General features: G+C 45.4%; 2 protein-coding genes across 2 annotated transcripts; one reads left to right on the top strand and one right to left on the bottom strand.

The window, feature by feature from the left end:
• The first annotated feature begins 10,880 nt into the window (after positions 1-10,880).
• Positions 10,881-107,887, top strand: LOC142217287 (uncharacterized). Its single transcript, XM_075285480.1, is given in 13 exon segments — positions 10,881-11,307; positions 18,429-19,172; positions 20,856-21,299; positions 28,663-29,145; positions 33,250-34,697; positions 40,486-41,227; positions 43,215-43,604; positions 43,689-44,348; positions 52,631-53,073; positions 87,033-87,522; positions 96,127-97,554; positions 105,585-106,354; positions 107,819-107,887. Coding segments are annotated over 13 exon segments (8,538 nt in total).
• A 1,389-nt stretch (positions 107,888-109,276) lies between these two features.
• LOC142217286 (uncharacterized) lies at positions 109,277-118,551 on the bottom strand. The gene is made up of 3 exons (XM_075285479.1): positions 118,308-118,551; positions 114,740-115,985; positions 109,277-109,439 (listed from the first exon to the last, which is right to left on the bottom strand). The coding sequence occupies exons 1-3, from the start codon at positions 118,549-118,551 to the stop codon at positions 109,277-109,279; spliced, it is 1,653 nt and encodes a 550-aa protein (XP_075141580.1).
• Positions 118,552-131,835: the final 13,284 nt, after the last annotated feature.

Genomic DNA, 131,835 nt, shown 5'->3' with positions numbered 1-131,835 from the left:
TTGTTCCCAAGATATTAATTTATTTCACAATAAGCAAGTGAGTAATTTAGAGCACTGAGGGCGGCTCTGAGGCTCCAAACTGCTACACCCCGCACTGTATTACTACACTTTGCTCCCCCTTTGTTGTATGACAAGGCCAGGGAGCTTTGCTGAAAATTCACTTGGTCCTGTGTTTTCGCATTTGCGCTGGTGTATTAGAGAAGTGCGCGACATAGAAGTTGGGAGCAATGGAGCCGCCCTCAGTGCTCCGGACTGCTCATTTGCATGTTCTGAAGTAATACGTCTGCAACGGAGGCACAAATTTTAATAGGGGAAAATGGCGTTTGCTCAGGCTCACCCGAATGTATGTGTTACTGGTTTAATAGGTTGCACCCTGGTGACATTGCCTGTACCACATAATATATCCAAACCGTGCTGGGAAAAACAGCAACAGATCCAAGGTCAATACAAAGATGCGGTACAAGAACCGAGCTCTGCACATAAATATACCAAAAGAGGTCTCCAGATTGTTTCTGCACAGGACGGTGAGGCTGCAAAGTGCTCCAGGGGTGAGAACTGAGATGTATTCACATCTTGACTTCAGGGGCCTTTCTGGGGGTGCAGGATCTACAGGCCTAGCTGTAACATCTGTGGTAAATGTACTGCTATATACCATACAGAACCTGTATATACCTCCATGTCCTGCGGTATCTCATCTTGTATCCAGACTACAGGTGTAACATCTGTGGTAAATGTACTGCTATATACCATACAGAGCCTGTACATACCTCCATGTCCTGCCGTATCTCAGCTTGTATCCAGTCTAAGGGTGCCAACCAAATACTAGAACTTCCAGACAGTTGTCCAGTTCTCTCACTGAGAAAGATTCGTTCTATCTCAAAAACTCCTTGGAGTAATTTTTTTTTTTTTTGTCCTCGAAGGGTGTAATATATGTATATACAGTATGTTAGTGTGTAATATTTTGTGTACAACACCGCAGCTAGAAAACTTGGTACCCTTCTTATTGAAAAATGAGTAAGTATGGCTTTGACAAAAAATCAGTTAGGTGGATTCACAACTGGCTTAATGATCGGGCACAACGAGTAATACTAAATGGCTACACATCGAACTGGAAGAAAGTCAAAAGCGGGGTGCCGCAGGGCTCTGTTCTGGGCCCAGTACTTTTTAATATCTTTATAAATGATCTGGACGATGGAATTATTGGGGAACTCATAAAATTTGCAGATGATACGAAGATAGGAGGAATAGCCAACACTAGAGAGGAGAGAGAGTGTATTCAAAAGGACTTAGACACACTGGAACAATGGGCTGAGGCGAACAAAATGGTATTTAACAGGGACAAATGCAAAGTTCTACATCTGGGTAACAGAAATGTAAAAAACATATATAGTATGGGAGGAATAGAACTAAGTGATAGCAGAGGGGAAAAGGACTTGGGCATAATAGTAGATCACAAATTCAACATGAGCCAACAGTGCGGTGCTGCTGCAAAAAAGGCGAATAAAATTCTGGGATGTATTAAGACAAGCATTGAATCTAGATCAAGAGAGGTCATTATTCCGCTGTACTCTTCCCTGGTCCGACCACACCTGGAATACTGTGTACAGTTCTGGGCGCCTCAATTCAAGAAAGACATCGATATATTGGAGCAAGTCCAGAGAAGAGCAACCAAAATGGTGGAAGGTCTGCAAACCATGTCCTATGAGGAGCGGCTAAAAGAACTGGGATTGTTTAGTTTGCAGAAGAGAAGGCTGAGGGGAGATTTAATAGCAGTCTACAAATATCTGAAAGGTAGTCACAGTGCAGAGGGATCTCCCCTATTCTCATTAGCACAAGGAAGTACAAGAAGCAATGGGATGAAACTAAAGGGAAAGAGATACAGATTAGACATTAGGAAAAACTTTCTGACAGTGAGGGGAGTGAAAGAGTGGAATAGGCTGCCACGGGAGGTGGTGGGCGCTCCATCAATGGAAATCTTCAAGCGGAATCTGGATAAACATATAGCTGGGATGATTTAGGAAAACCTGCACTCGCAGGGGGTTGGACCCGATGGCCCTTGAGGTCCCTTCCAACTCTACCGAAAGTAAAAGTAAAGTAAAGGTTAATAGGGTCTTTCATGACCTGACATCACCCAACAGCCTCTCAGCCAGTCATGAGTAATAGGCGGATACAGTTCTGACGTCAACATACAGAATATTAGAGGGTATATACCATCAAGAAGAAGAAGTTGTTCTAGTGAAATTCCAAACTAGGAACAGACGTTATCATCACTGCAGGATCCAAAGCGATTGCTAGTGGGAAAACTACATCAACATTGCAATAGAACTACAGACATATAACTGTGCTCCACTAGCCCTCCTCCTGTACTACTATATACTGTGCTCCACTAGTCTTCCTCCTGTACTACTATATACTGTGCTCCACTAGCCCTCCTCCTGTACTACTATATACTGTGCTCCACTAGTCCTCCTCCTGTACTACTATATACTGTGCTCCACTAGTCCTCCTCCTGTACTACTATATACTGTGCTCCACTAGTCCTCCTCCTATAATACTATATACTGTGCTCCACTAGTCCTCCTCCTATAATACTATATACTGTGCTCCACTAGTCCTCCTCCTGTACTACTATATACTGTGCTCCACTAGTCCTCCTGTACTACTATATACTGTGCTCCACTAGTCCTCCTCCTGTACTACTATATACTGTGCTCCACTAGTCCTCCTCCTGTACTACTATATACTGTGCTCCACTAGTCCTCCTCCTGTACTACTATATACTGTGCTCCACTAGTCCTCCTCCTGTACTACTATATACTGTGCTCCACTAGTCCTCCTGTACTACTATATAATGTGCTCCACTAGTCCTCCTCCTATAATACTATATACTGTGCTCCACTAGCCCTCCTCCTGTACTACTATATACTGAGCTCCACTAGTCCTCCTCCTATAATACTATATACTGAGCTCCACTAGTCCTCTCCTATAATACTATATACTATGCTCCACTAGTCCTCCTCCTGTACTACTATATACTGTGCTCCACTAGTCCTCCTGTACTACTATATACTGTGCTCCACTAGTCCTCCTCCTGTACTACTATATACTGTGCTCCACTAGTCCTCCTGTACTACTATATACTGTGCTCCACTAGTCCTCCTCCTATAATACTATATACTGTGCTCCACTAGTCCTCCTCCTGTACTACTATATACTGTGCTCCACTAGTCCTCCTCCTATAATACTATATACTGTGCTCCACTAGTCCTCCTCCTGTACTACTATATACTGTGCTCCACTAGTCCTCCTGTACTACTATATACTGTGCTCCACTAGTCCTCCTCCTATAATACTATATACTGTGCTCCACTAGTCCTCCTCCTGTACTACTATATACTGTGCTCCACTAGTCCTCCTGTACTACTATATACTGTGCTCCACTAGTCCTCCTCCTATAATACTATATACTGTGCTCCACTAGTCCTCCTCCTGTACTACTATATACCGTGCTCCACTAGTCCTCCTGTACTACTATATACTGTGCTCCACTAGCCCTCCTCCTGTACTACTATATACTGAGCTCCACTAGTCCTCCTCCTATAATACTATATACTGAGCTCCACTAGTCCTCTCCTATAATACTATATACTATGCTCCACTAGTCCTCCTCCTGTACTACTATATACTGTGCTCCACTAGTCCTCCTGTACTACTATATACTGTGCTCCACTAGCCCTCCTCCTGTACTACTATATACTGTGCTCCACTAGCCCTCCTCCTGTACTACTATATACTGTGCTCCACTAGTCCTCTCCTATAATTCTATATACTGAGCTCCACTAGTCCTCCTCCTATAATACTATATACTGTGCTCCACTAGTCCTCTCCTATAATACTATATACTGAGCTCCACTAGTCCTCTCCTATAATACTATATACTGAGCTCCACTAGTCCTCTCCTATAATACTATATACTATGCTCCACTAGTCCTCCTCCTGTACTACTATATACTGTGCTCCACTAGTCCTCCTGTACTACTATATACTGTGCTCCACTAGTCCTCCTCCTGTACTACTATATACTGTGCTCCACTAGTCCTCCTGTACTACTATATACTGTGCTCCACTAGTCCTCCTCCTATAATACTATATACTGTGCTCCACTAGTCCTCCTCCTGTACTACTATGTACTGTGCTCCACTAGTCCTCCTCCTATAATACTATATACTGTGCTCCACTAGTCCTCCTCCTGTACTACTATATACTGTGCTCCACTAGTCCTCCTGTACTACTATATACTGTGCTCCTCTAGTCCTCCTCCTATAATACTATATACTGTGCTCCACTAGTCCTCCTCCTGTACTACTATATACTGTGCTCCACTAGTCCTCCTGTACTACTATATACTGTGCTCCACTAGTCCTCCTCCTATAATACTATATACTGTGCTCCACTAGTCCTCCTCCTGTACTACTATATACCGTGCTCCACTAGTCCTCCTGTACTACTATATACTGTGCTCCACTAGCCCTCCTCCTGTACTACTATATACTGAGCTCCACTAGTCCTCCTCCTATAATACTATATACTGAGCTCCACTAGTCCTCTCCTATAATACTATATACTATGCTCCACTAGTCCTCCTCCTGTACTACTATATACTGTGCTCCACTAGTCCTCCTGTACTACTATATACTGTGCTCCACTAGTCCTCCTCCTGTACTACTATATACTGTGCTCCACTAGTCCTCCTGTACTACTATATACTGTGCTCCACTAGTCCTCCTCCTATAATACTATATACTGTGCTCCACTAGTCCTCCTCCTGTACTACTATGTACTGTGCTCCACTAGTCCTCCTCCTATAATACTATATACTGTGCTCCACTAGTCCTCCTCCTGTACTACTATATACTGTGCTCCACTAGTCCTCCTGTACTACTATATACTGTGCTCCTCTAGTCCTCCTCCTATAATACTATATACTGTGCTCCACTAGTCCTCCTCCTGTACTACTATATACTGTGCTCCACTAGTCCTCCTGTACTACTATATACTGTGCTCCACTAGTCCTCCTCCTATAATACTATATACTGTGCTCCACTAGTCCTCCTCCTGTACTACTATATACCGTGCTCCACTAGTCCTCCTGTACTACTATATACTGTGCTCCACTAGCCCTCCTCCTGTACTACTATATACTGAGCTCCACTAGTCCTCCTCCTATAATACTATATACTGAGCTCCACTAGTCCTCTCCTATAATACTATATACTATGCTCCACTAGTCCTCCTCCTGTACTACTATATACTGTGCTCCACTAGTCCTCCTGTACTACTATATACTGTGCTCCACTAGCCCTCCTCCTGTACTACTATATACTGTGCTCCACTAGCCCTCCTCCTGTACTACTATATACTGAGCTCCACTAGTCCTCTCCTATAATACTATATACTGAGCTCCACTAGTCCTCTCCTATAATACTATATACTGAGCTCCACTAGTCCTCTCCTATAATACTATATACCGTGCTCCACTAGTCCTCTCCTATAATTCTATATACTGTGCTCCTCTAGTCCTCCTGTACTACTATATACTGTGCTCCACTAGTCCTCCTGTACTACTATATACTGTGCTCCACTAGTCCTCCTGTACTACTATATACTGTGCTCCACTAGTCCTCCTGTACTACTATATACTGTGCTCCACTAGTCCTCCTGTACTACTATATACTGTGCTCCACTAGTCCTCCTGTACTACTATATACTGTGCTCCACTAGTCCTCCTGTACTACTATATACTGTGCTCCACTATTCCTCTTCTATAATACTATATACTGTGCCCCACTAGTCCTCCTGTACTACTATATACTGTGCTCCACTACTCCTCCTTCTATAATACTATATACTGTGCTCCACTATTCCTCTCCTAGAGTTCTGTAGTAATGAAGGTTGGTGGTTTTTACACTGTCAATTTATTACAATTTCTGGAGCTGCTAAATCAAAGTCCTGCCTGAAAAGCTCAGTATAAATCTTACTATTAATAAAACTAATCAATGAGCTTCAGGTCCAGCAGGGCTAATGTCAGGCTCAGTGAGTAAGACGCTTCACTGCTACAGAGTGGCCTCTACACATGGCTGCCCCCTACAGGTAGTCCTCACCACACAGATGGTTCTTCACCCTCCTTTATACCATCTGCATTTCACCTACAGCTCGGCCTGTAGTCATTGACATTCTAATACCTGATTGGCTCCCACCTTGGTGACTCGGATAAGCAGGGGAGGAGATTATTGATTTGCATGTCTGACACAGATGATGTTGATGATCCAGTCACTTCTATGGGAGTTCCATGAATAGCAGAGCAAGCTGTGAAGTTTCATGATATCTGGAGCACCGAAGGTTGGTGACCCTGCTCAGGAGAACCAAACTAAACACCACCAGCTCCATTTTAGACTGCACTTATTTATAGCCCTGCCCTTCGCCCAAATCTACAGCACACCAGGACAATGCGCCTGGGCAAATATTAAGAAAGAAGAATAATGATACTTGTAGTTGTGGTACTGGCAGAGGAGGTGGAGTGCAGGCTAAATGAGATGGACTGGGATTGGGCAGATGCCACCTAGGCACACGTTTGTCCCTAACAGCTGCAGGAATACGGGTTTATAAAAATATTCCAATTTTGCTTTTCTTTGGAAGGAAGGTAAGATTTCCCCCATTTTATCTTTATAGCAAGGGTTGAAGAGCATTGCTATCCAGTACTCGTCCCTCTGCCTGATGCTAATAACACGCTTGCTGCTATGTAAGTAGAAGAGCATACAGCCTGCCACGGCTGCAAGTGTATGAATGGACTCAGAGGTCTGCCATGATGTATCTTCTTAGCCAGCGCTGCCATCACCATCATCATTTTGAAAGAAAAAAGGGACGTCCGTATTCCCTGGCTATACTTGTGACATATCAATGGCCCCCTTTACATCAAAAGAAGAGTCTCTCCCTGTTCCAGCCTAGGACTCCCAGTTCCTCCTTTATAACTACCCTGACCCAGATCTTCATCTTCCTCCAGTTCCACTTCCATCAACACATGGAAATGACATTGGTTAAGATGCGACGCTGTCCTTCCTCTTCCTTCCCGTGTTGTGTGTTTCCTTTAAAATATATTAAAAAAAAGTTGTGACATTACTGTTATCTGTGCTGACAGATCTGGTGGCCTCTTCAAAGGGCTTGAGAAACTAACATGTTTCCCTTATAAAGTGAAAAAATAACAAATTGTTCCTGTGCTTTGCTCCAAGTACTTCTCATTCACCACCTTCTGTTATTCACACAGAAGTTCAGCATTTTGGAGGTGGACCAGGTCACTGCCCTTATTCAGCTGAGCAGCCTGGCTTACTGCACTGACTATGAAGATATTCACACTCACTTCTTGTACTTTATGCTGTAAAAGATTAAATCTGAATACATTTCAGTTCTACTTCCCTGGTTTCTGGGACAAATTGCAAATTATTCGGTTTACTTAAAAGGATTCTATCATTGTTGTCAGTGGTTTTGATATAAAGACATTCCTGGATACCCTTTAAAAAGGCTATTCTACTACTACCTTCTTTTTTTCAATTCTCCCCACCGTTCTGTTGTAATTCTGGTTAATTACTTTATGTAAATGAACCCACTGAGCACCCTGGGCATTCCCCAGGGACTCCAAGCCCCCCCACTTCATACCTTTATTCACGACTCTCCAATGCTTATTCCCCGTCTCCCCTCCTCCCTGGATGTTCTTCCAGATCACACTGCTGCATTTGAATTCTTGGGCATGCGCAGTTCTGCTCCATTCAGAGCGGTACTGCGCATGTCCGAGCGCCATTTTGTTGGAGCTCACTATAGAACTCAGCATACTGCTCAGTATTCTGTTCTATAGTGAACTACACCAAAATGGTGTAGAAGTATTCAAGGGTAGTCAGATATAGGCAGTACACAGATATATTTAACATGCAGAGGAGACAATTGGGATGAGTTTAAAAATACAAGATGATCTTAAACATGGACAGATTTGGCTCAATTGCCCTTTTCTTTGAATGACCCTTCTATATTTTGGCAATGGGTGGAAGATATCACCCCTGAGTTGCTGATGCATTATGAACTCAACTTGTAGACCTATAGGGGTGGTGATTTCCCTAAACCTAGAACCGTTGTGGATTTTGTGCATCGGCACCTCACGGGCAAACTGTATCTAGAAGTTTAGATTGTGAGCTCTCATAGATGCAAAGATTGATCTGAGTGATGGTAATCTGTATACGGTTGCAAAATGAACTCTGTTTGTTAGCATTTCACAGGAGAATTTTATGTATGTCATACATTTAGCTTAGGAAACCCTGCCCAAAAAGTTTGATAGATTAATTAGATGTTCTTACAGTATTGTCAGCTTGTTATCAAATCATAAAGAGGTTACTGAAAATATATCAATATAATAAAAATACAGGATTAAGACAACTGTCTGCAGGTTCGGCTCAATTGTCCCTTTCTTTAAGCAGCCCCTCAATATTTTGGAAATGAGTGGAGGACATTATCTTCATTAGAATAGGTCGCCATGAGATGCTTATGCAGTTTGGGATCCATCACAACTTGATGGCTTATAGGGAAGCTGATTTCCCTGTACCTAGACATGGTGAATACTCCCGTAAGGCTGCTGGTTTTCGAGAGAAACATGTCAGAGGGGGTGCAGAAGTTTTTAATTAAAATCATGAGTTTACTCCGTATAATTGCTTTTGAATGAACTGCAGTCACTATATTAGCAGTGGTCTACTATTAACCATACATATTAGACCTGGTTCACATCAGCATTTGGGTTTCCGTTAAGGGAGTTTGCCGGGGACCCCCAAATGGAAACCTATATGCATTAAAAAGTGGTTACCTAAGAAACCACATGTACCCCATAGACTATAATGAGATCCGTGTGGTTTGCACACAAAACATGCGAAGAGAAAAGTACTGCAAGCAGCACTTTTCTCTCTGCATGTTTTGTGTGGAAACCATACAGACCTCATTATAGTCTATGGGGTCTGTGTTGTTTTTTAGGTAACCGCTTTTTAATGTGTATTGGTTTCTGTTCAGGGGGTCCCCAAATGGAAACCCAAATGCAAATTTGAACCAAGCCTTAGGAAGAAACACCACAATATGGTGCATTGTTTATATACTTAATGATTAATCCCTGTGCATTAGCACTACCTGGGCAAACTATATTTAGAAGTATAGATTGTGAGCGGTAATGGAGACAGGGATTGATGGCAATCTGTATACTGTTGCAGAATGGACTCTTCTCGAGGATTTAACCCTTAGGAGATGCAGACATTTTTAATTTTTGTGTTTTCATTTTTTACTCCTTACATTCCAAAAGCCATAACTTTCTCATCTTTCTATCTGGTCATATGTGGGCTTGATTTTTGCATGACAAGCTGTACTTCAAAATGTACTGGGAAGAGGGAAAAAAATTCAGAATTAGGTGAAATTGAGAAAAAAACACAGTACTGTCAGTTTCTTGGGGGGGGGTTGTTTTTATGGCTTCCACTCTGCAATAAAAATGCAATATTAGGCTCCGTTCTCACAGAGTAACGCGTCGTTCATTTAGACACGTATACACGTGTCAGAGCGCGGCGCTTCAAAACAGGTCCCATTGATTTCAATGGGTGCCGGCAGACGCGCGCTACACATTGAAATCAATGGGTTACAAAGCCTCCCATTGATTTCAATGTGTAGCACGTGTAAGACGGCACCCATTGAAGTCAATGGGATTCTGTTTTGAAGTGCTCACTCTGACACGTGTTTAGGTGTCAGAATGAGCAGCACGTTACTCCGTGGGAATGGGACCTATGTCAGATTTCCCCCCTCCCCCACATCCTTTCCCTAGAATACATGTAAATGTAAAATATTGCTGTGAAACACAAACACATTAGATATCCCTGTATCTGAAAAAGCCCGGACTGCAAACTTATGGAAAAAAAAATTCCCGTACGGTGAACATCGTAGCTCGACATAAAAAATCAAATGTCAAAAACGCTATATTTTTGCTGTTTCGCCTCTGATAAAAATTTGAATAAAATGTGATCAAAGCAATAAACATTCCCCAAAAATGATATAACGAAAAAGTATATCCGACCCTGCAAAAATAGACGCCTTGTACATGGAAGTGTAAAAAAAAAAAAAAAAAATTACAGGTGTCAGAATATGGTGTCTTTTATTAAAAAAAAATAATTTAAGTTTTAGCTTTTTGTTATGGGGTTGAAATGTAAATAGATTTTATATAAATTTTCATTTCAAATTTTCCACCGTATCCTGAGCACCACAATGGCGGCTACTTCATATAGTCAGATGGGGATTTGGCTAGCCCTGGCTAAGGCCTTGTTCACATGGTCAGTGATTTGCATTGCAGTGATTGTGTGCCAAAACCAGGAGTGGAGACTGCACAGAGGTAAAGTATAGTGGAAAGCTTTACCCCTGTCCTGTGTTTACACTCATACCTGGTTTTGGCACCAAATCCCCGACCAAATACTGACTGTGTGAATAAGACCTGAAGGTAATTGATAAATCAGAATAAAAAACCAAGGACTTTGCAGGGGCTACTAAATAACCCCCCTGGCAGACAGGACAGAGCCAGAACTCTCTGCAGTGTGCTGGGGGAGGGGAGGACTTCTTGGACCTTTGAACATTTGGGTTCAGGAGATCCCGGGCTAATAAGGAAGTTGTCCAGCTTCTTTATTTTGCACACCCCTGCACGCCCATAGAGGGATCAGCTAGAGGAAGGCCTGAAAGCCTGGATCTACTGCAGAGGAGGCGACACATCAAGGATCACCAGGCAAGACAAGACAGACAAGAAGGGAAGACCAGAGAGGACCAGGATGAATTCTACAGGCACAGCTGAAGTCTTCTACCAGGAGATCGTGACCATGCTTGGAATGGAGACTACAGAGGAGGACAAGTGGAGGGTTTGGGACTGTGCTGAGATATTGGCAAGGGAAACACAAGGTACTGGGCAAGCTGAAGAGGAAGGAACGGACTGTCTTGGACCAATGGCCTCACTAGATGATGAGCAATGGGACTGGAACCTGCCACACATTCAGTTAGAACGGCCACATGTGCAATATCCACAGTCACCTCAGTATTATGGGGGTGCTGAAGCCGGTGTTCAGGACCCAAGAGAACAGTCTTCTTGCATGGGTGCAAATAACACTGAGGAAAGAGCGAGACTTAAGGAGGCAGAAGGAGCACTGGAGGAGTCCACTTGGGAAGGAGGACAAGGCGCTGGTAGCGATGACCTCCAGAATGGTGAGAGCCAAAAGTCTTTTCTTTCATTGCCTTTCCTATCTGTTACTGGTCGCAGATCTTTGTCTATTTGTCCTGCCTATAAATCCCTCAGCCTTGTGTAAATGTGCCCGGGCTCCTGATCAGTGATATCTGGTGTGCTGGTCTGCTGAGTGATGGGCTGGATAGTGGATGTACCCTGCCGAATATAATGTGAGGGAAGTGTGTGTGTACAGGGGTCCATCTAACCAGAACACTCGCCCACACCGGGCATTAGAGGACAAGGCATAGAATAAACAATGTCATTTACTTGTACGACATTTCTCTATGCTTAACCCCTTCCTGATGGCGGCATTTTCCAATTTTCATTTTTGACATCATCCCCCTTCCCCTTCCAAACCATAAATTTTTTGTTCTCTGAGCCATGTGAGGTCTTAATCTTTGTGACACAAATTGTTCTTTATAATGGAACCATTTATTATTCTGTACAATGTGCTGGGAAGCCGGAAAAATATTCAGAATGGGGTGGAATTGGAGAAAAGCTGCATTAGTGTGACTTTCTTATGAGCCCTGTTTATATGGCGCTCGCTGCATATCCAAAATGACATGTCCTCTGTATTCTATGTTTCAGTACAATTCCAAAGATACCAAAGTTATACAGTTTTAATTACACTTACCGTATTTTTCGGACTATAAGATGCACTTTTTTCCCCAAAATATGGTAGGAAAATGGGGGTGCGTTTTATCGTAGTGTAAATGTAGTGTAGGAAGTAGGGTATAGGCGGTGCAAGCGCATAAGCCTGCAGCGCCTGTTCCTGTCTGCTTCCTAGTTTGTCCTGTCAGTGCAAAGCAAAGGAGGTACAGTAATAGCAGACAAAGGAGACAGTGAGATGGAGTGGTACAGGCGGGGCGGGCAAGTTAGAAGAAAGCCTGTGGCGCCTGTACTTAATTATCATGTCCCTACACTCCAGACCCTTCCGGACATCTGCCGTTTCAATACGGTAGATGCTGGGTCTTAAAGATGGCGGCTGCTCCTGCAGTTGGCGGTTGCCATAGCTATCGTCTCTCAAATCAAATCAAATCAAAAAATGCTTTATTGGCACGTCCGAATAGGTATTTGGCATTGCCAAAGCTAGTAAAGTGGGCGGGGGGCGGGGGGGGGGGGAGTTGGGTTGGGTGGGTGGTGGGTATGGGGGGGTGGTTTGGGTTATAACAGTCCATGGAGTCTCATCTTCCGCCTTCGTTGGTGACCGCTATATGGGGGGGTGGGGTTGAAGGTGGGGGTGGGGTGGGGCGGGTGTATTGGGATAAATATAACAGTCCATGGAGTCTCATCTTCCTCTTCATTGGTGACTGCTATATGGGGGGGTTGGAGGTGGGGGTGGGGCAGGTGTATTGGGATAAATATAACAGTCCGTGGAGTCTCATCTTCCTCTTGTTTGGTGACAGCTGGACACGTATTGGGCAGCGATCTCCACAGTGGCCTCTTCTTCTCCCAGTAGGATGTAGAGTTTCCTCTTCTCGTCTGCAGATATGAAGTCTGGGATGTGGGCAGAGAGTCTTTGGTAGTAGACGGCCCTCACAGCTGAGTATTTGGTGCAGTGTAGCAGGAAGTGGGTCTGGTCTTCTAGGGCCCCCTGGTCACAGTGCTGGCACAGTCTCTTCTCCCGTGGCTTGTACGTCTGTCTGTATCGCCCCGTCTCTATCTCTAGGTTGTGGGCGCTCAGTCTGTATCGGCTCAGGGTCTGTCTGTGCTTGGGGTGGCCTATTCTCTCCAGGTAGGTGGCCATGGTGTAGTCCCTTTGTAGGGATTGGTACACGGTGAGTTTCTTGGAGTTATTTATTTTGTTTCTCCATTCTTCAATGTACCGCTCTTTGTTTGCCTCCATGGTCGCCTTTATCTCGGCCTTGGTTATCATCTGTTGGTGTTTTTGGTTTGGTGGTTGGCTGCTGTTTGGTTGGTGAATGTCTGGTTTGCTCGGGTGGCTTAGCCAGGCTTGGTGGTGGTAGGAGTTGGGCTTGCTCCCCTGGATGTGTGCCTGGAAAGCTAGCGCCCTCTTCTGTATGGTGAGCCATAGGGGGAGTCTGCCTAGCTCTGCCCTGCAGGCTATGTTGGTGGTGTTGCGATGGACATGGAGCAGGTATTTGCAGAACTCCAGGTGGAAGTTCTCTGTTGGGCTGGAATCCCACTTTGACTGGTCTGGGTAGGTGGCTGGGCCCCAAACCTCACTGCCATAGAGAAGGATCGGGGAGATGACTGCGTCAAATATCTTCAGCCAGACCCTCACCGGTGGTTTGAGGTGGTACAGTTGTCTTCTGATGGCGTAGAAGGTTCTGCAGGCTTTTGCTTTCAGGGTTTCTATTGCTGCTTTGAAGCTTCCTGATTGGCTGAGCTCCAGCCCCAGGTAGGTGTAGCTGTTGGTTTTCTCCAGTGTGGAGCCGTTCAGTGTGAATTGTGGGGTGGTGGAGGCTTTATTGTGGCCCTTCTTCTGAAATACCATTACTTTGGTCTTCTTCTGGTTGATGGGTAGGGCCCATGTGGTGCTGAATTTTTCCAGCACTGACAGGCTTTCTTGGAGGTCTTTCTCGGTGGGGGCCAGGAGTAGGAGGTCGTCGGCGTATAGCAGGAACTTCACCTCCCGGTCGTTCAGGGTGAGGCCTGGGGTTGGTGAGGCCTCCAGGGCTGTAGCCAGTTCATTGATATAGATGTTGAAGAGCGTTGGGCTCAGGCTACAGCCTTGTCTCACCCCTCGGGCCTGTTGGAAGTATGCTGTCCTTTTCCCATTCACCTTCACACTGCACTGGTTTCCGGTGTAGGAGCTCTTGATGACGTCGTACGTTCTTCCTCCTATTCCACTCTCTAGGAGTTTTAGGAGTAGGCCTGGGTGCCATACTGAGTCGAACGCCTTCTTAAAGTCCACGAAGCAGGCGAATATCTTGCCTCTTCTGGTGTTGTACAGGTCTCCACTGTACAGGAGACCTGATGGCTATCGCAATCGCTCTGCAAGAGCGGCCACAAGCCTTAACAGCTAATGCCCTCCATCACTCATTACTACCTTTGTTAACCCCCTCCCTTCCCCCAGAAAGTTAAGAAGCCGTCCCTGGTACCTGTACTGCAGCAGGCCAGCTCCCAGAGGGCGAGCTTGCGGGAGCCGACCTGTTCCTGTGCCACGCGGGAGCCTTGGCTTGTCATAGGAATATTAGTATTGAGGCTGGTCTATGACCAGCCCCAATAGTAATATAGAGCATCTCCCATAGACTGCAATACAGTTGTATGGCAGTCTATGGGACTTGCAATCAAATGAAAGTTTTTTTTCCTATTTTCCTCCTCTAAAACCATAGTGCGTCTTATAGTCCGAAAAATATGGTAAACCGCTAAAAAAAGATCCAAAACTTTGCAACTTTCTTAACCCCTTCAGGACCAGGCCATTTTTTGGTTTCGCATTTTCGTTTTTCCCTCCTCACATCTCAAGAGCCATAACTTTTTCATTTTTTTAGTTCACAGAGTCACATGATGGCTTATTGTTTGCGGGACAAATTGTACTTTGTAATGGCACCATTCAATATGCTGTGCAATGTACTGGGAAGCTGGAAAAAAATTCAGAATGAGGTGCAATTGGAGAAAAAATGCATTTGCGCCATTTTCATATGGGTTTAATTTTTACAGCGTTCACTGTTTGGTACAAATGACATGTTACCTGTGTTCTACGTGTCAGTACGAACACGGTGATACCACATTTATAGAGTATTTGAAATGTTTTGATACTTTTAAAAAAATGATAAACTTTGCAAAATAGAAAAAAAAATTTGTGTCATCATGTTCTAACACCTGTAACTTTTTCATATTTCCATGTATGGAGCTGGTTGTGGTGTCTTTTTATGTGGAACAAGATGACGTTTCTATTGATACCTTTTGGGGAAAGATCTGATGGTTTGATCACTTTTTATTCAATTTTTTCTAGGAGGCAAAGTGTTGAAAAAAACGCTTTTTGGCTGTTTTTATTTTTTTTGCCGCTACGCCGTTCGCAGTACGGGATAAATGTTTTAATATTCTAATAGTTTGGGCATTATGGAGCGCGGGGATACCTAATATGTATATGTTTAATGTTCTTTAATTACTTTTATAGCTGATCTAGGGAAAGGGGGGTGATTTGAACTTTTATATTTTTTTTATTTTTTTAATACTTAAAAACTTTTTTTTCTTCTATTACATTTATGATCAGACCCCTTAGGTACCTTGAAACCTAGGGGGTCTGATCGCTCATACTATTCACTGCAATACTACAGTATTACAGTGAATAGGAAAATCGCAGCACTTCTATTAGACAATGCCTCTGGCATCGTCTAATAGATCTAGTGCAGAGACAAGCCTGGAAGCCTTCAATAGGCTTCCGGCTGTCAGAGCAACCGATCACCGCCCTCCTGTGACGTTCAGGAGGGCGGCGATTGGCGGAAAATGGCGGCGCCCGTGCCGCCCGCGCCATTTACACACTGCGGTCACGTTTGACCGCAGTGTGTAAAGGGTTAACAGCAGCGATCGGCTCGGGCACCGACCGCTGCTGTTAGTGGCAGGTCCTGGCTGTATTATACAGTCGGCATCTGCCCTGTATGGAGCGAGCTCAGCGTGTGAGCTCGCTCCATACATCCCCATGCGACCCATGACGTAATAGTACGTCAAAGGTCGCGAAGGGATTAAAATTTCAATATTCTGTCATCCGAAACATAATTTACATATGCATAAAGCATCTTTTTGTGTGGCCAGATGTACTTTTTTGTTATACCATTTTGGGGAATCTCTATTCCATTGATCACTTTTTACTAAAAAAAAATTTCTATGAGAGGCGAAACTGGGAACGAGGGCGATTTGAATCGTTCAATTTTTAAAATTTATTTTATATTTTGAAAGTAGCCTGTCATACAAATGAATGCCAAACAAGCCTGCGAGCCTTCAATACGTTCCCAGATATCACGGTGACGGATCGCAGTGCAGGCACTGATTGTGGGCATTAGTGTTGGGTGTTTGCTGTATAATACAATACGAATACCAAATATCTGGCGATCTACCAGGGCAGTGTCAGTATTAGCCCCTGGCTTTGCTGCATTTCCGGATGTGGCCACTGCCACTAAGATTAACCCCGTAGGCTGTATCATTATTGCCTATAATTTCTGCTCCACTCATCCATTGTGTTGCGCATCATTTCCCTCAAAAACATTTCCAAGGAGAGGTCCACATGGCAATATTAATAGAGAAATAGGAATTCTTCATCATGACTTTGTGTCTGACATCAGTTGGTGAGACTTGGTGGATGTACTAGGCGGTGGTACATTGGTGACTGCAATGTTAGTAACTTGGCCAAGGATGTCTTAAAGTTGAAGACCAGTGGGATGACTGGGAACACGTTGCGTTTTTTCTGAACAAACATAGCATTGTTTCTGCAGATCTTGCACCTTGTCATTGATTTTTCATTTGGTAATATTCAAAACAAATTCCCATACGATAGATGACCATGTGCACCTGCTGCCACCGACACCAATAGTGATGGAAACGTGTCTGGTCCAAAACTCCCTGTGTGAACACAGCTTTACTATTTCAATGAACCTCACCCCCTTATGCTGATGTCAGCCTGACCCCTGCCAGTGCTATCTGCAGTAAAATCATGTTCTGATTAGAAATTTCATTACCTTTTAACTTCTTTCTTTTTTTACTCATCATGGGAATACGAATCCTCTATCCCCTCACAACTCCCTCTTCAGATTTTCACCTAGTGCCCCGACAAGCAAAACTACCAGTTTCACGCCCACAGCCACTACTGCCTCCATTAACAGACAAGTCTTCCACCACTACATCTAAGAAACATTGTGCTCACTCAGCTCATAGTGCTCACTAGTAGTGTTGCTGTTGCCACCCATATTTTTGCTTTTGGTGCTTGCAATGGTGGATGATCTGAAAATGGCACCTTCCTCCTCTAGCTTGAGCAATAAAATGGCCTTTTTTTTTGCAATGCATTGCATTAGTGACCCGACCCCTGTGGTTCAAGAAATATTAAAAGTTCAAACCGCCCCCCCCCCCTTAAATACTGTAAAACATCTACACCTTAGGTATCCCTGTGTCCGAAAATGCCTTCTCTACAAATCAATAAAAATATTTTTCCCCTATGGTAAATACCATAGCAGGAAAAAAGGAATCAAAATTGCCAAACCGCCATTTTTTTTTTTCTCAGCTCAAAGCAATAACAATTTTCCAAAATGGTAGAACTGAGAAAACATACCTGGTCCCACAAGAAAAAAAAAAACAAAAACACCCATCCCTGTACAAAGAAATGCAAAAAAGTTACTGGTGTAGGAATATGGTGACTTCTAGGAAAAAAAAAAAAAAAACATTTTTGCACAGTTTTAGATTTTTAAGGGCTTAAAATGTAAATGAAACCATATAAATTTGGTGTCCTCAGAATCGTCCCGAAACATAGAATACAGGGGACGTGTCATTTTGGCTGCACAGTGAACGCTGTAAAAACAAAGCCGTAAGAAAATCTCACAAATGCACTTTTTCTTCAAATCCACCCTATTCTGAATTTTATTTTATTTAATTTTTTTTGCAGCTTCCCAGCAAATTGGTCCAGCAAACATTTCAGACCTCATATGGTTCTGAGAGCGGAAAAAATAAAGTTATGGTGTTGGGAGGAGGGGGGGTTAAGAATGATTGAAAAATTCCTTCAGTGATATGGGGTTAAACCTTCTTCCTCCTCAGCCAGGTGCCTGCTATGTGGATACACCTAGTGTGTCTTCCATATCCTGATCATTTGTGTTGTACTGCTCTATATTGTCCTTTTGGATTCTTACTGGAAATCAGCTTGTCTTTTGTTTTTGGCTCTGACGTTTCTTCTTGGACTGACTTTTGGCTTGGACGTTGTCAATATTTGCTCTAGAGACCCAATCATAAATGAACCCTCTGTGAGACCCCCCCTAAAACTGCATAGAAAGTGATCTTGTAGGGAGAAGATAGTTAACATGGAAAACTGAAAATATGTGACAGAAAATGTTATCTTGGTAAAGGAACCGTCTTCTCAAAGCAAACATGTTCTCTCTGTATTTGTTAGGATAAATCATTCATTCAACATAATAAATTCAGCTTTTTTTCTTTGCAGATGACTGTACCTGGAGCTCAGAGAGACATCCGATATCTTCTGATATTACAGCAGATGATCACGGTATTACCCAATCTACATATGAGGAGCCTGGCATTATCCCAGATACACCCTCAGCCCTTCACAGCAAATATGTATCATCTGATCCTATTAGATACGTCCAATCTTCTGAGTCATCCCAGACTGTTAAGCAGAATGAAAGCCACAATAGAGAAACCGAACATCAAAGAACTCACACAGGGGAGAAGATATATTTATGTGCAGAATGTGGAAAATGTTTTTCTCGGAAATCAAATCTTGCTGAACATAAGAGAACTCACACAGGGGAGAAGCCATATTCATGTACAGAATGTGGCAAATGTTTTTCTCGGAAATCAGTTCTTGCTGAACATAAGAGAACTCACACAGGGAAGAAGCCATATTCATGTACAGAATGTGGCAAATGTTTTTCTCAAAAATCAAATCTTGTTACACATCACAGAATTCATAAAGGGGAGAAGCCATATTCATGTGCAGAGTCATCACAGATTGTTAATCAGAATGAAAGTCACAGAAGAGAAACCAAACATCAAAGAACTCACACAGGGGAGAAGTCATATTTATGTTCAGAATGTGGAAAACGTTTTGATAAGAAATCAAGTCTTGTTAGTCATGAGAAAATTCACGCAGGGGAGAAGCCATATTCATGTTCAGAATGTGGAAAACGTTTTGGTAAGAAATCAAGTCTTGTTAGTCATGAGAACAGCAGGTGGAGCTACTAAATTCATATTTTGTATCCGTCTTCTCCCAAGAAACTAATGGAAATATCGACATTAATGGTTATGGAGATGAGGGGAAGGAGGACTCCAAGCTGACTATAAGCGAAGGTCTGGTAAGAGAGCACTTAGCCAAGTTACAGGAAACCAAGTCCCCAGGACCAGATGATTTACACCCTAGAGTCCTGAAAGAGATAGCAGAGGAAATAACAGAACCCCTTGCTATAATCTTCGGTAAGTCATGGGAAACAGGAGTGGTCCCTTTAGATTGGAAAAGGGCAAATGTTGTCCCCATCTACAAAAAGGGGAAAAGGGACGATCCAGGAAATTACAGGCCGGTAAGTCTGACCTCGATAGCAGGAAAAATCTTTGAGCAAATTGTCAAGGAACATTTACTTCGGTACCTGGATGGGAAGGCATTAATTAACCAGAGCCAGCACGGCTTTATGACCAATAAATCTTGTCAGACTAACCTGATTTCCTTCTACAACAAAATCACTGAATGGTTGGACCAAGGGAATGCCGTGGACATAGTATATCTTGACTTCAGTAAGGCATTTGATAAAGTATCACATAACCTTCTTATTGAAAAAATGATTAAGTATGGCTTTGACAAAAAATCAGTTAGGTGGATTCACAACTGGCTTAATGATCGGGCACAACGAGTAATACTAAATGGCTACACATCGAACTGGAAGAAAGTCAAAAGCGGGGTGCCGCAGGGCTCTGTTCTGGGCCCAGTACTTTTTAATAACTTTATAAATGATCTGGACGATGGAATTATTGGGGAACTCATAAAATTTCCAGATGATACGAAGATAGGAGGAATAGCCAACACTAGAGAGGAGAGAGAGTGTATTCAAAAGGACTTAGACACACTGGAACAATGGGCTGAGGCGAACAAAATGGGATTTAACAGGGACAAATGCAAAGTTCTACATCTGGGTAACAGAAATGTAAAAAACATATATCGTATGGGAGGAATAGAACTAAGTGATAGCATAGGGGAAAAGGACTTGGGCATAATAGTAGATCACAAATTCAACATGAGCCAACAGTGCGGTGCTGCTGCAAAAAAGGCGAATAAAATTCTGGGATGTATTAAGACAAGCATTGAATCTAGATGAAGAGAGGTCATTATTCCGCTGTACTCTTCCCTGGTCAGACCACACCTGGAATACTGTGTACAGTTCTGGGCGCCTCAATTCAAGAAAGACATCGATATATTGGAGCAAGTCCAGAGAAGAGCAACCAAAATGGTGGAAGGTCTGCAAACCATGTCCTATGAGGAGCGGCTAAAAGAACTGGGATTGTTTAGTTTGCAGAAGAGAAGGCTGAGGGGAGATTTAATAGCAGTCTACAAATATCTGAAAGGTAGTCACAGTGCAGAGGGATCTCCCCTATTCTCATTAGCACAAGGAAGTACAAGAAGCAATGGGATGAAACTAAAGGGAAAGAGATACAGATTAGACATTAGGAAAAACTTTCTGACAGTGAGGGTAGTGAGAGAGTGGAATAGGCTGCCACGGGAGGTGGTGGGCGCTCCATCAATGGAAATCTTCAAGCGGAATCTGGATAAACATATAGCTGGGATGATTTAGGAAAACCTGCACTCGCAGGGGGTTGGACCCGATGGCCCTTGAGGTCCCTTCCAACTCTACCAAAAAAGTAGAGAAAATTCACGCGGGGGAGTAGCCATATTCATGTTCAGAATGTGGAAAACGTTTTGGTAGGAAAGTAAATCTTAATAGTCATGAGAAGAGTCACAGAGGGGAGAAGCCATATTCATGTTCAAAATGTGGCAAATGTTTTTCTCGAAAATCAGGTCTTGTTACTCATCTGAAACTTCACAAAGGGAAGTTGTATTCATGTACAGAATGTGGCAAGTGTTTTTCTCAGAAATCAGGTCTTGTTAGTCATAAGAAAAGTCACACAGGGGAGAAGCCATATTCATGTACAGAATGTGGAAAACGTTTTTCTCAGAAATCAGCTCTTGTTACACATGAGAGAACTCACACAGGGGAGAAACCATATTCATGTGCAATATGTGCCAGATGTTTTTCTCAGTTATCAAATCTCTATGCACATCTAAGAACTCATAGAGGGAAGAAACCACTTTGATGAACAGAATGTGACAAATGCGTTACTTAGATATCAAATCTTTTTAAATATCGAAGAATTGAAACAAAATAAAGTCTAATTATTTTGATGGTTTTTTTTAAATTTTTCACATTTTATATAATTTTTTTTTTGTAAATGTTGTATTAGACATTAGTAAAGGAAAATTCACCTGGATCATCAGATGTGCATTTCCGACTTTTAAGAAGTCCTCTCCATGGTCCTCGTGTCCCCTCAGGGATTCCTTATTATACCAGACAATGTATCTAAATTGATGAACCAATTATTCTATTTCCTATTATTTCCTGCTCGGGGCAATGACTTCCAATAAACTTCTCACTCTCTTTAATATACTTAGTTGTACCTTTGTCCTTGTGTCTTTCTGTGTCTACTCCTAATAATATCACCTGGGAATGGTCGCTGACATGTCTGGTGGAGTCAGAAGAGGCCGCAGAGCTACGACTAGGACAATAGTGACTACTTGAGGTGCCTTTTTGTTTCTTGCTATTTGATCTTCTGGGGTTAATGTAACCAATCACAATCTTCCAGTATTTCTCGATACTTCTGTTCCTGTCCGCTCTCGTCTGCAATGTCTGGCTCGTCCTGACTCCATCTCTATTATATGGGTGTGACTTATTTTACCACTAGATTTATAGGGTATTGTATAGTATGGGTGACATTAGTCTGTGGGGCCTGTGATGTCAGAGAGTCCATAATATAAGATTCTCTGAGGATAGTCATTAGAGATGAGCGAACAGTGTTCTATCGAACACATGTTCGATCGGATATCAGGGTGTTCGCCATGTTCGAATCGAATCGAACACCGCGTGGTAAAGTGCGCCAAAATTCGATTCCCCTCCCACCTTCCCTGGCGCCTTTTTTGCACCAATAACAGCGCAGGGGAGGTGGGACAGGAACTACGAAACCGGGGGCATTGAAAAAAATTGGAAAAAGTCATTGGCTGCCGAAATCAGGTGACCTCCATTTTAGACGAATAGTGGATTTCAAATCCGGGTCATATGAGAATGTGAACTTTGTGACTATGAGACAGGGATAGCTGTACAGGCAGGGATAGCTAGGGATAACCTTTATTTAGGGGGGAATGTTATTAAAAATAACTTTTTGGGGCTCTATCGGGTGTGTAATTGTGATTTTTGTGAGATAAACTTTTTCCCATAGGGATGCATTGGCCAGCGCTGATTGGCCGAATTCCGTACTCTGGCCAATCAGTGCTGGCCAATGCATTCTATTAGCTTGATGAAGCAGAGTGTGCACAAGGGTTCAAGCGCACCCTCGGCTCTGATGTAGCAGAGCCGAGGCTGCACAAGGGTTCAAGCGCACCCTCGGCTCTGATGTAGGAGAGCCGAGGGTGCACTTGAACCCTTGTGCACCCTCGGCTCTGCTACATCAGAGCCGAGGGTGCGCTTGAACCCTTGTGCACACTCTGCTTCATCAAGCTAATAGAATGCATTGGCCAGCGCTGATTGGCCAATGCATTCTATTAGCCCGATGAAGTAGAGCTGAATGTGTGTGCTAAGCACACACATTCAGCTCTACTTCATCGGGCTAATAGAATGCATTGGCCAGCGCTGATTGGCCAGAGTACGGAATTCGGCCAATCAGCGCTGGCTATGCTGGAGGAGGCGGAGTCTAAGATCGCTCCACACCAGTCTCCATTCAGGTCCGACCTTAGACTCCGCCTCCTCCAGCAGAGCCAGCGCTGATTGGCCGAATTCCGTACTCTGGCCAATCAGCACTGGCTAATGCATTGTATTGGCGTGATGAAGCAGTGCTGAATGTGTGTGCTTAACACACACATTCAGCTCTACTTCATCGGGCTAATAGAATGCATTGGCCAATCAGCGCTGGCCAATGCATTCTATTAGCGTGAACTGAGTTTGCACAGGGGTTCTAGTGCACCCTCGGCTCTGCTACATCAGATTGCTACATCTGATGTAGCAGTGCCGAGTGTGCATCAGATGTGTAGTTGAGCAAAACTGACTCAGCACTGCTAAGTCTCTGCATTCGCATAGGAATGCATTGGCCAGCCTTCGGCCAATCAGCGCTGGCTCTGCCGGAGGAGGCGGAGTCTAAGGTCAGACCTGAATGGAGACTGGTGTGGAGCGATCTTAGACTCCGCCTCCTCCAGCAGAGCCAGCGCTGATTGGTCGAGTTTCGTACTCTGGCCAATCAGCACTGGCCAATGCATTTCTATGGGGAAAAGTTAGCTTGCGAAAATCGCAAACTGACAGGGATTTCCATGAAATAAAGTGACTTTTATGCCCCCAGACATGCTTCCCCTGCTGTCCCAGTGTCATTCCAGGGTGTTGGTATCATTTCCTGGGGTGTGATAGTGGACTTGGTGACCCTCCAGACACGAATTTGGGTTTCCCCCTTAACAAGTATATGTTCCCCATAGACTATAATGGGGTTCGAAACCCATTCGAACACTCGAACAGTGAGCGGCTGTTCGAATCGAATTTCGAACCTCGAACATTTTAGTGTTCGCTCATCTCTAATAGTCATCTCTTCTCCTGTGTTTTTATCCCCCTTCCCCCATCAGCATTCAATATTACACATTTGGGAAAATTTATTAAGGCTTCTGCATACTATGTCAGCCTTAAAGAAGGTCCGACTGGGGCAGGGAAGGAGAATTGTCTGAAGAGGTTGTGGCCTTTCCAGAAATCAGTCAGACACTCCTGTATGTTTGCTTACAGTTACACAATACGTTGCAGCATTATGTTATATTTCAGCCATGACAGGAAGGACAGCAGAAGCAATGACTTGTTCTTGTAAACGTGGGGGGAAGTGGTCAGGTGAGAAGAGTAATTGGTCCTGCCTGATTTTGGAACTGAGCCTACACCAACAGCAGTCCTAGCACTTGGTCTTGTATTTTTGGACTGTGGGAATTTCCACTTAAAATATCAACCCAGCTTCATCTTTATTCTAAGAAAATACAACATCCCTGTGATCACTGATGGCACCGCCAAGAAGTAGTGTTGCTGTTGCCATCCACATTCTTATTGTTTGTACTTGAAAAGGTGGATAGTACGAGAGTAGCGCAGGCATTTCTATCTCAAAATTTATCCTGTTTCTTGTCTTTTTTTCACTCAATTTACTGCAATGTTTCCATAATAGTGATAGATAATTATCATATTGTTTTTCAACTAAAAAATAAAGGCATTTGGCATTGAAAAGCTGAACAAACCAAAATGTGTTAGCGTACAGCACACTGTGTCATAGCTTGGATTATTTGTATGAAAACTGTTTTTCTGTATTTTTCTTTTCATACATTTTGTTTGAACAATGTTTTTAACAAGATGAGATATAGCACTGAAAGGGGACCCGGACAATGACTAGCCGACTAGAACACATTTATTGTTTTTATTTAGGCCAGGGGAAGTGAAGAGAAAAAACAAAACACCTGTCCTAGTTCTCTGGTGTCTCCCAGGTGGCAGCGCCATTATTTTCTTCTGGTGGACGTCCGGCCACACCTGTCCTTGGCCAAGGCCTCAGTGAAAGACAGTGAAATGGTGCTAAAAAGTAAATGCACAATCCACACATTAAAGGGGTCTCCCATGTACATAATTATTTTTAAATTTGTAGATAGTTAAAAGTTTTAAACATTTTTGCAAATATAATTAATTAAACAATTTGCAGAGTTTTAAAGATTTTCTCTAAATATCTTGTGGTGACAGTCTTGTTGTCTTGATCGGTTGCCAGTGGATACATCCATGAATGCAGGAACTTTCTAAGGTCAGAAAATCAGCCATGGTTTCTTTCTTGTGGCCGGGATATCTTCTGATACATGTAGTGTCCCTGCCTGATAACCCGGTGACAATAAGAAAATCATAGCTGGGTTACTGACAAGTCCCAGACCATAGAAAGTTTCTGCATTTGTGGTCATAACCATTGGCAACCGATCAAGACAACAGACCGTCACCACTAAGAAAGTTACAGAAAATCTTTAAAACTTTGCTGAATTTAAAATTACAATATATGCAAAAATGTTTAACTTTTAATTATCTACAAATATAGATATGATTATGTACATGGGAGACCCCTTTAAGGCTGAGTGCACACGGGGTATTTTTTTCAGGATTTTGAGACCGTATTCGCCTCAAAATCCTGACCAAAAAGACGGCTTCCACTGAAATCCATGGGAGCCAGTTAGGTCTTTGTTCCGGCTCCCGAAAGAAGAATGGACATGCTCATTCTTTGCCTTGCCAATCCACCTGAAGACACGCCCTCCTCCCGGCTAAGCCCATTCATTGGGCCTAATCTGGGGCAGAGCACGTGATTGGATGCCAGTGCACTGCTCCAGCATCCAGTCACGGCTACCCGTTTTTTTGGTCCAGAAACTGAGGCTGCTTCAAGAACCTGACAATATATTCAACCACAGAATCGCACTCAACACAACCAAATCCATTGTATGAGATGTGTTAGTTGGTCTTAGAGGAGCTCGCAGTCTGGGCGGCTGAGGCCCCACATTGCCGAAATGCAGCAATTTTTGTTGGAGATTTTGCTGCAGTTTTTTATTTTTATTTTCAAGTAAAGCTCATCGTTGCAATATAACTATGGAGCAAATGTCCCTAAGGCCGAGGTTCCACAAGGAGCAGTGGCGGATCCAGGTTTGCAGGGCCCTGGACAATTGACTGTGGTGGGGCCCTACTTACAAAAACCCGACATGTAGGTTTTTTCTGTCCGTTGAAAAAGTCGGACATCTTTAGGACAGACACAGAGTGTAAAACAATGCACCCGATGTCCATTTAAAGGGGCTCTATCAGCAAAATTCTGCTAATAGAGCCCCACATATGCGTGAATAACCTTTAAAAAGGTTATTCAGGCGCCGTAAATGCTATATTCACCCCCGGTCCCGTTATGTGCGGCTCTATTAGCAGAATTTTGCTGATAGAGCCCCTTTAAATGAATGCAGAATGTCACGGACACAGCTAGTGCAAGATTTTGAACGACATTAGCAGCGGACACTGACAGTAGTGTAAACGCCCCCTAAGATACTCCATGTGCCTCATATTAATATCAATTAACCCTATCATGTCCCTCACATTAACCCCCTGTGTGCCTCACATAAGAGTTACTGATATGTGAGAGACATGGAGGTAATAATGAAGTATCTTCATGATTAGTACCCCATATATCTCACACATCAGTAACCCTTATGGTGAAGTACACAGGGGGTTAATGTGAAGGACATGATGGGGTTAGTTGCTATTAATATGAGGCACATGGAGTTACCAAAACTAAATGAATAACTCCAAATGCCTGACAGTAATAGGTATAGTAACCCCCCTCCCCCTCCAGCCTGTACCTGTGTGTTCTCTCTTTACTTTCACTTTGCTGAAGCTTCCTCTTCTCCCTCTCATGTGTGCAGGATGCAGGATGGCAGGGATCTTCTGTATAGAGATAAGCTCCGCCTCCTGGGCTGTCCTCACCCTCTCATTGGTTGACAGAGGGCAGCCAGAGAAGGGGGGTGAGCTTCCTGAGAGCGCTGAGTGGAGCGCCCTCTATCAGTAGCTGCAGCTCCCTGCGCTGGCTGCTCTCTATTAGCTGATGCTGCAGGTACACAGTGTGCTTCACATATATACTTCCTAACAGGGAAAGTATATGCACACTGTGTAACTGCAGCATTGGCTAATAGAGAGCAGCCAGCGCAGGGAGCTGCAGCTACTGATAGAGGACCGACAGGGGGCCCCTGCAAGTGCTGGGGCCCTCGGCAATTGCCCTGCCGACCGACCCGACCTGCGTTTTGTTAGGTCCGGGCCCTGCCGCGGAGCCCCGCTGGGCGCGGGGCCCCGGTCGGCTGCCCGGCTCGCCCAGCCCTGGATCCACCCCTGACGAGGAGGAAATGAAGATTTTTTTGCTGCAAATTTTGTTGCGGTTTTTTAAGCCAAAGCCAGAAGTGGATTGAGCAGAAGGGAGACGTATCAGCGCTTCCTATATGGTTTCCATTCATTTTGTAGCCATCTGTAGCTTTGGCTGAAAAAGCAATAGAGAACAAATTCTGCAACAAAAAAAAGCTGCGTTTCCGCAACGTGGGGCCTCAGCCTTAGGGTAAGTTCATGCAGAGTTTTTTAGTCCGGATTTTGACGCAAAATCTGGCTCCAAAAACGCCTCCTGTGGCAGTGCACCGGCATCCAGTCGCAGGATTCTGCTCCGGATTATACCCAAATGAATGGGCCTAGTCGGGAGGTGGGAAAAGTGGGCAAGTGAAAAAACACTAGCGGAAAAAAGAGAAGTGAACGGCTCCCATTGAAGTCAATGAGAGTTGTTTTTTGGAGCCGGAATCTGGAGCAGGTCTGCGTCAAAATCCAGTCCAAAAGACTCTGTGTGAACTCAGCATGAGGCAGCCTGTACAGTTGTATTGTCGTCTATGGGACTTGCAATCAAATAATTAAAGGCTCTAGTCCCCTGGGGGAGGGGCTATTAATAGTTTAAAAAAATTAAAGTTAAAAAAAAAAAAACACAAAAAAATCCTAAAAGTTCAAATCATCCCCTCTCACTAGAATACATATAAAAGAAAAGTCTTACAGTGAAGCGCATGCACATTACGTATCCCTGTGTCTACAAACGCCCGCTATGTTTTTTATATTTTTCCCGTATGGTAAACGCCGCAGTGAGAAACAAAAAATCAAAACTCTCAGACTGACATTTTTCATTATTTTGCAACTGATAAAATATTTTAATAAAAAGTGATCAAAACAAAAGACATTCCCCAAAATGGAATAACTAAAAAGTTCACCCGGACCTGCAATAAAGACGCCCTGTGCTCCCTCGTACACACAGCAGATTATGTAATGAGGCCGCGCCTTGTCTACAAGACCAGTAGTGAGAGATCCCCGCCGTATCCTGAGCACCAGAATGGCGGCTTCTTCATATAGTCAGATGGGGATTTGGCTAGCCCTGGCTAAGGCCTTGTTCACATGGTCAGTGATTTGCATTGCAGTGATTGTGTGCCAAAACCAGGAGCGGAGACTGCACAGAGGTAAAGTATAGTGGGAAGATTTACACCTGTCCTGTGTTTACACTCATACCTGGTTTTGGCACCAAATCCCCGACCAAATACTGACTGTGTGAATAAGACCTGAAAGTAATTGGTAAATCAGAATAAAAAAACCAAGGACTTTGCAGGGGCTACTAAATAACCCCCCTGGCAGACAGGACAGAGCCAGAACTCTCTGCAGTGTGCTGGGGGAGGGGAGTTCTTCTTGGACCTTTGAACATTTGGGTTCAGGAGATCCCGGGCTAATAAGGAAGTTGTCCAGCTTCTTTATTTTGCACACCCCTACACACCCATAGAGGGATCAGCTAGAGGAAGGCCTGAAAGCCTGGATCTACTGCAGAGGAGGCGATACATCAAGGATCACCAGACAAGAAGAGAAGACCAGAGAGGACCAGGATGACTTCTACAGGCAGAGCTGAAGTCTTCTACCAGGAGATTGTGACCATGCTTGGAATGGAGGCTACAGAGGAGGACAAGTGGAGGGCTTGCGACTGTGCTGAGATATTGGCAAGGGAAACACAAGGTACTGGGCAAGCTGAAGAGGAAGGAACGGACTGTCTTGCACCAAAGCCCACAATAGATGATGAGGAATGGGACTGGAACCTGCCATACATTCAGTTAGAACGGCCACATATACAATATGCACGGTCACCTCAGTATTATGGGGGTGCTGAAGCCGGTCTCCAGGCCCCAAGAGAACAGTCTTCTTACATGGGTGCAAATAACACTGAGGAAAGAACGAGACCTAAGGAGCCAGAAGGAGCACTGGAGGAGTCCACTTGGGAAGGAGGACAAGGCGCTGGTAGCGATGACCTCCAGAATGGTGAGAGCCAAAAGTCTTTTCTTTCATTGCCTTTCCTATCTGTTACTGGTCGCAGATCTTTGTCTATTTGTCCTGCCTATAAATCCCTCAGCCTTGTGTAAATGTGCCCGGGCTCCTGATCAGTGATATCTGGTGTGCTGGTCTGCTGAGTGATGGGCTGGATAGTGGACGTACCCTGCCGAATATAATGTGAGGGAAGTGTGTGTGTACAGGGGTCCATCTAACCAGATTGCTCGCCCACACCGGACATTAGAGGACAAGGCATAGAATAAACAATGTCATTTACTTGTACGACATTCCCTATGCTTAACCCCTTCCTGATGGCGGCATTTTCCAATTTTTATTTTTGACATCGTCCCCCTTCCCCTTCCAAACTCCATAACTTTTTTCTATTCTTCGTCCACAGAGCCATGTGAGGGCTTAATCTTTGTGGGACAAATTGTCCTTCATAATGGAGCCATTTATTATTCTGTACAATGTGCTGGGAAGCTGAAAAAATATTCAGAATGGGGTGGAATTGGAGAAAAACTGCATTAGTGTGACTTTCTTATGGGCCCTGTTTATATGGCGCTCGCTGCATAACCAAAATGACATGTCCTCTGTATTCTATGTTTCAGTACAATTCCAGAGATGCCAAAGTTATACAGTTTTAATTACACTTACCGTATTTTTTGGACTATAAGACACAATTTTTTTTCCCCAAATATGGGAGGAAAATGGGGGTGCATCTTATTGTAGTGTAGGAAGTAGGGTATAGGCGGCGCAAGCACATAAGCCTGCAGCGCCTGTACCAGTTTGCTTCCTAGTTTGTCCCGTTGCTGCGAAACAAAGGAGGTACGATAATAGCAGACAAAGGAGAGACAGTGAGATGGAGTGGTACAGGCGGGGCAGGCAAGTTAGAAGAAAGCCTGCGGCGCCTGTACTTAATTATCATGTCCCTACACGCCAGACCCTTCCTGACATCTGCCATTTCAATATGGTAGATGCCGGGTCTTAAAGACGGCGGCTGCTCATGCAGTTGGCGGTTGCCATAGCTATCATCTCTCCACTGTACAGGAGACCTGATGGCTATTGCAATCGCTCTGCAAGAGCGGCCACAAGCCTTAACGGCTAATGCCCTCCATCACTCATTACTACCTTTGTTAACCCCCTCCCTTCCCCCAGAAAGTTAAGAAGCCATCTCTGGTACCTGTACGGCAGCAGGCCAGCTCCCGGAGGGCGAGCTTGTGGGAGCCAACCTATTCCTGTGCCACGCGGGAGCCTTGGCTTGTCATAGGAATGTTAGTATTGAGGCTGGTCTATGACCAGCTCCAATAGTAATATAGAGCATCTCCCACTGATTGTGGGCATTAGTGTTGGGTGTTTGCTCTATAATACAACAATACAAATACCAAATATCTGGCGATCTACCAGGGCAGTGTCAGTATTAGCCCCTGGCTTTGCTGCATTTCCGGATGTGGCCACTGACACTAAGATTAACCCCGTAGGCTGTACCGTTATTGCCTATAATTTCTGCTCCACTCATCGATTGTGTTTTGCATCATTTCCCTCAAAAACATTTCCAAGGAGAGGTCCACATGGCAATATTAATAGAGAAATAGGTATTCTTGATCATGACTTTGTGTCTAACATCAGTTGGTGAGACTTGGTGGATGTACTAGGCGGTGGTACATTGGTGACTGCAATGTTAGTAACTTGGCCAAGTATGTCTTAAAGTTGAAGACCAGTGGGATGACTGGGCACACGTTGCGTTTTTTCTGAACAAACCTAGCATTGTTTCTGCTTGCAGATCTTGCACCTTGTCATTGATTTTTCATTTGGTAATATTCAAAACAAATTCCCATACGATAGATGACCATGTGCACCTGCTGCCGTCGACACCGATAGTGATGGAAATGTGTCTGCCAGCCACCACCATCACAACCCAAACTCGCCTTAGACCTGGCCCAGGCAGTCTTTTTTAAATGATGGGGCTACACATCGGATGGAATTGTTAAGCCGGCTTCACACTTGGATTTTTGGACTGGATTTTGAGGCGGAATCTGTCTCAAAATGTGGCTTAAAGAACCGCCTCCCATTGAATTGAATGGATTCCTATTTCAAAAACGCTTGTGGAAAAAAGAAGCGACATGCCCTTTCTTGATGTGGTTTCCATTCAGTGTCTGCGGCACGACACCTCCCTCCCAACTAGGCCCATTAATTTGGGCACTGCACCAGCAACCAGTCGCAGCTAGCCGTTTTGTGGAATGGATTCTGAGGCGGCCTCTGCGTCAAAATCTGGTCCAAAACTCCCTGTGTGAACACAGCTTTACTATTTCAACGAACCCCCCCCTTATGCTGATGTCAGCCTGACCCCTGCCAGTGCTATCTACAGTAAAATCATGTTCTGATTAGAAATTTCATTACCTTTTAACTTTCTTTTTTTTACTCCTCATGGGAATGTGAATCCTCTATCCCCTCACAACTTCCTCCTCAGATTTTCACCTAGTGCCCCTACAAGCAAAACTACCAGTTTCACGCCCACAGCCCCTACTGCCTCCATTAACAGACAAGTCTTCCACTACTACATCTAAGAAACATTGTGCTCACTCAGCTCATATAGAAAAGAAAGACTTGGGCTAGGAGGGATATTTTTCTCTGCAGCTACTGGCAACACAGCCAAGACTAGTAGTGTTGCTGTTGCCACCCATATTTTTGCTTTTGGTGCTTGCAATGGTGGATGATCTGAAAATGGCACCTTCCTCCTCTAGATTGAGCAATAAAAGGGCCCTTTTTTTTGGAATGCATTGCATTAGTGATCAGACCCCTATGGTTCCAAAAATATAAAAAGTTCAAACCGCCTCCTCCCCCCCTTAAATACTGTAAAACATCTACACATTAGGTATCCCTGCGTCCGAAAATGCCTGCTCTACAAATCTATAAAAATATTTTTTCCCTACGGTAAATACCATAGCAGGAAAAAAGGAATCAAAATTGCCAAACCGCCATTTTTTTTCTCTGCTCAAAGCAATAACAATTTTCAAAAATGGTAGAACTGAGAAAACACACCTGGTCCCACAAAAAAAAAAAACCCTTCGAGAAACAAAAAAAAAACATTTTTGCACAGTTTTAGATTTTTAAGGGTTTAAAATGTAAATAAAACCATATAAATTTGGTGTCCACAGAATCGTCCTGAAACATAAAATACAGGGGACAGGTCATTTTGGCTGAACAGTGAACGCTGTAAAAACAAAGCCCATAAGAAAATCTCACAAATGCACTTTTTCTTCAAATCCACCCTATTCTGAATTTAATTTTATTTTTTTGCAGCTTCCCAGCAAATTTGTCCAGCAAACATTTGAGACTTTATATGGTTCTGAGAGCGGAAAAGTAAAGTTATGGTGTATGGAGGGGGGGGGGGGGGAGTTAAGAATGATTGGAAAATTCCTTCGGTGATATGGGGTTAAACCTTCTTCCTCCTCAGCCAGGTGCCTGCTATGTGGATACACCTAGTGTGTCTTCCATATCCTGATCGTTTGTGCTGGACTGCTCTATATTGTCCTTTTCGATTCTTACTGGAAATCAGCTTGTCTTTTGATTTTGGCTCTGACGTTTCTTCTTGGACTGACTTTTGGCTTGGACGTTGCCTCTTCTGATTTATCCTCCTGGTTCTGATCTGCCTTGTAATTTTATTGGGGGTTCTGGTTTGACTTCTGATCTGGGAGCATTTATTTCTTCTACCAGTTTCTGTGGTGATAACGTGTGTCCCAAATTCAGCACAAGTCCATCTGGCTTTGTGACTGGCACTGGTGAAAGCATTTGGGTGTCGGCACTGGATATCATTTAAACAGTTAATTCTACTGCTCTCTTTTATCAGCCAATTACTGTAATTTCCAATATTTGCTCTAGAGACCAAATCATAAAATAAATATCTGTGAGACCCCCACCCAAAACTGCATGAAAAGTGATGTAGGGAGGAGCTGGTTAGCATGGAAGACTGAAAACATGTGACAGAAAATGTTATCTTGGTAAAGGAACCGTCTTCTCAAAGCAAACATGTTCTCTCTGTATTTGTTAGGATAAATCATTCATTCAACATAATAAACTCAGCTTTTTTCTTTGCAGATGACTGTACCTGGAGCTCAGAGAGACATCCGATATCTTCTGATATTACAGCAGATGGTCACGGTATTACCCAATCTACATATGAAGAGCCTGGCATTATCCCAGATACACCCTCAGCCCTTCACAGCGAATATGTATCATCTGATCCTATTAGAAACGTCCAATCTTCTGAGTCATCACAGACTGTTAAGCAGAATGAAAGCCACAGAAGAGAAAATGAACATCAAAGAACTCACACAAGAGAGAAGCCATATTCATGTGCAGAATGTGGAAAATGTTTTTCTCGGAAATCAATTCTTGCTGAACATAAGAGAACTCACACAGGGGAGAAGCCATATTCATGTACAGAATGTGGAAAATGTTTTTCTCGGAAATCAAGTCTTGCTGAACATAAGAGAACTCACACAGGGGAGAAGCCATATTCATGTGCAGAATGTGGCAACTGTTTTTCTCACAAATCAGGACTTGCTTTACATGAGAAAACTCACACAAGGGAGAAGCCATATTCATGTACAGAATGTGGCAAATGTTTTTTTCGGAAAGCATATCTTGTTCAACATAAGAGAACTCACACAGGGAAGAAGCCATATTCATGTACAGAATGTGGCAAACGTTTTTCTCAAAAATCAAATCTTGTTACACATCACAGAATTCATAAAGGGGAGAAGCCATATTCATGTGCAGAGTCATCACAGATTGTTAATCAGAATGAAAGTCACAGAAGAGAAACCAAACATCAAAGAACTCACACAGGGAAAAAGTCATATTTATGTTCAGAATGTGGAAAACGTTTTGGTAAGAAATCAAGTCTTGTTAGTCATGAGAAAATTCACGCAGGGGAGAAGCCATATTCATGTTCAGAATGTGGAAAACGTTTTGGTAAGAAATCAAGTCTTGTTAGTCATGAGAAAATTCACGCAGGGGAGAAGCCATATTCATGTTCAGAATGTGGAAAACGTTTTGGTAAGAAAGTAAATCTTAATAGTCATGAGAAGAGTCACAGAGGGGAGAAGCCATATTCATGTTCAAAATGTGGCAAATGTTTTTCTCGGAAATCAGGTCTTGATACTCATCTGAAACTTCACAAAGGGAAGTTGTATTCATGTACAGAATGTGGCAAGTGTTTTTCTCAGAAATCAGGTCTTGTTAGTCATAAGAAAAGTCACACAGGGGAGAAGCCATATTCATGTACAAAATGTGGAAAACGTTTTTCTCAGTTATCAAATCTTCATACACATCAAAGAACTCATAGAGGGGAGAAGCCATATTCATGTACAGAATGTGGAAAACGTTTTTCTCAGAAATCAGCTCTTGTCACACATGAGAGAACTCACACAAGGGAGAAGCCATATTCATGTGCAATATGTGCCAGATGTTTTTCTCAGTTATCAAATCTCTATGCACATCTAAGAACTCATAGAGGGAAAAAACACTTTGATGAACAGAATGTGACAAATGTGTTACTTAGAAATCAAATCTTTTTAAATATCAAAGAATTGAAGCAAAATAAAGTCTAATTATTTTGATGGGTTTTTTAAAAAATGTTCACATTTTATATAATTTTTATTTTTTTTGTAAATGTTGTATTAGATATTAGTAAAGGAAAATTCACCTGGATCATCCGATGTGCATTTCTGACTTTTAAGAGGTCCTCTCCATGGTCCTCGTGTCCCCTCAGGGATTCCTTATTATACCAGACATTGTATCTAAATTGATGAACCAATTATTCTATTTCCTATTATTTCCTGCTCGGGGCAATGACTTCCAATAAACTTTTCACTTTCTTTAATATTCTTAGTTGTACCTTTGTCCTTGTGTCTTTCTGTGATCTAATCTGGGATCTGTTTCATCCGACCATGTACCATTCTCCCGATACTCTTCTGGATCATCCAAATGCTCTCTAGCAAACGTCAGAGGGGCCCGGACATGTACTGGCTTAAGCAGGGGGACACGTCTGGCACTGCAGGATCTGAGTACCTGGCATTGTAGTGTGTTACTGATGTTAGCTTTTGTTATGTTGGTCCCAGCTCTCTGCAGGTCATTCACTAGGCCCCCCATGTGGTTCTGGGATTTTTGCTCAACGCTCTTGTGATCATTTTGACCCCAGGGGGCAAGATCTTATGTGGAGCCCAAGATCGAGGGAGATTATCAGGGGTCTTGTATGTCTTCCATTTTCTAATTCTTGCTCCCACAGTTGATTTTCTTTTTCACACCAAGCTGCTTGCCTATTGCAGATTCAGTCTTCCCAGCCTGGTGCAGGGCTGACATTTTGTTTCTGGTCTCTTTGGTCTTTACCATAGTGGAGTTTGGAGTGTGACTGTTTGAGGTTGTGGACAGGTGACTTTTTATATACAGGAGCCATTACTACAGGTAATGAGTGGAGGAGCCTCTTAAAGGAGAAGTCACAAGTCTTTGAGAGCTGTTTGCTTCTTTGTAGGTAACCAAACACTTATTTTCCACTATAATTTGCAAATAAATTCTTTCCAAATCAGACAGTGTGATTTTCTGGATTTGTTTTCTCATTTTGTCTCTCGCAGTTGAGGTCTACATATGATGTCAGTTACAGGCTGACCTTATCATTTTAAGTGGGAGAACTTAGGAAATTGGTGACTGACTAAATACTCCCCCCCCCCCCCCCGTATCCTGCTGTGACTGAGAAGAGCAAGAAAAATAATCAAAAGCTTCATCTATACTCTAAGGAAATACAACAATCCTATGATCACTGCCAAGATGTAGTGTTGCTGTTGCCACCCCAGTTCTCATTGTTTAAATTTGCAAGAGCAGAGCATAGGTGTTTCCTCCTCCAAATTTATCCTGTACCCCACCTTGTTTTCTTTTAGTCACTTTACTACAATGTTTCCATAATAGTAACACATGATAATTGTAACATTGTTTTTTGAAACTCTAAGGGCTAGTTCACACGTGAACTGCCCGCGCGGGTTTTGACACAGAGAGAGACGCGGCGAGCCGCGTCTCTCTCTTGTCAAAACCCGCCCGCCGCGACCATCGCTGTCGCGGCTTAACCCTCTGCTGTCGGCTCAAATGAATGAGCCGACATAGGAGGGAGCTGCGGGGGGCGGAAGCCGCGTGACTGAGACAGCGCGGCTTCCGCCTGAAGAAAGGACATGTCCTTTCTTTTCTCCGCTAGCAGCAGCTCGCCGCTAGCGGAGAACAGAAGCCCGGCGGTCTCCATAGACCACCATTATAAGGGGAGGTTTTGGACGCGAAATCCGCTGTCAAAAACCTCCCCTTATACTCACGTGTGAACTAGCCCTAACAAATCTTGTAAAGAATCGATATCTGGCACTGAAAGGCTGAACTAACCAAAATGTATTAGGGTAAGTTCACATGGAGTTTTTCGGTCCGGAACCTGAGGCGGAGGCCGCCTCATGTTGCAGACTAAAATACAGATAACTGACTGAATGCCGGTGTAGCGAGGCAAATCCACCTGAAAGAATGAGCATGTTACTTCTTTTTTCCGGGAGCCGGAACAAATGGCTGCCGGAAAAAAGAACTGACCGGCTCCCATTGATTTCTTTTTGGTCAGGATTTTGAGGCCATATCCGTGTGAACTTACCCTAAGTGTACAGCACAATGTGTGATTGATATATTTTTATTTATTTTTTGCATGAAAACAGTTCAATTCAGAATTTGTTAGCAAAAACACTATTCAAAAAATAACTTATCAAGAAGATTAAATATAACATTGAAAGGGGAACCGGACAGTGTATAGTAGACTAGAATACACTGTAAGGGGGGGTGGTGGTGTTTTTTTTTATTTTTTTATTTTGTGGTTAAATTTTGCACTGAAAGGGTGAACACTCACATCACAGTGTAACACTTAATGGTAAAACAAAAACCTTGTTAAAATGATAATGAAATGGTGACCTGGCACAAGCCATAATAGCCACTGTAAGGCTGCCTTCACACGGAGTAACGCTCCGCTCATTCTGACACGTAAACACGTGTCAGAGTGAGCGGAGTAAAAGAATCCCATTGACTTCAATGGGTTCTGTCTTATGTGCGCTAAACATTGAAGTCAAAAGCCTCCCATTAATTTCAACAGATAGCGCGCGTAAGGCAGAACCCATTGAAGTCAATGGGATTCTGTTTTACTCCGCTCACTCTGACACATGTTTGCGTGTCAGAATGAGCGGAGCGTTACTCCATGTGAAGGCAGCCTAACACAGTGGACACTACATAACAGAGCTTTTTTTTTTTCTACCTCTCTGTCTAGAATTTATTATATCTAACTATACTGAGCTCCACCGATGCTTTTTGTCTTTTCACACCTCCTTCAGCCTATAGGTGTGTAAGGGAAAGCAGAATTAAGCGCCCGGACAATCAGCATGAGATCTCCTGAACTAAAGGTGAAGGTCAGTCCAAGAAGTCGTCTCCGTCCTCCAGCACACGGTGGACTTCTAGCTCTGTCCTGTCCACCAAGAAGATTCATGTAATGGAGCCCTGTAAAGCCCGGCCATGTTACATCCCCTTCATACAGATACATGAGCGATACCAATACCGGCAGGTCTCCCATTCTCACTATTACTGATATTATCACCAATCACTGTCAGCCATCAAGAGAAAATCACCCTCTGACTATAAGAAGTAGCCGCCATTGTGCGGCTCAGGATACGGTGGGGTCTCTGACTACTGGTTTTGTAGACCGTTGCACTTCCCTCTGATTATAGACTAAGCCCGGTCTGATCACACATTCTGCTGCATTAAAAATTGAAAATTTTTTGAGTTTTTTTCAATTTTGGCAATGTCAACTTAGTTAATTTTTTTAGAGACGACCTGACAATCTAATGGCAGCCGGCCCGTCTATGATATAGTCAGGGCCGGCGTCAGCGCACGGCATAGTCGGGCAAGTGCTGGGGCCCACAAAGCCTCTGGGGGCCCCCCGGCACTTGCCTGTCACAATTTCAGCTCATCGGCGTCTGTCCGCCGATGAGCTGAAATACATACGCGATGCAGGAGCTGTGAGATCAGCTCCTGCTTTAAAGCTCCGGCCCCGGCTTGCGTGTGTAGGCGTGATGACGTCATCGCATCACGCCTACACATGTAAGCCGGTCCGGAGCTAAGCAGGAGCTGATCTCACAGCTCCTGCATCGCGTATGTGATTGGAGGGAGAGAGAGAGGAGCGTCGGGGGAACGAGGGAAGGTGAGTGATAGAAGGTGAGTGATGTAAGTGTTTGTTTTGTATTACATATTAAGGTGAAACATAATGAAGGGGGCCCATGAAACTGGGGGGCAAATGAAGGGGAGGGGGGAATGGCATGACACTGGAGAAGATGAAGGGGGTGGGGAGAGAACGGCATGAAACTGGGGACAGAGATGGAGGGGGCCCAAAGAAACTGGGGGGCAAATGAAGGGGAGGGGGGAACAGCATGACACTGGGGCAGATGGAGGGGGGGAGAACAGCATGACACTGGGGCAGATGGAGGGGGGGAGAACAGCATGGAACTGGGGACAGAGATGGAGGGGGCCCAATGAAACTGAGGGGGCAAATGAAGGGGGGGGGAACGGCATGACACTGGGGAAGGGGGTGGGGAGAGAACGGCATGAAACTGGGGACAGAGATGGAGGGGGCCCAATGAAACTGAAGGGGCAAATGAAGGGGAGGGGGGAACGGCATGACACTGGGGCAGAGACGGGGGACATTAAACTGTGGGCAGATGAAGGGGGAGAACGTGATGAAACTGGGGACAGAGATGGAGGGGGGACATGAAACTGGGGGCAGAGGAAGGGTGTATATGAAACTGGGGGAGAGATGGAGGGGGGGCATATAATTTACAGGTGACTGTAGGAGGATTATACTGTGTGGGAGCACATAATAAATGAATGAGAATGGGTGGAATCAACATAAAAGTGGGTGGAGCTAAATTTGCCACGGCGCGCAGAGCGCGCCGCACATTTTGCCCCTCTTTCTACTCTTTAAAAGATTGGGAGGTATGGCGTTGGTGACGCCACACTCCTGCATGACGTCACTCGCTTCATCTGCGACGCACAGTGTCTCGACTCCCCCACCTCCTTTACAAGGGGGCCCGCTGAGGCTCTGTCGCCCAAGGGCCCATAAAAACCTGGAGCCGGCCCGGGATATAGTAATAGTATAGGGAGCAGCGCTCATTCTGGAGATGTAGAATGTATAGCTGTAGAAAGTACTGGGGGCGACTTTATACAAGTGATTGCAGATTATCGGGGGTGGGGCTGATACCTGCACATAGAAGTGATAAGATTTACTGACACGGGTTCGATCTGACAATATAAATTCATGTGCTGTGCAGGTAAATCTGCAGCTATTATTATATCATAGACTTTTTTATAAATCCTATTTGCTCCATCTACAAAATAAGTTACTTTTTCGCAACGTGAAGCATCAGCCTAATACACACATTAACCAATGAGATAAATGCAACAATAAATGCAGCTCTATCCGACCATTCACACAGCGGAATATGTAATGAGGCCGCGCCTTGTCTACAAGACCAGTAGTGAGAGATCCCCACCGTATCCTGAGCACCACAATGGCGGCTACTTCATATAGTCAGATGGGGATTTGGCTAGCCCTGGCTAAGACCTTGTTCACATGGTCAGTGATTTGCATTGCAGTGATGGTGTGCCAAAACCAGGAGCGGAGACTGCACAGAAGTAAAGTATAGTGGAAAGATTTACACCTGTCCTGTGTTTACACTCATACCTGGTTATGGCACCAAATCCCCGACCAAATACTGACTGTGTGAATAAGACCTGAAAGTAATTGATAAATCAGGCAAAAAAAACCAAACAGTTTTTATTAATATTAATTCATAATAATAACATATTGCTCAGGTATAATAAAGCCTCATCTGCATAAAGGGGTCGGGGGTGTAAGGTTCCATTCACACGGAGGAAATTGGCGATTTATTTGGCGCTGAATTTTCCAGGCTGAAAAAAAAAGCCTCCCATTGACTTCAATGGGTTCCTTTTTCTGCGAGCAATGGGAGGCTTTTTTTTTTAGCGCTGAGATTCCACACCAAATTCCTCACCTGTGTGAATGGACCCTTGCATTGCTGGGCTTTGCAGGGACTACAAAATAACCCCTCCCCCGGCAGACAGGACAGAACCAGAACTCTCTGCAGTGTGCTGGGGGAGGGAAGGACTTCATGGACCTCTGAACATTTGGGTTCAGGAGATCCCGGGCTAATAAGGAAGTTGTCCAGCTTCTTTATTTTGCACACCCCTACACGCCCATAGAGGGATCAGCTAGAGGAAGGTCTGAAAGCCTGGATCTACTGCAGAGGAGGCGACACATCAAGGATCACCAGGCAGAGTCCAGACAAGACGAGAAGACCAGAGAGGACCAGGATGAAGTCTACAGGCACAGCTGAAGTCTTCTACCAGGAGATCGTGACCATGCTTGGAATGGAGGCTACAGAGGTGGACAAGTGGAGGGCTTGGGACTGTGCTGAGATATTGGCAAAGGAAACACAAGGTACTGGGCAACCTGAAGAGGAAGGAACGGACTGTCTTGGACCAAAGTCCACACTAGATGATGAGCAATGGGACTGGAACCTGCCACACATTGGGTTAGAACAGCCACATGTGCAATATGCACGGTCACCTCAGTATTGCACGGTCACCTCAGAGAAGTGGAGGGCTTGGGGCTGTGACCTGACATTGGCAAGGGAAACACAAGGTACTGAACAAGCTGAAGAGGAAGGAACGGATTGCCTTGGACCAATGGCCTCACTAGATGATGAGCAATGGGACTGGAACCTGCCACATATTGAGTTAGAACAGCAACATCTACAATATACATGGTCACCTCAGTATTATGGGGGTGCTGAAGCCGGTGTCCAGGCCCCAAGAGAACAGTCTTCTTACATGGGTGCAAATAACACTGAGGAAAGAGCGAGACCTAAGGAGGCAGAAGGAGCACTGGAGGAGTCCACTTGGGAAGGAGGACAAGGCGCTGGTAGCGATGACCTCCAGAATGGTGAGAGCCAAAAGTCTTTTCTTTCATTGCCTTTCCTATCTGTTACTGGTCGCAGATCTTTGTCTATTTGTCCTGCCTATAAATCCCTCAGCCTTGTGTAAATGTGCCCGGGCTCCTGATCAGTGATATCTGGTGTGCTGGTCTGCTCAGTGATGGGCTGGATAGTGGATGTACCCTGCCGAATATAATGTGAGGGAAGTGTGTGTGTACAGGGGTCCATCTAACCAGAACACTCGCCCACACCGGGCATTACAGGACAAGGCATAGAATAAACAATGTCATTTACCTGTACGACATTCCCTATGCTTAACCCCTTCCTGATGCGGCATTTTCCAAATTTTTGTTTTTTGGCTCCCCGCCTTCCACTCTCCATAACTTTTCTATTCTTCATCCACAGAGCCATGTGAGAGCTTAATCTTTGTGGGACAAATTGTTCTTCATAATGGAGCCATTTATTATTCTGTGCAATGTGCTGGGAAGCCGGAAAATACAGAATGGGGTGGAATTGGAGAAAAACTGCATTAGTGTGACTTTCATATGGACTTTGTTGTAACGGCGTTTGCTGTGCAGCCACAGTGACAGCTCCTCTGTATTCTCTGTTTCCGTGCGATTCCAGTGATACCAAATATATATAGTTTTATTTACAGTGAAACCTCTAAACAAAAATCCAAAACCATTTTGGGGAATGTCTATTGCTTTGATCAGTATAAGGCCCAATGAACTTTGATTTTTTTATTTTTTTTTTACATTTTTTAAATGTTTTATTTTTATTAGCCCAACTGTACTGCAGTCTTTGGGAGATTCTCTACATTACGATTGAGGCCGGTCATCAATATCATCATCATATCGGTATGAAATATACTTTATATGTAGCCTGAGATTGGTGATCTACCAGGAACAGACCCCCATGTAACGTACAGGACACCGCTCCAAATTCTTCAGGTTCCCCAGTGCCCACATATTAGTGATGGCCGCCACAAGCAGTTATGGAGAATTCTAGTTTGACCAATGTAGTTTTTGTCTCCGTTCTAAAGCAGATGTTTTGTAGATAAATCCAGTAGATTATAATATAATAATCTGGCCGCTCCACATCCATGAGCATTCTGCTTGTCAGGGAGTGTGTGAGACGGACAATATCCATGGAACGGACTGGTTTATGAAGCAGAAGTGTCATCTGCTCTATGTCTTGTAATATGAATGTTTTATTTTATATGAAAGTGTTATAAAATATCTATACAGTAAAACTGTCCGGAATCAATTTTGCTGCTGTTGCTTTAAGGTTACCGTTTCGATTTCTGAGGCTTTTGTAGCATTCAGGGTTCTTTTAGGTTTATCCAATGAGAAGCTAAGGAGGAATAATTAAACCCTCTTCCTCCTGCTATTCGGTTGCACTTCGTGTGTTTTCCATATCCTGATTGTTTGTGTTGTCCGGCTTTATATTCACCTTTGGCTTATTACTGGAATTCCACTTATCTTTTGATTTTGCCTCTGACGTTTCTTCTTGGACTGACTTTTGGCTTGGACGTTGCCTCTTCTGATTTATCCTCCTGGTTCTGATCTGCCTTGTAATTTTATTGGGGGTTCTGGTTTGACTTCTGATCTGGGAGCATTAATTTCTTGTACCAGTTCCTGTGGTGATAACGTGTGTCCCAAATTCAGCACAAGTCCATCTGGCTTTGTGACTGGTGCTGGTGAAAGCATTTGGGCGTCGGCGCTGTATATCATTTAAACAGTTAATTCTACTGCTCTCTTTTATCAGCCAATTACTATAATTACCAATATTTGCTCTAGATACCCAATCATAAAATAAATATCTGTGAGACCCCCCCACCACCACCCAAAATTGCATGAAAAGTGATCTAGGGAGGAGCTGGTTAGCATGGAAAACTGAAAATATTGTCTTCTCAGAGGTGATCTTTTCAAGAAGTCTCACTGTAATTGTACGGATAGATCATTCAAACATAATAATTTCAGTTTTTCTTTGCAGATGACTGTACCTGGAGCTCAGAGAGACATCCGATATCTTCTGATATTACAGCAGATGATCACGGTATTACCCAATCTACATATGAGGAGCCTGGCATTATCCCAGATACACCCTCAGCCCTTCACAGCAAATATGTATCATCTGATCCTATTAGATACGTCCAATCTTCTGAGTCATCCCAGACTGTTAAGCAGAATGAAAGCCACAGAAGAGAAACCGAACATCAAAGAACTCACATCAGGAAGAAGATATATTTATGTGCAGAATGTGGCAAATATTTTGCCAAGAAATCACGTCTTGTTGCACATGAGAGAACTCACACAGGAGAGAAGCCATATTCATGTACAGAATGTGGAAAATGTTTTTCTCGGAAAAAAAATCTTGTTGCACATCAGAGAACTCACACAGGGGAGAAGATATATTTATATTCAGAATGTGGCAAATATTTTGCCAATAAATCACATCGTGTTGTACATGAGAGAACTCGCACAGGAGAGAAGCGATATTTATGTACAGAATGTGGCAAACGTTTTTCTCAGAAATCACAACTTGTTGCACATGAGAGAACTCACACAGGAGAGAAGCCATATTCATGTACAGAATGTGGAAAATGTTTTTCTCGGAAATTACATCTTGTTATACATGAGAGAACTCACACAGGGGAGAAGATATATTTATGTTCAGAATGTGGCAAATATTTTGCCAATAAATCACATCTTGTTGTACATGAGAGAACTCACACAGGGGAGAAGCCATATTCATGTACAGAATGTGGCAAGTGTTTTTCTCAAAAATCACATCTTGTAGTACATGAGAGAACTCACACAGGGGAGAAGATATATTTATGTTCAGAATGTGGCAAATATTTTGCCAATAAATCACAACTTGTTGCACATGAGAGAACTCACACAGGAGAGAAGCCATATTCATGTACAGAATGTGGAAAATGTTTTTCTCGGAAATTACATCTTGTTATACATGAGAGAACTCACACAGGGGAGAAGATATATTTATGTTCAGAATGTGGCAACTGTTTTTCTCAGAAATCAGTTCTTTTTTTACATGAGAGAACTCACACAGGGGAGAAGCCATATTCATGTACAGAATGTGGCAATTCTTTTTCTCAGAAATCAAGTCTTCTTAGACATCAGAGGAGCCACATAGTAGAGTTTATTTGATTTAAAAAAAAAAAAAAAAATTCACATTTTATATATATATTTTTTAATGTTATAATAGACATTGGTAAAACCAAATTCACCTGGATCATCAGATGTACATTTCTGATAGATGTAACAAACATGGACTTTGCTTGAATTTTGTCATTCTAAAACCATATTTTAAGTGTAAAGTCAAATTGCCTGATGCTAAGAAGTCGCCTCCATGGTCCTTGTGTCCCCTCAGGGATTCCTTATTATACCAGACATTGTATCTAAATTGATGAACCAATTATTCTATTTCCTATTATTTCCTGCTCGGGGCAATGACTTCCAATAAACTTCTCACTCTCTTTAATATACTTAGTTGTACCTTTGTCCTTGTGTCTTTCTGTGTCTACTCCTAATAATATCACCTGGGAATGGTCGCTGACATGTCTGGTGGAGTCAGAAGAGGCCGCAGAGCTACGACTAGGACAATAGTGACTACTTGAGGTGCCTTTTTGTTTCTTGCTATTTGATCTTCTGGGGTTAATGTAACCAATCACAATCTTCCAGTATTTCTCGATACTTCTGTTCCTGTCCGCTCTCGTCTGCAATGTCTGGCTCGTCCTGACTCCGTCTCTATTATATGGGTTTGACTTATTTTACCAATAGATTTTTAGACCATTGTATAGTATGGGTGACATTGGTTTGGGGGTTGAGTTTTCAGGTGCAATGTATCATTAGCAAAAGTGACTCCATTTTGGAAATTTCACCTCTCAAGGAATTTATGAAACCTTTAGTCTTCAGGGTCCGTTCACACGATGTAGCGCGCCGATGATTGTGACACGTAAACTTGTGTCAGAGTCAGCGCTGCAAAACAGAATCCTAGTGACTTCAATGGGTTCTGTTTAGCGCGCGTAACACATTGAAATCAATGGGATTCTGTTTGTGACTCTGACACAAGTTTGAGTCCGAATCAACAGCACGTTACATCATGTGAACAGACCCTTAATGAGATTTTCAGAAAAGATTACATAGAAGATTAGAGAGTGTGACGCCATTGTGTGAACTACATTCCTCAACACTTTGTAAGTAAAAATTGTCACTCTACCCCTGGATAAATTCTTTTGAGGGGTGCAGTTCCCAAAATGGGTCACATGTATGAGGATTCCTCTGGATTCAGATGCTCTGCAAAAGTGTCATGGTGTCCAAAAACCAAACTGCCTGTGTTGTAAAAATCAACCAGTGCTGCTTCCCTCCTGTGAGCCCGAGCAGCAGGTTATACCCACATATGACCATGATACGTGAGGGTTCCCCGGTGCAGATATATCTGGACATAAAATGCTTTTACAAAATAAAAACCCATTTGGGGAAAGATAAAATCTCTGTTTTTGCATTGCCATTTTCTGAAAAGCACACCACTTAGAAAAAATAGTTGCCGTGCACTGCAGTGTATATAGCCTGCAGAACCACAGGCTGACCGTGTGTGACATTGGTCCTTAGGCAGGTTCATTTGTCCACAGCTCTCAAGCAGACCCAGGGCAACAAATCCAGGCCCAGCATGTCATGGAAACATATCGGATCCCACTCAACACTCCAGGAGGGGGGCAGTAGCAGCTGGAACATGTCAGGAAACCCCTTTGATGATGCAGTCATGACTATTCACAGCATCTATGGGGTTAGCACACATAATCAGATCTCAGCTACTGTACTGATGGCATTGGTTTACCTTCTGAGCAGGTGCCACCACCATGAAGTAACATGAAGTAACAGGATGACATTGTGGATGTTGCAGTGGTTCCTGCTGCAGATACATTTGACAGCCTCCTCCAAAGGGCTTTAGAAGGAGACTCACATCCTACATCTATCCAATGGCAGCTTTCAAAATAACACATTTGGGAAAATTTAGTAAGACTTGTTTACAGTAAGTCAGTCTTATTAAAGGACCCAACTCATGCAGGGACGGAGAGATTTCTGAAGAGGAATGGGATCTCTGTCAGGCAGATTTCTGCCAAAACCCTGACCAAAAAACTCTGTGTGAACTTAGCCTAAGAGTAAGTTCACACAGCGACTTTTGGTCCGGGCCCTTAGGCTAAGGAGGCCACTTCAGGTTCCAGAACAAAAGCCAGGGAGCCGTGACTGAAAGCCAATGCACTGCACCGGCATCTAGCTACGCACTCCGCTCCGTATTAGGCCCAATGAATGCATCTAGTCCAGAGCAGGGAGTGTCACGAAGCCGAATCGTGAGGTGAAACGGCCTGAAGAATGATCATCTTGCTTCTTTTTTCCAGGAGCCGGAAGAAACAGCTTTTTGGTCAGGATTTTGAGGTGGATACAGCCTCAAAACCCTGACCAAAAAACTCCGTGTGAACCCCCCCTTAGGGTAAGTTCATACAGGGTTTTTTGGTCAGGATTTTGAGGCCGTATCCGCCTCAAAATCTTGACTAAAAAGATGGCTCCCATTGAAATCAGTGGAAGCCGGTCAGGTCTCAAACGGCTCCTGGAAAACAGAACGGACATGCTCAGTCTTCGGGCCGTTTTGCATCACGACTCTGCCTGAAGACACTCCCTCCTCGCAACTAGGCCCATTCATTGGGCCTAATCCGGAGCGGAGTGCACGACTGGATGCCAATGCAGTGCACCAACATTCAGTCGTGGCTACCTGATTTTTTGTCCGGAACCTGAGGTGGCCTCTACCTCAGGATCTAGACCAGAAAACCCTGTGTGAACTTACCCTAAGGGTCCATTCACACAGAGGAAATTGGTGAGGAATTTTCCACGCTAAAAAAAAGCCTTCCAATGATTTCAATGGCTTCTGTTAGCTTATTTATTTCCACTAGCAGAACCCACAGAGATCAATTGGAGGCTTTTTTTTCAGCGTAGAAAATTCCTCACCATTTTCCTCTGTGTGAATGGACCCTTAGGCTGAGTTCACACAGAGTTTTTTGATCAGGAATTTGGTCAGGAAAAATCTATTCAGGAAAATTCCTGATGTGTTTTTTTGAGGCATTTTTTGAAGCATTTTCCGCCTGAAAAAATCAATGCAAGTCAATGGGAGGTGGAAAAAACGCCTCAGAAAATGCCTCAAAAAACTGCTAGCGGTTTTTCCGCCTTCCTTTGACTTGCATTGATTTTTTCAGGCGGAAAACACCTGAAGACGTGACATGTCGCTTCTTTTTTTTCCAGTAGCGGAAAATCCACTAGTGAAAAAAAGAAAAGCAGGTTACATAGGACTGTAAGTTATAGCGTTTTTTGGAGAAGGATTTGGAGGCGGACCAAAAAACTTTGTGTGAACTCAGCCTTATGGGGTTTGGAAGATGAGGAGACAAAAATGAAAATTGAAAGGAAGGGGTTAACCAACACGTCATTGAGATAAAGGCAAAAACTAAGTTCCAGACTATCCGACCATTCACACAGCGGAATATGTAATGAGGCCGCGCCTTGTCTACAAGACCAGTAGTGAGAGATCCCCACCGTATCCTGAGCACCACAATGGCGGCTACTTCATATAGTCAGATGGGGATTTGGCTAGCCCTGGCTAAGGCCTTGTTCACATGGTCAGTGATTTGCATTGCAGTGATTGTGTGCCAAAACCAGGAGCGGAGACTGCACAGAGGTAAAGTATAGTGGAAAGATTTACACCTGTCCTGGGTTTACACTCATACCTGGTTTTGGCACCAAATCCCCGACCAAATACTGACTGTGTGAATAAGACCTGAAGGTAAGTGAGAAATCAGGCAAAAAAACCCCAAAGAAAACAAGTTTTTATTAATATTAATTCATAATAATAACATATTGCTCAGGTATAATAAAGCATCATCTGCATAAAGGGGTCAGGGGTGTAAGGTTCCATTCACACGGAGGAAAATGGCGATTTATTTGGCGCTGAATTTTCCACACTGAAAAAAAAGCCTCCCATTGACTTCAATGGATTCCTTTTTCTGCGAGCAATGGGAGGCGTTTTTATAGCGCTGAAATTCCACACCAAATTCCTCACCATTTTCCTCTGTGTGAATGGACCCTTACATTGCTGGAATTTGCAGAGGCTACAAAATAGCCCCTTCCCCGACAGACAGGACAAAGCCAGAACTCTCTGCAGTGTGCTGGGGGAGGGGAGGACTTCATGGACCTCTGAGCATTTGGGTTCAGGAGATCCCGGGCTAATAAGGAAGTTGTCCAGCTTCTTTATTTTGCACACCCCTGCACGCCCATAGAGGGATCAGCTAGAGGAAGGCCTGAAAGCCTGGATCTACTGCAGAGGAGGCGACACATCAAGGATCACCAGGCAGAGTCCAGACAAGAAGAGAAGACCAGAGAAGACCAGGATGAATTCTACAGACTGAGCTGAAGTCTTCTACCAGGAGATCGTGACCATGCTTGGAATGGAGGATACAGAGGAGGACAAGTGGAGGGTTTGGGACTGTGACTTGATATGGGAAAGGGAAACACAAGATACTGAACAAGCTGAAGAGGAAGGAACGGACTGTCTTGGACCAAAGCCCACACTAGATGATGAGCAATGGAACTGGAACTTGCCACAGGTTGAGTTAGAACTGCCACATCTACAATATACGTGGTCACCTCAGTATTATGGGGGTGCTGAAGCCGGTGTCCAGGCCCCAAGAGAACAGTCTTCTTACATGGGTGCAAATAACACTGAGGAAAGAACGAGACCTAAGGAGCCAGAAGGAGCACTGGAGGAGTCCACTTGGGAAGGAGGACAAGGCGCTGGTAGCGATGACCTCCAGAATGGTGAGAGCCAAAAGTCTTTTCTTTCATTGCCTTTCCTATCTGTTACTGGTCGCAGATCTTTGTCTATTTGTCCTGCCTATAAATCCCTCAGCCTTGTGTAAATGTGCCCGGGCTCCTGATCAGTGATATCTGGTGTGCTGGTCTGCTGAGTGATGGGCTGGATAGTGGACGTACCCTGCCGAATATAATGTGAGGGAAGTGTGTGTGTACAGGGGTCCATCTAACCAGATCGCTCGCCCACACCGGGCATTACAGGACAAGGCATAGACTAAACAATGTCATTTACTTGTACGACATTCCCTATGCTTAACCCCTTCCTGATGCGGCATTTTCCAATTTTTGTTTTTTGGCTCCCCGCCTTCCACTCTCCATAACTTTTCTATTCTTCGTCCACAGAGCCATGTGAGGGCTTAATCTTTGTGGGACAAATTGTTCTTCATAATGGAGCCATTTATTTTTGTGTGCAATGTGCTGGGAAGCCGGAAAATAATTCATATTGGGGTGGAATTGGAGAAAAGCTGCAGTAGTGTGACTTTCATATGGACTTTTTTGTAACGGCGTTTGCTGTGCAGCCACAGTGACAGCTCCTCTGTATTCTCTGTTTCCGTGCGATTCCAGTGATACCAAATATATATAGTTTTTACAGTCAAACCTCTAAACGAAAATCCAAAACCATTTTGGGGAATGTCTATTGCTTTGATCAGTATAAGGCCCAATGAACTTTGATTTTTTTTTTTTTTTTTTACATTTTTTAAATGTTTTATTTTTATTAGCCCAACTGTACTGCAGTCTTTGGGAGATTCTCTACATTACGATTGAGGCCGGTCATCAATATCATCATCATATCGGTATGAAATATACTTTATATGTAGCCTGAGATTGGTGATCTACCAGGAACAGACCCCCATGTAACGTACAGGACACTGCTCCAAATTCTTCAGGTTCCCCAGTGCCCACATATTAGTGATGGCCGCCACAAGCAGTTATGGAGAATTCTAGTTTGACCAATGTAGTTTTTGTCTCTGTTGTAAAGCAGATGTTTTGTAGATAAATCCAGTAGATTATAATATAATAATCCGGCCGCTCCACATCCATGAGCATTCTGCTTGTCAGGGAGTGTGTGAGACGGACAATATCCATGGAATGGACTGGTTTATGAAGCAGAAGTGTCATCTGCTCCATGTCTTGTAATATGAATGTTTTAACTCTCTATATTATAAAAACAAATTTCTGTCTGTTCTTTATGTGCGGCCAAACGACTGGACCAATCTTCACCAAATTTGACACACAGATACTTCAGGTGTCCGGGAAGGTTATAAAAAAGGCCGCAACTCTCTCAGACATACCGTTCCAGAGATACAGCTTTCCCAATACAATGACTTCCTCCATTAGCCAATACAAACCTTTAAGTCTTTCACGCATATTCCAACTACCATACACACGCTCACTTCACATGCACTATCCAACACTGATATCCAAACTGAGATACACGCATCAAAGGATTAGATACACAGGTCAGCACACAGTACCACACGCCGGAGGATTAGATACGCATGTCAGCACACAGTACCGCACGCTGGAGGATTAGATACGCACGTCAGCACACAGTACCACACGCCGGAGGATTAGATACGCATGTCAGCACACAGTACCGCACGCTGGAGGATTAGATACGCACGTCAGCACACAGTACCACACGCCAGAGGATTAGATACGCACGTCTGCACACAGTACCACACGCCAGAGGATTAGATACGCACGTCAGCACACAGTACCACACGCTGGAGGATTAGATACGCACGTCAGCACACAGTACCACACGCCGAGGATTAAATAGGTGCGTCTGCACACGGTACAACACATTAGAGTTTTACTTCAGGTTTCCATAGCAACCCAGCCATTTTTCTTTACTGCTGTATGTCAGATTTAAAGAAGCAGGGTGCTGTGGCTGACACTGTTACACAAGGTCACATACACACAGCTTTACTCCAGATATCCATAACAACCAATCGCAGGTTTTTCACTGATATCCAAAATAAGATACACATAATCGCATGATGCTTATGGACACACACAAAGGACATACAAAATACACCAGTGCAAAACTGGGCAATTCTTATGGGGCCACTAGACAATGACGTCGCTGTTCCCTTCACTGTCAGAAACGCCCTTTTGACATTGAAGGGCTTAATTAACATACAAGGCGCCAAAAACAACGGGGTTCAGAACTCCGCAATGAGGGGGCTAGAGACAAAATTCAAAGTGCCCCACAGTATGTGCAGCAGTGCCTATAACATGGTGCAGAAAACTGCACAGCGTTAGGGTGGTGAAAGGTCCCCTTTAAGGTTAATGTGTCAACTTATGAAGCTTTTACGATGTTCAGGGTTCTCCTAGATTTTTCCAATGAGCAGCTATGGAGGCATAACTAAACCCTCCTGGTCCAAACACATGACGCGTTTCGGGAACAGGTCCCAAGTGTGTATAACACAAACAATAGATACAAAGCATGTATATATAGAACATCGAAGACATGGTAGACCCTGAAAACGGTGGTAGACCTGCCCCCTTAGGGTTGTAGAGAGAGTTCAAAGGTTACAAAAATACATGACCCAAAAGGAAAGCCTGTAACCAATAAAATAAACAACTAGAAATAAAAGCAGGACAAATCATGGGTGGGGAATGTATAAAGACATGACAAACACCATGCAGGGGTTAAAAGGAACATTTCGACTCCAGGGGGGCCCTTTTCATGGTCTACCATGTGTTTGTTGTATATACATGCTTTGTATCTATTGTTTGAAAAGGGAACGATTCCCAAAACTCGTTGTATATCAATAAAGCTTTTCACATTTGTCCCAGCGCGCCTATTGCCGCCTTTTCTTCTACCTTTGGATGTTCCTGATGCATGATCCTGTTCTGTGCGTTCCAGAGGCGGCTGCTGCTATTGGGGTCCATTTATTCTACAGTAGATATTTCTATATGGCTACATATTTGTTACAATCCAACAAGGTTAGCCTTATTTGTCTATACCAATGTGTCTTACATTATCACGCTATTAGCGCTTGCCACTGTGTTTTTTATCTTCCTTTCGATACCAATCATAAACGAATCCTCTGTGAGACCCCCCACCACCTCCACCACCACCAAAAACTGCATGAAAAGTGATGTAGGGAGTAGCTGGTTAGCATGGAAGACTGAAAATATTGTCTGGGAAAAGGAGTTGTCTTCTCAGAAGTGATCTTTTCCAGAAGTCTCACTGTAATTGTACGGATAGATCATTCAAACATAATAATTTCAGTTTTTTCTTTGCAGATGACTGTGCCTGGAGCTCAGAGAGACATCCGATATCTTCTGATATTACAGCAGATGGTCACGGTATTACCCAATCTACATATGAGGAGCCTGGCATTATCCCAGATACACCCTCAGCCGTTCACAGCAAATATGTATCATCTGATCCTATTAGATACGTCCAATCTTCTGAGTCATCACAGACTGTTAAGCAGAATGAAAGCCACAGAAGAGAAACCGAACATCAAAGAACTCACACAGGGGAGAAGATATATTTATGTGCAGAATGTGGAAAATGTTTTACTCGGAAAGATAACCTTGTTGCACATGAGAGAACTCACACAGGGGAGAAGCCATATTCATGTACAGAATGTGGAAAATGTTTTAATCGGAAAGATAAACTTGTTGCACATGAGAGAACTCACACAGGGGAGAAGCCATATTCATGTACAGAATGTGGAAAATGTTTTACTCGGAAACAAAAACTTGTTGCACATGAGAGAACTCACACAGGGGAGAAGCCATATTCATGTACAGAATGTGGAAAATGTTTTTCTCAGAAAAAAAATCTTGTTGCACATGAGAGAACTCACACAGGGGAGAAGCCATATTCATGTACAGAATGTAGCAAATGTTTTTCTCAAAAATCAAATCTTCTTAGACATCAGAGGATCCACATAGTAGAGAATAAAGTATAATTAGATTTTTTAAAAAAAAATAATTCACATTTTATATATATTTTTTAATGTTATAATAGACATTGGTAAAACCAAATTCACCTGGATCATCAGATGTACATTTCTGATAGATATAACAAAAATGGACTTGGATTGAATTTTGTCATTCTAAAACCATATTTTAAGTGTAAAGTCAAATTGCCTGATGCTAAGAAGTCGTCTCCATGGTCCTTGTGTCCCCTCAGGGATTCCTTATTATACCAGACATTGTATCTAAATTGATGAACCAATTATTCTATTTCCTATTATTTCCTGCTCGGGGCAATGACTTCCAATAAACTTCTCACTCTCTTTAATATACTTAGTTGTACCTTTGTCCTTGTGTCTTTCTGTGTCTACTCCTAATAATATCACCTGGGAATGGTCGCTGACATGTCTGGTGGAGTCAGAAGAGGCCGCAGAGCTACGACTAGGACAATAGTGACTACTTGAGGTGCCTTTTTGTTTCTTGCTATTTGATCTTCTGGGGTTAATGTAACCAATCACAATCTTCCAGTATTTCTCGATACTTCTGTTCCTGTCCGCTCTCGTCTGCAATGTCTGGCTCGTCCTGACTCCGTCTCTATTATATGGGTGTGACTTATTTTACCACTAGATTTATAGGGTATTGTATAGTATGGGTGACATTAGTCTGTGGGGCCTGTGAGGTCAGAGAGTCTAATACTCCAGAAATTCAGAGGTCTAATTCTGCAAAAATAAAAAAATCACTTTTCCATAATATAAGATTCCCTGAGGATAGTCATCTCTTCTCCTCTGTTTTTATCCGCCTTCCCCCATCAGCATTCAATATAACTAGAGATGAGCGAACAGTGTTCTATCGAACTCATGTTCGATCGGATATTAGGCTGTTCGGCATGTTCGAATCGAATCGAACACCGCGTGGTAAAGTGCGCCATTACTCGATTCCCCTCCCACCTTCCCTGGCGCCTTTTTTGCTCCAATAACAGCGCAGGGTAGGTGGGACAGGAACTACGACACCGGTGACGTTGAAAAAAGTAGGCAAAACCCATTGGCTGCCGAAAACATGTGACCTCTAATTTAAAAGAACAGCGCCGCCCAGGTTCGCGTCATTCTGAGCTTGCAATTCACCGAGGACGGAGGTTTCCGTCCAGCTAGCTAGGGCTTAGATTCTGGGTAGGCAGGGACAGGCTAGGATAGGAAGGAGAAGACAACCAACAGCTCTTGTAAGAGCTAAATTCCAGGGAGAAGCTTGTCAGTGTAACGTGGCACTGACGGGCTCAATCGCCGCAACCCAGCTTTCCCAGGATCCTGAATGGAATACACTGTCAGTGTATTCCCGTATACCCGATATATATACCCCCAATACCCGTTCCAACGGTGTGCCCCCCCACCTTCACCCCAGAAATACCCTGCAAGTCCCCTAGCAATAGAATTGGGGCTATATACACCCACTATTTTTGCTACTGGTATATAGTGCCATTGTCTGACTGGGAATTCAAAGAATATATTGGGGTTACGTGCACCCACAATTTTTACTACTGGTATACAGTGCCAGTTTCTGACTGGGAATTCAAAGAATATATTGGGGTTACAAATACCCTCATTTCTTGCTACTGCCATATAGTGCCAGTTTCTGACTGGTAATTCAAAGAATATATTGGGGTTACGTGCACCCACAATTTTTACTACTGGTATACAGTGCCATTGTCTGACTGGGAATTCAAAGAATATATTGGGGTTATAAATACCCTCATTTCTTGCTACTGCCATATAGTGCCAGTTTCTGACTGGGAATTCAAAGAATATATTGGGGTTATAAATACCCTCATTTCTTGCTACTGGTATATAGTGCCATTGTCTGACTGGGAATTCAAAGAATATATTGGGGTTACGTGCACCCACAATTTTTACTACTGGTATACAGTGCCAGTTTCTGACTGGTAATTCAAAGAATATATTGGGGTTACAAATACCCTCATTTCTTGCTACTGCCATATAGTGCCAGTTTCTGACTGGTAATTCAAAGAATATATTGGGGTAACGTGCACCCACAATTTTTACTACTGGTATACAGTGCCATTGTCTGACTGGGAATTCAAAGAATATATTGGGGTTATAAATACCCTCATTTCTTGCTACTGGTATATAGTGCCATTGTCTGACTGGGAATTCAAAGAATATATTGGGGTTACGTGCACCCACAATTTTTACTACTGGTATACAGTGCCATTGTCTGACTGGGAATTCAAAGAATATATTGGGGTTACGTGCACCCACAATTTTTACTACTGGTATACAGTGCCATTGTCTGACTGGTAATTCAAAGAATATATTGGGGTTATAAATACCCTCATTTCTTGCTACTGGTATATAGTGCCATTGTCTGACTGGGAATTCAAAGAATATATTGGGGTTACGTGCACCCACAATTTTTGCTACTGGTATATAGTGCCAATTTCTAACTGGGAATTCAAAATGCGCAAGGCTCCCGGAAAGGGACGTGGACGAGGCCGTGGGCGAGGTCGGGGGAATGGTTCTGGGGAGCAAGGTAGCAGTGAAGCCACAGGGCGTCCCGTGCCTACTCCTGTGGGGCAGCAAGCATTGCGCCACTCCACAGTGCCAGGGTTGCTTGCCACATTAACTAAACTGTAGGGTACAAACCTTAGTAGGCCCGAGAACCAGGAACAGGTCTTGCAATGGCTGTCAGAGAACGCTTACAGCACATTGTCCAGCAGCCAGTCAGACTCTGCCTCCTCTCCTCCTATTACCCAACAGTCTTGTCCTCCTTCCTCCCAAAATTCCCAAGCTTCACAGAACAATAACCCCAACTGTCCCTGCTCCCCAGAGCTGTTCTCCGCTCCTTTCATTGTCCCTCAACCTGCCTCTCCACGTCACGATTCCACGAACCTAACAGAGGAGCATCTGTGTCCAGATGCTCAAACACTAGAGTCTCCTCCATCTCCGTTCGATTTGGTGGTGGATGACCAGCAACCCACCCTCATCGACGATGATGTGACGCAGTTGCCGTCAGGGCATCCAGTTGACCGGCGCATTGTGCGGGAGGAGGAGATGAGACAGGAGTTGGAAGAGGAAGTGGTGGATGATGAGGACACTGACCCGACCTGGACAGGGGGGATGTCAAGCGGGGAAAGTAGTGTGGATGTTGAGGCAAGTGCAGCACCAAAAAGGGTAGCTAGAGGCAGAGGCAGAGGTCAGCAGCTTAGGCGAAGCCAGGCCACACCCGGAATCTCCCAAGATGTTCCAGTTCGTACCCAGCCCCGAAAAACTCCCACCTCGAGGGCACATTTCTCGAAGGTGTGGAGTTTTTTCAAGGAATGCGCCGAGGACAGATATAGTGTTGTCTGCACAATTTGCCTCTCGAAATTGATTAGGGGCTCTGAGAAGAGCAACCTGTCCACCACTTCAATGCGCCGTCATTTGGAATCCAAGCACTGGAATCAGTGGCAGGCAGCAACGGCAGGACAAAGGCCGCCTGCCGTTCACGCCACTGCCACTGCCTCTGCCACTGCCTCTGCCTCTGCCACTGCCACTGCTGACTGTGCTGGCGATGCACTCCAGAGGACGAGCCAGGACACCACTTCATCTGCCTCCGCCACTTTGTTGACTTCTCCCTCATCCTCCCCTGTTCCTGTCTTATCTCCTTCTCCTGCACCATCAAAGGCACCATCAGGCGCTTCTTTACAACAACCCACCATCTCTCAGACATTGGAGCGGCGGCAGAAATACACTGCTAACCACCCACACGCGCAAGCCTTGAACGCCAACATCGCTAAACTGCTGGCCCAGGAGATGTTGGCGTTCCGGCTTGTTGAAACTCCCGCCTTCCTGGACCTGATGGCAACTGCGGCACCTCGCTATGCCGTCCCTAGCCGTCACTACTTCTCCCGGTGTGCCGTCCCCGCCTTGCACCAGCACGTGTCACTCAACATCAGGCGGGCCCTTAGTTCCGCGCTTTGCACAAAGGTCCACTTGACCACCGACGCGTGGACAAGTGCATGCGGACAGGGACGCTACATTTCACTGACGGCACACTGGGTGAATGTAGTTGAGGCTGGGACTGCTTCCCAAACTGGCCCGGTGTACCTCGTCTCCCCGCCTAACATTCCTGGCAGGGACACGAGAAGAACACCCCCCTCCTCCTCCTCCTCTACCGCCTCCTCCTCCGCCACCGCCTCCTCCTCCGCTGTTAGATTGACCCCAGCTACGAGTTGGAAACGTTGCAGCACTGGCGTTGGTAGACGTCAGCAGGCTGTGCTGAAGCTGATCAGCTTGGGGGACAGACAGCACACTGCCTCCGAGGTGAGGGATGCCCTCCTCGATGAGACGGCAATATGGTTTGAGCCGCTGCACCTGGGCCCAGGCATGGTCGTTTGTGATAACCTGGTAGCAGCTCTGGAGCTTGCCGGACTCCAACATGTTCCATGCCTGGCCCACGTCTTCAACCTAGTGGTGCAACGTTTCCTAAAGAGCTACCCCAATGTTCCAGAGCTACTGGTGAAAGTGCGGCGCATGTGCGCCCACTTTCGCAAGTCGACAGTAGCCGCTGCTAGCTTAAAATCTCTCCAGCAACGCCTGCATGTGCCACAACACCGGCTTTTGTGCGACGTCCCCACACGCTGGAACTCAACGTTTCAGATGTTGAATAGAGTGGTTGAGCAGCAGAGACCTTTGATGGAATACCAGCTACAAAACCCTAGGGTGCCACAAAGTCAGCTGCCTCAGTTTCACATCCATGAGTGGCCATGGATGAGAGACCTTTGTGACATCCTACGGGTCTTTGAGGAGTCCACAAGGAGGGTGAGCTCTGAGGATGCGATGGTGAGCCTTACAATCCCGCTCTTGTGTGTTCTGAGAGAATCCCTGATTGACATCAGGGATAACTCAGATCACACAGAGGAGTTAGGGATAGCATCCGATCCGTCACAGCTGGAGAGTAGGTCCACACATCTGTCCGCTTCACTGCGTTTAATGGAGGAGGAGGAGGAGGAGGAGGAGGAAGAAGAGTTGTCCGATGATGTGATGGTGATACAGGAGGCTTCCGGGCAACTTCGAATCGTCCCATTGTTGCAGCGCGGATGGGTAGACATGGAGGATGAGGAGGAAATGGAGATTGAACTTTCCGGTGGGGCCAGAGGAGTCATGCCAACTAACACTGTGGCAGACATGGCTGAGTTCATGTTGGGGTGCTTTACAACCGACAAGCGTATTGTCAAAATCATGGAGGACAACCAGTACTGGATCTTTGCTATCCTTGACCCCCGGTATAAAAACAACATCTCGTCTTTTATTCTGGTAGAGGGGAGGGCCAATCGCATCAATGCTTGCCACAGGCAATTGGTGCAGAATATGATGAAGATGTTTCCAGCATGTGACGTTGGCGGCAGGGAGGACAGTTCCTCCAGTAGGCGACCAAGTTCTCACCGGTCCACACAAACGAGGGGCACACTGTCTAAGGTCTGGGACACCTTGATGGCACCCCCTCACCAAAGTGCCGCCACAGAGGGTCCTAGTGTCACCAGGCGTGAGAAGTATAGGCGCATGTTGCGGGAATACCTTTCCGACCACAGCCCTGTCCTCTCCGACCCCTCTGCGCCCTACACGTATTGGGTGTCGAAGTTGGACCTGTGGCTTGAACTTGCCCTATATGCCTTGGAGGTGCTGTCCTGTCCTGCCGCCAGCGTCCTATCTGAGAGGGTGTTCAGTGCAGCCGGTGGCATCATCACTGACAAGCGCACCCGTTTGTCAGCTGAGAGTGCCGACCGGCTCACTTTGATAAAAATGAACCACCACTGGATAGAGCCTTCATTTTTGTGCCCACCTGTGTAAAGCACCCCAACATGAAACTCCATGTCTGTACTCAACCTCTCCAATTCCTCCGCATCCTCATACTCATCCACCATAAGCGTTGCACAATTCTGCTAATACTAGGCTCCCTCCAACATGATTTCCCCCAACTCTGCTGGTTAGAGGCTCCCTCCACCCTGATTTCCACCAACTCTGCTGGTTAGAGGCTCCCTCCACCCTGCTTTCCCACAACTCTGCTGGTTAGAGGCTCCCTCCACCATGAATTTGCCCAAACTGGGCTGGTTAGAGGCTCCCTCCACCATGAATTGGTCCAAACTGGGGTTTTTAGAGGCTCCCTCCACCATGAATTTGCCAAAACTGGGCTGTTTAGAGGCTCCCTCCACCATGAATTGGTCCAAATTGGGGTTTTTAGAGGCTCCCTCCACCATGAATTTGCCCAAACTGGGCTGGTTAGAGGCTCCCTCCACCATGAATTGGTCCAAACTGGGCTGGTTAGAGGCTCCCTCCACCATGAATTGGTCCAAATTGGGGTTTTTAGAGGCTCCCTCCACCATGAATTGGTCCAAACTGGGCTGTTTAGAGGCTCCCTCCACCATGAATTGGTCCAAACTGGGGTTTTTAGAGGCTCCCTCCACCATGAATTGGTCCAAACTGGGGTTTTTAGAGGCTCCCTCCACCATGAATTGGTCCAAACTGGGGTTTTTAGAGGCTCCCTCCACCATGAATTGGTCCAAACTGGGGTTTTTAGAGGCTCCCTCCACCATGAATTTGCCCAAACTGGGCTGTTTAGAGGCTCCCTCCACCATGAATTGGTCCAAACTGGGTTTTTTAGAGGCTCCCTCCACCATGAATTGGTCCAAACTGGGGTTTTTAGAGGCTCCCTCCACCATGAATTGGTCCAAACTGGGGTTTTTAGAGGCTCCCTCCACCATGAATTTGCCCAAACTGGGCTGTTTAGAGGCTCCCTCCACCATGAATTGGTCCAAATTGGGGTTTTTAGAGGCTCCCTCCACCATGAATTGGTCCAAACTGGGGTTTTTAGAGGCTCCCTCCACCATGAATTTGCCCAAACTGGGCTGTTTAGAGGCTCCCTCCAGCATGAATTGGTCCAAACTGGGGTTTTTAGAGGCTCCCTCCACCATGAATTGGTCCAAACTGGGGTTTTTAGAGGCTCCCTCCACCATGAATTGGTCCAAACTGGGCTGGTTAGAGGCTCCCTCCACCATGAATTTGCCCAAACTGGGCTGTTTAGAGGCTCCCTCCACCATGAATTGGTCCAAACTGGGCTGGTTAGAGGCTCCCTCCACCATGAATTGGTCCAAACTGGGGTTTTTAGAGGCTCCCTCCACCATGAATTGGTCCAAACTGGGGTTTTTAGAGGCTCCCTCCACCATGAATTGGTCCAAACTGGGGTTTTTAGAGGCTCCCTCCACCATGAATTGGTCCAAACTGGGGTTTTTAGAGGCTCCCTCCACCATGAATTTGCCAAAACTGGGCTGTTTAGAGGCTCCCTCCACCATGAATTGGTCCAAATTGGGGTTTTTAGAGGCTCCCTCCACCATGAATTTGCCCAAACTGGGCTGGTTAGAGGCTCCCTCCACCATGAATTGGTCCAAACTGGGCTGGTTAGAGGCTCCCTCCACCATGAATTGGTCCAAATTGGGGTTTTTAGAGGCTCCCTCCACCATGAATTGGTCCAAACTGGGCTGTTTAGAGGCTCCCTCCACCATGAATTGGTCCAAACTGGGGTTTTTAGAGGCTCCCTCCACCATGAATTGGTCCAAACTGGGGTTTTTAGAGGCTCCCTCCACCATGAATTGGTCCAAACTGGGGTTTTTAGAGGCTCCCTCCACCATGAATTGGTCCAAACTGGGGTTTTTAGAGGCTCCCTCCACCATGAATTTGCCCAAACTGGGCTGTTTAGAGGCTCCCTCCACCATGAATTGGTCCAAACTGGGTTTTTTAGAGGCTCCCTCCACCATGAATTGGTCCAAACTGGGGTTTTTAGAGGCTCCCTCCACCATGAATTGGTCCAAACTGGGGTTTTTAGAGGCTCCCTCCACCATGAATTTGCCCAAACTGGGCTGTTTAGAGGCTCCCTCCACCATGAATTGGTCCAAATTGGGGTTTTTAGAGGCTCCCTCCACCATGAATTGGTCCAAACTGGGGTTTTTAGAGGCTCCCTCCACCATGAATTTGCCCAAACTGGGCTGTTTAGAGGCTCCCTCCAGCATGAATTGGTCCAAACTGGGGTTTTTAGAGGCTCCCTCCACCATGAATTGGTCCAAACTGGGGTTTTTAGAGGCTCCCTCCACCATGAATTGGTCCAAACTGGGCTGGTTAGAGGCTCCCTCCACCATGAATTTGCCCAAACTGGGCTGTTTAGAGGCTCCCTCCACCATGAATTGGTCCAAACTGGGCTGGTTAGAGGCTCCCTCCACCATGAATTGGTCCAAACTGGGGTTTTTAGAGGCTCCCTCCACCATGAATTGGTCCAAACTGGGGTTTTTAGAGGCTCCCTCCACCATGAATTGGTCCAAACTGGGGTTTTTAGAGGCTCCCTCCACCATGAATTGGTCCAAACTGGGGTTTTTAGAGGCTCCCTCCACCATGAATTTGCCCAAACTGGGCTGTTTAGAGGCTCCCTCCACCATGAATTGGTCCAAACTGGGTTTTTTAGAGGCTCCCTCCACCATGAATTGGTCCAAACTGGGGTTTTTAGAGGCTCCCTCCACCATGAATTGGTCCAAACTGGGGTTTTTAGAGGCTCCCTCCACCATGAATTTGCCCAAACTGGGCTGTTTAGAGGCTCCCTCCACCATGAATTGGTCCAAATTGGGGTTTTTAGAGGCTCCCTCCACCATGAATTTGCCCAAACTGGGCTGGTTAGAGGCTCCCTCCACCATGAATTGGTCCAAACTGGGGTTTTTAGAGGCTCCCTCCACCATGAATTGGTCCAAACTGGGCTGTTTAGAGGCTCCCTCCACCATGAATTGGTCCAAACTGGGGTTTTTAGAGGCTCCCTCCACCATGAATTGGTCCAAACTGAGCTGGATAGAGGCTCCCTCCACCATGAATTGGTCCAAACTGGGTTTTTTAGAGGCTCCCTCCACCATGAATTGGTCCAAACTGGGGTTTTTAGAGGCTCCCTCCACCATGAATTTGCCCAAACTGGGCTGTTTAGAGGCTCCCTCCACCATGAATTGGTCCAAACTGGGCTGGTTAGAGGCTCCCTCCACCATGAATTGGTCCAAACTGGGGTTTTTAGAGGCTCCCTCCACCATGAATTGGTCCAAACTGGGCTGTTTAGAGGCTCCCTCCACCATGAATTGGTCCAAACTGGGGTTTTTAGAGGCTCCCTCCACCATGAATTGGTCCAAACTGAGCTGGATAGAGGCTCCCTCCACCATGAATTGGTCCAAACTGGGTTTTTTAGAGGCTCCCTCCACCATGAATTGGTCCAAACTGGGGTTTTTAGAGGCTCCCTCCACCATGAATTTGCCCAAACTGGGCTGTTTAGAGGCTCCCTCCACCATGAATTGGTCCAAATTGGGGTTTTTAGAGGCTCCCTCCACCATGAATTTGCCCAAACTGGGCTGGTTAGAGGCTCCCTCCACCATGAATTGGTCCAAACTGGGGTTTTTAGAGGCTCCCTCCACCATGAATTGGTCCAAACTGGGCTGTTTAGAGGCTCCCTCCACCATGAATTGGTCCAAACTGGGGTTTTTAGAGGCTCCCTCCACCATGAATTGGTCCAAACTGAGCTGGATAGAGGCTCCCTCCACCATGAATTGGTCCAAACTGGGTTTTTTAGAGGCTCCCTCCACCATGAATTGGTCCAAACTGGGGTTTTTAGAGGCTCCCTCCACCATGAATTTGCCCAAACTGGGCTGTTTAGAGGCTCCCTCCACCATGAATTGGTCCAAACTGGGCTGGTTAGAGGCTCCCTCCACCATGAATTGGTCCAAACTGGGGTTTTTAGAGGCTCCCTCCACCATGAATTGGTCCAAACTGGGCTGTTTAGAGGCTCTCTCCACCATGAATTGGTCCAAACTGGGGTTTTTAGAGGCTCCCTCCACCATGAATTGGTCCAAACTGAGCTGGATAGAGGCTCCCTCCACCATGAATTGGTCCAAACTGGGTTTTTTAGAGGCTCCCTCCACCATGAATTGGTCCAAACTGGGGTTTTTAGAGGCTCCCTCCACCATGAATTTGCCCAAACTGGGCTGTTTAGAGGCTCCCTCCACCATGAATTGGTCCAAATTGGGGTTTTTAGAGGCTCCCTCCACCATGAATTTGCCCAAACTGGGCTGGTTAGAGGCTCCCTCCACCATGAATTGGTCCAAACTGGGCTGGTTAGAGGCTCCCTCCACCATGAATTGGTCCAAATTGGGGTTTTTAGAGGCTCCCTCCACCATGAATTGGTCCAAACTGGGCTGTTTAGAGGCTCCCTCCACCATGAATTGGTCCAAACTGGGGTTTTTAGAGGCTCCCTCCACCATGAATTGGTCCAAACTGGGCTGGTTAGAGGCTCCCTCCACCATGAATTGGTCCAAACTGGGTTTTTTAGAGGCTCCCTCCACCATGAATTGGTCCAAACTGGGGTTTTTAGAGGCTCCCTCCACCATGAATTGGTCCAAACTGGGGTTTTTAGAGGCTCCCTCCACCATGAATTGGTCCAAACTGGGGTTTTTAGAGGCTCCCTCCACCATGAATTGGTCCAAACTGGGGTTTTTAGAGGCTCCCTCCACCATGAATTGGTCCAAACTGGGTTTTTTAGAGGCTCCCTCCACCATGAATTGGTCCAAACTGGGGTTTTTAGAGGCTCCCTCCACCATGAATTGGTCCAAACTGGGGTTTTTAGAGGCTCCCTCCACCATGAATTTGCCCAAACTGGGCTGTTTAGAGGCTCCCTCCACCATGAATTGGTCCAAATTGGGGTTTTTAGAGGCTCCCTCCACCATGAATTGGTCCAAACTGGGGTTTTTAGAGGCTCCCTCCACCATGAATTTGCCCAAACTGGGCTGTTTAGAGGCTCCCTCCAGCATGAATTGGTCCAAACTGGGGTTTTTAGAGGCTCCCTCCACCATGAATTGGTCCAAACTGGGGTTTTTAGAGGCTCCCTCCACCATGAATTGGTCCAAACTGGGGTTTTTAGAGGCTCCCTCCACCATGAATTGGTCCAAACTGGGGTTTTTAGAGGCTCCCTCCACCATGAATTTGCCCAAACTGGGCTGGTTAGAGGCTCCCTCCACCATGAATTTGCCCAAACTGGGCTGTTTAGAGGCTCCCTCCACCATGAATTGGTCCAAACTGGGCTGTTTAGAGGCTCCCTCCACCATGAATTGGTCCAAACTGGGTTTTTTAGAGGCTCCCTCCACCATGAATTGGTCCAAACTGGGGTTTTTAGAGGCTCCCTCCACCATGAATTGGTCCAAACTGGGGTTTTTAGAGGCTCCCTCCACCATGAATTTGCCCAAACTCTGCTGGTTAGAGGCTCAATCCACCCTGATTTTCAAAACAAATGTTGGTGCCAACCTCAACTTACTACAAGGGCCAAATTCACTGCTGGTGACAAGCTCTCCTCACTGCAAGTGCCAAATACACATGTTTCAAGGTGTTTTCCTACTGTCAGAGAGGTGGTATTGAGTGTGTAAAGTGTGTAGTTGTTAGGCTGTGATGTTGGGGTAATAGAGGGTCTTTGGTGTGTTAGATGCCCCCAGACATGCTTCCCCTGCTGTCCCAGTGTCATTCCAGAGGTGTTGGCATCATTTCCTGTGGTGTCATAGTGGACTTGGTGACCCTCCAGACACGGATTTGGGTTTCCCCCTTAACGAGTATATGTTCCCCATAGACTATAATGGGGTTCGAAACCCGTTCGAACACACGAACAGTGAGCGGCTGTTCGATTCGAATTTCGAACCTCGAACATTTTAGTGTTCGCTCATCTCTAAATATAACACATTTTGGAAAATTTATGAAGACTTCTGCATACTGTTGGGGGCACAAGACCCCCTGAGTTATGTTGGCTGTAATACAACAGGCCTGGATGAGCTACCCCCATCCTGAAGCCTGTTATATTACAGCCAACATAACTCAGGGGGTCTTGTGCCCCCAACAGAAATTGGCACCCAACGTGGGGCCGTGTTTCTGATATGTGTTTTCACTATCACCCAATCACCATCTGCAAACTATGTGTTTGAAAAATCAAAAAATCAAACAGGGTCTAGAATAGAAGAAAACACCTGTTCATGTGTTACTTTCAATCTTTGACACAAGTTCTGGACACAGCTGGCAGTACTTATCATACTTAAGTTGTGAAGTCTGGGGAAAATACAACCCTTAGTCTAAGCACCCTTCCATAAAGCATCTTGAATGGTGACAGACCTGTCTTAGTATTAGGAGTGGTTCCTAGTACAATTCTACAGACTCTGGCCTGGGCCTTCCTGTCTCTGCCATGGCCCTTTAGATTTTTAACTTTAGTTTGCCATTCATCCTTTCTGCTTTGCCTGAACTCTGCTCAATCCCCAATACATTATTTCCTTCATTATTTCACCTGTGAAATGTGTACCTCTATCAGACTCTGTCATCTCAGGTATCCCCAATCTACATACAAGCTCAGATATCAATTTCTTGGCAGTTACTTGTGTCGTTGCTCGACTGACCGGATCCAACCTGAGAACAAATCCACACAGACCAACACATATTCGTACGTTCCAGATTCAGGCAATTGTATGTAAACTACTTGTATTCTCAAGAATGAATACAGGGATTTTGGTGTGCATGTGGTAGGTGTCTTAACTACCTGCCCTGGATTGTGTAGAGCACATACAGTATGTGACATGCTTTTACGTGATTTCTGCAGCCCTTCCAAAACCTGAGGCAAACTATAGTTTACCCACTAGTGACTCCATGGCATTTCAAGAGGCATGCACCTTACCATGGGCCAAACCAGCCATTTGGGGGTTATGCTGCTGACACAATCTATCCCCCATTTTCCACATTCCTTCACATTCTCTGGAACCAGTCACCTTAGAGTACAGCCCCTTGGGGTCTGCTAGGCCAATGTCTATTTTGCTCACCTGGTTGAGACCCTTCCATGGCAGTAGTGCCGCTGCTTAATCAGCCTTTTCATTTCCAATACTCTCAGGGTCTCTTCCCTTTGTGTGAGCTCTGACTTTCACAATTGCCAACTGCTTGCTAAGTTTCCATTCTTAATTGGTTTGCCCTGTGAACCATGTGCAATGCCAAACGCATACCTGTAAGGATCCAGTTCTGTTTTTACGTTTCACCTGTCTGTGGGCAAGTCTGCCTCGTGGTGAGATGGCCGCTATAGCTTCGGTGGCCATCTTGCCTGCTCCTGAGGCTATATTAACGAATGCACCTGTGTTTCTCCCTGCTTGAGTATCAGTCAGATCTTTGTCTCGGCTGCCTCTAGCTCTCCACCTCTATTTTGAAAAGTCCTGTGGTTCTCTTGTTCCAGAGTTCTGCCATTTCCTACCATACCTGCATCTAGATACCTGTCTCCCTCCCGGCTGTTGTCCTTCAGCTTACCCCCTCAGCTGCACATGAGCTCCCCCTGATTGATTCAGTCTCTCATCAGGAAAACCTCTAGTGCTACACAACCTGCCTTTTACTACCGGCCGAACGCTACCCAGCCGTGCTGCAACTGACTGTAAGTTCGTCTCTTCTTTGCTGTAACTATTGTCTGCTGTGCATTTCCCCTATCAGCCAAAGGCGTCCACAGAGCATTCACACATAGTGTAACAGGATACTCAAGCCGCACAAGATGGAGGCCGCTGAGTCTGGGGACTTGGAGACCCGTGTTAAGAGAATACAGCAATACACAACTTCTTTGTATACAGAGTTGCAGTCGCTAAAGTCCAAGATAAATTCTCTAGAGATACAAGCTAACAAAAATGTGCAGGATCTTGGCAAGGCGATGCAGGACTTGCATACACGGACAACCGCGGTTGAGGCTTTGAAGTCAGCTCCCCCCGTAGTACTGAGCCCCCCAAAATTGCCACCATTTAGGTTTGGCGGAGACCGCGACAAGTACCGTGGCTTTGTAAACCAGTGTAAACTCTATTTTGATGCACATATCGGTCAATTTCCAAATGATCGCGCCAAGGTACTCTGCGTCATCATGCTTCTGACACACAAGGCTCTAGCATGGGCAAACCCGCTAATTGAGACCGCTGATCCTTGTCTAGATAGTCTGACTCAGTTCCTTGATGGCATGGCCCTGATGTTTGATGATCCTAATCGTCGCGCCACTGCAGAGACCAACTTACTGGCGCTTCGACAGGGCCGACGTACGGTCACAGAATATGCCATGGAATTTAAGAGATGGGCAGTGGACACGACTTGGAAATCTGAGGCGCAACTACCGTTGTTCAGGAGAGGATTATCCAGCGCCATTAAGGACGAACTGGCCCGTACTGAGGCTCCCTCCAAGTTTGAAGAGTATGTACACCATTGCATACGGATTGATATCCGCTTATCCGAACGAAGACAAGAGAGATGGGCAGCAATGAATCGCAGGGACAGCCCACCAGCATTTTCCCCTGCATTTCCCAAGGAACCTTCTAATAGGCCCCCACAGGAGACTGAGCCAATGCAACTAGATGTTGTACAGAGGTCTGAGAGTAATGCTCGTAGGGAACGCCGGCTGCGTGACGGTCTATGTCTCTATTGTGGGGAGTCCGGTCACTTTCTCATAAATTGCCCGAATCGACCTCGCAGGACTGTCGCAGCCGTGGCCGAAGGAGATTTGTCTGACTGTGAATCAGAAGCCTCAGAAGCGTCACAGCCTTTGAATGCAGTTATTCAGACCCTGTCGTCGGTGGCTTCACACCTGGAGAAGAGGAAGAAGGAGACCCATTGCCTCCTGCCAATTCAGATTTGGACCAACACTCGTTGGATTTCCACCTCAGCAATGGTGGATTCCGGAGCCAGTGGCAACTTCATGGATCTGGCCTTTGCTAAAGAACATGGTATCGCAACCCAACATAGGGCCTCACCCGTGCTTATGGAGACTGTGGATGGTTCCCCCCTGGTATCGGGGCCAATAGATCAGGAAACCAGATCCCTAAGGGTATCCATGCCGCCTGATCATCAGGAAGAACTATCCTTCATGCTTATCTCCTCTCCCCATTTTCCAGTAATCCTAGGCCTCCCATGGTTGAAAAAGCAGAACCCAGCTATCAACTGGGAAACCAGAGAGTTACGCTTCCCTGCAAAGAAGAAGTCAGCCATTTGCCCGGTCACATCTGTTCCAGACAATCCTTCTAACCTTTTTTCATCAGTCTATTCTGACTTCTTGGGCGTGAGTGACAAGAAGAATGCAGATAAACTTCCACCACACCGGCCATATGACTGTCCAATTGAGCTTTTGCCCGGTGCCGCAATACCGTTTGGCCACATCTATCCTCTAGCCGGGCCGGAGTTAAAAGCCCTCAAGGACTACGTCGATGAAAACCTGGTAAAGGGGTTTATTCGTCCTTCCTCATCTCCAGCAGGTGCTCCAATCTTTTTTGTGAAAAAGAAGGACGGGTCCCTCAGACCCTGCATAGATTATCGGGAACTCAACAAAATCACTGTTAAGAATCGTTATCCACTTCCTCTAATCCCCGAACTTCTGGAACGAGTTCGCCATGCCAAGATTTTTTCCAAATTAGATCTTCGAGGAGCATACAACTTACTGCGGATTAGAAAAGGAGACGAGTGGAAAACTGCCTTTCGGTGTCGGTACGGACACTTTGAATATCTGGTCATGCCGTTTGGTCTATGCAATGCCCCAGCTGCTTTCCAACATTTGGTTAATGACATCTTCCGGGATCTCTTGGATCAGTTCATGGTGGTGTATTTGGACGATATCCTTATTTTTTCCAGCTCTCTACAAGAACATGAGGAACATGTGAAGATTGTTCTGGACCGCCTACGAGTAAACCAACTTTACATTAAACTCGAAAAATGCGAGTTCCACAAGACCGAGATCCAGTTTTTGGGCTATGTAATCTCACAACAAGGATTGTATATGGATATCAGTAAGATCCAAGCAATCATGGATTGGCCGGTCCCGAAGAATACCCGAGAGGTACAACGTTTCATAGGCTTTGCCAACTTTTACCGGCGTTTTATTAAGCACTTCTCAGAGATTGTCAGTCCCATTACCCAACTTACCAAGAAGGGGACAGTGTTCCGTTGGACACCCCAAGCCCAGGAGGCATTCACTCGCCTTAAGTCAAGGTTCACATCCGCCCCAGTATTAATACATCCTGATCCGGAGTTGGCATTTATAATAGAGGTGGACGCTTCAGACAGTGCCGTGGGAGCTGTCTTATCTCAGAGAACAGGAGAAAAGGGTCTCTTGCACCCTTGTGCATACTTCTCCCGAAAGTTATCTTCTGCTGAGAGGAATTACGATGTCGGAAACAAGGAACTGTTGGCGATCATCTCCGCGTTCAAAGAATGGAGGCATCATTTGCAGGGGGCTTCTCAGCAGATTGTCGTACTCACCGATCACCGTAATCTGGAGTTTGTCCGATCCGCAAGATGTCTTTCTCCCCGACAGGTTCGCTGGAGCCTATTTCTAAACCAATTTAATTTTATCATCTCCTATCGACCGGGCTCCCGTAATGGCAAGGCTGACGCCCTTTCCCGGATGTTCTCTACCGAATCGGATTCGGCTCCCTCATTTGAGACTATAGTACCCGACGCCAATGTGGTGGGAGTGATACAGAATGAAGACTTAATTGACGCCTTTAAGGAAGCCTATGTCACTGATCCTCTCTTGTCCCAGCCGGTTAATGACGTTCATCTGACCTTTAAAAATGGAGTATGGTTCCAAGGCCAATGCCTCTACGTGCCTAAATCTGCCAAACTAAGAGTACTAAGACTGATGCATGACTCCAAGGTGGCAGGTCATAAAGGGGTGCAGAAGACTCAGGAGTTCCTCTCACGATTCTTCTGGTGGCCGGGGTATCAGAGGGATGTTAAAGACTATGTCCGTTCTTGTGTCGTCTGTGCCAGATGTAAGACACCTCGGTCTGCTCCGACTGGATTGCTACAACCTCTGCCAGTGCCTTCTCGTCCATGGGGATCCATATCTATGGACTTTATTGTCGAATTACCTATCTCTAAGGGTATGAATACCATTCTAGTTGTGGTTGATCGATTAACGAAGGCTGCCCACTTTATACCTTACCCCAGACTACCAACTGCTAAAGACACTGTGGAATTAATTATTCAAAATGTCTTTCGGCTGCACGGGGTCCCCGACGAAGTCATTTCAGATCGGGGAGCGCAATTCATGGCGAGATTCTGGCAAGGATTTTGTTCAGCATTAGACATTAAAGTCCGCTTGTCCTCTGCCTACCATCCGCAGTCAAACGGCCAGACCGAGAGGACCAATCAGACTTTGGAACAGTACCTGCGTTGTTTCATCAGTCATTTGCAGGATGATTGGCTGGATCTCCTTCCTCTGGCAGAATTCTCCTATAACAATTCCCAGAGTGCTTCTACAAAGGTGTCACCCTTCTATGCCAATCTGGGGTTCCACCCCAAAGTTTTTCCCAGGCTGCCAAGTGATGTCACCATACCGGCAGTTACGGAACGTGTGGCAATCATTCAGCAAAACTTGGAAGTGTTGAAGGAAACCTTGACTGCAGCTCAGGAGAGATATAAGAGATCAGCGGATCAGTCCCGCAGACCAGAACCCATATTCAAAGTTGGAGACTTAGTCTGGCTTTCTACAAAAAATTTAAAACTGAGAGTACCCTCCCCGAAGCTGGGGCAAAGATTTGTAGGACCATTTAAGATAAGTGCCATCATCAGTGCAGTGGCCGTTAGATTAAAGCTCCCCAACACCATGAAAATCCATCCAGTATTCCATGTTTCCCTATTGAAGGCTGCTATCCCTAATCCGTTCCCGGGACGCGCTGCCCAACCACCCGATTCAGTATTGATTGATGGTGAGGAACAATTTTTGGTGGAAGAGATTCTGGATTCTAGAATCCATAGGAACCAATTACAGTATCTGGTCAAGTGGGAAGGGTACCCGCCTGAAGAAAATTCTTGGGAACCTGTTGATAATATAAATGCTCCCCGTCTGGTGTCCAGGTTCCACCGAAGACATCCCGGTAAGCCCGCCCATAGGGTGTCCGGAGGCCACTCCTAAGGTGGGGGTAGTGTAAGGATCCAGTTCTGTTTTTACGTTTCACCTGTCTGTGGGCAAGTCTGCCTCGTGGTGAGATGGCCGCTATAGCTTCGGTGGCCATCTTGCCTGCTCCTGAGGCTATATTAACGAATGCACCTGTGTTTCTCCCTGCTTGAGTATCAGTCAGATCTTTGTCTCGGCTGCCTCTAGCTCTCCGCCTCTATTTTGAAAAGTCCTGTGGTTCTCTTGTTCCAGAGTTCTGCCATTTCCTACCATACCTGCATCTAGATACCTGTCTCCCTCCCGGCTGTTGTCCTTCAGCTTACCCCCTCAGCTGCACATGAGCTCCCCCTGATTGATTCAGTCTCTCATCAGGAAAACCTCTAGTGCTACACAACCTGCCTTTTACTACCGGCCGAACGCTACCCAGCCGTGCTGCAACTGACTGTAAGTTCGTCTCTTCTTTGCTGTAACTATTGTCTGCTGTGCATTTCCCCTATCAGCCAAAGGCGTCCACAGAGCATTCACACATAGTGTAACAATACCTGGAGTCAATGTAAATGTTTGCTGTGCTATCAGGCTTCTATAAGGGTTTTCAGTTCAGCTTCTTGTGCTGACATGTGTGGTGGAAGGGCTTCTATACTATGGTGTCATGTATAATGACTACAGCATACCCTGTAACAAATTTGCCTTTTTCTGTTAGGTACCTGGAACCGTCCACAAACATCTCATAGTCAGGATTCTCCAATGAGGCATCAGTAACATGACTGAAACTGACTCTTCTGAGAGGGATTTTAAAAATATCTCATTAATAATTTTTTAAAAAAATTCTCATCATCTACTCCCCCCTTTGAATCATGAACTACTGGTAAAAGAGTTGCAGGATTCAAAAGTCAAACAACGCTGAAATGAGATGTTTGAGGAGGATGTAGAGCAAATTCCATCTTGCTGTATCTTGCCAAAGAAATATGACATCTGTCTACCTGTGTGAGGATTGCCTTACCACCGTTCTGATAGAGGAAAACACATCAGGTTCATGTCTGTCTATCTGTGGCACAAAGAATAAAAATTATCAACATGAATAATATTCACTTAATTTCCCATAAAACATTTGTCTAATCTTTTCATACAAAACCTATCTCCAGAAAGTAATTACTCACAATCCAGTGCCTCACTAAGATATAGAAGTACAATACTTTATTTGCCTTCAGGACACTATCAGCACAATAGGGCTTTTGGGACATAAATAATACACTCTGTAATCTAAGTGGTCCAGCCATTGTTCTCTTTGTTTCCACTACAAAACTAATTAACCCCTTGTAAACAATGTTTTATCATGGACGGAGCTGGCTGGCTAAAACTTGTCAAACCTGTATTCAGACTTATTTATACAATCCTAAGTAAATTCAGTTCTCTAAAACTTCTAAACACTCCAGAATTACAACTAATTCATTGATTAGATAAAACGTTTTCACAAAATAATTCCCGATTGTTAACATTCATGGATTTATAGTATAAACCCATAACCAATATTTATATTACAAGTATAAAGCCCATGTGATATTCTTGATACACACAAGCACCAATAAACACTGAGTACGTAGTACATGTACATGTTATATTAAGTACATCTCATATTCACCAGAACACACATATATAGTTTCAACGATGGAAAGAACTTATGTCTCCCTTTCCTATCTACTTTTCACCACCCTCTGTGGGATTATCAGCATTCAATTTCTTCATCTGCTCCCAGTGGAGACTAAAAATGTAACAATACAAACATGGACAAACAGAGCATGTACATATAGCAAACACATGTAACACATATGGGCCCATTCATTTCCATACATACATGCAAACTTCACACTGGAGCTCCAGACAACACACAACACACATCCATTAAATCATAAAGAACTTGTCAAGTTTTCATATATTTTGTACAGTGATATCACTTATTGTCTCAGGATGGCCAAATCTTATTCTTCTTTTCCTACAAATAATCACAGGGTTAGTTATAATTCCTGTACAGCTAAATATTGAAGAAAAATTAACAAAACATATAAGTAGATGGCTTCGTCTTCTCATCAATGTGTATCACTGTAAAATAAACATAATAATGATTATCTCAAATTTATGCCATTAATCCAATTCTAAAGACATTAAATATGATTTAAACAGCCAATACTGATACCAACATTACATATTAATATCTCTGTGCAATTTGAATATTTCCATGGCAAACCTCACTCATCTAATTACCACAAATGTTCAGAACCTCTTACACTATATTTGAGGTTTGCCTTGAGGGCCGACTGCCAGAGTTTTAACATTTTTCTTTACAAGATTTCAATAAAAGTTTTTACCATAATATACTTCAGCGGACTCTCCCTATATTTTTATCTAGTCACTCACATAGTGCTAACAACACAATGCCATGTGCAAACCACATTAACTCTTTAGCTGGACTGTGAGTGGGTGCTCACTATACATTTCCTTACACTAAGAAAAATATACAAACACTTAATACCTTATTTCTGTAACCATTCTTTACTTAATTTTTATCCAACTATCCAACATCTTATCAGCAGTTTATCACCTCCTTTTCTAACTGCTCCTTCTTTAAACTATCTCTTGGGCTGATTTCCATACCGGCAGACTCTGCATTCCTCCCATTCTGTTCTTCAATTAGAGCATATATATTCCCCTTTGTAACTTATGCTCCTGTATCTGTCCTGCATGATCTAATCTCCATTGGTCCCAAAATTTACTATCAAACAATCCTATCTTGGGGACACCTGCTCTTTTAAAAATTCTTTTTACTTCGGCGGCAACTTCTTTCCCTTCTCTCATCTCTATTAGTTCATATGGGTTGTATTCCTCTAGGGTCACACAGACTCGCTAGAGCCACACAGATTTATATGGGGGTCATACAGATTTCTCCCCAGGGTCACACAGATTTCACACAGATTTCTCTACAGCCACACAGACCGTTCTACGGCCACACAGACCTTTCGCAGATTTTTCTAGGGCCACACAGACCCATCACAGATTTTTCTAGGGCCACACAGACCCGTCACAGATTTTTATTTATTTATTATTTTTCCCTTTTTTTTTTTTTTTTTTTTCTTACTTGGGCGGCAACTTCTTTTTTCTCTCTCTCCTTATTAGTTCATATGGGGTATATTCCTCTAAGGCCACACAGACCTATCTGGGGGTCACACAGATTTCTCCCCAGAACCACACAGATTTATCCCCATTTTTGCTGATGGCCAGTCAGCTATGAGCTTCCCACCCCTCTAGGGCAATTAAGACAATAGAGGGTCACTCGTGACTACTCGAGGGTCACACATATTTCTCCCCAGGGTCACACAGATCGCTCTGGGGGTCATACAGACCTCTCTTAGTGGGAACTCCCAAACAGTCACTACTGTTTTCACTGAACTAATCTCTGTCTCTCTAGGGCCACACAGACCCTCTCTCTACCTTTCACGTACTTACTCTTTTAACTAAGGTTGGAGAATGACTCTCCCTTCTGTGCCTCCCTAAACAGATGTATCAATCAAATGACAGCATGGACAGTATACAAAGAATGAGGTATAACATTCCCACCCCCTTTACAGACAACATACTCTTTAGGTTCTTCCGTACTATATAAAAAAATGGCATCAAGTGTTTACAAAAGACATGCAGCTTACTAACCTCACTCATCAACACATAGGATCTGGGACACGTGGGAACTCAGATTACTTATATGGTAAAACAAAAGCTTACCTTTCTCAGCACTGATTTATTCATCTGAGGTCCTCCATGTCCATCTCCATATTGGTCGATGCGTGGGTCAGTATACTATCGGCTACACATCAAATGATCATTGATGCCCTCACGTTGGGCGACAATTTCTGTTGGGGGCACAAGACCCCCTGAGTTATGTTGGCTGTAATATAACAGGCTTCAGGATGGGGGTAGCTCATCCAGGCCTGTTATATTACAGCCAACATAACTCAGGGGGTCTTGTGCCCCCAACAATACTATGTCAGCCTTAAAAAAGGTCCAACTGGGGCAGGGAAGGAGAATTGTCTGAAGAGGTTGTGGCCTTTCCAGAAATCAGTCTATAAAGGAAATCTATAAAACCAATGTGAATTAAAATTAAAGTGTCAGGCTGAGGCCTCCCTGTGCGCTCACATTTGTGGAATGTGGCAAATGAGATGCGAAACATGGCTAGTGGTGCGTGTATGGTACAAGAAAGGGACATGGACCAAATGTGCATTACTATACCATAGCTCTATAGTCAGAGTCGGACTAGGATGTCTAGGACCCACCAGTGGAATTGTTTCTAGGGGCCCACCGCCAGGACCCTGCAGATCAGCGGTACCAAGACAGGGTGGTTAAAGGTAATAACATGTTGGGAGCCGTGCTACTCACGCACTATACCATGTGCACTACATATACCTACTGTTACAGCCTGTATGGCAAGTGAACAGCATGACTCCTAGAAATGTTACCATTACCCGTAGCTGAAGTGTCCTGGAAAAGCTGATCTGCAGAGGTCCAGGCTGTTGTATCATTGCAGATGTAATATTGATGGCCTATCCTAAGGACAGACCATCAATATTAGAAAGATGGATAAATCCTTTAAAGTGGTTGTCCAGGAATTGGAGCAACTCATGTGGTGGGCGGGAGGTGTAAAATAAAAAAACAAATAAATAAAAAAAGAATACTCATCTGTCCTTGGCGCTCCGTTGTCCACCAGTAGTGTCTATTAGGTCTCGTGCTCCTGCACCTCATGTGATTGCTGAGACCAATTAGGTACAGGATTTCCAGAAATGAGACCAAACAGACGCTACCGGCGGAAAAACGGGGGGCTGGGGACAGGTGAGAAGACTTTTTTTTTTTAAATAAAAAATTATTTTTACACCTCCCTGGCGGCCACCACAGCGATCACTCCAGTTTATAGACAACCTGTTTTAAGGGGTTGTCTGGGCCAAATATTTTATGGCCATTTCACTGGTCCCCCATAATGTATGGGGAATAGTGATGGGGCCATTATATTGTGTGGGAGCAGTGATGGGGTAACATCTTGTGCGGAAGAGGTATGTTAAGCTGTGTAGGGCATATTAAAGGGGTTTCCAGGGTTAATCTTGTTTATGGCCTATACTCAGTATAAGCCATAAATACCCCAAACCTCACATTGCAGAAACACAAGGTCTTTGGCTACTACAGAAAAAAAATAAAAAAGTGTTTTACGGAACCAGCAAAGTGAATGAAATTTAATCAAATTTACCTCATCCGCACACTGCAGGAAAAAGATGTGGAACAGCCACAAACTCTGAAATGTGATCGCTTCTAAAAACATGGCCGGTTACTTTCAGCTACGCAATTGGGAGAAAGTGTGGGGAAAAAAACACTGTGGAAAAAATACATTGAGATTCGCCGCTATTTTTTTCCACAGCTATTTTTTTTAGCTGCGTCTTGCTGTTGGGCCTCATCCTTATTATCTCAATAGACTGAACATCATACTATAGGGCTGAGTTCACACAGAGTTTTGGTCAGGAATTTGGTTCTATTGGGAGGCTTTTTTGGAGGCTTATTTTGAGGTGGATTCCTGACCAAATAACTCCGTGTGAACTCAGCCTTAGGGCTCGTTCACATCTGCGCCAGGTCTCCGTTCTGCAGGGTTCCGTTTCCTGCACAAAACAGAGGCTGGAGATGGAAACCTGCAGGACTCTTTCATTTGAATGGGTTTGAAAGATGTCCGGCTGTGAGCGTTTTATGCTCTCCGCCATGAAACCGTTTTTTTAAAATCGGACACAGATTCGAACATGCAGTACTCTGTGTCCGATTTAAAATGCTCACCGCCGCACGCGGTCTGACAGCTTTCCGTCTTCTACATGCAGAAGATGGAAAGCTGAGAACGGACTCCAGGCGCTAGTGTGAACCTAGCGTCAGGCTAAAGCCCCATGTAGCAAGACAAAGCAAAAAGCGCTGCGGGAAAAACCCCGGCGGTAACACATCAGTTTTTCCTGCAGCGCTTATTGCAGAAACTCCGCAGAGGTTTCCTCTGAGGACTTTGTTTCCTTTAGGGTAAGTTCACTCAGGGATTTTTGGTCAGGATTTTGAGGCCGTATCTGCCTCAAAATCCTGACCAAAAAGACGGCTCCCATTGAAATCAATGGGAGCCGGTCAGTTCTTTTTTCCGGGAGCTGGTTTGTTCCAGCTACCAGAAAAAGAAGCGAGGTACTCATTCTTCAGGTCGTTTCTCCTCGCAATTCAGCCTGAAGACACTCCCTCCTCCCATCTAGGCCCATTTATTGGGCCTAATCTGGAGCAGAGTGCAGTGCACCGACATTCAGTCGCGGCTACCCGTTTTTTGGTCCAGAACCTGAGGCGGCCTCAGGTTCCGGACCAAAAAACCCTGTGTGAACTTAGCCTTATACCTATAGTGAAACTGCAGGTGTTTCTGTAGATATAAGTGACATACTGCAATTTCCAAAACCGCAACAGTTTTGGAAATTGCAGTGTGTCCGCCGTGTGTGTTTTTCTGCAATGTGTGGATGGGATTGCACTCACTATATACCTACACAGTCAGGCCTGGTTCACATCTGCGTTCAGTAATGCATTCGGGGAGTCCGCATGGGGACCCTCCCAAACAGACTACTGAACACATTAGCAGACGGTGTGCAGTGAAAGCACACATAGACTATAATGGTGTCCATGTGCTTTCCGTGCGGTGTCCGCATAGAACATGCGGACAGAAAAGGACTTCACAATCTACTTTCCTGTCCACATGACTCGTGCGGACACCGCGTGGAAAGCACACGGACCCCATTATAGTCTATGGGGTCCGCATACTTTCACTGCACACCACTTGCTAATGCATTTGGTAATCCATTCGGGGGGGGGGGGCTCCCATGAGGACTCCCCAAACAGATCACCGAACGCAGATGTGAACCAGGCCTTATACATATACGATATATACTCACAAATATACAATACTATAGCACATATGCATTTATATAGATTCATATACCATATATGAGTCATACATATACTTGTATGAATACTATATATACACACACATATATATATACATACATATTATAGCATACTGTATATACTCACACATACCTGTATACAAACATACAGTACTCACACAGTATACAAGACACATACTTTACACAAATGTACATATTAAACATACAGATTTTACCAAAAGAATTTACTCACCATTGCAGCAGACGGCTCCTGTCTTCTCCACACGCTGCAATGTAAGAGGACTCAGTGTGAGGGGGAAGGGGGGAGGGGGAGGAAGTGCGTGCTTGCGTGCAGCAGGGGAGACCTCACAGGAGAGCAGCTGCAGGTAAGTGAAGGGAGAGGCCATTAGCTGATGCTGAAGATACACATGCTGTCCTCCGATGTGTACAGCTTCAGCATCAGCTAATGGGGGCCCCTGTGTGTGGAGGCAGATGCATTGGCCAAGTGCCTGTTTGGGGGCCCCTGGCCATCCTGATTGGGCCCCGACCAATGCATCTGCATTGGTAAAATCAAAACTTTCAGTAAGGGCTCGGGGCCCACCGGGGGATTCCCCAATTACCTGGCGGGCCAGTCCGAGCCTGTCTATAGTGGCATAGAGGGATTGATTCCCCCCCCCCATTACCCTTGTAGTTTGCTGTACACAGTAATCATTCCCCCCCCCTTACACTCCTGTATGTTTGCTTACAGTCACACAATATGTTGCTGCATTATATTATATTGCAGCCAAGACAGGAAGGACAGCAGAAGCAATGACTTGCTCTTGTAAATGTGGGGGAAGTGATCCAGTGAGAAGAGTAATTGGTCCTGCCTGATTTTGGAACTGGGCCTACACCAACAGCAGTCCTAGCACTTAGTCTTGTATTTTTGGACTGTGGGAGTTTACACTTAAAATATCAACCCAGCTTCATCTTTATTCTAAGAAAATACAACAAACCCGTGATCACTGATGGCACCAACAAGAAATAGTGTTGCTGTTGCCATCCACATTCTTATTGCTTGTACTTGTAGTGGTGGATAGTATGAGAGTAGCGCAGGCATTTCCATCTCAAAATTTATCCTGTTTCTTGTCTATTTTTTCAGTCAGTTTCCTGCAATGTTTCCATAATAGTGATAGATAATTATCATATTGTTTTTTTGATAAAGAAAGAAAGAGAAGAAAAGAAATGGCATTTGGCAGTGAAAGAATGAACAAACCAAAATGTGCTAGTATAGGGCACACTGTGTCATAGCTTGGATTATTTGTATGAAAACCGTTCTTCTGTTTGTTTGTTTGTTTTTGAAATAATTTTTTTTTGAGCAATGTCTTTAACAAAATGAGATACAGCACTGAAAGGAGACCTGGACAGTGAATAGTCGACTAGAGCACTTTTTTTTTTTTTTTAGCCAGGGGAAGTAAATAAAATAAAATAAAAATAAAGAAACATCTGTCCTAGTTCTCTGGTGTCTCCCAGGTGGTAGCTCCATTATTCTCTTCTGGTGGACGTCCTGCCACACCTGTCCTTGGCCAAGGCCTCAGTGAAAGACTCTAATTTAACTCGGTGAAATGGTGCTAAGTAAATGCACAATCCACACATGGAAGAACCTGACAATATATTCATCCACAGAACCGCACTCAACACAACCAACTCCATTGTATTAGTGCAGGGAGCCCCGACTATCACCTAGATATACAGCACACAAGATATCACTGACCACGGCCTGGGGACATTTAGAGAAGTCCAAAGTATTTATAAGCAGGATAAAGACAATGAAAGAGAAGACTTTTCCATCTCCCCGTCCTGGAGGTCTCTGCCGCTTAGGGATTTGTGTCTTATTCGCTTTCCCAGGATTTCTCCTCCTCCTTCTTCCCTCTTTTACCGGAAGAAACGGCTCCTGGAAAAAAGAAGCAAGATGTTCATTCTTCAGGCTGAGTCGACTCGCGATTTGGCCTGAAGAAACACCCTCCTCCGGACTAGGCCCATTCATTGGGCCTAATCTGGAGCGGAGCGCCCGGCTGGATACCGGTGCAGTGCACCAGCTTTTATTCGTGCCGACTCGGCTTTTGGATCGGAACCTGAGGCGGCCTCCGCTTCAGGTTCCAATCCAAAAAACTTTGTGTCAACTTACCCTGAGGGTAAGTTCAGACGGGGTTTTTTGTTCTGCAACCTGGTAGCCGTGTAGCCACGACTGAAAGCCAATGCAGTGCACCAGCATCCAGCCGTGTACTCCGCTCCGGATTAGGCCCAATGAATGAGCCTAGTCCAGAGGAGGGGGTGTCTTCAGGCCAAATCGAGGTGAAACAGCCTGAAGAATCAGCACCTCGCTTCTTTTCCTGGGAGCCGGCCCCTGAGCAGCTCTCATTGATTTTGCACCATTTTACTCAGTGTGAATGGCCCCTTAGACAGATTATATAGTTGTATTGCTTTCTATGGGACTTTTGATCAAATCATTAAAGGCTCTAGTCTATAATAGTTTAAAAAAAATTTTTAAAAAAACCACAAAAACACTAAATGATCAAATCCTCCCCTTTATCCTAGAATACATACAAGATCTTCCAGTGTAACACATACACATTATATATCCTTATGTCTAGAAACGTCCGGTCTACAATCATAAAAATATTTTTCCTGTATGGTAAACGCTGTAGCAGGGAAAAAAAATCCAAACTCTCAGGCTACCGTTTTTTCGATATTTTGCTTCTGATAAAAAATTTTATAAAAATTGACGAAAGAAAAAAAATTCCCCAAAATGGAATAACGAAAAAGTACACTCGGCCCTGCGAAAAATACCCCCAACCCTGTGCCCCCTTCTACATGGAGATATAAAACACTGACAGGTGTCAGAATATGACTACTTTTAGAAAAAAATCTCTTTTTTGGTAAGATTTAGATTTTGTTAAAAAAAATTGTGAATAAAACCGTATAAATGTGATATCCTTGGAATTGCAGCGAAACACAGAATACAGGTGACGTCATATTGGCTGCAGACTGAACGCCGTAATAGTGAGGCCCGTCAGAAAGTAACACCAATGAAGTTTTTCTCTAATTTCACCTCATTTTGAATTTTTTTTTTTCCAGTAACTTGTACAAATAAAATAAATGGCGGCATCACGAAGAACAAACATTAAGCCTTCATATGACTCTGTAAGCGAAAAAGTAAAAAAGTCACAAATGAAAATTGAAAAATGCTTCCGGCAGGAAGGGGTTAACCAAGACGTCATTGAGAGAAAGGCAAAAATTAAGTTCCAGACTATCCGACCATTCACACAGCGGAATATGTAATGAGGCCGCGCCTTGTCTACAAGACCAGTAGTGAGAGATCCCCACCGTATCCTGAGCACCACAATGGCGGCTACTTCATATAGTCAGATGGGGATTTGGCTAGCCCTGTCTAAGGCCTTGTTCACATGGTCAGTGATTTGCATTGCAGTGATTGTGTGCCAAAACCAGGAGCCGAGACTGCACAGAGGTAAAGTATAGTGGAAAGATTTACACCTGTACTGGGTTTACACTCATACCTGGTTTTGGCACCAAATCCCCGACCAAATACTGACTGTGTGAATAAGACCTGAAGGTAATTGATAAATCAGGCAAAAAAACCCCAAAGAAAACAAGTTTTTATTAATATTAATTCATAATAATAACATATTGCTCAGGTAAAGGTAAAGGTAAAGCCTCATCTGCATAAAGGGGTCGGGGGTGTAAGGTTCCATTCACACGGAGGAAATTGGCGATTTATTTGGCGCTGAATTTTCCACACTGAAAAAAAAGCCTCCCATTGACTTCAATGGATTGCTTTTTCTGCGAGCAATGGGAGGCTTTTTTTTAGCGAATAATTCCACACCAAATTCCTCACCTGTGTGAATGGACCCTTACATTGCTGGGCTTTGCAGGGGCTACAAAATAACCCTTCCCCCCCTTCCCCGGCAGACAGGACAGAGCCAGAACTCTCTGCAGTGTGCTGGGGGCGGGGAGGACTTCATGGACCTCTGAACATTTGGGTTCAGGAGATCCCGGGCTAATAAGGAAGTTGTCCAGCTTCTTTATTTTGCACACCCCTACACGCCCATAGAGGGATCAGCTAGAGGAAGGCCTGAAAGCCTGGATCTACTGCAGAGGAGGCGACACATCAAGGATCACCAGGCAGAGTCCAGACAAGAAGGGAGGACGAGAGAGGACCAGGATGAATTCTACAGACTGAGCTGAAGTCTTCTACCAGGAGATCGTGACCATGCTTGGAATGGAGGCTACAGAGGAGGACAAGTGGAGGGCTTGGGACTGTGACCTGACATTGGCAAAGGAAACACAAGGTACTGGGCAAGCTGAAGAGGAAGGAACGGACTGTCTTGGACCAAAGCCCACACTAGATGATGAGCAATGGAACTGGAACCTGCCACAGGTTGAGTTAGACCTGCCACATCTACAATATACATGGTCACGTCAGTATTATGGGGGTGCTGAAGCCGGTGTCCAGGCCCCAAGAGAACAGTCTTCTTACATGGGTGCAAATAACATTGAGGAAAGAACGAGACCTAAGGAGGCAGAAGGAGCACTGGAGGAGTCCACTTGGGAAGGAGGACAAGGCGCTGGTAGCGATGACCTCCAGAATGGTGAGAGCCAAAAGTCTTTTCTTTCATTGCCTTTCTTATCTGTTACTGGTCGCAGATCTTTGTCTATTTGTCCTGCCTATAAATCCCTCAGCCTTGTGTAAATGTGCCCGGGCTCCTGATCAGTGATATCTGGTGTGCTGGTCTGCTGAGTGATGGGCTGGATAGTGGACGTACCCTGCCGAATATAATGTGAGGGAAGTGTGTGTGTACAGGGGTCCATCTAACCAGATCGCTCGCCCACACCGGGCATTACAGGACAAGGCATAGAATAAACAATGTCATTTACTTGTACGACATTCCCTATGCTTAACCCCTTCCTGATGGCGGCATTTTCCAATTTTTGTTTTTTGGCTCCCCGCCTTCCAAACCCCATAACTTTTTTCTATTCTTCGTCCACAGAGCCATGTGAGGACTTAATTTTTGTGGGACAAATTGTTCTTCATAATGGAGCCATTTATTATTCTGTGCAATGTGCTGGGAAGCTGAAAAATACAGAATGGGGTGGAATTGGAGAAAAACTGCAGTAGTGTGACTTTCATATGGACTTTGTTTTAACAGCGTTCGCTATTGTGTATGTTACAGTAATTTTAAGTTTTGTATTTATTCTAGGGTAAGGTATGCCCAATGAAGTTTTTGGTTTTTTAAAAAAATAAAATATTTATATTTTATTAGACCCCCTCAGGGGGCTTTGACCTGCAATTGTCCAATAGACTGCGATATCCCTGTACTGCAGTCTTTGGGAGATTCTCTACATTACTATTGAGGTTGGTCATCAAACTTTGTCGGTATGAAATATACTTTACTAGCAGGAGGACACGGCTTTGCACGGGTATATTTCATTTTTTGTTTGTGTAGTGGCCCCGTAAGAATTGCCCAGTTTTGCACTGGTGTATTTTGTATGTCATTTATGTGTGTGTGTCCGTAAGCATCATGTGTATCTCATTTTGGATTTTAGTGAAAAACCAGTGATCAGTTGTTATGGAGACCTGGAGTAAAGCTGTGTGTATGTGACCTTGTGTAACAGTGTCATCCACAGCGCCCTACCCCTTTAAAGCTGACATAAAGCAGTGAAGAAAATTGGCTGTGTTGCTATGGAAACCTGGAGTAAAACTCTATTATGTGGTACTCTGTGCAGAGTCGTTTATCTAATCTTCAGGCATGTGGAACTGTGTGTAGATGCACGTATCTAATCCTCCAGCATGTGGTATTGTGTGCAATGGCGCGTATCTAATGCTTTGCTGTGTGGTACTTTGTAAAGATGCGCATATCTAATTCTCTAGCGTGTGGTACTATGTTTTGAGGCACGTATCTAATCCTCTGGTGTGTGGAACTGTGTGCAGGTGCGCATATCTAATCCTCTGGTATGTGATCCTGTGTGCTGGCCTGTGTATCTAATCCTCTGGCATGTGGAACTGTGTGTAGACGCGCATATCTATTCCTCTGGTGTGTGGAACTGTGTGCAGACCTGCGTATCTAATCCTCTGGCATGTGATGCTGTGTGCTGACCTGTGTATCTAATCCTCTGATTCATTTATGTCAGTTTGGATAACAGTGTTGGATTGTACATGTGGAGTGACCGTGTGTATTGCAGTTGGAATATGAGTGAATGACTTGCAGGATTGAATTGGCTGATGGGGGTCATTGTTTTGGGAAAGCCGTATCTCCGGAATGGTACGTCCGAGCGAGTTGGGGCCTCGTCTTAAACCTTCCCGGACACCTGAAGTATCTGTATGCCAAATTTGGTGAAAATTGGTCCAATTGTTTGGTTGCGCATAAAGAACAGACAGACATTCATTTTTATAATATAGAGAGATATGTAGCCTGAGATTGGTGATCTACCAGGATCAGACCCCCATGTAACGTACAGGACACTGCTCCAAATTCTTCAGGTTCCCCAGTGCCCACATATTAGTGATGGCCGCCACAAGCAGTTATGGAGAATTGTAGTTTTTGTCTCCGTTCTAAAGCAGATGTTTTGTAGATAAATCCAGTAGATTATAATATAATAATCCGGCCGCTCCACATCCATGAGCATTCTGCTTGTCAGGGAGTGTGTGAGACGGTCAATATCCATGGAACGGACTGGTTTATGAAGCAGAAGTGTCATCTGCTCCATGTCTTGTAATATGAATGTTTTAACTCTCTATATTCTAAAAATGAATTTCTGTCTGTTCTTTATGTGCGGCCAAACGACTGGACCAATCTTCACCAAATTTGACACACAGATACTTCAGGTGTCCGGGAAGGTTATAAACAAGGCCGCAACTCTCTCGGACATACCGTTCTGGAGATACAGCTTTCCCAATACAATGACTTCCTCCATTAGCCAATACAAACCTTTAAGTCTTTCACGCATATTCCAACTACCATACACATGGTCACTTCACATGCACTATCCAACACTGATATCCAAACTGAGACACACGCATCAAAGATTTAGATACACAGGTCAGCACACAGTACCACACACAAGAGGATTAAATATGTGCATCTGCACACAATACCACACGCTGGAGGATTAGATACACATGTCAGCACACAGTACCACACGCCGGAGGATTAAACAGGTGCGTCTGCACACAGTACCACACGTCAGAGGATTATATATGCTTGTCTGCACACAGTTCCACACATTAGAGTTTTACTTCAGGATTACATAGCAACCCAGCCATTTTTCTTTACTGCTGTATGCCAGATTTAAAGCAGGGCGCTGTGGCTGACACTGTTACACAAGGTCACATACACACAGCTTTACTCCAGGTATCCATAACAACCAATCGCACATTTTTCACTGATATCCAAAATGAGAAACACATGATCAAATGATGCTTATGGACACACACACACAAAGGACATATAAAATACACCAGTGCAAAACTGGGCAATTCTTATGGGGCCACTAGACAATGACGTCGCTGTTCCCTTCACTGTCAGAAACGCCCTTCTGACATTGAAGGGCTTAATTAACATACAAGGCGCCAAACACAACGGGGTTCAGAACTCCGCAATGAGGGGGCTAGAGACAAAATTCAAAGTGCCCCACAGTCTGTGCAGCAGTGCCTATAACATGGTGCAGAAAACTGCACAGCGTTAGGGTGGTGAAAGGTCCCCTTTAAGGTTAATGTGTCAACTTATGAAGCTTTTACGATGTTCAGGGTTCTCCTAGATTTTTCCAATGAGCAGCTATGGAGGCATAACTAAACCCTCCTGGTCCAAACACATGACGCATTTTGGGAACAGGTCCCTTTCTCAAGTGTGTATAACACAAACAATAGATACAAAGCATGTATATATAGAACATCAAAGACATGGTAGACCCTGAAAACGGTGGTAGATCCGCCTCCTCAGGGTTGTAGAGAGAGTTCAAAGGTTACAAAAACACATGACCCAAAAGGAAAGCCTGTAACCAATAAAATAAACAACTAGAAATAAAAGCAGGACAAATCATGGGTGGGGAATGTATAAAGACATGACAAACACCATGCAGGGGTTAAAAGGAGCCTGTGGAGCTCATTTGACGGACTCCAGGGGTGCCCTTTTCATGGTCTACCATGTGCTTGTTGTATATACATGCTTTGTATCTATTATTTTAAAAGGGAACGGTTCCCAAAACGCGTTGTGTGTCAAAGCTTTTCACGTTTGTCTGCGCGCGCCTATTGCCGCCTTTTCTTCTACCTTTGGATGTTCCTGATGCATGATCCTGTTCTGTGCATTCCAGAGGCGGCGGCTGCTATTGGGGTCCATTTATTCTACAGTAGATCTTTCTATATGGCTACATATTTGTTACAATCCAACAAGGTTAGCCTTATTTGTCTATACCAATTTGTCTTACATTATCACGCTATTAGCACTTGCCGCTGTGTTTTTATCTTCCTTTCGATACCAATCATAAACGAATCCTCTGTGAGACCCCCCCACACACACACCCAAAACTGCATGAAAAGTGATGTAGGGAGTAGTTGGTTAGCATGGAAGACTGAAAATATTGTCTGGGAAAGGAGTTGTCTTCTCAGAGGTGATCTTTTCCAGAAGTCTCACTGTAATTGTAAGGATAGATCATTCAAACATAATAAGTTCAGTTTTTTCTTTGCAGATGACTGTACCTGGAGCTCAGAGAGACATCCGATATCTTCTGATATTACAGCAGATGATCACGGTATTACACAATCTACATATGAGGAGCCTGGCATTATCCCAGATACACCCTCAGCCGTTCACAGCAAATATGTATCATCTGATCCTATTAGATACGTCCAATCTTCTGAGTCATCACAGACTGTTAAGCAGAATGAAAGCCACAGAAGAGAAATCGAATATCAAAGAACTCACACCAGGAAGAAGATATATTTATGTGCAGAATGTGGCAAATATTTTGCCAAGAAATCACATCTTGTTGCACATGAGAGAACTCACACAGGAGAGAAGCCATATTCATGTACAGAATGTGGAAAATGTTTTTCTCATAAATCAATTCTTGTTTTACATAAGAGAACTCACACAGGAGAGAAGCCATATTCATGTACAGAATGTGGAAAATGTTTTTCTCAGAAAAAAAATCTTGTTTTACATGAGAGAACTCACACAGGGGAGAAGCCATATTCATGTACAGAATGCGGCAAGCGTTTTCCTCAGAAATCACAACTTGTTGTACATGAGAGAACTCACACAAGAGAGAAGCCATATTCATGTACAGAATGTGGCAAGCGTTTTTCTCAGAAATCACATCTTGTTGTACATAAGAGAACTCACACAGGAGAGAAGCCATATTCATGTACAGAATGTGGCAAGTGTTTTTCTCAGCAATCACATCTTCTTAAACATCAGATGAGCCACATAGTAGAGAATAAAGTATAATTAATTAGATTTAATTTTTTTTTAAAGTTTCACATTTTAGATATATTTTTTTAATGTTATAATAGACCTTGGTAAAACCAAATTCACCTGGACCATCAGATGTACATTTCTGATAGATATAACAAACATGGACTTTGCTTGAATTTTGTCATTCTAAAACCATATTTTAAGTGTAAAGTCAAATTGCCTGATGCTAAGAAGTCGTCTCCATGGTCCTCGTGTCCCCTCAGGGATTCCTTATTATACCAGACAATGTATCTAAATTGATGAACCAATTATTCTATTTCCTATTATTTCCTGCTCGGGGCAATGACTTCCAATAAACTTCTCACTCTCTTTAATATACTTAGTTGTACCTTTGTCCTTGTGTCTTTCTGTGTCTACTCCTAATAATATCACCTGGGAATGGTCGCTGACATGTCTGGTGGAGTCAGAAGAGGCCGCAGAGCTACGACTAGGACAATAGTGACTACTTGAGGTGCCTTTTTGTTTCTTGCTATTTGATCTTCTGGGGTTAATGTAACCAATCACAATCTTCCAGTATTTCTCGATACTTCTGTTCCTGTCCGCTCTCGTCTGCAATGTCTGGCTCGTCCTGACTCCATCTCTATTATATGGGTGTGACTTATTTTACCACTAGATTTATAGGGTATTGTATAGTATGGGTGACATTAGTCTGTGGGGCCTGTGATGTCAGAGAGTCCATAATATAAGATTCTCTGAGGATAGTCATCTCTTATCTTGTTTTTATCCCCCTTCCCCCATCAGCATTCAATATTACACATTTGGGAAAATTTATTAAGGCTTCTGCATACTATGTCAGCCTTAAAAAAGGGCTGGACTGGGGCAGGGAAGGAGAATTTTCTGAAGAGGTTGTGGCCTTTCTAGAAATCAGTCAGACACTCCTGTATGTTTGCTTACAGTTACATAATACGTTGCAGCCTTATATTGTATTTCAGCCATGACAGGAAGGACAGCAGAAGCAATGACTTGTTCTTGTAAATGTGGGGGAAGTGGTCAGGTGAGAAGAGTAATTGGTCCTGCCTGATTTAGGAACTGAGACTACACCAACAGCAGTCCTAGCACTTGTCTTGTTACAGTTTTAGACTGTGGGAATTTCCACTTAAAATATGAACCCAGCTTAATCTTTATTCTAAGAAAATAACAATCCTGTGATCACTGATGGCACCAACAAGAAGTAGTGTTGCTGTTGCCATCCACATTGTTATTGTTTGTACTTGTAGTGGTGGATAGTATGAGAGTAGCGCAGGCATTTCCATCTCAAAATTTATCCTTTTTCTTGTCTATTTTTTCAGTCAGTTTACTGTAATGTTTCCATAATAGTGATAGATAATTAGGATATTGTTTTTTTGATAAAGAAAGAGAAGAAAAGAAATGGCATTTGGCAGTGAAAGGATGAACAAACCAAAATGTGTTAGCGTACAGCACACTGTGTCATAGCTTGGATTATTTGTATGAAAACAGTTTTTCTGTGGGTTTTTTTTTGTTTGATTTTTTTGAGCAATGTTTTTAACAAAATGAGATATAGCACTGACAGGAGACCTGAACAGTGAATAGCTGACTACAGCACATTTTTTTTTTTTTTTTTTAGCCAGGGGAAGTAAATAAAATAAAAATAAAGAAACACCTGTCCTAGTTCTCTGGTGTCTCCCAGGTGGCAGCTCCATTATTCTCTTCTGCTGGACATCTGGCCACACCTGTCCTTGGCCAAGGCCTCAATGAAAGACTCTAATTTAACTCGGTGAAATGCTGCTAAGTAAATGCACAATCCACACATGGAAGAGCCTGACAATATATTCATCCACAGAACCGCACTCAACACAACCAACTCCATTGTATTAGTGCAGGGAGCCCTGACTATCACCTAGATATACAGCACACAAGATATCACTGACCACGGCCGGGGGACATATAGAGAAGTCCAAAGTATTTATAAGCAGGATGAAGACAATGAAAGAAAAGACTTTTCCATCTCCCCGTCCTGGAGGTCTCTGCCGCTTAGGGATTTGTGTCTTATTCGCTTTCCCAGGATTGCTCCTCCAGTCTCCTCCTTCCCTTTTAGGGTAAGTCCATAAGTAGGTTTTTGGTCAGGTTGTTGAGGCCGTAATCGCCTGAAAACCGTGACCAAAAAGATGGCTCAATGAGATCAATGAGAGCCGCTCGGAGCTCGAAGCGAGGTGTTCACTCCTCAGGCTGAGTCGCCTCGCGATTTGGCCTGAAGACACACCCTCCTTCGGTCTAGGCCCCTAAACTGAAGTGGAGCGCGCGGCTGGATGCCGGTGCAGTGCACCAGCTTTCATTCGTGCCGACCCGGCTTTTGGATTGGAACCTGAGGCGGCCTCCACTTCAGGTTCCAAACCGAAAAACTACGTGTCAACTTTCCTGGAGGGTAAGTTCAGACGGGGTTTTTTAGTCCGCAACCTGGTAGCCGTGTAGCCGCGACTGAAAGCTGATGCAGTGCACCAGTATCCAGCCGCGCACTCCGCTTTGGATTAGGCCCAATGAATGGGCCTAGTCCAGAGGAGGGGGTGTCTTCAGGCCAAAACGCAAGGCGACTGAAGAGTGATCACCTCGCTTCTTTTTTCAGGAGCCAGCCCCTGAGCCGTCTTTTTGGTCAGGATTTTTAGGTGAATACGGCCTCAAAATCCTGACCAAGAAACTCTGTGTGAACTTACCCTTAGGGCTCGCTTTTCACTCCTTGTTATATAAGACTCCTACAGAGGGAAAAACTAAGCACGGTCACATTTGTCAGGATAGAGTTATAAGACCCCTCCAATGTACTGCAGCCTCCTATATCATTATTAGTTGGTCTTAGAGGAGCTCGCAGTCTGGGCGGCCGAGACCCCACATTGCAGAAATGCAGCATTTTTCGTTGCAGATTTTACTGCAGTTTTTTTTTTTTTAGGTAACGCTTGTCGTAAAATGGCAAGGATTTTGGCGCAAAACTTCACGAATTCCACGCAGGATCAACGACAGAATCTGCACGGTAAGAAAAACTCCCAATAGAACTCTACGGGGAGTCTTTTTTACTGGACGGATTCCGCGAAATTTTACTCAGTGTGAATGGCCCCTTAGACAGATTATATACTTGTATTGCTTTCTATGGGACTTTTGATCAAATAATTAAAGGCTCTAGATTTTAATAGTTTTAAAAAATTAAAGTTTAAAAAAAAAAATAAAATAAACGACTAAATCCTCCCCTTTATCCTAGAATACATACAAGATCTTCCAGTGTAACACATACACATTATATATCCTTATGTCTAGAAACGTCCGGTCTACAATCATAGAAATATTTTTCCTGTATGGTAAACGCTGTAGCAGGGAAAAAATCCAAACTCTCAGACTACCGTTTTTTCGATATTTTGCTTCTGATAAAAATTTTTTAATAAAAACTGACTAAAGCAAAAGACATTCCCCAAAATGGAATAACTAAAAAGTACACTCGGCCCTGCGAAAAATACACCCGACCCTGTGCCCCCTCATACATGGAGATATAAAACACTTACAGGTGTCAGAATATGCCGACTTTTAGAAAAAAATCTCTTTTTTGGTAAGATTTAGATTTTGTTAAAAAAAATTGTGAATAAAACCGTATAAATGTGATATCCTTGGAATTGCAGCGAAACACAGAATACAGGTGACGTCATATTGGCTGCAGACTGAACGCCGTAATAGTGAGGCCCGTCAGAAAGTAACACCAATGAAGTTTTTCTCTAATTTCACCTCATTTTGAATTTTTTTTTTCCAGTAACTTGTACAAATAAATAAATGGCGGCATCACGAAGAACAAACATTAAGCCTTCATATGACTCTGTAAGCGAAAAAGTAAAAAAGTCACAAATGAAAATTGAAAAATGCTTCCGGCAGGAAGGGGTTAACCAAGACGTCATTGAGAGAAAGGCAAAAATTAAGTTCCAGACTATCCGACCATTCACACAGCGGAATATGTAATGAGGCCGCGCCTTGTCTACAAGACCAGTAGTGAGAGATCCCCACCGTATCCTGAGCACCACAATGGCGGCTACTTCATATAGTCAGATGGGGATTTGGCTAGCCCTGGCTAAGGCCTTGTTCACATGGTCAGTGATTTGCATTGCAGTGATTGTGTGCCAAAACCAGGAGCCGAGACTGCACAGAGGTAAAGTATAGTGGAAAGATTTACACCTGTCCTGGGTTTACACTCATACCTGGTTTTGGCACCAAATCCCCGACCAAATACTGACTGTGTGAATAAGACCTAAAGGTAAGTGAGAAATCAGGCAAAAAAACCCCAAAGAAAACAAGTTTTATTAATATTCATAATAATAACATATTTCTCAGGTATAATGAAGCCTCATCTGCATAAAGGGGTCGGGGGTGTAAGGTTCCATTCACACGGAGGAAAATGGCGATTTATTTGGCGCTGAATTTTCCACGCTGAAAAAAAAAGCCTCCCATTGACTTCAATGGATTGCTTTTTCTGCGAGCAATGGGAGGCTTTTTTTTTAGCGCTTAAATTCCACACCAAATTCCTCACCTGTGTGAATGGACCCTTACATTGCTGGGCTTTGCAGGGGCTACAAAATAACCCCTCCCCCCCTTCCCCGACAGACAGGACAAAGCCAGAACTCTCTGCAGTGTGCTGGGGGAGGGAAGGACTTCATGGACCTCTGAGCATTTGGGTTCAGGAGATCCCGGGCTAATAAGGAAGTTGTCCAGCTTCTTTATTTTGCACACCCCTGCACGCCCATAGAGGGATCAGCTAGAGGAAGGCCTGAAAGCCTGGATCTACTGCAGAGGAGGCGACACATCAAAGATCACCAGGCAGAGTCCAGACAAGAAGAGAAGACCAGAGAGGACCAGGATGAATTCTACAGACTGAGCTGAAGTCTTCTACCAGGAGATCGTGACCATGCTTGGAATGGAGGATACAGAGGAGGACAAGTGGAGGGTTTGGGACTGTGACTTGATATGGGAAAGGGAAACACAAGATACTGAACAAGCTGAAGAGGAAGGAACGGACTGTCTTGGACCAAAGCCCACACTAGATGATGAGGAATGGAACTGGAACCTGCCACAGGTTGAGTTAGAACTGCCACATCTACAATATACATGGTCACCTCAGTATTATGGGGGTGCTGAAGCCGGTGTCCAGGCCCCAAGAGAACAGTCTTCTTATATGGGTGCAAATAACATTGAGGAAAGAGCGAGACCTAAGGAGGCAGAAGGAGCACTGGAGGAGTCCACTTGGGAAGGAGGACAAGGCGCTGGTAGCGATGACCTCCAGAATGGTGAGAGCCAAAAGACTTTTCTTTCATTGCCTTTCCTATCTGTTACTGGTCGCAGATCTTTGTCTATTTGTCCTGCCTATAAATCCCTCAGCCTTGTGTAAATGTGCCCGGGCTCCTGATCAGTGATATCTGGTGTGCTGGTCTGCTGAGTGATGGGCTGGATAGTGGACGTACCCTGCCGAATATAATGTGAGGGAAGTGTGTGTGTACAGGGGTCCATCTAACCAGATCGCTCGCCCACACCGGGCATTACAGGACAAGGCATAGAATAAACAATGTCATTTACTTGTATGACATTCCCTATGCTTAACCCCTTCCTGATGGCAGCATTTTCCAAATTTTCGTTTTTTGGCTCCCCGCCTTCCACTCTCCATAACTTTTCTATTTTCCATCCACAGAGCCATGTGAGGGCTTAGTCTTTGTGGGACAAATTGTTCTTCCTAATGGAGCCATTTATTATTCTGTGCAATGTGCTGGGAAGCTGAAAAATAATTCTTATTGGGGTGGAATTGGAGAAAAACTGCAGTAGTGTGACTTTCATATGGACTTTGTTGTAACGGCATTTGCTGTGCAGCCAAAGTGACAGGTCCTCTGTATTCTCTGTTTCCGTGCGATTCCAGTGATACCAAATATATATAGTTTTATTTACAGTGAAACCTCTAAACGAAAATCCAAAACCATTTTGGGGAATGTCTATTGCTGTGATCAGTATAAGGCCCAATGAACTTTTATTTTTTATTTATTTTTTTATTTTTTATTTTTTTTACATTTTTTAAATGTTTTATTTATATTAGCCCAACTGTACTGCAGTCTTTGGGAGATTCTCTACATTACGATTGAGGCCGGTCATCAATATCATCATCATATCGGTATGAAATATACTTTATATGTAGCCTGAGACTGGTGATCTACCAGGAACAGACCCCCATGTAACGTACAGGACACTGCTCCAAATTCTTCAGGTTCCCCAGTGCCCACATATTAGTGATAGCCGCCACAAGCAGTTATGGAGAATTCTAGTTTGACCAATGTAGTTTTTGTCTCTGTTGTAAAGCAGATGTTTTGTAGATAAATCCAGTAGATTATAATATAATAATCCGGCCGCTCCACATCCATGAGCATTCTGCTTGTCAGGGAGTGTGTGAGACGGACAATATCCATGGAACGGACTGGTTTATGAAGCAGAAGTGTCATCTGCTCCATGTCTTGTAATATGAATGTTTTATCTCTCTATATTATAAAAATGAATTTCTGTCTGTTCTTTATGTGCGGCCAAACGACTGGACCAATCTTCACCAAATTTGACACACAGATACTTCAGGTGTCCGGGAAGGTTATAAACAAGGCTGCAACTCTCTCGGACATACTGTTCCAGAGATACAGCTTTCCCAGTACAATGACTTCCTCCATTAGACAATACAAACCTTTAAGTCTTTCACGCATATTCCAACTACCATACACACGCTCACTTCACATGCACTATCCAACACTGATATCCAAACTGAGATACACGCATCAAAGGATTAGATACACAGGTCAGCACACAGTACCACACACCGGAGGATTAAATAGGTGCGTCTGCACACGGTACAACACATTAGAGTTTTACTTCAGGTTTCCATAGCAACCCAGCCATTTTTCTTTACTGCTGTATGTCAGATTTAAAGAAGCAGGGCGCTGTGGCTGACACTGTTACACAAGGTCACATACACACAGCTTTACTCCAGGTATCCATAACAACCAATCGCAGGTTTTTCACTGATATCCAAAATAAGATACACATGATCACATGATGCTTATGGACACACACAAAGGACATACAAAATATACCAGTGCAAAACTGGGCAATTCTTATGGGGCCACTAGACAATGACGTCGCTGTTCCCTTCACTGTCAGAAACGCCCTTTTGACATTGAAGGGCTTAATTAACATACAAGGCGCCAAAAACAACGGGGTTCAGAACTCCGCAATGAGGGGGCTAGAGACAAAATTCAAAGTGCCCCACAGTCTGTGCAGCAGTGCCTATAACATGGTGCAGAAAACTGCACAGCGTTAGGGTGGTGAAAGGTCTCCTTGAAGGTTAATGTGTCAATTTATGAAGCTTTTACGATGTTCAGGGTTCTCCTAGATTTTTCCAATGAGCAGCTATGGAGGCATAACTAAACCCTCCAGGTCCAAACACATGACGCGCTTCGGGAACAGGTCCCAAGTGTGTATAACACAAACAATAGATACAAAGCATGTATATATAGAGCATCGAAGACATGGAAGACCCTGAAAACGGTGGTATCCCCACCCCCTTAGGGTTGTAGAGAGAGTTCAAAGGTTACAAAAACACATGACCCAAAAGGAAAGCCTGTAACCAATAAAATAAACAACTAGAAATAAAAGCAGGACAAATCATGGGTGGGGAATGTATAAAGACATGACAAACACCATGCAGGGGTTAAAAGGAACATTTCGACTCCAGGGGGGCCCTTTTCATGGTCTACCATGTGTTTGTTGTATATACATGCTTTGTATCTATTGTTTGAAAAGGGAACGATTCCCAAAACGCGTTGTGTGTCAATAAAGCTTTTCACTTTTGTCCCAGCGCGCCTATTGCGGCCTTTTCTTCTACCTTTGGATGTTCCTGATGCATGATCCTGTTCTGTGCATTCCAGAGGCGGCTGCTGCTATTGGGGTCCATTTATTCTACAGTAGATATTTCTATATGGCTACATATTTGTTACAATCCAACAAGGTTAGCCTTATTTGTCTATACCAATTTGTCTTACATTATCACGTTATTAGCGCTTGCCGCTGTGTTTTTTTTATCTTCCTTTTCGATACCAATCATAAACGAATCCTCTGTGAGACACCCCCCCACCACCTCCACCACCACCAAAAACTGCATGAAAAGTGATGTAGGGAGTAGCTGGTTAGCATGGAAGACTGAAAATATTGTCTGGGGAAAGGAGTTGTCTTCTCAGAGGTGATGTTTTCCAGAAGTCTCACTGTAATTGTACGGATAGATCATTCAAACATAATAAGTTCAGTTTTTTCTTTGCAGATGACTGTGCCTGGAGCTCAGAGAGACATCCGATATCTTCTGATATTACAGCAGATGATCACGGTATTACCCAATCTACATATGAGGAGCCTGGCATTATCCCAGATACACCCTCAGCCGTTCACAGCAAATATGTATCATCTGATCCTATTAGATACGTCCAATCTTCTGAGTCATCCCAGACTGTTAAGCAGAATGAAAGCCACAGAAGAGAAACTGAACATCAAAGAACTCACACAGGGGAGAAGATATATTTATGTGCAGAATGTGGAAAACGTTTTTCTTGGAAAGATAAACTTGTTGCACATGAGAGAACTCACACAGGGGAGAAGCCATATTCATGTACAGAATGTGGAAAATGTTTTACTCGGAAAGATAAACTTGTTGCACATGAGAGAACTCACACAGGGGAGAAGCCATATTCATGTACAGAATGTGGAAAATGTTTTACTCGGAAAGAAAAACTTGTTGCACATGAGAGAACTCACACAGGGGAGAAGCCATATTCATGTACAGAATGTGGAAAATGTTTTACTCGGAAAGAAAAACTTGTTGCACATGAGAGAACTCACACAGGGGAGAAGCCATATTCATGTACAGAATGTGGAAAATGTTTTTCTCAGAAAAAAAATCTTGGTGCACATGAGAGAACTCACACAGGGGAGAAGCCATATTCGTGTACAGAATGTGGCAACTGTTTTTCTCTAAAATCAAATCTTGTTGCACATGAGAGAACTCACACAGTGGAGAAGATATATTTATGTTCAGAATTTGGCACCTGTTTTTCTCTAAAATCAAATCTTGTTGCACATGAGAGAACTCACACAGGAGAGAAGCCATATTTATGTACAGAATGTGGAAAATGTTTTTCTTGGAAATCAAATTTTGTTATACATGAGAGAACTCACACAGGGGAGAAGCCATATTCATGTACAGAATGTGGAAAATGTTTTACTCGGAAAGAAAAACTTGTTGCACATGAGAGAACTCACACAGGGGAGATGCCATATTCATGTACAGAATGTGGAAAATGTTTTACTCGGAAAGAAAAACTTGTTGCACATGAGAGAACTCACACAGGGGAGAAGCCATATTCGTGTACAGAATGTGGAAAATGTTTTTCTCAGAAAAAAAATCTTGTTGCACATGAGAGAACTCACACAGGGGAGAAGCCATATTCGTGTACAGAATGTGGCAAATGTTTTTCTCAAAAATCAAATCTTGTTGCACATGAGAGAACTCACACAGGGGAGAAGATATATTTATGTTCAGAATGTGGCAACTGTTTTTCTCTAAAATCAACTCTTGTTGCACATGAGAGAACTCACACAGGGGAGAAGCCATATTCATGTACAGAATGTGGCAAATGTTTTTCTCAGAAAAAAAATCTTGTTGCACATGAGAGAACTCACACAGGGGAGAAGCCATATTCGTGTACAGAATGTGGCAAATGTTTTTCTCAAAAATCAAATCTTGTTGCACATGAGAGAACTCACACAGGGGAGAAGATATATTTATGTTCAGAATGTGGCAACTGTTTTTCTCTAAAATCAACTCTTGTTGCACATGAGAGAACTCACACAGGAGAGAAGCCATATTTATGTACAGAATGTGGCAATTCTTTTTCTAAGAAATCAAGTCTTCTTAGACATCAGAGGATCCACATAGTAGAGAATAAAGTATAATTAGATTTAAAAAAAAAAATTCACATTTTATATATATTTTTTAATGTTATAATAGACATTGGTAAAACCAAATTCACCTGGATCATCAGATGTACATTTCTGATAGATATAACAAAAATGGACTTGGATTGAATTTTGTCATTCTAAAACCATATTTTAAGTGTAAAGTCAAATTGCCTGATGTTAAGAAGTCGCCTCCACGGTCCTTGTGTCCCCTCAGGGATTCCTTATTATACCAGACAATGTATCTAAATTGATGAACCAATTATTCTATTTCCTATTATTTCCTGCTCGGGGCAATGACTTCCAATAAACTTCTCACTCTCTTTAATATACTTAGTTGTACCTTTGTCCTTGTGTCTTTCTGTGTCTACTCCTAATAATATTACCTGGGAATGGTCGCTGACATGTCTGGTGGAGTCAGAAGAGGCAGCAGAGCTACGACTAGGACAATAGTGACTACTTGAGGTGCCTTTTTGTTTCTTGCTATTTGATCTTCTGGGGTTAATGTAACCAATCACAATCTTCCAGTATTTCTCGATACTTCTGTTCCTGTCCGCTCTCGTCTGCAATGTCTGGCTCGTCCTGACTCCATCTCTATTATATGGGTTTGACTTATTTTACCAATAGATTTGTAGACCATTGTATAGTATGGGTGACATTGGTTTGGGGGTTGAGTTTTCAGGTGCAATGTATCATTAGCAAAAGTGACTCCATTTTGGAAATTTCACCTCTCAAGGAATTTATGAAACCTTTAGTCTTCAGGGTCCGTTCACACGATGTAGCGCGCCGATGATTGTGACACGTAAACTTGTGTCAGAGTCAGCGCTGCAAAACAGAATCCTAGTGACTTCAATGGGTTCTGTTTAGCGCGCGTAACACATTGAAATCAATGGGATTCTGTTTGTGACTCTGACACAAGTTTGAGTCTGAATCAACAGCACGTTACATCATGTGAACAGACCCTTAATGAGATTTTCAGAAAAGATTACATAGAAGATTAGAGAGTGTGACGCCATTGTGTGAACTACATTCCTCAACACTTTGTAAGTAAAAATTGTCACTCTACCCTTGGATAAATTCTTTGAGGGGTGCAGTTCCCAAAATGGGTCACATGTATGAGGATTCCTCTGGATTCAGATGCTCTGCAAAAGTGTCATGGTGTCCAAAAACCAAACTGCCTGTGTTGTAAAAATCAACCAGTGCTGCTTCCCTCCTGTGAGCCCGAGCAGCAGGTTATACCCACATATGACCATGATACGTGAGGGTTCCCCGGTGCAGATATATCTGGACATAAAATGCTTTTACAAAATAAAAACCCATTTGGGGAAAGATAAAATCTCTGTTTTTGCATTGCCATTTTCTGAAAAGCACACCACTTAGAAAAAATAGTTGCCGTGCACTGCAGTGTATATAGCCTGCAGAACCACAGGCTGACCGTGTGTGACATTGGTCCTTAGGCAGGTTCATTTGTCCACAGCTCTCAAGCAGACCCAAGGCAACAAATCCAGGCCCAGCATGTCATGGAAACATATCGGATCCCACTCAACACTCCAGGAGGGGGGCAGTAGCAGCTGGAACATGTCAGGAAACCCCTTTGATGATGCAGTCATGACTATTCACAGCATCTATGGGGTTAGCACACATAATCAGATCTCAGCTACTGTACTGATGGCATTGGTTTACCTTCTGAGCAGGTGCCACCACCATGAAGTAACATGAAGTAACAGGATGACATTGTGGATGTTGCAGTGGTTCCTGCTGCAGATACATTTGACAGCCTCCTCCAAAGGGCTTTAGAAGGAGACTCACATCCTACATCTATCCAATGGCAGCTTTCAAAATAACACATTTGGGAAAATTTAGTAAGACTTGTTTACAGTAAGTCAGTCTTATTAAAGAACGCAACTAGTGCAGGGAAGGAGAGATTTCTGAAGAGGAATGGGATCTCTGTCCATGAAGATGAAGAACACATGGATGACAATGGAGAAAGGCTGTGTGGTAGATTATGTGATACAACATAGGAGAACGAGGAACCTGAGGAGAAACATCACACAGAAGTCTAAGTCTAAGTTCACACTGAGTTTTTTGGTTCAGGGTTTGGAGGCGGATTTCTGCCAAAACCCTGACCAAAAAACTCTGTGTGAACTTATCCTAAGATTAAGTTCACACACCGACTTTTGGGCTGGAGCCTGAGGCTAAGGAGGCCACTTCAGGTTCTGCAACAAAAGCCAGGTAGCCGCGACTGAAAGCCGATGCATTGCACCGGCATCTAGCTACGCACTCCGCTCCGTATTAGGCCCAATGAATGCATCTAGTCCAGAGCAGGGAGTGTCTTCAGGCCGAATCGCGAGGTGAAACAGCTTGAAGAATGAGCATCTCACTTCATTTTTCCGGGAGGCGGAAGAAACGGCTTTTTGGTCAGGATTTTGAGGCCGCATCCGCCTCAAAATCCTGACCAAAAAGATGGCTCCCACTGAAATCAGTGGAAGCCGGTCAGGTCTCAAACGGCTCCCGGAAAAACGAACGGAAATGCTCATTCTTCGGGCTGTATTTCCTCGCAACTAGGCTCAATCCGGAGCGGAGTGCGCGACTGGATGCCAATGCAGTGCACCAACATTCAGCCGTGGCTACCTGCTTTTCGGTCCGGAACCTGAGGTGGCCTCCGCCTCAGGTTCTAGACCAGAAAACCCTGTGTGAACTTACCCTAAGGATCCAATCACACAGAGGAATTTGGTGAGGAATTTTCCACACTAAAAAAAAAGCCTCCCATTGATTTCAGTGGGTTCTGCTAGCTTTTTTTTTAATTTCCACTAGCAGAACTCATTGAAATCAATGGGAGGCTTTTTTTTTTCAGTGTGGAAAATTCCTCACCAAATTCCTCACCATTTTCCTCTGTGTGAATGGACCCTTAGGCTGAGTTCACACAGAGTTTTTTGATCAGGAATTTGGTCAGGGAAAATCTATTCAGAAAAATTCCTGAGGTGTTTTTTTGAGGCGTTTTTTGAATCATTTTCCACCTGAAAAAATCAATGCAAGTCAATGGGAGGTGGAAAAAACACCTCAGAAAATGCCTCAAAAAACTGCTAGCGGTTTTTCCGCATTCCATTGACTTGCATTGATTTTTTCAGGCGGAAAACACCTGAAGACGTGACATGTCGCTTCTTTTTTTCCAGTAGCGGAAAATCCACTAGTGAAAAAAAGAAAAGCAGGTTACATAGGACTGTAAGTTAAAGCGTTTTTTGGAGGAGGATTTGGAGGCGGACCAAAAAACTTCATGTGAACTCAGCCTTATGGGGTTTGGAAGATGAGGAGACAAAAATGAAAATTGAAAGGAAGGGGTTAACCAACACGTCATTGAGAGAAAGGCAAAAATTAAGTTCCAGACTATCCGACCATTCACACAGCAGAATATGTAATGAGGCCGCGCCTTGTCTACAAGACCAGTAGTGAGAGATCCCCACCGTATCCTGAGCACCACAATGGCGGCTACTTCATATAGTCAGATGGGGATTTGGCTAGCCCTGGCTAAGGCCTTGTTCACATGGTCAGTGATTTGCATTGCAGTGATTGTGTGCCAAAACCAGGAGCCGAGACTGCACAGAGGTAAAGTATAGTGGAAAGATTTACACCTGTCCTGGGTTTACACTGATACCTGGTTTTGGCACCAAATCCCCGACCAAATACTGACTGTGTGAATAAGACCTGAAGGGAATTGCTAGACCAGAATAAAAAAAGATAAAAAACGCTTTTTAATTCAACTAATTCATAATTACTGGTATTGCTCAGGTATAATGAAGCCTCATCTGCATAAAGGGGTCGGGGGTGTAACATTGCTAGGGCTAATAAATAACCCCCCTGGCAGACAGGACAGAGCCAGAACTCTCTGCAGTGTGCTGGGGGAGGGGAGGACTTCATGGACCTCTGAACATTTGGGTTCAGGAGATCCCGGGCTAATAAGGAAGTTGTCCAGCTTCTTTATTTTGCACACCCCTACACGCCCATAGAGGGATCAGCTATAGGAAGGCCTGAAAGCCTGGATCTACTGCAGAGAAGGCAACACATCAAGGATCACCAGGCAGAGTCCAGACAAGAAGAGAAGACCAGAGAGGACCAGGATGAATTCTACAGACAGAGCTGAAGTCTTCTACCAGGAGATCGTGACCATGCTTGGAATGGAGACTACAGAGGAGGACAAGTGGAGGGCTTGGGACTGTGCTGAGATATTGGCAAAGGAAACACAAGGTACTGGGCAAGCTGAAGAAGAAGGAACGGACTGTCTTGGACCAAAGTCCACACTAGATGATGAGCAATGGAACTGGAACTTGCCACACATTCAGTTAGAACGGCCACATATACAATATACACGATCACCTCAGTATTATGGGGGTGCTGAAGCCGGTGTCCAGGCCCCAAGAGAACAGTCTTCTTACATGGGTGCAAATAACACTGAGGAAAGAGCGAGACCTAAGGAGGCAGAAGGAGCACTGGAGGAGTCCACTTGGGAAGGAGGACAAGGCGCTGGTAGCGATGACCTCCAGAATGGTGAGAGCCAAAAGTCTTTTCTTTCATTGCCTTTCCTATCTGTTACTGGTCGCAGATCTTTGTCTATTTGTCCTGCCTATAAATCCCTCAGCCTTGTGTAAATGTGCCCGGGCTCCTGATCAGTGATATCTGGTGTGCTGGTCTGCTGAGTGATGGGCTGGATAGTGGACGTACCCTGCCGAATATAATGTGAGGGAAGTGTGTGTGTACAGGGGTCCATCTAACCAGATCGCTCGCCCACACCGGGCATTACAGGACAAGGCATAGACTAAACAATGTCATTTACTTGTACGACATTTCCCTATGCTTAACCCGTTCCCGATGGCGGCATTTTCCAAATTTTCATTTTTTGGCTCCCCGCCTTCCACTCTCCATAACTTTTCTATTGTCCGTCCACAGAGCCATGTGAGGGCTTAGTCTTTGTGGGACAAATTGTTCTTCCTAATGGAGCCATTTATTATTCTGTGCAATGTGCTGGGAAGCTGAAAAATAATTCATATTGGGGTGGAATTGGAGAAAAGCTGCATTAGTGTGACTTTCATATGGACTTTGTTGTAACAGCGTTTGCTGTGCAGCCAAAGTGACAGCTCCTCTGTATTCTCTGTTTCCGTGCGATTCCAGGGATACCAAATATATATAGTTTTATTTACAGTGAAACCTCTAAACGAAAATCCAAAACCATTTTGGGGAATGTCTATTGCTTTGATCAGTATAAGGCCCAATGAACTTTTTTTTTTTTTTTTTAATTTTTTAAATGTTTTATTTATATTAGCCCAACTGTACTGCAGTCTTTGGGAGATTCTCTACATAACTGAGGCCGGTCATCAATATCATCATCACATCAGTATGAAATATACTTTATATGTAGCCTGAGACTGGTGATCTACCAGGAACAGACCCCCATGTAACGTACAGGACACTGCTCCAAATTCTTCAGGTTCCCCAGTGCCCACATATGGCCGCCACAAGCAGTTATGGAGAATTCTAGTTTGACCAATGTAGTTTTTGTCTCTGTTGTAAAGCAGATGTTTTGTAGATAAATCCAGTAGATTATAATATAATAATCCGGCCGCTCCACATCCATGAGCATTCTGCTTGTCAGGGAGTGTGTGAGACGGACAATATCCATGGAACGGACTGGTTTATGAAGCAGAAGTGTCATCTGCTCCATGTCTTGTAATATGAATGTTTTATCTTATGTTAGAAGATATGTTATGTTATATAATGTTAAGTGTTATAAAATATCTATACAGTAAAACTGTCCGGAATCAGTTTATAGCTGCTGTGGCTTTAAGGTTAATGTGTCCACTTATGAAGCTTTTACGATGTTCAGGGTTCTCCTAGATTTATCCACTGAGCAGCTATGGAGGCATAACTAAACCCGCCTGGTCCAAGCACATGACGTGTTTTGGGAACAGGTCCCAAGTGTGTATAACACAAACAATAGATACAAAGCAGGTATATATACATCAAAGACATGGAAGACCCTGAAAACGGTGGTATCCCTGCCCCCTCAGGGTTGCAGAGAGAGTTCACAGGTTACAAAAACACATGACTCAAAAGGTCAGCCTGTAACCAATAAAATAAACAACTAGAAATAAAAGTAGGATAAATAATGGGTGGGGAATGTATAAAGACATGACAAACGCCATGCAGGGGTTAAAAGGAGCATTTGGAGCTGGGACGAGCTCACTTGACGATCTCCAGGGGGGCCCGTTTGATGGTCGACCATATGTTTGTTGTATACACTATGTGATCAAAAGTATCCAGACACCCCCAAATAACATCAGTTTTTCCTATTCGGTGCATTGTGCTGCCCCCTACTGCCAGGTCCTCCATATCAGCGACCTCAGTAGACATTAGACATCGTGAGAGAGCAGAATGGGGCGCTCCGCGGAACTCACGGACTTCGAATGTGGTCAGGTGATTGGGGGCCACACATCACGCAGGTCAATGCCAAACGACGCCTCGCTTGGTGTAAGGAGCGTAAACATTGGACGATTGAACAGTGGAAAAATGTTGTATGAAGTGACGAATCACGGTACACAATGTGGCGATCCGATGGCAGGGTGTGGGTATGGCGAATGTCTGGTGAACGTCATCTGCCAGTGTGTGTAGCGCCCACAGTAAAATTCGGAGGCGGTGGTGTTATGGTGTGGTGGTGTTTTTCATGGAGGGGGGCTTGCACCCCTTGTTGTTTTGCGTGGCACTATCACAGCACAGGCCGACATTGATGTATTAAACACCTTCTTGCTTCCCACTGTTGAAGAGCAATTCGGGGATGGCGATTGCACCTTACAACACGATGGAGCACCTGTTCATACTGCACGGCCGGTGGCGGAGTGGTTACACCACAATAACATCTCTGTAATGGACTGGCCTGCACACAGTCCTGACTTGAATCCTATAGAACACCTTTGGGATGTTTTGGAATGCTGACTTGGTGCCAGGCCTCACCGACCTCCATCGATCCCTCTCCTCAGTGCAGCACTCCGTGAAGAATGGGCGGCCATTCCCCAAGAAACCTTCCAGCACCTGATTGACCATCTGCCTGCGAGAGTGGAAGCCATCATCAAGGCTAAGGGTGGGCCAACACCATATTGTATCCAGCATTACCCATGGAGGGCGCCACCAACTTGTAAGTCATTTTCAGCCGGGTGTCCGGATACTTTTGATCACATAGTGTATATACATTCTTTGTATCTATTGTTTATGGTATACAGATTTGAGTAAGGGACCGGTTCCCAAAACGTTGTATATCAATAAAGCTTTTCACGTTTTTCCCCGCGCGCCTATTGCGGCCTTTTCTTCTACCTTTGGATGTTCCTGATGCGTGATCCTGTTCTGTGCGTTCCAGAGGCGGCTGCTGCTATCGGGGTCCATTTATTCTACAGTAGATATTTCTATATGGCTACATATTTGTTACAATCCAACAAGGTTAGCCTTATTTCTCTATACCAATTTGTCTTAAATTATCACGCTATTAGCACTTGCCGCTGTGTTTTTATCTTTCCTTCGATACCAATCACAAACGAATCATCTGTGAGACCTCCCCACCACCCAAAACTGCATGAAAAGTGATGTAGGGAGGAGCTGGTTAGCATGGAAGACTGAAAATATTGTCTGGGGAAAGGAGTTGTCTTCTCAGAGGTGATCTTTTCCAGAAGTCTCACTGTAATTGTAAGGATAGATCATTCAAACATAATAAGTTGAGTTTTTTCTTTGCAGATGGCTGTACCTGGAGCTCAGAGAGACATCCGATATCTTCTGATATTACAGCAGATGATCACGGTATTACCCAATCTACATATGAGGAGCCTGGCATTATCCCAGATACACCCTCAGCCCTTCACAGCAAATATGTATCATCTGATCCTATTAGATACGTCCAATCTTCTGAGTCATCACAGACTGTTAAGCAGAATGAAAGCCACAGAAGAGAAACCGAACATCAAAGAACTCACACAGGGGAGAAGATATATTTATGTACAGAATGTGGAAAATGTTTTACTCGGAAAGAAACTCTTGTTGCACATGAGAGAACTCACACAGGAGAGAAGCCATATTCATGTACAGCATGTGGAAAATGTTTTACTCGGAAAGAAACTCTTGTTGCACATGAGAGAACTCACACAGGAGAGAAGCCATATTCATGTACAGCATGTGGAAAATGTTTTTCATACAAATCAATTCTTGTTACACATGAGAGAACTCACACAGGGGAGAAGCCATATTCATGTACAGAATGTGAAATATGTTTTTCTCGGAAATCATATCTTGTTGCACATGAGAGAACTCACACAGGAGAGAAGCCATATTCATGTACAGAATGTGGAAAATGTTTTACTCGGAAAGAAACTCTTGTTGCACATGAGAGAACTCACACAGGAGAGAAGCCATATTCATGTACAGCATGTGGAAAATGTTTTTCATACAAATCAATTCTTGTTACACATGAGAGAACTCACACAGGGGAGAAGCCATATTCATGTACAGAATGTGAAATATGTTTTTCTCGGAAATCATATCTTGTTGCACATGAGAGAACTCACACAGGAGAGAAGCCATAGTCATGCACAGAATGTGGCAAGTTGTTTCCTAGGAAATCACATCTTGTTGCACATGACTGAATTCATACCGGGGAGAAGCCATATTCATGTGCAGAATGTGGAAAGTGTTTTTCTGACAGATCAAGTCTTTTTAAACATCAGAAGAGCCACATAGTAGAGACTAAAGTATAATGAATTTGATTTTATTTATTTTTTTTATTTTTTTAATTTTTGCAAATTTTATATAATTTTTTAAATGTTATAATAGACATTGGCAAAAGCAAATTCACCTGGATCATTAGATGTACATTTCTGATTTCATTCTAAAATCCCATTTTAAAGGGATTTTGCCACTAAAACAACATATTTTTTTTCTATTTACCACGCCGGAATAGCCATAAGAAAGGCTATTTGTCTCCTACCTTGCTCTGTCACCTCCGGTCCGTCGTTCTGTAGAAATACCGGTTTTCACCGGTATGTAAATGAGTTTTCTCGTAGCAGTGGGGGTGGGGCACAGCACTCAAACGGCATTGGGGGCGTCCCCCATTGCTGCCAGAGAATTCTCTCTATCGGCACCTCCATCTTTAGCTGCATCCTCCCCTTATCTCGTTGTCTTCTGTCTGGATCAACTCTGACGTCTGCGCAGTTGGCTCTGCCAGTGAGACACAAGTAGAGCCGACTGTGCATGCCGGCCAGTGCCCATTTTTTCGAGGCCGCAATTGCGTGCACGCGCAGCATGCTCCTCTAATTCTAGACTGAACAGAGCGTACTGTGCATGCTCAGTATGGTCAGTGCAGCCCTCCGAAGCCTGGATAACTTCACTCTTGCTGCGAGAGAACTCATTTGCATACCGGTAAAAAACTGTATTTCTAGGGTACGGTGGGCCGGAGGCGACTGAGCAAGGTAGGAGACAAATAGCCTTTCTTATGGCTATTCCGGTGTGGTAAATATAAAAAATGTTGTTTTAGTGGTAAAATCCCTTTAAGTGTAAAGTTGAGTCAAATTGCCTGGTGTTAAGAAGTCGTCTCCATGGTCCTCGTGTCCCCTCAGGGATTCCTTATTATACCAGACATTGTATCTAAATTGATGAACCAATTATTCTATTTCCTATTATTTCCTGCTCGGGGCAATGACTTCCAATAAACTTCTCACTCTCTTTAATATACTTAGTTGTACCTTTGTCCTTGTGTCTTTCTGTGTCTACTCCTAATAATATCACCTGGGAATGGTCGCTGACATGTCTGGTGGAGTCAGAAGAGGCAGCAGAGCTACGACTAGGACAATAGTGACTACTTGAGGTGTTTTTTACTGTTTTTGGGAGCCTGCACACGGAGTTACGCTCCACTCAGTCTGAGCGTAAAAACTCGTTCAGAATGAGCGCGTAAAAAGCAGCTCCCATTGACTTGAATGGAAGCTGGCATATGTGCGTATCACATTGAAAGCAATAGGGGAAAAAAGCCTCCCATTGATTTCAATGGGGAGTGTGTATATGCCGGCACCCATTCAAGTCAATGGGAGCTGCTTTTTACGCACTCCTTCTGAACGAGTTTTTACGCTCCGATTGAGCGGAGCGTAACTCTGTGTGCAGGTTCCCTTTCTCAGAAATCAAGTTTTGTTACACATCAGAGAATTCACACAGGAGAGAAGCCATATTCATGTACAAAATGTGACAAATGTTTTTCTCGGAAATCAAGTTTTTTTTAAACATCTAAGAATTCACACAGTAAAGAATAAAGTATAATTATTTAGATTTTTTTTTTTAATTTTTCATATTTGATGATTTGATAATTATTTTTTTTTTAATGTTGAATTAGACATTAGCAAAAGGAAATTCACCTGGATCATCAGATGTACATTTCTGATCGATGTATCAAACATGGACTTTGCTTGAATTTTCAATGAAAAATTGGGGCTGGCCTGATACAATGCTCAGCCTGAAGAACAGCGCTCACCCAGAAGATGACAGAAATTTCTTTAATAACAAATGGAACAGCACAATGCGTTTCGGACATATGGTAGTCCTTCCTCAAGTGCACAGTCACTGGCCTGGATGGCTCCAAACATGTTTTTTGCTTGAATTTTGTCATTCTAAAATCACATTTTCTGTGGGGGTTTACGCACACACACACGCACGCACATAGTGGATAATCTGCAAATAGTAATGGTTTTATATAAACAAAAATTTAAAAAAAAAATAATAAAAAATAAAGCCCATTTTAAACCCTTCCCACTGATGGCATTTTTTGATTTTTGTTTTTGACTCCCCTCCTTCCAAACCCCATAACTTTTTATTTTTTTATTTTTCCACTCTCAGAGCCATATGAGGGCCTAATGTTTACGGGACAAATTTTTCTTCATGATGCCGCCATTAATTATTCTGTACAATGTACTGGGAAGCTGAAAAAAATGGGGGGATGTGAAGAAAATGTTCATTTGCGCGACTTCGTTACGGGCTTCGTTTTTACGGCGTTGACTGTGCAGCCAAAATGACCTGTCACCTGTAGTCTATGTTTCGGTACAATTCCAGGGATACCTAACTTATATGGTTTTATATATATTTTAACCCTAACAAAAATCCAAAACTGTGTTAAAAAATTTTTTTTCGAAAAATCACCTTATTCTGACAGCCGTAACTTTTTTTTATAATTCTGTGTAAGCCAATGTAGAGGGCGTCTTTTTTGCGGGGCCGGGCGTACTTTTTAGTTCTACCATTTTGGGGAAATGCTTTAGCTTTTATCACTTTTTATTCAAATTTTTATTAGAGGCAAAACGGTGAAAAAACAGCAGTTTGGCTCTTTCGACTTTTTCTCTCGCTATGACGTTTACCGTACAGGAACAATATTTTTATAGATTTGTAGAGCGGGCATTTTCAGACACAGGGAGACCTAATGTGTATGTGTTTCACAGTATTTAAGTACTTTTATATGTGTTCTAGGAAAAGGGGGGTGATTTGAACTTTTAATTTTTTTTTTTTTTTTTTTTTTTTAGACCCCCTTGGGGTCTTGAACCCGAGGGGGTCTGATCACTAATACAATGCATTACAATGCTAATGCAGTGCAAAATAGCAGAGCTTCTATTGCAGGCTACCTTATCTCACAACTTTTCAGTTTCAATTGCACCCCGTGTGGTGGTCTGGAGTACTCCGGGGGGTTCGGTGTCGGGTCGTGTGGTTTCCTGTCCCCTTGAGTGTGACCCCACGTTGGGCGCCAATTGTTGAGTTTGCCTCTGCAGTTCTACATCGGGTGACTGTTGCTGTCTGAATTAGGAAATAACATCAGACATAGAGTGTTGATATGAGTTACTCTCTCAGTAAGAGCTGGAGACGCAAATGTCCTTTATTGAGGAAGCCAGGGTTTATATAGTTGACAGAAATAAGGTGTGTGAGGGGCTTTGCATCATTTTATTTACTTATCTCTTCATGTTTTATGGCAGTCCAGCTGGTTTTTCCACCTTTTGTTTGGAGATGTCCTCGGTGTTGGGTCCTTTTGAAGTGTCTATTTACCATCCATGTCCATTGTATCGGCCCTATTAAAGTGCTTATCTACTTCTGGCATCAGACAACTCAGGGTCCATTCTTTCCAGCCAAAAGGAGTCAACTCAAATCAGTTGGAGTGGGACCATTGTCTCAGCCAACAATGAGTTACAAGATGCCAGCATGGACATATGATTATTCAGATAGCTGTATCCAGATATTGTTGATATTCTATTTCTGGACACACAGAGGTGGACGGGGCTGTCCAGGCTGCAATCCAAACCATTTCCTTCACCGAGATCCCGGGAACAGGCGTCATCTTGTCACGTAATATTGTATTCAGTTTCAAACATAGATAATTATATTGCATTTAGATTTAAGGATAACAATGTTTTTGTGATTCATATATTTACAGCCTTCACATTCTGACACCTGGAACTTTTCTATATTTCCGTGTATGGGGATGCAAAGGGCATCTTTTACCCTGTTGGACAATGTCTATTGCTTTGATTACTTTGCAGTCCAATAGACTGTAATACAACTGTATTACAGTCTATGGAAGATTTGCTACATAGCTATTGAGGCTGGTTATAGACCAGCTTCAATAGTTATAATGCAATGACAAACATGGGAGACTTCAGAAGGCTCCCGTCTGTCGGAAAAAAGCTATACACCCACGGTCTTGCCGTACAGGACCCTGCCTGAAACGCTAAAGGTATGGGACTAGTGGGAACCAGCCCTGGAGGCTTTTTTTTTTTTTTTTTTTTTTGTGTCATGCATGGGAGTCTTGCACCCTGATGAAGGACTTTTCTCTCCGCATTTTTCAAACAGAATGGGAGAAGTAATCTCGGAACGATCACCAAGCGCAAATGTGAATGCAAATGCTTTATATTTCCATGTATGGAGTGTTGAAACATATTTTTTGGGAAAAATTGTAGATTTTACTGATACCATTTTGGTGAATGCATGGTTTTTTGACCAATTTTTCGACCAATTTTTTAAGGAAGGTAAAATCTTTAGATTTTTTTTTTTTTTTTTTTTTTTTGCCCTATACATTTTCAATGTGAAATAAATGTTTTTGGATCAAGGGATACTTAATATGGATTAATTTTTATGTGATCTTGGAGAAGGGGAGGGGGTGATTTAAATTTTTTTTTTTTTTTTTTGCTTATATGTACTGTATTTCAGTTTTAATTTTACCCCAAAAGGAATTTGAACCCAATGGGTGTGATTGCTCATGCAATATAGTGAAATACTACTGCATTGCAGTATATTATAAAATCTATTGACTTCTATTACACTCTGCTATTGTCTCTGGGAGAATGTAATAAAATATTATTACTGACAACCTGGGAACATTCAGTAGGTGGCCATCTGTAGCAAACACTGATTTCTCAATCTGTGCCCCAGGCAAAGAGCTATGAATGCCGGTACTGTAGCTCTTCACAGTCAGAAGGGCATTCCTGACAGTCAGTCAGGGACGCCTTTCTTCACAGCAGCACCTATAGCGCAGTACAGTGTGAGCGGGGAGGAAGGCCCCCTCCCCTCCTGATAGTGCTCATCCATAGCCTCCTAAAAAAATGTAATAAACTGTGATCAGACCTTCACTAAAATGGTAACAATACAGAGTACACCTTGTCCCACATGGAAGACGCCATAACCAGCCTCTTAAATGTAAATAAAAAACAGTTAGTTACATTTTTCTACGTTGCAAAGTTTTACAATTCTAATAAACACATTAATAATACTATATACATTTGGTATTGCCGTGATCATACTGAACCACAGAATACAGGTGATTCTTCATCCACATCTGTGCTCCTGTCCAGTGTTTGCCATTCCGCTGGGTTTCCATCCTCAGCCCCAGCGAAACAGGACAGGGGACGGAAACCTGGTGGTCAGCTTTAAAACCCATTCACGGTTCACGGGAAAATCGTGGGGGTTTTTTTGTTTCGTTTTTTTTAGCTGGACACAAAATGCAGGGCTTTGTGTCCAGCTAAAAAAGCTGATTTCCCCATGGACAGGCCGCAGGTGGACACGGGCGGTCATCCTTATAAACCCATTCAAGTGAATGGGTTTTAAAGCTGACCGCTGGGTTTCCATCCCCTGTCCAGTTTCACCGGGGCTGAGGACAAAAACCCGGCGGACTGCACGAACAGAACACCAGGCGCAAGAGTGAATGCCCCCAATCTGTAATTTTTAAAACATAGAGAAGCATAACTATCAAACCCATAGGGAATTGGCATAAAAGCATTTTTTCCCCCAGTTCCACCTCATTTTGAATTTTTTTCAGCTTCCCAGTACATTTACAGAATGTTCCATGGAGCCATTACAAAGTACAATTTGTCCCACAAGCAAAAAGCCATCGTGTGAATTAATAACAGAATTATGACTCTTGGATGGTGGGGAGGAAAAAAATTAGATCCGCAAAAATGAACGTTGGCTCGGTCTTTAAGGGGTTAAAAAGTCTTTGGCCAGATGAACTCAAGACAGCAAAAACAAAGCAAACTCTGCAACAACAACAACAAAAAGCTGTTTCCGTTTGTTGGATCTTACCTCTCGTTCACATCTGCGTTTGGTAATCTGTTCGGGGAATCCGCATGGGGACCCCCCCCAAACGGAATACCAAACGCATTGGCAAGCGGTGTGTAGTGAAAGCACACGGACCCCATAGACTATAATGGGGTTCATGTGCTCTCCGCGCGGTGTCCGCACAGAACATGCGGACAGAAAAGAACTTTGTGTTCTACTTTCATGCCCGCTTCCTTTCCCTGCCTGTACACCATGGATTTTGTTTCCATTTTTTAATCTCTGTCAAGATCTTGATGATCCAATAAAAGTTATGTTTTACAAGAAAAATACAAGAAACAGCATGCAGGATATATTTTATTGCTGCTCTCATACCACAGAAAGGTCAATCCTTAAGGGACATAGCAAGCGAACTGAATTACCCAAAATTGACAGTGGCCCATGTGATTACGAAGTGGAACGTGAATGGTGACTGTCGGAGTGTGCCCCGAGCCGGCAGACCCCCGAAACTGGGAGATAGAGACCGACGAGTGCTGGCCAGAGAAACCGCACCCAACCCATGGCTCACATACACCAAGAGTGTCACCAGGCATCCGGGAGTATTGTGTCCATAAATCCCATACGTAAGGAAGCACCTGCTGGGCTCTACCAACTATTGGATAGGAATAAATGTTTTCTTTTCTACCCCAGGTGTCCAAATACTTATTGTAGTCTATGGTACAAGCAGGTTTTTTTTTAATTTTTTTTAAAAAAAAAGTTTTTAAAAATATTAAAACAATGAAAAAAAACATAAAAAAATTACCCAGCTCATTCTCTAGATCACAAAAAATAAACAAACAAAAAAAAAAAATTAGGCATCCCTATATTCAAAAATGTCTAAACTATATAAGGTATAAACAACGCAGTGGTAAAAAAAAATAAAAAATAGCCGAATTGCTGGTTTTTCACCATTTTGCTTCACTAATAAAATTGAATAAAGAGTATAAGGGTAAGTTCACACGTAGCTTTTTGGTCAGGATTTTGAGGCCGTAATCGCCTCAAACCCCTGATCAAAAAGATGGCTCCCTTTGAAATCAATGGGAGCCTCTTCCGGAAAAAAGAAGTGACATGCTCATTCTTCAGGCCGAGTCGCCTCGCGACTCTGCCTGAAGAAACTCCCTCCTCCGGACTAGGCCCATTCATTTTGCCTAATCCGGAGCGGAGTACACGGCTGGATACCGGTGCAGTGCATCGGCTTTCAGTCGCGGTGACCCGGCTTTTGGATCGGATCGGATCCAAAAAACTACATGTGAACTTACCCTGGATCAAAAAAACTTGTGCACAAGAAAAATACTCCTTACTAGAGATGAGCGAGTAGTACTCGATCGAGTAGGTATTCGATCGAATACTACGGTATTCGAAATACTCGTACTCAATCGAGTACCACTTGCTATTCGAATGTAACAGTTCGATGCAGAACCAGCATTGATAGGCCGAATGCTATACAGTCGGCCAATCAACGCTGGTTCTTCTCCTACCTTTAGAAGTCTTCTCCGTGCAGCTTCCCCGCGGCGTCTTCCGGCTCTTCATTCACTCTGCCAGGCATCAGGCCTGGGCAGAGCCGACTGCGTATGTCCGCTTGTAGTGCGGGCATGCGCAGTCGGCTCTGCCCAGGCCCGATGCCTGGCAGAGTGAATTCAGAGCCGGAAGATGCCGCGGGGACACTGCACGGAGAAGACTTTTCGGAGGATCCAGCCCGACCCTCACTCGTGGACTTGGTAAGTATAATTTGATCGAATGTTGCCTACCCCTGGAACGAGCGTTTTCCCCCCATAGACTATAATAGGGTTCGATATTCAATTCGAGTAGTCGGATATTGAGGGGCTACTCGAAACGAATATTGAACAGTTTACTGTTCACTCATCTCTACTCCTTACATCTCAGTACATGAAAACAAAAAAAGATTAGAATATGGAGACTAAAATAACAGTGACGTATTCTGTAACATGGTGGCGGCAGTTGAATACGCTTCGGGGGGGGGTGAAAAATTCCTTTTATAAGAAACTTTTTAAAAACTTATTTTTTTTTTTATAATTTTTTCAACAAGCAAGGGATACATCAGAGTGACTGCACCAGACACGTCGGCCACCATTACCAGGTGAAATTATAGATACAAGGACAAAAATACATCATGAAATATTAGAAGAATTTTATTTAAAATTTTTACATTAAGCGGGAAATAGAATAAGCGGAATATCAGATACACTGTCTGGTATAATCCAGAAACCCTTCTGAGCTTAGAAATGGGTGATGTGACCTCACTTTACATCTGTGTTTCTAGAATTGTAATTTTAGAATTTAGAATTCAAAATTACGATTTAGATTTTAGAATTTAAGCAAAGTCCATGTTGGTTACTTCTATATGAAATGTCCATCTGATGATCCTTATGGATCAGATCTTGTTACTGTTTATTCCAACATTTGCATATTGCATTGATTTTATGCTTGAAAACTAATAAAAATATCACAAAAAAAAATTATTTCAGAATAAAACTTTCTGATAATAGAAAAATTACTTTTTCCCCGTGTGAGTTCTCTGATGTCTAACAAGATTGGACTTTACAGTAAAACATTTTCCGCATTCTGAACATGAGAATAGGTTCTCTCCTGTGTGAAGTCTCTCATGTCTAACACACTCTGATTTCTGGGTAAAACATTTGCCACATTCTGAACATGAGAATGGCTTCTCCCCTCTATGAACTCGCTCGTGTATGACCAGACAGATTTTCTGGGCAAAGCATTTTTCACATTCTGAGCATGAGAATGGCTTCTCCCCTGTGTGAATTCTCTCATGTTTAACAAGGTCTGATTTCAGAGTGAAACATTTCCCACATTCTGTACATGAATATGGCTTCTCTCCTGTGTGAATTCTCTGATGCATCACAAGGCATAATTTCTGAGTAAAACACTTTCCACATTCTGAACATGGGAATGGTTTTTCCCCCGTGTGACTTCTCTCGTGTACAATAAGCTCTGATTTCTGATTAAAACATTTGCCACATTCTGAACATGAATATGGCTTCTCTCCTGTGTGAATTCTCTTATGTATAATAAGACAGGATTTCCGAGAAAAGTATTTGCCACACTCTGAACACCAAAATGGTTTCTCCTTTGTATGTATTCTGTCATGTCTAAGAAGATCGGATTTCATAGTAAAACGCTCGCCACATTCTGAACATGCAAATGGCTTCTCCCCTGTGTGGATTCTCCCATGGGTAACAAGGCCTGATTTTTGAGTAAAACGTTTTCCACATTCTGAACATGAATATGGCTTTTCTCCCGTGTGGATTCTCTCATGTGCAATAAGAGCTGATTTCTGGGTAAAACATTTGCCGCATTCTTGACATGAATATGGCTTCTCCCCTGTGTGAATTCTCTCATGTCTACTAAGATCTGATTTCACAGAAAAACATTTTCCACATTCTGAGCAGACAAATGGCTTCTCCCCAGTGTGAATTTTTTGATGTTTAACAAGCTCCCAATTCTGAGAAAAACATTTGTCACATTCTGAACATGAATATGGCTTCTCTCCTGAGCGAGCTCTTTGACGTCTGGCTTCTCTTCTGTGGCTTTTATTCTGCTTAACAGTCTGTAATGAATCAGACGATTGGACGCATCTAATAGGATCAGTTGATGGATCTTTGTTGTTAAGGGCTGAGGGTATATTCGGGATAGTGACTTGCTCTATATATGTATCTTGTGTTAGATCACTATCCTCTTCTTTAAGATCTGAAGATATCTGATGTCTCTCTGAGCAGTTAGCTGCAAAGAAAAAAAAATTAAATATTAAATATATTTCTCATTTTAATATTTAAAAACTTTTCTATACAAACGTTTCCATACACGTTGCAAGGCATAGGGCACAATGAACTAAGACAGTGGTGACAAGATGATCACAATGTAACATCAGACCTCAGAGCACAGACAAGTAGACCGTGAGATTGGGCCATCAAGCAGCATCTTGGTAGGATTATAATAATTATTACTATCATTATTATTCTACTAATTCAACATAACATTTTGATAGATTAACAAAACCCTGGACAGAGTGCATGTCACATCCTGGCCACTGGGTGGCGCATGAATCACATCTTACTCATAGAATCAGACAACTTCACCCTGCAGCTCCTTAGGCCGGGTTCACACGGAGTTACGTGCCGCGAGATTTGGCACGTAGACGCCGCGTGACCCTTTGCGTGCCGTACACGCTCCCATTCATTTCAATGGGAGCGGGGAGCGTATGCGCCGCGCTAGTTTGCGGCCGTGAATAAATGCACGGCCGCAAACTAGCGCGGCGCATACGCTCCCCGCTCCCATTGAAATGAATGGGAGCGTGTACGGCACGCAAAGGGTCACGCGGCGTCTACGTGCCAAATCTCGCGGCACGTAACTCCGTGTGAACCCGGCCTTATACTGAGGACTACTAGGAGGACTAAAGCTGCCAATACTTAAGATTTTTATCTATAGTCCATTCTTTAGGTCATCTAATCTGATGAATGAGATCTTTACATTGTAGAGAATATTAAATGGTTCCATTATGAAGAACAATTTGTAAAAGGCGTGTAGCGTCGGATCAGTCTATAAGTGAAGTTGGGTGCAGTTAAAACTGCATAGAAAAAAAAACTGCATAGATAGATAGTTAGATAGATAGATAGATAGATAGATAGATAGATAGGAGATAGATAGATAGATAGATAGATAGATAGATAGGAGATAGATAGATAGGAGATAGATAGATAGATAGATAGATAGATAGATAGATAGATAGGAGATAGATAGATAGATAGATAGATAGATAGATAGATAGATAGATAGATAGATAGGAGATAGATAGATAGATAGGAGATAGATAGATAGATAGATAGATAGATAGATAGATAGATAGATAGATAGATAAATAGATAGGAGATACATAGATAGATAGATAGATAGATAGATAGGAGATAGATAGATCGGAGATAGATAGATAGATAGAAGATAAACTTCATCAAAAATTCTTTCAAAATATTCTTAACACAAAAACCTGATTTGATACTTCATTTCGCTTTAACACTTTACCTTCCTTGTTGCAGCCGCTGCCCCTCCTCCCCTCCCCCTCTGCTGCTGCTGACCCTCTGCCCTTCCCTCTAGTCTTTAACCCTCTCCTATCTTTTCATTGACTCTTTCCTCTCTCATGACATCCCCACAACCCCATATCGGTGGCGCAGAGAAATTAGTCATATTCAACAATTGCTCCTAATACAAAAGTTGCATTTCTGGATTCAAAAATCAGTCAACTCCGACCCTGGCATAAGTTATACAGTCATTTGGGGAAATCTGTCAAACCCTTTACGCCAGGAGACTGGTCATCTTGTGGCTCCCATTTGGCACTGGCCTGGATCTCCATTCTGACATTCTTTATAAATCAGCCCCACTGTATCCCCGCTGTCAGGAATATACGAGATAAAATTAAGAGAGAACTTTTTGCTTTGCAATTTATTAATCTTGGACGACCATAAAACAATCTCAAAATGATAGAATTTTAGATTTTTAGATTTAGAATTTTAGCTTTTCACCTGCAGTGGGATGATAGCGTACAATCCTTATCTGTATAATATTGGTGGATTATACTCCCTGATCTGACCCATGTGCAGATCTACAAACTTGAGTTTACTTTGTATCTGTATTGGAGTAAGATTCTCATGAAGATCCATCAGATGAAGATTTCTAATCTGGAGCAAGGACTTTATATCCTGGGTGGCCCCGTAAGTTTTGGGACAATCTCCCTTTTGGTCTTAGCAGTGTTAAAAATGTCTTTTGCTGCAAATCACTGAAGGGTATAGGTTTGGGTCTGGGGTTACATTTTTGGAAAAGAAACAACCTAACAACCTAATTTCCTATTTTTCTAGGACAGTCAATCAGTCCATGATATATTTTGTTCTGCAGGCCTAATATCCAGCCCATGACCCAGACAAGCCGCTCACGAGATGTCGTTGCTTTCCCTGACATGAGTCTGGGTGAATGTTAGAAAAGGTAGAAATATTTATAGGTAAGAGGAAGGGACAGATAGTGAAGGCAATGGCAGGAAAGACTTCTAGGTCTCACCATTCTGGACGTCACCAAAGCTCTTGAGATCAATGTCTCGTCCTCGTTCCCAGGTTTCTCCGTCTTCCACCTTAAGACTTACTCCTTCCTCAGTCTTAACTATATCCATGTTATAAGACGGTTCTCCTGGAGACTCAACACCGGCTTCGACATCCTCTTCACTCTGCGATGGCCGTACACAGCATTCACGTAGCAGCTCTCGCTCACTCTGCACCAGGGCCGAGTGCCAGTTCTTGTCATCCATTGCGGTCTCTGATCCAAGACAGTCCATTGTCTCCTTGTACAGTACAAATAATATGCTGGTGGATGGCCTTAAGACGCTACACTACATCCGCAGATCCAGGCTCTTACCACGACAACAACAGCCCCCACCACATGCTCTGTATCTGGCTGATCGGCCTATGGGCGGGGAGGGGTGTGCATAATAAGGAGCCCAGACCACCCTTACACCCAGGACAAAGGGTTAAGCCTGCCCCTCCTCAAACAAACTCTAAAGCTTCTCTCTCATCTGCCAAAGAAGTCTTGGATAGTTGATACCAATGGCCAACTTAAAAAAATGATCAAACATAATAAACCAATTCAGATGTCCTACAAGGAAGGGGAGGGGGGGGGCGGTAATCCCTACAGGACACTCTTCTTGTCTTATCTATGAAATATTAGGTGATAGGTCTCCGAAAATAAAGAACTCGTGACATTGTATTAATAAAAGAAAGAAGAGAGTCTCTACATCGGGAGGAACAACCCAAATCTCTACTATGATATATTCCCCCATAGCTCAAGCTACATAGCCCCAAATCATGAGAGAGGCATCTACCACAGAGGTGAGGATAGGGAAGTAAAAATGTTTTTTTATTTATTTTTCTTACACCTCCCTCAGCCTCTACCTGAAGCGACCCCAGAGTAGAATAATTTCACTTCTGGTTTGTACCAAACTTATTCGACTCAAACTTAATCTGAGACCCGAGCCTGAAATAAAACAAATCTTGTTTCCAAAAGTGAACACTGTAAAAATGAAGCCCATAAGAAAATTCCATTTTGCCTATAGGAAACTGTCGGCGTTTCCATAGGTATAACTGATATCTTACAATTTACAAAACCACAAGTGCGCTTATCATATATATACTGAATGTCCCAAATATTGTCCAGTCCCAGCAAAGGATTTCATCCAAAGTCAATTCAACAAAAAGAAAAAGTTGCCGCCCTCTAAAACTCTAGAGACGATGTGATTCTTCTTTATTGATTCCTCTGACGCGACGTTGTCGTCCTCTTGATGTGACTTTTCTCAATGCGTTGTGTACATTGGGGGGAATAAATCACATCTGACTTAGAATTTTTCTTTTATATAAGTGAACAATATCGTAAACTGCGCTGGATCTTCTGTCATGTCGCGCGGCAATAGAAAATCTGTCACACTTCACAAATAATCAAGTGTCCCAAGCCAGTTTAGAAGTCATCTACTTCGCAACTGAAAATCCCATCGCCTATTAGTTTATGTGGCATACTCTTAGGGGGAGTTCACACGGAGTAACGTGCTGCGTGATGTGGCACGTATATGCCGTGTGAGATTTTGAGCGCAGTATACGTTCCCATTGATTTCAATGGGAGCCGGGATCGTATACGCGGCGCTATTTTGCGGCCGCAAAATAACGCCACGTATACGATCCTGGCTCCCATTGAAATCAATGGGAACGTATACTGCGCTCAAAATCTCACACGGCATATACGTGCCACATCACGCAGCACGTTACTCCGTGTGAACTTTTTAGCCAGTCCCGTTCTGCGGACGTATTTTACGAGATGTCAAGAGCGTCGCATTTCTGTATTATTAGAGGTGCAAACCTTGATTAGCTATGTCGGAGGTTTTCATTCTGGCGCTCACATCTGCGCAGTTTAATCCGTTTTTTATACAACCATGCCGGCTCTTAGGCCTGTTTATCTAGATCTATTGAGTGACTGCACCAGATAACCCCAAGCTCCGGACTGTCATAGTAACAGGACGGCTGCCAAAATCTTTCTATGTGAGAGCTGTACCAGCACTGGAAAGTAAGCAGAGGAGTGGGGGGCTGTGGGGGGTGTAGGATGTTGACCCCCCACAATTAAAGGGTTAATGCCTGCGATCGGAGATGATTGTCGGCATTGCTGCTGGAAACAGCAGAGACCTGATGGTTATGGTGCCTGCTCAGCTTCTGAGGATATGATGGAACCAGTCCAGAACCTCTAGCTCCATCCTGATATGGACTATTCTTCGATCTCTAGGGGTCTGACACCCGGGACCGTCGCAGATCACCTTCTCCTCGTAGGATTTCCATGATGGACGCCACGCTTCTCCCTCGCCATACAATCTATAGCAGTGAGTTAACGTTGTCCCGTAGAGTTCACAAGGACACAGCGCAGTACCGACACTCACCACTATAGACCGTATGGCGAGTGAGCAGTGTGGCGCCCATAGTGTAAGCCTACGGGAGGTCACGCAGTGTCTGTATAGGTGCCGGTGTTAGACCCCCGCAGATCTAATACTGATGACTTATCCTAGGAATAGATCATCAATACTAGAATCCGGATAAGACCTTTAAAGGCCATAATACTGCCCTCGACATGTCCGTAAGATCGAAGCCCGACATGTCCACCCTATAGAATAAGATATACATAGCATAGGGCCACAAACACCGTGGTCGGGGTACACAAGGGTCTAGGCTTGGTATTTGGGTAGCCACGTCCTGGTGTGCGGATGTTTGTATGGCCACTATAGGAGACACCAGACCATACAATGGCGCCCTAGAGGCAGAAACTAGAACCAGGGCATTGTATTGTCTGTACAGATAAGTGATATCCAGGCAATAGTAAAGATAATACAGAGCCCATCCTATTGCCTGTCACATTGTGCCTGTATACTGCAGGATACAGAGCCTTCACCCTCCTCTTACGTCACCACACAGTAGAGTTACAGAGAGGCAGGGGTTAATCAGGGCGTGGGCAGCGGCTCTGGTCACGAGGAAGGGGGCGGGGCTAAAGGTCCTGCGGAGAAGCGACTGAACAGAGAGCCGAGAGCTAAAGGACCTGCAATGACGTCATGTCCGTTTGTTTTGGGGCGGGAAAATGGGGAGCAGACTGTGAGGGAGAGGGGGACATGGGGAGCAGACTGTGTGAGGGAGAGGAGGACATGGGGAGCAGACTGTGTGAGGGAGAGGGGGACATGGGGGAGCAGACTGTGAGGGAGAGGGGGACATGGGGAGCAGACTGTGTGAGGGGGACATGGGGAGCAGACTGTGAGGGAGAGGGGGACATGGGGGAGCAGACTGTGAGGGAGAGGGGGACATGGGGAGCAGACTGTGAGGGAGAGGAGGACATGGGGAGCAGACTGTGAGGGAGAGGAGGACATGGGGAGCAGACTGTGAGGGAGAGGAGGACATGGGGAGCAGACTGTGTGAGGGAGAGGAGGACATGGGGAGCAGACTGTGAGGGAGAGGGGGACATGGGGAGCAGACTGTGTGAGGGAGAGGGGGACATGGGGAGCAGACTGTGAGGGAGAGGGGGACATGGGGAGCAGACTGTGTGAGGGAGAGGAGGACATGGGGAGCAGACTGTGTGAGGGAGAGGAGGACATGGGGAGCAGACTGTGAGGGAGAGGGGGACATGGGGAGCAGACTGTGTGAGGGAGAGGGGGACATGGGGAGCAGACTGTGAGGGAGAGGAGGACATGGGGAGCAGACTGTGTGAGGGAGAGGAGGACATGGGGAGCAGACTGTGAGGGAGAGGGGGACATGGGGAGCAGACTGTGAGGGAGAGGGGGACATGGGGAGCAGACTGTGAAGGAGAGGGGGACATGGGGAGCACACTGTGTGAGGGAGAGGGGGACATGGGGAGCAGACTGTGTGAGGGAGAGGAGGACATGGGGAGCAGACTGTGTGAGGGAGAGGGGGACATGGGGGAGCAGACTGTGAGGGAGAGGGGGACATGGGGAGCAGACTGTGTGAGGGGGACATGGGGAGCAGACTGTGAGGGGGACATGGGGAGCAGACTGTGTGAGGGAGAGGAGGACATGGGGAGCAGACTGTGAGGGAGAGGAGGACATGGGGAGCAGACTGTGAGGGAGAGGAGGACATGGGGAGCAGACTGTGAGGGAGAGGGGGACATGGGGAGCAGACTGTGTGAGGGAGAGGGGGACATGGGGAGCAGACTGTGAGGGGGACATGGGGAGCAGACTGTGAGGGAGAGGAGGACATGGGGGAGCAGACTGTGAGGGAGAGGAGGACATGGGGGAGCAGACTGTGAGGGAGAGGGGGACATGGGGAGCAGACTGTGAGGGAGAGGGGGACATGGGGAGCAGACTGTGAGGGAGAGGGGGACATGGGGAGCAGACTGTGTGAGGGAGAGGGGGACATGGGGGAGCAGACTGTGAGGGAGAGGGGGACATGGGGGAGCAGACTGTGAGGGAGAGGAGGACATGGGGAGCAGACTGTGTGAGGGAGAGGAGGACATGGGGAGCAGACTGTGTGATGGAGAGGGGGACATGGGGAGCAGACTGTGAGGGAGAGGGGGACATGGGGAGCAGACTGTGAGGGAGAGGAGGACATGGGGAGCAGACTGTGAGGGAGAGGAGGACATGGGGAGCAGACTGTGAGGGAGAGGAGGACATGGGGAGCAGACTGTGAGGGAGAGGAGGACATGGGGAGCAGACTGTGAGGGAGAGGGGGACATGGGGAGCAGACTGTGAGGGAGAGGAGGACATGGGGAGCAGACTGTGAGGGAGAGGAGGACATGGGGAGCAGACTGTGAGGGAGAGGAGGACATGGGGAGCAGACTGTGTGAGGGAGAGGAGGACATGGGGAGCAGACTGTGTGAGGGAGAGGGAGGACATGGGGAGCAGACTGTGAGGGAGAGGAGGACATGGGGAGCAGACTGTGTGAGGGGAGAGGAGGACATGGGGAGCAGACTGTGTGAGGGAGAGGAGGACATGGGGAGCAGACTGTGAGGGAGAGGAGGACATGGGGAGCAGACTGTGAGGGAGAGGGGGACATGGGGGAGCAGACTGTGAGGGAGAGGAGGACATGGGAGCAGACTGTGAGGGAGAGGGGGACATGGGGAGCAGACTGTGAGGGAAAGGAGGACATGGGGAGCAGACTGTGAGGGAGAGGGGGACATGGGGGAGCAGACTGTGAGGGGGAGAGGAGGACATGGGGGAGCAGACTGTGAGGGAGAGGAGGACATGGGGAGCAGACTGTGAGGGAGAGGGGACATGGGGAGCAGACTGTGTGAGGGAGAGGGGGACATGGGGGAGCAGACTGTGAGGGAGAGGAGGGACATGGGGAGCAGACTGTGAGGGAGAGGAGGACATGGGGAGCAGACTGTGAGGGAGAGGGGGACATGGGAGCAGACTGTGAGGGAAAGGAGGACATGGGGAGCAGACTGTGAGGGAGAGGGGGACATGGGGAGCAGACTGTGAGGGAGAAGGAGGACATGGGGAGCAGACTGTGAGGGAGAGGAGGACATGGGGAGCAGACTGTGTGAGGGGGACATGGGGAGCAGACTGTGAGGCAGAGGTGGACATGGGGAGCAGACTGTGAGGGAGAGGGGGACATGGGGGAGCAGACTGTGAGGGGGAGAGGAGGACATGGGGGAGCAGACTGTGAGGGAGAGGAGGACATGGGGAGCAGACTGTGAGGGAGAGGGGGACATGGGGGAGCAGACTGTGAGGGAGAGGGGGACATGGGGAGCAGACTGTGAGGGAGAGGAGGACATGGGGGAGCAGACTGTGAGGGAGAGGGGGACATGGGGGAGCAGACTGTGTGAGGGAGAGGGGGACATGGGGGAGCAGACTGTGTGAGGGAGAGGGGGACATGGGGAGCAGACTGTGAGGGAGAGGAGGACATGGGGAGCAGACTGTGAGGGAGAGGGGGACATGGGGAGCAGACTGTGTGAGGGAGAGGGGGACATGGGGAGCAGACTGTGAGGGAGAGGAGGACATGGGAGCAGACTGTGTGAGGGAGAGGAGGACATGGGGAGCAGACTGTGAGGGAGAGGGGGACATGGGGAGCAGACTGTGAGGGAGAGGGGGACATGGGGAGCAGACTGTGAGGGAGAGGGGGACATGGGGAGCACACTGTGTGAGGGAGAGGAGGACATGGGGAGCAGACTGTGTGAGGGAGGGGGGACATGGGGAGCAGACTGTGTGAGGGAGGGGGGGACATGGGGAGCAGACTGTGAGGGAGAGGAGGACATGGGGAGCAGGACTGTGAGGGGGACATGGGGAGCAGACTGTGAGGGAGAGGAGGACATGGGGAGCAGACTGTGTGAGGGAGAGGAGGACATGGGGAGCAGACTGTGAGGGAGAGGGACATGGGGAGCAGACTGTGAGGGAGAGGAGGACATGGGGAGCAGACTGTGAGGGAGAGGAGGACATGGGGAGCAGACTGTGAGGGAGAGGAGGACATGGGGAGCAGACTGTGAGGGAGAGGAGGACATGGGGAGCAGACTGTGAGGGAGAGGGGACATGGGGAGCAGACTGTGAGGGAGAGGAGGACATGGGGAGCAGACTGTGAGGGAGAGGAGGACATGGGGAGCAGACTGTGAGGGAGAGGAGGACATGGGGAGCAGACTTGTGAGGGAGAGGAGGACATGGGGAGCAGACTGTGTGAGGGAGAGGAGGACATGGGGAGCAGACTGTGAGGGAGAGGAGGACATGGGGAGCAGACTGTGTGAGGGAGAGGAGGACATGGGGAGCAGACTGTGTGAGGGAGAGGAGGACATGGGGAGCAGACTGTGAGGGAGAGGAGGACATGGGGAGCAGACTGTGAGGGAGAGGGGGACATGGGGAGCAGACTGTGAGGGAGAGGAGGACATGGGGAGCAGACTGTGAGGGAGAGGGGGACATGGGGAGCAGACTGTGAGGGAAAGGAGGACATGGGGAGCAGACTGTGAGGGAGAGGGGGACATGGGGGAGCAGACTGTGAGGGGGAGAGGAGGACATGGGGGAGCAGACTGTGAGGGAGAGGAGGACATGGGGAGCAGACTGTGAGGGAGAGGGGGACATGGGGAGCAGACTGTGTGAGGGAGAGGGGGACATGGGGGAGCAGACTGTGAGGGAGAGAGGGACATGGGGAGCAGACTGTGAGGGAGAGGAGGACATGGGGAGCAGACTGTGAGGGAGAGGGGGGACATGGGGAGCAGACTGTGAGGGAAAGGAGGACATGGGGAGCAGACTGTGAGGGAGAGGGGGACATGGGGAGCAGACTGTGAGGGAAAGGAGGACATGGGGAGCAGACTGTGAGGGAGAGGAGGACATGGGGAGCAGACTGTGTGAGGGGGGACATGGGGAGCAGACTGTGAGGCAGAGGTGGACATGGGGAGCAGACTGTGAGGGAGAGGGGGACATGGGGGAGCAGACTGTGAGGGGGAGAGGAGGACATGGGGGAGCAGACTGTGAGGGAGAGGAGGACATGGGGAGCAGACTGTGAGGGAGAGGGGGACATGGGGGAGCAGACTGTGAGGGAGAGGGGGACATGGGGAGCAGACTGTGAGGGAGAGGAGGACATGGGGGAGCAGACTGTGAGGGAGAGGGGGACATGGGGGAGCAGACTGTGTGAGGGAGAGGGGGACATGGGGGAGCAGACTGTGTGAGGGAGAGGGGGACATGGGGAGCAGACTGTGAGGGAGAGGAGGACATGGGGAGCAGACTGTGAGGGAGAGGGGGACATGGGGAGCAGACTGTGTGAGGGAGAGGGGGACATGGGGAGCAGACTGTGAGGGAGAGGAGGACATGGGGAGCAGACTGTGTGAGGGAGAGGAGGACATGGGGAGCAGACTGTGAGGGAGAGGGGGACATGGGGAGCAGACTGTGAGGGAGAGGGGGACATGGGGAGCAGACTGTGAGGGAGAGGGGGACATGGGGAGCACACTGTGTGAGGGAGAGGAGGACATGGGGAGCAGACTGTGTGAGGGAGGGGGGACATGGGGAGCAGACTGTGTGAGGGAGGGGGGGACATGGGGAGCAGACTGTGAGGGAGAGGAGGACATGGGGAGCAGACTGTGAGGGGGACATGGGGAGCAGACTGTGAGGGAGAGGAGGACATGGGGAGCAGACTGTGTGAGGGAGAGGAGGACATGGGGAGCAGACTGTGAGGGAGAGGGACATGGGGAGCAGACTGTGAGGGAGAGGAGGACATGGGGAGCAGACTGTGAGGGAGAGGAGGACATGGGGAGCAGACTGTGAGGGAGAGGAGGACATGGGGAACAGACTGTGAGGGAGAGGGGGACATGGGGAGCAGACTGTGAGGGAGAGGGGGACATGGGGAGCAGACTGTGAGGGAGAGGAGGACATGGGGAGCAGACTGTGAGGGAGAGGGGGACATGGGGGAGCAGACTGTGAGGGAGAGGAGGGACATGGGGAGCAGACTGTGAGGGAGAGGAGGACATGGGGAGCAGACTATGAGGGAGAGGGGGACATGGGGAGCAGACTGTGAGGGAGAGGGGGACATGGGGGAGCAGACTGTGAGGGAGAGGGGGACATGGGGAGCAGACTGTGAGGGAGAGGAGGACATGGGGAGCAGACTGTGAGGGAGAGGGGGACATGGGGAGCAGACTGTGAGGGAGAGGGGGACATGGGGAGAAGACTGTGAGGAGAGGGGGACATGGGGAGAAGACTGTGAGGGAGAGGAGGACATGGGGAGCAGACTGTGAGGGAGAGGGGGACATGGGGGAGCAGACTGTGAGGGAGAGGAGGACATGGGGAGCAGACTGTGAGGGAGAGGAGGACATGGGGAGCAGACTGTGAGGGAGAGGGGGACATGGGGAGCAGACTGTGAGGGAGAGGGGGACATGGGGAGCAGACTGTGAGGGAGAGGAGGACATGGGGAGCAGACTGTGAGGGAGAGGGGGACATGGGGAGCAGACTGTGAGGGAGAGGAGGACATGGGGAGCAGACTGAGGGAGAGGGGGACATGGGGGAGCAGACTGTGAGGGAGAGGAGGACATGGGGAGCAGACTGTGAGGGAGAGATGGACATGGGGAGCAGACTGTGAGGGAGAGGGGGACATGGGGGAGCAGACTGTGAGGGAGAGGGGGACATGGGGGAGCAGACTGTGAGGGAGAGGGGGACATGGGGAGCAGACTGTGAGGGAGAGGGGGACATGGGGAGCAGACTGTGAGGGAGAGGGGGACATGGGGAGCAGACTGTGAGGGAGAGGAGGACATGGGGAGCAGACTGTGAGGGAGAGGAGGACATGGGGAGCAGACTGTGAGGGAGAGGAGGACATGGGGAGCAGACTGGAGGGAGAGGAGGACATGGGGGAGCAGACTGTGAGGGAGAGGAGGACATGGGGGAGCAGACTGTGAGGGAGAGGGGGACATGGGGGAGCAGACTGTGATGGAGAGGGGGACATGGGGGAGCAGACTGTGAGGGAGAGGAGGACATGGGGAGCAGACTGTGAGGGAGAGGAGGACATGGGGAGCAGACTGTGAGGGAGAAGGGGGACATGGGGGAGCAGACTGTGAGGGAGAGGGGGGACATGGGGAGCAGACTGTGAGGGAGAGGAGGACATGGGGAGCAGACTGTGTGAGAGAGGAGGGACATGGGGAGCAGACTGTGAGGGAGAGGAGGACATGGGGAGCAGACTGTGTGAGGGAGAGGGGGACATGGGGAGCAGACTGTGAGGCAGAGGAGGACATGGGGAGCAGACTGTGAGGGAGAGTGGGACATGGGGGAGCAGACTGTGAGGGGGAGAGGACATGGGGGTGCAGGCTGTGTGAGGGAGAGGAGGACATGGGGGAGCAGACTGTGAGGGAGAGGAGGACATGGGGAGCAGACTGTGAGGGAGAGGGGGACATGGGGGAGCAGACTGTGAGGGAGAGGGGGACATGGGGAGCAGACTGTGAGGGAGAGGAGGACATGGGGGAGCAGACTGTGAGGGAGAGGGGGACATGGGGGAGCAGACTGTGATGGAGAGGGGGACATGGGGGAGCAGACTGTGATGGAGAGGGGGACATGGGGGAGCAGACTGTGAGGGAGAGGAGGACATGGGGAGCAGACTGTGAGGGAGAGGAGGACATGGGGGAGCAGACTGTGAGGGGGGACATGGGGAGCAGACTGTGAGGGAGAGGAGGACATGGGGAGCAGACTGTGAGGGAGAGAGGGGGGACATGGGGAGCAGACTGTGAGGGAGAGGGGGACATGGGGAGCAGACTGTGTGAGGGAGAGGAGGACATGGGGAGCAGACTGTGAGGGAGAGGGGGACATGGGGAGCAGACTGTGTGAGGGAGAGGAGGACATGGGGAGCAGACTGTGTGAGGGAGAGGAGGACATGGGGAGCAGACTGTGAGGGAGAGGAGGACATGGGGAGCAGACTGTGAGGGAGAGGAGGACATGGGGAGCAGACTGAGGGAGAGGAGGACATGGGGGAGCAGACTGTGAGGGAGAGGGGGACATGGGGGAGCAGACTGTGTGAGGGAGAGGAGGACATGGGGAGCAGACTGTGTGAGGGAGAGGGGGACATGGGGAGCAGACTGTGAGGGAGAGGGGGACATGGGGAGCAGACTGTGTGAGGGAGAGGAGGACATGGGGAGCAGACTGTGAGGGAGAGGGGGACATGGGGAGCAGACTGTGAGGGAGAGGGGGACATGGGGAGCAGACTGTGTGAGGGAGAGGGGGACATGGGGAGCAGACTGTGAGGGGGGACATGGGGAGCAGACTGTGTGAGGGAGAGGAGGACATGGGGAGCAGACTGTGAGGGAGAGGGGGACATGGGGAGCAGACTGTGTGAGGGAGAGGGGGACATGGGGAGCAGACTGTGAGGGGGACATGGGGAGCAGACTGTGAGGGAGAGGGGGACATGGGGAGCAGACTGTGAGGGAGAGGGGGACATGGGGAGCAGACTGTGTGAGGGAGAGGGGGACATGGGGAGCAGACTGTGAGGGGGGACATGGGGAGCAGACTGTGAGGGAGAGGAGGACATGGGGGAGCAGACTGTGAGGGAGAGGAGGACATGGGGGAGCAGACTGTGAGGGAGAGGGGGACATGGGGAGCAGACTGTGAGGGAGAGGGGGACATGGGGAGCAGACTGTGAGGGAGAGGGGGACATGGGGAGCAGACTGTGTGAGGGAGAGGGGGACATGGGGGAGCAGACTGTGAGGGAGAGGGGGACATGGGGGAGCAGACTGTGAGGGAGAGGAGGACATGGGGAGCAGACTGTGTGAGGGAGAGGAGGACATGGGGAGCAGACTGTGTGAGGGAGAGGGGGACATGGGGAGCAGACTGTGAGGGAGAGGGGGACATGGGGAGCAGACTGTGAGGGAGAGGAGGACATGGGGAGCAGACTGTGAGGGAGAGGAGGACATGGGGAGCAGACTGTGAGGGAGAGGAGGACATGGGGAGCAGACTGTGAGGGAGAGGAGGACATGGGGAGCAGACTATGAGGGAGAGGGGGACATGGGGAGCAGACTGTGAGGGAGAGGAGGACATGGGGAGCAGACTGTGAGGGAGAGGAGGACATGGGGAGCAGACTGTGAGGGAGAGGAGGACATGGGGAGCAGACTGTGTGAGGGAGAGGAGGACATGGGGAGCAGACTGTGAGGGAGAGGAGGACATGGGGAGCAGACTGTGTGAGGGAGAGGAGGACATGGGGAGCAGACTGTGAGGGAGAGGAGGACATGGGGAGCAGACTGTGAGGGAGAGGAGGACATGGGGAGCAGACTGTGAGGGAGAGGGGGACATGGGGAGCAGACTGTGTGAGGGAGAGGGGGACATGGGGAGCAGACTGTGAGGGGGACATGGGGAGCAGACTGTGAGGGAGAGGAGGACATGGGGGAGCAGACTGTGAGGGAGAGGAGGACATGGGGGAGCAGACTGTGAGGGAGAGGGGGACATGGGGAGCAGACTGTGAGGGAGAGGGGGACATGGGGAGCAGACTGTGAGGGAGAGGGGGACATGGGGAGCAGACTGTGTGAGGGAGAGGGGGACATGGGGGAGCAGACTGTGAGGGAGAGGGGGACATGGGGGAGCAGACTGTGAGGGAGAGGAGGACATGGGGAGCAGACTGTGTGAGGGAGAGGAGGACATGGGGAGCAGACTGTGTGATGGAGAGGGGGACATGGGGAGCAGACTGTGAGGGAGAGGGGGACATGGGGAGCAGACTGTGAGGGAGAGGAGGACATGGGGAGCAGACTGTGAGGGAGAGGAGGACATGGGGAGCAGACTGTGAGGGAGAGGAGGACATGGGGAGCAGACTGTGAGGGAGAGGAGGACATGGGGAGCAGACTGTGAGGGAGAGGGGGACATGGGGAGCAGACTGTGAGGGAGAGGAGGACATGGGGAGCAGACTGTGAGGGAGAGGAGGACATGGGGAGCAGACTGTGAGGGAGAGGAGGACATGGGGAGCAGACTGTGTGAGGGAGAGGAGGACATGGGGAGCAGACTGTGTGAGGGAGAGGAGGACATGGGGAGCAGACTGTGAGGGAGAGGAGGACATGGGGAGCAGACTGTGTGAGGGAGAGGAGGACATGGGGAGCAGACTGTGTGAGGGAGAGGAGGACATGGGGAGCAGACTGTGAGGGAGAGGAGGACATGGGGAGCAGACTGTGAGGGAGAGGGGGACATGGGGAGCAGACTGTGAGGGAGAGGAGGACATGGGGAGCAGACTGTGAGGGAGAGGGGGACATGGGGAGCAGACTGTGAGGGAAAGGAGGACATGGGGAGCAGACTGTGAGGGAGAGGGGGACATGGGGGAGCAGACTGTGAGGGGGAGAGGAGGACATGGGGGAGCAGACTGTGAGGGAGAGGAGGACATGGGGAGCAGACTGTGAGGGAGAGGGGGACATGGGGAGCAGACTGTGTGAGGGAGAGGGGGACATGGGGGAGCAGACTGTGAGGGAGAGAGGGACATGGGGAGCAGACTGTGAGGGAGAGGAGGACATGGGGAGCAGACTGTGAGGGAGAGGGGGACATGGGGAGCAGACTGTGAGGGAAAGGAGGACATGGGGAGCAGACTGTGAGGGAGAGGGGGACATGGGGAGCAGACTGTGAGGGAAAGGAGGACATGGGGAGCAGACTGTGAGGGAGAGGAGGACATGGGGAGCAGACTGTGTGAGGGGGACATGGGGAGCAGACTGTGAGGCAGAGGTGGACATGGGGAGCAGACTGTGAGGGAGAGGGGGACATGGGGGAGCAGACTGTGAGGGGGAGAGGAGGACATGGGGGAGCAGACTGTGAGGGAGAGGAGGACATGGGGAGCAGACTGTGAGGGAGAGGGGGACATGGGGGAGCAGACTGTGAGGGAGAGGGGGACATGGGGAGCAGACTGTGAGGGAGAGGAGGACATGGGGGAGCAGACTGTGAGGGAGAGGGGGACATGGGGGAGCAGACTGTGTGAGGGAGAGGGGGACATGGGGGAGCAGACTGTGTGAGGGAGAGGGGGACATGGGGAGCAGACTGTGAGGGAGAGGAGGACATGGGGAGCAGACTGTGAGGGAGAGGGGGACATGGGGAGCAGACTGTGTGAGGGAGAGGGGGACATGGGGAGCAGACTGTGAGGGAGAGGAG

Source organism: Leptodactylus fuscus, chromosome 8 (assembly GCF_031893055.1).
Source record: "Leptodactylus fuscus isolate aLepFus1 chromosome 8, aLepFus1.hap2, whole genome shotgun sequence".
Lineage (NCBI taxonomy): Eukaryota > Metazoa > Chordata > Amphibia > Anura > Leptodactylidae > Leptodactylus > Leptodactylus fuscus.
Note: the sequence above shows the minus strand (reverse complement) of the source record. Positions and strands in the feature narration are given on the sequence as shown.

Excerpts from the sequence above, each read along its gene's own strand:
- LOC142217286 (XM_075285479.1), bottom strand. The coding sequence starts at position 118,551 with ATGGATGACAAGAACTGGCACTCGGCCCTGGTGCAGAGTGAGCGAGAG. Across the intron at positions 115,986-118,307 it reads CTTTGGTGACGTCCAGAATG|CTAACTGCTCAGAGAGACAT; the intron begins GTGAGACCTAGA and ends TTTTCTTTGCAG. Across the intron at positions 109,440-114,739 it reads AGAACTCACACGGGGAAAAA|ACAGCAACAGTCACCCGATG; the intron begins GTAATTTTTCTA and ends TTCCTAATTCAG.